Source organism: Canis lupus, chromosome 29 (genome assembly GCF_011100685.1).
Source record: "Canis lupus familiaris isolate Mischka breed German Shepherd chromosome 29, alternate assembly UU_Cfam_GSD_1.0, whole genome shotgun sequence".
Classification (NCBI taxonomy): Eukaryota; Metazoa; Chordata; class Mammalia; order Carnivora; family Canidae; genus Canis; species Canis lupus.
In genome coordinates this window covers 35691404-35835582 of record NC_049250.1, presented here as the reverse complement: position 1 = coordinate 35835582, position 144179 = coordinate 35691404, and the positions used below count along the sequence as shown (strand labels likewise).

At 36.6% G+C, this 144179-nt stretch overlaps 3 long non-coding RNA genes across 3 annotated transcripts; 2 read left to right on the top strand and 1 right to left on the bottom strand.

Annotated features, from left to right (window-relative positions):
• Positions 1 to 35462: 35462 nt before the first annotated feature.
• On the top strand, positions 35463 to 138762 carry LOC111093093. Its single transcript, XR_005381207.1, has 9 exons — positions 35463 to 35705; positions 50757 to 51061; positions 112052 to 112155; positions 114621 to 114712; positions 118866 to 119034; positions 124592 to 124696; positions 125245 to 125495; positions 133068 to 133109; positions 134745 to 138762. It is a non-coding gene; the product is annotated as an uncharacterized LOC111093093 (long non-coding RNA).
• Positions 50066 to 53458, bottom strand: LOC111093098. The gene is made up of 3 exons (XR_005381210.1): positions 53275 to 53458; positions 51967 to 52101; positions 50066 to 51082 (listed from the first exon to the last, which is right to left on the bottom strand). It is a non-coding gene; the product is annotated as an uncharacterized LOC111093098 (long non-coding RNA).
• On the top strand, positions 53639 to 85137 carry LOC111093095. Its single transcript, XR_005381208.1, has 2 exons — positions 53639 to 54125; positions 84895 to 85137. It is a non-coding gene; the product is annotated as an uncharacterized LOC111093095 (long non-coding RNA).
• Positions 138763 to 144179: the final 5417 nt, after the last annotated feature.

Sequence of the window (144179 nt, the reverse complement as noted above, 5' to 3'; positions counted from 1 at the left end):
GCATTCTGTGGCATTAGCTATGCAGTCTACATTTTGTGAGCTCTTTTAATTGCTTCTCTGAAGTGTGGACTTATTTTGAGAGAAGGTCACAGTAGTTTTCATTAATCCAGTGTTACTTTTAGAATCTCTTAGCTTTCATTTGTATCCAAAATTCCATTAGTTTTTCCTTAATTATTTCATCAAATGAGTTGTGTTTTCCATTTTGTAAGGAGATTTTCCTTTATGAAAGGTCAGCCCCACTGACATATTTTCAGTTACCTTGCTTTTTTTATGGGTCGTAAGTAGACAATTTCATACCTAGCTAAGGATGAAAGGAGAGGCAGTGCTTATGCTGTGGTATAGCATCCAGTCTGTTGACCTCCTTTCTTTTTTGTTTCTTAACCATTAGGCATTTTATTCATCTACCATCTTTTTTTTTGAAAAAGGAGGGAGTCTTAGAGATCAACTGAAATGTCAAACAGGTAACTTTGCTACTGATACAGTTGGCATTTTAGGTCAAAATTGACCTTCTGGATTTTTTGTGGAATATATGCTATGCGTATTTCAAAATAACATGATTAGTACAAACTTAGCTTGATAAAAATGCATTGAGAATCTTTTTTTTCCTTTTTTTTTTTACTGGAGGTAAAAAAGAAATTAGGACATTTTTCCCCTAGGGGTTTACAATATAGCAGGGAGTTCGTTTCTTATAAAGATCTGCTGTGTTTTGAAAATTTTAGAATTATAGGATGGGAACACTTACTACTGTGGTAGTAAATAACCTTAATTATTTATTTAGGTCCTTGTCTGTAGCCTTTCTAAAGTTCTTTGAACATCACTCTAGCTTAAGTAAAAACCAGAACTATGTGCATTTGGAAAGTCTTGTGTAGAGTAGCTGCCACTTTAAAAAGAAATACTGTACAAGAAACGCTCAGAGAAAAGCCAAATCAATCAAGGTTAGGGTTATTTCCACATGTGGACTGATAAAAAAGTGATGACTTGGGGAAAATATGATTGCTGTCTATACACTCACTGGATATACTCCAAATTGGATGCAAACTGACACACCAAATATATGTGATTTTCATACAAACAAGTACACCAAATTTTAGTATACTGGTTTTTGCAGACCTTAAAGCCTGAAGGAGGTCACGATTAGGACAAATAATAGCAAGTGCTACTTTTTACAATAGATAGTTATAGGAATCATTTGGGCTGAGACAATAAATGGGCCTTTTGAGGCTGATATCATGGAGGGAAACTACCACGCTCACTCATAAAACATCCCTTGTTCCTTCTGCTAGTGTCAGGATGTGGTAAAGAATGAATATTTTTAGTTAGGTCTAATAAAGTATCATTCATTGTTAGAGTTTCTATCTTTAAATGAATTGAAAGCCACCCTTGAAAAAGTGTTCTTAAAGGTCTCACTGTATATCACACATGTTTAAGTAAAAATTCAAAGGAACGAATTTAATTATTTGTCTTTGTATACTACACACTCAGAGCTGGCCAAGGAAAATGCTTTTTTTTTTGCTCAACACCTACTAACCAATAACAGTTATGTTTTACAATTTATGTTACAGCCTGATTGTCTAACAGAGGAATTACTTTTCCCCCAAGCACCTTCAAGGTAATTCAAAGTGTTATGGTTGATCAGTGGGTAATTATGTTTCCCCACTAAGCTTATAACAACAGCAAAGTCAGATATGCTCTTCTTGTTTTTAAAAGAACAGCCCTGAAGATACTTGCTGAATGAATGAGTGAATGTATGAATAAGAGAACATGATTGGGGCTGGCATCTTTGGCCTTTTCTGCTCTGAGCTCATTGAGATTAATGAACTAATCACCAGATGTGTAACTGTATTGATGGACCATGCATGAAGTCCTTCATTCCTAATGATATACATGTGATTTTTTTAAAAACTAAATTTCTACTAGGGATGGATAAATAATAAAATATTAAGGCAGCATTATAGTTAATTCCAAGGAATGATGAGATATGTACAAATATATTTTAGGATTTCCCTAGGAAATTGTATACAATGTATGGATGATGCATTTTCACTAATAAATATCCATCCAGTGTGTGCTTCCATTTGGCATTGTTCCAGAGAGGCATTGTGATATTTAAATGACATAGTACATGTGAAGAGTTTGGGACATGCATAGGACTACTTGAATGTTCAATATTACCCATTATGATTATGAGGATGCTATCAGTATTACATAACCAGCAGCCTCAAGTTTGCCATCTAATAGCCATGAGGAGAGGTGACCACCTTATGAACCCAGATCTCTAGTTCCTGGTCTGCAAAGGTCTTTATGCTTAGTTTCCCCCAAACGATGGAAATGTAGACATTAGCATAATTTGCCATCTGTTTTCAGGCATATATTTTTCAAAAAGTTATATCTGCAACTAGGTAAATTCCAGGATTAGTTAAATTAATTCAGAGCCATGTTTGTTGATTGGAGAATGGGGTCACATGAAGTCTTGAAGAATTTACTCATATCTGTTTGGGCAAGTGTCTTTCACTCTGATCTGCGTATAATGTTGATACAAAGTGGTGCTGTCCAAGTGCCAAGTGCCCAACTTTTCTTGTGAGCCTGCAGCCCTGGATCTAGCCCTATCAGCTTCTTCATCTTTTTTCCCCTTGTCTGTTAGCCAGCTTTTGTAGACATTTGCTGGTTTCCAACATGAGTTGTGATTTGCATTCAGACTTTTGAGAGCTCCCTGCTAATGAGCAGTGATGGAGGCACATTTTAGCAGCACTTCAAACTGTGTGTTGCTTTCGACAACTATTTCTGGTACATTCTGGAGTGGGATTAAGATCAACTTTTTAATATTGTTATTGCATGATGATGTGTTGTTAATGTAATAGCTTTGATTTTAAAACTGCCCTTATTTCCATACTTCCAAATCCACCAAATTAGGTAATTTGCAGTTAGTTTTCTATCCATTGATGCATGTCATTAAGGTTTTATGGTTTTCTTTCTTTAGTTAAATAGATCAAGTGTATCAAGATTAATAAATTTATTCTAAACATTTAAGAATTCAAAATTATGCAGCATGACACCTTTCTTTCATTTGCCTTTCATTTTGCTTCTCCTCAGGTAGTAAAGGTATATTTTTGAGGGGACAAATACATTTTTTTTAAACTAAAGAAGTCTATTGTACATGTGTTTTGTTAGTGTTGTTGCAGATTTCCTTTGAATTCTTTCACATCAGTCATTTAATGGATTCTCAGCAGGTAGAAAAGTAATAGTAGTGGTTTGAAAGAAAGGATGAACGACCTGTGGTTACTTGCTTACAAATTTCAAAATTTTTTTTCTTTAGATGTTTTGTTTCTACTGTTTCCACTTTATGGCAAGTATTAATTATACACATTATAGGCAGTATTCTTTAGTATGAATGTGTGATTTAGTGAGTCATCTAGCTGAGACAGTATATGTAAGTAAGACACACTTACGAGTGGCTGATTTAGTGCACAACAATGTTGATAAACGGTGCTACTTCTAAATTCTGGCCACCATTCAGAGATTTCCAATAGATGCACAAGCTGGTTAGGCTTAATGATTGATCAAATTGTGATTGAGGGAGCATTGGCACCCAAACTTTGTCACTCTGACAAAGTCTAATGGGCTTTACATCATTCTTAGAATGTGATCCCTTAGCATATAGATCTTTTGTAAACTGCCAGTGACTACTCCAACAGTCTCATCTCCTTTTCCTCTCCCCTCATTCACTATGTTTCGGCTACACAGGCTTTCTATTCATTTTTGCCAAATTCAATCCAGAATTAAAAGATTTAACTTTTGGTCTTCCCTTTGCCTGGAATTCTCTCCCCTTAGACTTTGCAGAGCTCTCTCCTTTACCATATTCAGAATGTCATCTCAAATATCACCTCCCCAGAGAAGACCTCCCTCACCATTCCATCTAATTCTGCTTTCCATCACTCCCTTCATTCCATTCTTTCTCCCCTTACCTTGCTTTATTTTTTCAAAGCACTTATCATTACCTGAAATTATATTAATGTATTTGTTTTCTTATTCATTGTCCATCTCCCCCCTAGAATGTAAATTCCATGAAGGCAAGGACCTTTTGTGAATTGTTCATCTCTATATTCCCAGTATCAAGAATAGGGTCTCAAGAAGTATCTGTTCCACGAATGAATGCACATATGAATTTGTAGACGGATTTCTCTGAGCCAGGTGTTGTGATAGACAGTTTCGTTTCTTCTTTTAGATTTTGTGACTGTGTAAGAGAATATCACTGGTTCCATTTTATTAAAGAGGAATATGGGATGCACAGAGTTTAGGTCTAGAGTCATGTAGTTTATAAGTGCTGAGGCTGGGATTCAAGACTATGCTTGATTTGCTTTGATTTGTTTAGTTCAAAATAAAATCTATTATTTCCATTTGGGAAAAGAAGACAGGAGGGCTTTGCTTTCTTTAGGGATGCTTTTTAGAAAACTTGTATCGTTACCATTTGCATGTAGCCTCAAGTTGCTAAATAAATTACCAGTCAAGCTTATAGCATTGTTTTGAAATATACAATTATAGGACAATATTGACAGAAACAGGTTTTTAAAAATCTGCTTCAGTTCCTTAGCCCTGTTAGAGTTTGTTGTATTTTTTTTTTTGCCCAGTAAAATTTAATAATTAAAAAGAATCTCCCCTTGAAGATTATTTCCCATAGATCTATTTTCCTGCAATAACATTCTACTATATACTTTGTTCATCTTTCTCTTTTGACAATGAAAAAGCTAACCTTTACACCAGCTGACTCTGGGTTCCTTTCCCAGCAGTCTTTTTTGGATACTCATCACTCTTTGTTGTGGTGAATATCCAAGAGGCCTCCTACAGTTCTCTTCAGTTTGGTAAATTCCTAGTTTGTTTTTTATGAGCCTGATGCCCATAGCTATTAACCCTAGGAATCATGCCAGGACCTCTGTTGACTTCTATTGTTATAAAAGAAAAGGTGTCATTCATGCATAAATATGTAAGATGTAGATATTGGTCAGGTCTGCTATTAGGTAACACTTGATAAAAGTTGAAGTATTAATATTTCCATGTTAAAGGCAGCTGTGAAATAAGCAACTGTTTCTAAATTTCATAAATGACATGTTATTACTGGTTTATGGAGCATTTTTATAAAATATGTTATAGGAGCAACATGTTAATATAAATATTTGTGCCCAAAATTCTGTAGCAAGTTTTCCTTTAACTATATGCTCTGATGTTATAGGAGGTGACAAATGAATTAATATTTTCATTATTATAATTGTATTTATCACTAATTTTTAAGAATGATTTTTGCTGGGGCACCTGGGTGGCTCAGTTGGGTAAGTGTCTGTCTTAGGCCCAGGTCATGATCTCAGGGTCCTGGGATCGAACCCAGTGTCAGGCTCCTTGCTCAGTGGGGAACCTGCTTCTCCCTCTGCCTCCTTCCCCCTGCTCATGCTCTGTCTCCCTCTCTCAAATAAATACATAAATAAATAAAATCGTTAAAAAGAAGGATTTTGGCTTTTGACACTGTGGGATTTTATAAATACTTGTTAGGATGCTTTCTTTTTTTGCTGATATTTTTAGAATGGATGAAACTTCTAGTAAAAGCATGGCACACAGCTAGCACTTCATACATGTTAGTTAGTTGCTTCCTTACGACTTTGCCTTCTCTACCCCCTTCCACACACAGAAATGCTCTTTTCTGGTAATATGCCAAACTACTTGTATTATTGTAATTATTCTCAAATACGAGAATATTTATTATTACTATTTATATTAGCTTTTATTCCCCGATAAGTTATTCTTCAGTATTCTTGGTTACTATTGATTTTTCTATTCATTAAACTATGGCAGTCATTTCTAATCATACTGATATTCTTTTCTAACCTTCTCTTCCTTGAGAGCTAACATTTCACTGTCTTCTAGTCTCATATCTGCTTTATTTCCAGTGGTCATAGAGTCAGACCCAGCAAAGAATATTTGGAAAATACTCTGTGGCTTATATTTTCTTAAAATCAGTCTGGAAATTGAGTGTTTTAAGCACATGATCTATGTATTGAGGCTGCCCACTAGATGCGTTTGGTTTGATTGCTACAGTGTTATAAACATGTTGAATTTGAATGTCTTTACAGGGAATTCATACTCTCCAGTTCTGCCACAGCCCATACCATTTCCTGTCATTATACTTTAATTTTTAAAAAATATTTATTTATTTATTTTAGAGAGAGGGTGTGTGAGTGAGGGAGAGACAAGGGAGAAGGAGAGAGGGAATCCTCAAGCAGACTGTGCACTGAGTGCAGAGCCTGATGCAGGGCTTGATCCCAGGACTCTGAGATGATGATCTGAGCCAAAGTCAAGATGCTCAACTGACTGAGCCATGCTGGTGTCCCATTTCCTGTCATTTTTTTTTTAAGATTTTATTTATTTACTCATGAGAGACACGCACACACAGAGAGGCAGAGACACAGGCAGAGGGAGAAGCAGGCTCCATGCAGGGAGCCTGATGTGGGACTCGAACCTGGGACCCCAGGACCACACCCTGGGCTGAAGGCGGTGCTAAACCACTGAGCCACCCAGGCTGCCCCCATTTCCTGTCATTTAATAGCAGAAACTCATTCATTTATCTGTTTGACCTCTGAAGACATTTTAGATTTAACTGCTGCATTGGGTATTGAGGGTAAACTGGCTAATAACTAAATGACCAAAATGATATTCTTGTTTTGATTTGTAGTTGTATTCTTTAACTAAAACCTGAAATTGAGTTTGGCTTTAGCAGTAGCTATGAAGACTAATTACTTATCTTCTGTCTCAGATTCCTTATTTATAAGAAATAAGGTTATAATAAGAATAAGGTAAGTAAAAATAATTTTAAAAGGATTTTTTAATTGTAAGAAATGGACCTTATTATAATTCTTACCTACTTGAAAGAGTTGGTAAAGAGTTATTGTAAAGATTAAATTATAGAATATCTGGTATATGTTGTATGTTCAATAATAGACGTTGTTATTATTGTTGCCCTAATTTTTATAGCCCAATCAAGTAAGCTTTCAAATATTCATGGTTGTGATAGAAAGCTGGAATTTCCTTTATAAAAAACAAACATTTATAGCGTAATATTTTTGGTCATTACAGTTATTAACATCAATAAGTAATGGTGGCAGTATATTTTGCATTACTTCCACTTTTAGAAACTCACTTTCTAAGAAGTGTTTCTGGGAATGACTTCTCACCAGGGAGTGTGGTGTGTGGTTTCTGGCCACATGGTCTATATTTGTGATGTATCATCTGTTATTGGTGACAAGTGCCCAGGATCCAGACACATGGGATTCTCTTAAGCTTTTGAAAGGATTGAAGGAAGGTAATTTTTTGGCAGCCAGTGTGACCAATCACTGTATCATTATCACATGCTTGGTTAATATACTTTTTGGCCTGGATTTCTGTGGAAGCATGATATACCAAATGACTCTACCTCTGTGCCCCTTTAGTGGGGATACTAGTAGAGGTATGAGAGAGCAAGTGGCCATAATGTATGAGAATTTAGTGACTTCAGAAGAACACATAAACACATTGACAGCAATCAGTCTGCCTCTTTTTAAATAAAATATCTTTGCCTTTTAATAATAAATAATTTTTCATTTATACATACATTTCAATTACATTTAATACATTATTATTAATTTTTCTGTTCTATATTAATAGAACAGAAACCCAGGAGACCACTGCATTTTGCAAGCACAAATATTCCCATTGGGAAGTGATATGTAATAAAGTAAAATTTCCCATTGCATTGCACTGTGAGCTTCAACAATCTTGCAAAAAAAAAAAAAATGTTCACCTGAGTACAAAATAGAATATGGAGGATGAGTGGATGAGCAATAACTCAATGACTTTGAAATCCCTCATTTGTTCAGGAAGGAAGGTGAAAGATAGTAAGGTATATGATGAAATATATTTTGTTATCAAAAAACCTAGTTTGAGGGGCATAGTTCTGAAACATAGTCTACAAATCTTCATTTCACTGCTCTCCTTATGGGCACAGCACCAGTACTCCATTTATCAGGTGCAGAAACTGAGGATTGGGAAGGTTAAGTAAATTTGCCAAGGCTGTGTAGCTAATTAGGGCATGAGTCAGGATTTCAAGCCCTTGATTGACTTCAAAGCGTGCACTGTGTCCAACATGATACACTGCCTCGTTATGAAGTGCTTTCTAATTACTAGTTGTTATTGTTAGGGAATTGAGAACAGGTGTCTACCTCCAATGCTCTGGGACCAGAATCAGGAGGGTGAGACCCAGGAAATGACAGAAAACTGTCCCCAGGGCTACCTCTGGGAGCAGCTCACAAGACGAGACCCGGAGGCCCAGTCAGAAGAGCAGCTACCAGATAATTAATCAGTCTGACAAATGGCTGCACATGAGAAAGGAGACCAGCTGTGAATCGAGAGGCCAGGGAAGCTGGGGGACCCAGGAAGCCAATGTAGATTTGGCTGAAGCAGGAAGAAAGTTGGAAAAGGAAGAGAGGGCAGAGGCAGAAGAGACCAAGGTTCTGATCCACGTTACGTTTTTACATGGCCTTGGGAACGTTCCTTCTGGGAGGACAGCGTGGTGCTAGGGGTCTGGAAGTTTTTGCACAATAGGTCCTAGGAGATGGCAGGAGACAATCCCTGCAATAATTTAACTGGGGCAGATGGTGTGGCAGGGAGAAAGCAAGAACCACACAGGGGAGAGACAAGCCATTAGAAAGTGAGCTGGATTCTCATTTTTATACGCAGAATAGCACAAATAATTCATCACTATGAATGGATGTTACCAGGAGATAGATGGAATGTTACCTCTCTTGGTCTTGCTTAGAACCTCGCCTTATGTTTTAACCAGATTGGGGAAAACATCTTGGGTTTTTAAGAGCAGGTGTGGGGGATCACGATGAATAAGGCAAGTAGTAGAAAAACGCATGGGCGGGGGGAGTACAGACAGGTTTAGTAGACCCCTGCCTTGCTCCCACCCCCCAATCTATCCCCTTGAATGAGCTCTTCAAAACATATGTGGGGAAGAGCTGGATTTTGCAGTCACAGAATCCTGAAAATGTCATAACAATATGAAAATGGTAATTTCCCATAGGAAATTAGGTTTTATGAGCTTGAAGCTTGCATACACTTTTTGCGTTCTGTGTGTGTGTGTGTGTGTGTGTGTGTGTGTGTGACATTTTCTCATCTTTGTACTTCATTAGCATTATGGAACCAGCCATTGGTGTGAAACAGAGCTGTCAAACATAATACAGAATTCTATAAAACTCAGAAAATTGAACCTGTTAGTCACTACACGGGGCCCAATTCCAGGTGCATTACATGCTCTGTCATATTGAGTACGACTGTGCGTCAAGCTCTGTCACTATTACATCTCCACGTCCCACATATCATTCAGTTGCTGCAATATTTTTTGCTCCCTCCCCCCACTTCATCCAATGGCATTGGTGCTGAGCCGTGATGGGGATGACAGCACTCAACAATGCCCAAAGCGTTCAGGGAATTTAATCTCAATTCCAAATGCATAAGTTTGACTTCTGCACAGACACTTAGAATATTAAAGGACTGGGGAAAATGGTTTTGAAGGATTCTAGTCATATAATAGCATGGGCACAAAGAAGCTTAGATATAGATAGGGGAATTATTTTTAAAAGCTTCATACAAACATACGAAAGCAGGCGGTGAACTTAAGGGTCTTTGCTGAATTTTCAGTACCAAAGCCTGTTGCCGTTTACTTTGAGAAAAGAATTAATCGTAAAATCTGATGACACTTTTGTTTCTAATCATTGAATTGAAATGTATTTTTTGAGGCCTACTATGTGCCCAAAACTTAAATCTTAAAGTTCTGTGGTCTCACAAAGTGGGTCTCACAAAGTGGGTCTCACAAAGTGGGAAATAATGTTCGAGAGTATCTGTGCAACATCTTCTTGACTGAGGCTGTTATAGTGCTTCTGCCCCTAACTTATGCTGACCTCTTCCTGGAAAATCCCATTTAAATGGGTATTTTCACAAAATTCATTCTCCCTTTCACCACTGGTGAAATATGGCAGGGCTACCCATATTAGTTAGATAGTGAGTACCTCCACCTCACCGTATACCAACCCGGGGAGATCTGCACGAGACATACTTAAACTAAAAAATTATCTAATGTTTTGCTAAATCTGACAACCCTATCTAGGGGTCCTATATCAGTGCATTTCATAATTCCTTTATGAAAAGAGACAGAGTTATTAAATGCAAATGCGTACACACACAGGTTAGTTAATCTTTCAAGGACGTAAGTGCCAGGGCAATGTTTGGACATGGTACCTACTCAGCTCAGCATGTTTGAGCTGAAGAAACTTTATCAAATGATTCCCTCACCTTCTGCCAAGAATTCTTTTTCTTTTCCTCCTCTATGCAGAAGCCAGTGTTCTTTCATCTGTTAATATTATTCGATTCTATATTATTTATTGTCTACTGAATCAGGAACCACACATCTACTTTATTAGCTGGGCGTTGATTGATGGGTGCGAAGGAGGGATAACCCTTATCATTTCAACATAAATGTCAGAATCCTTTAGAAAGACTTGATTAATCTGCAAACCTAAAATACCTTCATGCTCATAGACTAATAACAATAATAGTATTAGATAAAAATGTACTGAATGCTCTATTTCACATGGATTATCTGATTCAATCTGAACATGGATGCTATTGCTGTTATTCTCATTTTACAAAGAATGAAGCTATTTAAACAGATAAAGTAACCTGTTCAGGTTCCACATCTGTAAGTGGTGGATTCAAGCTGACGCATGACAACCCCATGAGTCTGTGAGCTCTTAACCATAACCACTCATTATTCTTTATTACCAGTTCTGCATGTTGACCTCAGGTCATACTTTTTCCTTAAGTTTTGCATAACATTTGACTCTGAATGGAATGCCGGTAGAAGCAATATCACCAGAAATTGCATCTTTACTATTGTAATGAGCTTAGAATTCTTGTTATTTCTTCAAATGAATCAACTTTCCTCAGAACTCTGCTTAATAGCATTTCATATTTTGAAAAACACTCTGGTCCATTAGTTGAATCAATGAGGTAACAATGGGGAGCAGGAAAATGCTAAAAATATGAACAGACAATAACCCTGCTTCCTCGGGGTGAGTTCTTCAATATTATAGCAGTAGAACAGCTTTGCTATCTTCAGCTAAGCATTTAGTTCTGAAATTAACTTTCACTAAACACATGAAAAGATGATAACACAAAAAAATGTTTTTCATTCATCCATGAATTAGCTTGCACTGTGTAAGTAACAAGGAGAAAATATCTTTGGAAGCTCCTAGATGACGGTATTTTCTAAGTTGTGAGATATTTCAAGATTAGCAAATGCTAGAACAGTCCATTCACTTTCATTCTTTTAAAATCTAGGTGAACTTGAGTCACCGGCAGCTGTCCAAATAATGGTAAGGTTTGCCAGAATAGAGTCATTTGAACAGCAGCGTGGAACACTTCAAATTAGGTTGCTCATCCATTCAGTTATCAGTCTCTCATTGCTCATCTGCTTGGTGCTAGGCTTTGTATTAGATCCTAGGATTGTGAGAATGTACTTTCGAGAAGGTCACACTTTGCGGGTTGGGGTAATGGAGGTAGATGGGAAAACAAAAGGAAGCAAAGAGTACTTCACTGTGGAGAGTGCCATAATAGGCATATGGAGAAGGCAATTTTGAGAAAGAGATCAGCTCTTTTGGGGGAAGGGGTCAAAAGAGCCTCTTAGAGGAAGTGACATTGGGGCTGGATTATAGAAGACAAGTGAGGTTTTTATTTCAATCTTGATCCACTAGGGAACTATAATTCTTTGGCTTTAAAGTTGTCCGAAGCTTTACCTCAAGCTGCTATTGTGAGTCTTCTCTGATGTGTCTTATTTCAAAATACCAAATTACTCATCAGAAAATCCTTGTCGATAAATTAATTGCATTTGCTCATATATACCTCTATATTTATTTTTAATTATCTTTGAACACATGATAGGGAGATACATTCATCTTCTCACTGAGAATTGCTCACATAATTGCTTGGTACAGTAATGCTCAACAATATTTGGTTGATTAAAAACTGACAAATAGTGTGACCAGCGGCTCTTTGGATGTCAGATAATGGGGAGGATCGCACACCGTGAGGATTTGTTAGCTAGTTGCAGGGGTTAGCTCTTCTCAAGTCATTCACAAATAGTCATTTTCCCTTTCAGAGAACATTAATTTTTTAAAGCTTTGCTCTTTGCTTGAGAAAGATAGGAATTCACATTTTAAGAGGATGTCTGTACCTAGCTTTGATTTATTAATTGGGCAAATTAACTCAGGATAAAATATATTGGACACAGTTCCTGATGTTTCAAGGACATGGCATTGGTCCAATAAATCAGCCCAGGGTCTCTATAAGAGGATCATTGCAGATGGTTGCAATGTTATCTCAGTTGTCCCTCACTCACCCATGTCTCAATACTTTTTAATTTTTGTCTCTAGTGTTTAAAACCTGATTTCTTTCTAACTTCCTATCAAGTCAGTGTCTCTAATTTGCTGACCTGATGGATAGTCTTAACCTTCTTGTTTTTTCCCCTCTGTCCATATCTGTCTATGACCTGTCTTCCCCTCTGGTGTGATGCTTATTTTAGATTTCTCATGCGCTGATTGCTAAATTTAGCTCACATCAATCGTCTTTCTTATGCACAGATCTGACATGAAAATGTTTTTCCATTGCTTGTTTTGAATACTTGCAATTATGTCTTACAATCTGCTGCTGCTACTCTTGCTATGTCTTCTATAAACAATTCATGAGCCGCTTTCCCCACTTATCGAGTACCTACTTTGTTGTTATTGCTATTTATTTTTTTATAATTTAAACGATTACTGATTTTCTGCCTGCCCAGTAGGTGTTATCATCACTGTTCTGCAAATAACTGAGGTGAGACTCACCCAGATTCTCACAATTTCGCTTATGAGGATTCTTCGTATTGCAAGTGAGAGAAATCCAACTCAAATTAGCTTAAATAAGAGTTTTGATTGTCTTATGTTCCTGCAAAGTTGAAAAGGTTAAATTCTAGGCATCTTTGGATCCAGGTGTTCAAGCCATGTCATTAAAAATGTGTCTCTTCTTCACATCTCTCAGCTTTCCATTCATTTTGGATTTATTTTTTGGCAGCTGCTTCCCATGCGGTAACAAAAATGGTTAAAGGTGGCTCCAAGCTTACATTCTACTTATAAGAGAGCTCAGAGAACATGTGAATTGGATAGCTGCAGTCAACGCTCTGGGGATGAGTCTGAATTGAAATAGGTTGCATTCCATGCCAATCCACAAACTAACCACTGTTTTCAGGGTCACTGGGTCCTCCGAGTAACCCATCCTATATTAAGTGCTCCGTTGGAGCTGTAAGGAAGGGCCAGAATCCAGAGCCAGTTGGACCAAAACTAGCAATGAGAGCTTCTCCAAAACATGCTGCGATGAAAACACATGCCTACTACAAACCTGTAGATGGCCGACTCAGAATTTCAACCTAGGTGTGTGTGATTTAGAACATGAGTGTGAGGATGTGGTTATCCATTTCTTCAATAAACATTTAGGTGCTTTTCGAGGCTACAGAATAGAGCGATGAACAACAAAGGTAATGTACCTGCCCTTATGGAGCTTACGTCTTAGGTCGAGCAGGAAATAAAATACTCAAAAGTAAGAGCACAATTTCAGAGAACAGTAAGTTCTATAAAGAAAATGAAGCATATTGGGGAGTTAAAGAGTGGTGGTCCTGACTGCGTGGTTAGTTTAGCTAGTGACCACAGGGGAGGCGACATTTGTGCAGGGGCTGAATGAAGGGAAGTTGTGAGCCATGGGGAGATCCCGAGGAAGAACGTTTCCATAAAAGGGACCCGCAAGGGTCTTGGGAGGTTATTCATAACGGCTTGTGTTCTATTTTCACTAATTTCTTTGCTACACTTCTCCTTTCCAGATGTCAAATATCCAGTGTTCTGTCCGTTGCCTTCATGAGTAAGTCTGGACTGGTGACTACAGAGTTCTTAATATGTGTTCCTAGAAACAGTCACTGGGGTGGTTACCAAGCAATGCACATTTGATTTTGTAGTCATGCTAGACTTCTGAGCTGAACGCACACCTCATTGCAACTGTTGACTCTGTTTTTCTCTTTTGTCGGGGTGACAGTTTTCTATCACTCCCAATGCCTCTGTTCTCCCTCGCCGCTTCTTTTGCTTGTCTCCTTGGCTGCTTGCCACTTGCTTATTCTTCTTATTTCTTTTCCCTCCTATATCTTTTTCTCTTGCTTGGTCCAGACGGCTGGGATTTTGCACAAATTGGCTTGGCTCTTGTAGTCATTACGAACTATTTAGAGAATATCCTTTCATTCTATGTAACAAATTGACCAATCACTGCACATTCTGTGTAATTTTCAGCTCTTCTATTCTTAACAATCTTGCTGTTATTCTCTTTTCCTCTTCTAGAGGTACTTACCCCCTACCTGATTGGGTGCATTTCTGAAAGCTTGAGGCTGCAGGATAGCTGATCTATCAGAGTCATTATTCTATTTTGTTTTCTGCTTGCTCTTTGTAGCCTGCATCCACACTAAAGCCAAACACCAGGATCCTTGCTATTTGCCAGACCCTTTAAATTTAATCTTGGCAACTCACATCCATGTTTTTTCTTACTGGCTTCAGCATGACCAGTCTAATTCAGACTCTTACAATCTCATACCTGAAGTAATGTAGCAGCTTCCATCTGGGTCCATCTTTCTCTACCCTTCCTGGTCTATCTTCTACATTTCTATGAATATGATTCCTATAATACTGTTTGCACAGTGCTGTCTTTATAATCAAAAGCTTATAAAATCTAACCACCAAACAGAGTAAAGTACCAACTCTTCAGCCTGCTATTTAGCATCCTTCATGGTAAGTTATGGATCTACCATTTGACACTAATCCTGCAGCCTCTCTAGGACCCCTGTTGTGTAGGCAAACTAACCCAAGCACTGTCTCTGAATGCCTCCTGAGCAGTCTTGACTTCACCTTGTGTTCTACACTTGACTCTTCTTCCTTGCCTAGAATGTTTCCCCTATTTCTCGTCTTTATAAATACTATCAATTAAAAATAATCCAGTTCATATCCCTTATCTATTTTGTAACTCTATAGCATATTGTGTAATGATCCAAATTAGAAGTTGTCATTCCTTCCCAAATTCTATTTAATATACGAAGCTCTTCTTTTCCGTTTGATACTGTTAATTACTTTTTTTTTTTTTTCATGTAGACTGTCTTTGCCAACTTGTTTGCATTGCTCTCCATTCTTGCATTTCTTTCTGCTCTTCTTAGTACCTGCCTAGGTTCTCTTTAAAATATGCATATTGATAGATTTTTTTTCTTTTGCTTGTTATTCTAGTTTTGTGATGATATGGAGGACCAGGCAGGAAGGCTCAGCTCAGATATAGATATCCATATCTATGTAGATCTCATCATCATATGTACTCACTGATATCTTTATAAATATGTATCAGGGAAATTCCTTCAAATAAATAAGAATTTCTGTAGCTCTGAAGACTGCTTCTCAGGAAGTGTCCTTGACTCTTAATATTTCATTCCTGGGATACTAGGAATGATCCCTAATTCTGAGGCTCTCTTTCATTTTAGTTCTAATAATGTTTGAGTTTGTTAATCTTTACATCCCACTCTTAACTGATGTTAAGATATTATAGTAGGTGATATGCTCCAGTGATCATCATGACAAATTGATTTTTTGCTTCCTAGTTTTTTTTTTTTAAGATTTTTATTTATTTATTCATGAGAGACACGGAGAGAGAGGCAGAGACATAGGCAGAGGGAGAAGCAGGCTCCCTGCAGGGAGCCCTATGCAGGACTCCATCCGAGGACCCTAGGATCATGACCTGGGCCAAAGGCAGATGCTCAAAAACTGAGCAACCCAGGCGTCCCATGCTTCCTAGTTTCTATATGATAGTTTACTTCTATATTATTATATTATTGTGGTTGTGTATGTTTTCCAAAAAGCATGTCTATGCAAGTAGAAATCGTGCTATGGGGTTGATTAAATATGTGGCATTGATTATTTTATGCTGAATTTTTCTCACTTGGTTATGATAGGTTTGTAGAGAGGAAGTATAACTATGCTGAGGATGCTCTACTTTTTCTGGAATTTCCCCTTTCCCCCTTTAAATTGCATGGTATTTTTCATGTGTCAAAATAGATATAGGTGATCCTAGGTTGGATTTTGGACTCTAGAGTTTGACTGCCCTGAGTTTAATAGTTTCATTGGCCACTTACTAGATGATCTACCTTGGGAAAATTATGTGATATCTCTGTGCTTCAGTTTCCTTATTTAGAATATAGAGAACGTAGAATTCTCTAGGCTGTTGTGAGCGTTAAGCAAGATAGCAACATAAACTTATAAAACAGGTAGCATGACCTGGTCACAGAGTAAGTAGTCAATAAAGTCTAATTAGTAATGTAATGTTAATAACAATAATAATAGTAACTCACTCCTAACCCAGACAACTTTAAGTAGATTATTGTACTTATTCCACCAAAAGGAAAACACAAAGAAGCTGTCTTAAAGATACTGATATTTTCAGTGTGAAGATTTCAACATTCCATTTCTGGAAAGCTATGGAAATAGAGAAGCAACTTACATCGTAAGTAAATTTGAATGCAAGTTTCTTAGATCCTGTAAAGTGGGCCCAGTGTCTTCTTAGGCCCCTTTCTAGTCCTTAAAGAAGAGAAACAAAATTAGAACTAAATGTTTATTAAATAAAGTGAACATAAATGAGCACATAGGCTATCTTTAATACTATTCAAATGGGTATTTTAGGATCATTTTGAACATTTCAAGCACTCTATTATTTTAATAGTGCATTTGAAATATACAGGCTTATTACTAAATTGACAAAATGTCTAAAGATTTTTAGGCTTAATATTAAAATTATTGGAATTATTCTTTAAGATGCCTTATATATACATATGTAATATGAATATATGTATGCTATGTATATATATGTATATAGATCTGGCAATGAACATTTTATTAAGCTAATAACTTAATACTATTTGATAAATACTTTATTCATATACACTCAAAATATGAATATTTTGAAATATTCATTTCAAATATATATTCATTTCAAATATATTCATTTAATTTCAAAGTACATAAATTATATACATTTTCTTTTAACTTTCCTAAATATTACAATTCATAAGTTAAATCAATGAAATAAAATGTTCATGTTAACAGCCTTTTTATTAGAGCTTAAATATATTTTCCAAATATTTTTTCTTAAAAACAAAGTATTGTCTATAACAGTAGGTGTCGCTATAGCAAAAGAAACCAGCCATTCAGAAGGCTAGTGTTTTTTTGTTTTTTTTTTTCCTCCCCCCCCTGGGAAACTATACCATTACAAGAGAAATTTTAGACTAATTTGTTGAAGCTCAATGTGTCCATCTCCTTGCTTTGAGGAAAGCAGTCTTCATTTAAATCTACATCTTACTCTGCCTAAAACATCTTTGTAGTAGGAGATTTCTGGACAAATAGTTCTAATTTTTATAAGCCCCAAAGTCAAGAGGTTCTTTTGTAAATACAATAAAAATTCTGTCTTCTAGGTTTTGAATCATTTATTCTTACTCAGCGTTAAGAATAACTGATTACATATTTGTAATCATCTGAGTACATATTTCCTCACCAAAAATGTTATCAATCACTTAAATAATTTATCTATATGAAATGGAAATTAAAATATCAACTTTATACGATTTATGGTGAACATGAAATGAGGCACTATATGCAATCTTTTATTTATTTATTAAACAGACTTAGCTGAGCACCTACTGTGTACCAGGCATGGTAGTTATCAGATAGACAATGTTTTTGCCCTGATGGTGGTACTGTCTAGCAGATTTATTCAGATTCCTACACACTGTGAAGTTTAAATTACTATTCATGAGTGAGAAGTGTAATTATTATTGAATTCTTTGGCCTAGTAGATTACAATGAAGTCCTTTTAGTCTTCTCTTTAACAGAATAGAATAATAGGTATTACCAGCCATTTCCCACTAAGCATCTATTTTCTCCTCTGGAAATAGCTTCCTGATACTCCTCCAGGATATCACTTCAGTTCATGTAACTTGAGTGACATTGACTCCTCTCCAGCTTCCAAAGGTAGGTGTGAGACTCAGGCCTAGTCAATTAGGGCTTTATATTCTTGTGTGTACAGTACCCAGACCCCCTATGATCTATCCCGTGTTTCCCACTTGGAGCTAATCTCTCGTTGCTATCTGCCTCACACTATACCTATATACATCTTGGCATTTCTTGTCTCTGTTTTTGCTCAGATTTGCTTCTCTTCCTAGAATGCCGTTTCCTTGCCTCTCCCTTCACCAATTCTATCCATCCTTTAAGACCTAGCTAGGCATCCCTTTCTAAAAGGCTTTCCTGCCCGCCAGTTGGGAAAGATGTCTGTCTCTTTGGACAGTTCTCTAAGTGCAATATGGATTATTTTGATAATGTTCTGTGTCTCTATTCCTCCCTTAGATGGTGCACACCTAGGTGGCTGAATTTGACTCTTGTATTCCTAGCACCTTACTGATGTCTAGGACACTTGTTGCTTGATATAGGTGTAGAGCTTGATAAAGTTTGTTGACTGAAAGCCTTTAAGAGCATTGTGGCAGAAACCTGTTTTGCTCTAACAGGCGTTTGTTGAATTTCATAGTTCTGAAGAATAGTAGTTCAGATGACTATGTGCTGAATCATTCCAACACCCCACTCTTTGTATCTCTGAGAGAATTGCATTCATTATTTTTCTCAGGTTTGCCTTAGAAAATAATATCCAGATTTCATTCATTGAGTATTTATTTAACTACAAAGGCTTTATGGACCATGCAACCTTTCTGTGTTCTTTTTTTCCTCTGATCTCTTTCTGGATTTATAGCTGGGGCTATTAATTTGGCTATTAATCATATACTATCTTGTGGCATTCCTTTTTTGCAATTTTTTTTAATGTGGTCCTTCGTCTATTATCTCATATTTTACATGCTTCCATATGAATAGGGGTATTTGTTCATTAGCATACTTATTCATTATAATTTTTTGGAGAATTCATTATAATTCCCATTATTTCTCTTTTTGCACAGTATATTAGTTGGCGTTCTGTTTATGCTAGCAACAGAATTTGGGAAACTTAAGGACAAAACCATTGTATTAAAAGGCTCTTTGGGATTCCACTGTATCGAGGGCAGGACTGGAGAGCCAGGCTTGATACAGAACAGAAGCTTGATACAGAGGTTGTTGCTGGCTGGGACCTGGAGGACAGTGTTGCACAGAAACTGTTGCTGCTCAGAATGAACTCCCCTCCTTTCCTCCATCCACTCTCACCATGACCAAGACTTCGTGCCCCTGAGAACATGGCCAAGTTCAGGCCATGTGCTTGCTTCTCAGCTGTTTGAGAATCATGAGTGGGCAGAATTAAAGAAAAAAGCCTCTAGGGATTTCTTGGGCTTCTAGCAGATACGAATTTATCAAGGTAGTTGGGGAATTCTCAGGAAAAGAATGGATCTCGGGTACTTTTAAAAATACAATAAATAACTATTAGCATTTATAATTAGCTGTTCACACAGATTTCCTATCAAATCTTAGCACTTGCAGTGACTAACAGTTGGTCTTATGCAAACTGCTTCATCTTCTGTAGGTGTTAAATTTTCTCCTTTCTCTAGAGGGAGACCAATATTTAGTGTCATGTGGTGGTTTAAGGATTAAATTAAATAAGGTATCATATAAAAGGTACCTATTACAGTCTGTCATAACATAGTAGGTGCTCAGTAAATAATTATTATTTGTTGATCTATGTGTACACAGTATGAGGCTATTCTATATAGATGAAGCAAAGAAGCAGCAATTATTGCCTCTGCCCTTGAATAGTTTGTAGTTTAATCAGAGGCAAAAGCACACATATGACTTAACTCACAACTACATGGTGAATTGGGAAGAGGCATTTTTATAATCTTTGGTTTTCATATGAGCAATCAGAGATTCAGAAAAGTTTAGCAACCCGACAATAATCACACAGCTCTTAAGTGGCAGAGCTGTGGCTGGGGGCCAACGTTTCCTGGATCCACTGCTCTTTACAAGTGGGGAGATAGGATAGCTCAATGAGGGATAAAGTCACTCAATTCAATTCCAATCAGAAAATTTTACTGAATACCTACCATGACAATCTGATACTCTAGGTGCTGTGAGGGAAGGTAAGTATGATCAATATTTAGTTTCTTATCTCGAGAAGGTTATAATTTTGGGGAAAAGATAGATGATTACTGAAAGACAAGACAATCCATACTAAAATTCTATGTTTTCTATTTAGTTCTTTTAATAAACATTTATTGAATGTATCTGGCTCTGTATTGGGTACTGAGGATTCCACAGTAAACAAAAGAATAAGCAATCTGTCCTCAAGGGGCTTAACATTGAGTTGGAAAGAGACAGGCATGAAGAGAAAGTAAATGTATACACATAAGATAAGTATAGTTATTGACAGCAATGTGTGCTAGAAAAAAAATGCAGAGGTTTGTGATACTGAGTCGATGTGGGCTTTTGACTTTCTTTCTTCCTTTCTTTCTCTTTCTTTCTTTCTTTCTTTCTTTCTTTCTTTCTTTCTTTCTTTCTTTCTTTCTTTCTTTCTTTCTTTCTTTCTTTCTTTCTTTCTTTCTTTCTTTCTTTCTTTCTTTCTCTCTCTCTCTCTCTCTCCTCTCCTCTCCCTCCTCTCCTCTCCTCCCCTCCCCTCCCCTCCCCTGTCCTCTCCTGTCCTCCCCTGTCCTCCCCTCTCCTTTCCTCTCCTCTCCTCTCCTCTCCTCTCCTCTCCTCTCCTCTCCTCTCCTCTCCTCCTTTCTTTTTCTGTCTTTAAGAGAGAGAGCACATGAGAGCACATGATCAGGGCGAGGGGTAGAGAGAGAAGCAGACATCCCGCTGAGCAAGGAGCCTGACATGGTGGGGGTCAAAGGCAGACGTTCAACCAACTGAGCCATCCAGGTGCCAGAAGAAAAGTGCTTCTGAGGGCCTGAAGGTGTCAGTCAAGTGAAGTTGTGTGCGAAGAGTAATCCAGGCAGAGGCGTGGCAAGTGCAAAGATGGTGAGGTGAAGCGGAGCTTTGAATCTCAAAGAGTAAAAATGAGACTGTGTGGCAAGAACCCAAAGATCCAGGAGGACAGCAGGGTAGCATGAAATCTGAAGATGCAGACAGGAGTCAGAAAATGCAGGGCCTTGTACATCATGGTTAAGAGTGTCTAATATATTATTTTGAGTTTAATGGAAGCCCCAAAAGATTTAAGCAGGAAAGGGATATTATTTGATTGTTTTGTAAAAACGAAATATGCCATGAAGAAATAGGATGCTTACCTGGACATTAAGAAGGGAAAGAGTGATATTACTTTGAAAAAGTCAAGGAGGACTTTGAGAAGAAGGGAATACTCTAATCAGTGAGATAGGTTAGAGATTCTAGCAACAGGGAGGACCATCAGCAAAGGAGGAGAGTCGAGGAGGTATGATGTGTCTTTGGACAATGCCGAGTTTTCCAACGGGGCTGGAGCGCCTGCCCTGTGTGACTGTGGAAATGAAGTGGGACCTGGGATGAAGGTGGGTGCCAGGCTCTGTCCTGACTACATTCTGTAGGCTGCTGAAAACTATTCTGCATTTGAGAAAGATTGTGCTGTGATTGTGTAAAGGATATCAGAAGAGGCAAGGAGACCACTGATTAGGTGCCTGCAATAGATCATTTGAGGATGGTGAGTGCCAAGCTGGGAGAATGGAAGGAAGAGGCAGCGATAAGACCCATTGACGCGAAGAGCTGCTGGCACTTGATGATGAATTGGGTGTAAGTTGGTTGGGAGGTGAGGAGAATGTGAAGACGTCTGCAAGGCGAGCTGGGGATGCCCTTTTCTGTGAGAGGAAGTTTGGAGGGTGGGGTAGAGATGTCAGTTTTGAACAAGTTGAACATAAGATTTTGGCAGGACTTCCATATGATGATGCAGCAGAGGCAGCTGCAAAAGCAGGGCTGGAGCGCAGGATGTTTGGCCTTTAAGAGCACACCTATTCCAACTAATTTCTTATAATCTGTGAAAATTTTTGTGAATTTTTAGATATTTGCTATTTTCAAGAAGACAGAAGTTTCACAAGTGTTTGTCAGAACCAACTGGCATTTTCTACCAAAGGAAAAGGTTTTCTTCTTCAAAAAAAACAGAACGTTCAGTAAAAAGGGAAAGCTGGTTGATGATTTCTGCTTCCTTTTCTTACTTTGGAAGCTGAGTTATCAGACTTGTTCAGGCCCAGGGAATAATATTAGAGAATATGATAACACAGCCTTCCTGTTATAAGGAAAAGGATCTTGTTAAAATAATCTATAATTGGTAATAAAGATATAGACTGTCTCTTGTGTCCCTAAAGGACGTAATAGGAGAGAGTAGAAAAAAAAAAAAAAGCAAGTTTTTTCTTAGAATTTATGTTTGGGTATTTTAATAGTTCCAACAAAATGCCAGACACAAAAGACGAGGATGAAGGGCAATATAAATAGCTAGGTGAGAAAAGAGTATGTCAATACGAGAAAGGGACTCTTTTTTTACGAACACTTAAAAAGTCCAAATTAGAAACAAACAGCCCTCTGCAGTGCTAAGTCGAGCAGACCGAAAAGCAAAATGGAAGATTTGTGTCCAATATGGATTGCAGCAGGAGTAGGAACCTTTTCTCTGTTTCTTCTCCCTGTGAGTATAACCATGTCTTCCTCAGTTACATTTTCTCCTCTTGAACCACACAGCACTTTCTCTCCTGATACTAATTTGAGGATATGGAGCCAGTGGTGTGGAGGTTCTTAATTCACCAACAAAGGTCATTTTTAATTGCTGTCTCCAGTGTCTGAGGACTGCATCATCGTTCATCTGACGTGACTCAGCCCTGGTGCTGGCACGGACTCACTCAGCTCCTAATAGACTAGAGTTAGTGTCACAGACTCACTGGCAGACCAAACCACGTGAAACCAGGGAAGAGAAATGAGGCTGCCATCGTTAAATCCACTTCTGACCTTAGCAGTTCAGGTGAGGAGAGGACAGCCCATTGTGGGGGAGACCGGTTCATTTTGCAGTGTGTTTGTTGCTGTGATTACTGTAGTGACTGTTGCCTTCCTGTTTTATATTTATACAGATTGTTTTGGAAGAAGGATCTCGAGGTACAGAGACGAGCATACTTTTGCAAAAAAAAAAAAAAAACAAAAAAACAAAAAACAACACCATATGCTAGTGGAGGCCTCCAGGCTGTGGGGATCTTGTTCACTAGTGATATGGGGAGCTTGTTTGGCCTCTGATCATTGTTTTCTCATCTATCTTGATACAACCTCTGCATTTCAGACCCACTGGATGCCAGGTGCTTATTTAGTCTTTATAGCAAACTCAGGATAAAAACACCATTGCCATTGTTTTTATAGGGGAAGGGGCTGTAAATTTTCCAAGGACACATTGCTGGTAAGTAATGAATTTGAGATTTTACCATGTGTCTCTTGCCTCACAGCCAGCGCGCTGTAACTACTCTCCTAAAGTTCCTCTCATCTGTAAAATATGGAGGATAATATCACCTGTTTTATAGGGTTGTTGTATAGATTAAATAATAGAACAATGAAACGTCTGGTACTTTAGTATGCATTAGGCAATCAATAAATGGTTGATAGTATGACTACAAATAATGAAGAAAAATCTTCACTAAAGCATCTGTAGCAGTGAGGTCCTTGCTGGAACGTGCCCCTTTGACTCTTCAGTCTCAATTAGTGTGATGTAACGAACACTGAAAGCAGATGCTAAGGAACAGCATCCAAAGAAATGAAGCTCCAGTGGTGAAATATCAGATACTATAACATCTGGATAGGAAACATATCTGTGCACTTTGAGTTATCCTCGTAACTCCCAGATCATTCCATTTTGACACCAGTATAATTTCCTTGAAGTAACATTTGTCCTGATAAACACAAAACCATCGGTTTCAAAGCAAATAGAGTGTACTGATCCGCAGGAGGCTGGAGTTCCAGAATTAAGTTTGGGAAGCTTAAATCTGGGATAATAAAATATAGTACATGATAGCTCTGGTAAATGTTGTGAAAACAATTGCAAGCAATATGAGTAAACACAGAAGAAATGCAGGTTTGCAAGGGAGTCTGGGAAAGATAAACTTTGGCTTTCTAACTTCTTAACTAAAAGGAGACAGTGGAGGGTGAATAAGCCATTCCAGAAAAGGCAATATTGTTAAGAACGTAATAATTATTACCATCTGGATCTTCTAACTTGTAGATCACAAAATGAGAAGCTAACTGACTTTGTAATGGTTACCTGACCTCTTGGTCTCTTTGCTACTCTCGATGTCTATAGGATGCTGCTGACTGAGTAGGACCCCTGGTTTAGACACAGCTCTTGGGCTTTTTGGTGCAAAGCAATTTGTGTGTAATGGCAGTTTTATGGTCCGCTGACTGTACTGAAATGTAGCACTTTACCAACCGTGAACTTTGACATGTTTATAACAGGGACTTAATCTGAAAATATGCAAGAGGGAGCCTTCTAAATATAATTTATAATCAGGTGAACTCTCATGTAGGTGTTGAATAGCATATGAAATTAATATTTGTGCCTTGGATTTTGAGGTTAATTTTGTCCTCCTCCAAGAGACACAGTGACACTAGTAGGTGAACTGAAGGTTGAAATCTCAATTGCTTTGAAGGGACATCAAGCCTTATGAATTTGCATTAGTGCTAAAAACAGCAGGGGAATAATATAATTAACATATATGAAATTCCATTTCTAAACACAAAACAAAACCTAGAATGAACCTTACAAAGGACCTTTGGATAAACACTCTGTTATGTCATAGCTAACAATGCAATAGTCTTAATTATTATATTTGAAGATTTTTATTCTGTTAAGTGTGGGCTTTTCCTAAATTTCCAGCATGTATTTTAACACATGTCGAAATTTTTTTCCCCTGCTCTTTCAATTATACACTATTTAATGCCACAGTATTTATTTCTTCTTTAAGGTCCTTGGTTCCTAAAATTGAATAGCAACTTCACATGCCTACGCTTAGCCTGAAGTGTTTATATACTTTAATTAGTGTAGAAATATTTCCTAGCTTTCAAAGCACTTTTATGCAGACCATAATCCTAGGCAGAGGGAAAAATACTACTATTCAAATGACTACTCCGTTCTAAAAAGTACTCCAGAAAATGCAACTTTTTAGAAGAGGACTAGAAGAGGACTAAACAGTAACTTGGAAATTTCATGATAGTAAAAGATGATTCAATATTTTGCACTCAGCAATCTGAAGTGTGCTTCAGTTTTTATTTTAATTTTTCTGGTGAATCTTTCATCAATAAGACTGTCAAAATAACTTTCTGTGGGAATTTAACTGTTAATCAGTGAAAAAGAGACAAAACACTTAAGGGAAAAATTGGTCACATTACACAATTACATTGAAGATAAGCGCATGTGACAGAGTGGACCTTGCATATGGCAGAGGGATTCTCAATGCCAGCAGCAGCATAGTTGTAGCGTGTTTGCGTGAATGTCTCCTGGGGTGGTGTGGACCTGAACATACATACGTGCTGTAAACCTCAGTTGATGCAGCTGCAGGAACTCTATTTCTGAATCTCTCTTGGCCTCAACATGTCATATGTAAACATACACGAGTAAAAGGATGAATATAGCTGAATCTGATTTTGCATTTACGTGTCTATAACAAAGGACATACAAGTGAGTAATTTGCATGTGGATGAGACTGCCTTCTTATTTGTGTTATATTGTATTTTCTAAAACATTTGATTGCCAATATTTATTGTCAGTGTTCTGCTTAGCTTCCTGCCATCTTGGCCACTCACCTCACCAAGATGGAACTTAAAGGAGTTCACTCAAGTCTTTGCTGCTTCAGAAGTTTATATATCCCAGACTGAGGATCATAGTGCTCCATCAGGAATCAGAAGGCAATACTAATGGCAATGTCATCTTCAAGAGCAGAGGACAAAGCTAGAGATGTATCTATGTCTCAGCAGGAAATTTATAGTCATGAGGTCACTGCTGACTATTTTATATTTTTATACAGTACCTTACAAGTTGATTTTAGCCTGCAGCAAGCAGAATATTTCTTCCCCCACGTAGTTCTCCTATATCTTCTCTTTCAGTAGATTGGAACTTATAAAAAAAATACCTTGCAATTTCTAGTGGCTCCTCTGTATCTTAAAGTAAGTGAGAAGAAAACCAGAGTGAGTTGGACAGAGGCTTAACTCAGGGGCAAGGAGCCACTGATCTTGGATTAGAAGATGGAGATGCAGTTAAGAAGGGTCAGAAGAGGAATCGGGGAAAGATAATAAGCAGATAAATTCTGGCAGAGTTTACATGAAAACATCAAATGAAAATTTGAGTCATTGGTTTGTGCTACTAGTATATTTAGTAGTACAAACGTTCACAGAAGGAGCAAATGATTTCATGCACAATAGGGGAGTTGCTGATTTCTGTAGACCTGTTAGCCAAAACGCTATAAGTCTTAACATAACAATGCCAAGAGTTATTTAGCAGCTTTAAAGAGTCCTAGAGACAGCCTCTCCTTGTGAGGTTCCTGGATATTAAAGCCAATTTGAGTTGCAGCACAGTGCTCAAAGAATTCATACAAACCAGAGCAAGGGGATTGCATGCCAGTAATATATACATTCTTTGGATCTCAATTTGGTTTTACTTTCTGACAGTCCTCTCTAGAGACTCTTCAATGAATACATATTTCACCTTTAGGTTTTAGAGCTGCTGTTTCTTGCTTCCTTGTGTACCCATATAGCTGGCTTTTCTTCTAGATAAGTCTGTGGACTCCATTCCTGCCATGTCTCATATGAGGCATGATAGTCAAGGCAAATTGGGAGCCATGTGATTCCTTTAAAAAAAAAAGTTTTATTTATTTATTTCTTCATGAGAGACAAGCAGAGAGAGAGAGAGAGAGAGAGAGAGAGAGAGAGAGGCAGAGGCACAGGCAAGAGGGAGCAGCAGGCTCCATGCAGGGAACCTGATTGCAGGGCTCCATCCCGGGACTCCAGGATCACTCCCTGGGCCGAAGGCAGGTGCTAAACCGCTGAGCCACCCAGGGATCCCCATGGAGCCATGTGATTCCTTAGAAGAGGAAAGACACTTGCCAAAGACAAGTGATGTTATCATAACCAACAGCAAATCATTCAACGAATTTTTCAAAAATGCACTGTCTATGAACAAAATACATCCTCCTCTCACCCGGCTCCATGTGATATCTCATTCCATTTCTCCTTTCTGGTTCACATTGTAAAAATGAGATGCATTTTTCTACCCAAAATGTGGTTCAGATATCAAGATTGATGATAACCATGCATGTAAGAAAGTGTGAAAAGGTTTATTATTCACAAAATGAGGCTTTCTGGGGAGGCTACCAAGTGGGTTCAGAAATAGCTTGAAAGAACAGGGAATGGACACTGGATGGTTTTTATCGTAGTTAGGAAGTAGGGTTGGCATGATTCCTGCACATACATAGGCTGGAGCTTGTCTGGTTTGCACTTCCCGCCAGCGTTAAAGGAAGGTGAGCCTGTGCTTTCTTATCAGCTTGCCTAGATATGAGCAGGAAGGGGATAGGGGTGAGGTGTGGCTTGAAAGCTGTCAACAGTCAAACATCAAAACTGGAATTGGACTTGTTATTACAACACTATCCTGGAACCATGTGGAGAAGTGGATTTGGGGAAGTATCTCATACACTGCAGAAAATGTCATACACTGGCCGTGATCTCAGACTCCCTTTATTCCTTGTTACCCAGGCCAACAGGGGGCCACTTTCCACTTCTGCATTATTTTCTACTAATGAAACACAGTCACTTGTGAAATTAATATCCATTTTTTAAAATTTCCATTTTAAAAACCAAGATGGATATCAAAAATTTCTGGTAAATATGTAAAGTAAAAAAAACAGTTACTGATATAAGTAATGAATTATCAACTAACATGAATAGAAGGCTCTCCCCCATGAAAGAGGACTGGTACTTAAAAACTACGCAGATATCTTCTTCAGGAGATTTACATCTATTAAAGATAGGGCCATATTTTCTTAAAATTGCTCAAAGACAAATGATACAATGCAGTGAATTTATGTATTCACTCCTAGCATACCATACACACTACCTGGAAATTTCCACCTCATTCAGACCAACAACAATAGCAACAATAACAAGAATGGAATTAAATGCACGGTAACTTTAGTTTCAGTGAGAGTTGATTGACAGTGGGAAATCAAGTCCTTGAAATATGTTAGTCCAAATCTGAGAAAGCAGAATATTCCAGAAATCTTGATAGTTTAGAAGTAGGTCACCTCGGTAATTAGTATCAAGGACCTCTTTTCTCATTATGCAAGGATGCCTGCTTATATGACAAGCACTGGATTAGGTGTTGGGGATACAAAGTTGAATAAAATACGGTTCGTGCCTTAAAGGATTTTATAGTCTATCCAAATGATACTTGGGATTCAAGGGTTCTAAGGACTCAAGGAATAAAAGTCATCTACTGGGTTAAAACCATGACAATTAGCTGACTAAGCAGCTGCTTTTACAAAAACATTGCCTACCACTACCCAGTGTTTTGAAATAAAAATTTCTGTGAAAAACAAGTCTCAAACTTCAGCATTATTTCCTTAAGCAATTTTCCTAAAATAAAAGGAAGACCAGCCAGGCAAGGACAAATTCTAAATTTGGTTTTGAATGTTGTCCATGAAAGACTGGCGACAACGTTGTCCAGCCTTCTTAATGTAATAACTAATTTCCATTTGAAACAGAGAAAACAGTGACTTGCAGCTTGCTGAAGTCAGGCACCTTTGAGAGATGCTTTATTGTGTATTCTGAGGCACATCTTTCCAGGTAATGAGGTGTGAGAGTCACTGATAAGCACATAGAATGTGGAAGAGAACAAAATAATAAAACAAGCAAGTTCACTCTTAGTCATGATTGCATATGGTAAATAAGCAAAATTCTTTCACTCAAAACGTTGAGTACGGAGAGTTGAAAATCTCAAATTTTTTTTTTTTTTAAACCTACAGTCTGGAATTGCAAATGAATTTAATTCTCTAATCATTCTGGTCTAATTAGTGAAGAGCTGTAAACATGTATCACAAATATAAATGCGTAAACTTTATAATTTAGTGTTCAACTCCTGATTTTTGTAGGTGAATGTGAAAAAAAAAAGTCATGTTTTCCTTGTCAACTGGTGATGGGCCCCCCACTGAATATTTCAGGTAATGTTTTCAGGAGGAGGATGTCTGTATGTGTGGGGGGAAGTTATCACTCTTTCCTTGTTTTAAATTGGGGAGTACTGTGTTTTGGAAATCCTTTGATTTACATTATTTCAATTAGTTCGCATGACAACATTCCTCATTCCTATTAGGTAAACAGAACAAATAGTTTTGTATCTGTTTGCAGATAGAGAAACTGAGATTTAGGGAAGTTCGTTCATTTTCTGTATCTGGCTACTCACAAAATCAGAAGAAAAGCCTAATCTATTTATTCCCAACCTAGAGCTCTGTCTATTACACAGCACTGTCTTCTTACAAGTAGTCTTCTGCTGGAACCTCTGATTTTACATGAGTTTGGTACTTTTGATTTTGTGTATAATCATATATGTTGAATTTATTTTCTCTTTGAAGACAAGTTCTTTTATTTTTTTTTATTTTTATTTTTTTTTTTTATTGGTGTTCAATTTACTAACATACAGAATAATACCCAGTGCCCGTCACCCATTCACTCCCACCCCCCGCCCTCCTCCCCTTCTACCACCCCTAGTTCGTTTCCCAGAGTTAGCAGTCTTTACGTTCTGTCTCCCTTTCTGATATTTCCCACCCATTTCTTCTCCCTTCCCTTATTTTCCCTTTCACTATTATTTATATTCCCCAAATGAATGAGAACATATAATGTTTGTCCTTCTCCGACTGACTTACTTCACTCAGCATAATACCCTCCAGTTCCATCCACGTTGAAGCAAATGGTGGGTATTTGTCATTTCTAATAGCTGAGTAATATTCCATTGTATACATAAACCACATCTTCTTTATCCATTCATCTTTCGTTGGACACCGAGGCTCCTTCCACAGTTTGGCTATAGTGGCCATTGCTGCTAGAAACATCGGGGTGCAGGTGTCCCGGCGTTTCATTGCATTTGTATCTTTGGGGTAAATCCCCAACAGTGCAATTGCTGGGTCGTAGGGCAGGTATATTTTTAACTGTTTGAGGAACCTCCACACAGTTTTCCAGAGTGGCTGCACCAGTTCACATTCCCACCAACAGTGGAAGAGGGTTCCCTTTTCTCCGCATCCTCTCCAACATTTGTTGTTTCCTGCCTTGTTAATTTTCCCCATTCTCACTGGTGTGAGGTGGTATCTCATTGTAGTTTTGATTTGTATTTCCCTGATGGCAAGTGATGCAGAGCATTTTCTCATATGCATGTTGGCCATGTCTATGTCTTCCTCTGTGAGATTTCTGTTCATGTCTTTTGCCCATTTCATGATTGGATTGTTTGTTTCTTTGGTGTTGAGTTTAATAAGTTCTTTATAGATCTTGGAAACTAGCCCTTTATCTGATATGTCATTTGCAAATATCTTCTCCCATTCTGTAGGTTGTCTTTGAGTTTTGTTGACTGTATCCTTTGCTGTGCAAAAGCTTCTTATCTTGATGAAGTCCCAATAGTTCATTTTTGCTTTTGTTTCTTTTGCCTTCGTGGATGTATCTTGCAAGAAGTTACTATGGCCGAGTTCAAAAAGGGTGTTGCCTGTGTTCTTCTCTAGGATTTTGATGGAATCTTGTCTCACATTTAGATCTTTCATCCATTTTGAGTTTATCTTTGTGTATGGTGAAAGAGAGTGGTCTAGTTTCATTCTTCTGCATGTGGATGTCCAATTTTCCCAGCACCATTTATTGAAGAGACTGTCTTTCTTCCAATGGATAGTCTTTCCTCCTTTATCGAATATTAGTTGCCCATAAAGTTCAGGGTCCACTTCTGGATTCTCTATTCTGTTCCACTGATCTATGTGTCTGTTTTTGTGCCAGTACCACACTGTCTTGATGACCACAGCTTTGTAGTACAACCCAAAATCTGGCATTGTGATGCCCCCAGCTATGGTTTTCTTTTTTAAAATTCCCCTGGCTATTCGGGGTCTTTTCTGATTCCACACAAATCTTAAAATAATTTGTTCTAACTCTCTGAAGAAAGTCCATGGTATTTTGATAGGGATTGCATTAAACGTGTATATTGCCCTGGGTAACATTGACATTTTCACAATATTAATTCTGCCAATCCATGAGCATGGAATATTTTTCCATCTCTTTGTGTCTTCCTCAATTTCTTTCAGAAGTGTTCTATAGTTTTGAGGGTATAGATCCTTTACATCTTTGGTGAGGTTTATTCCTAGGTATCTGATGCTTTTGGGTGCAATTGTGAATGGGATTGACTCCTTAATTTCTCTTTCTTCAGTCTCATTGTTAGTGTATAGAAATGCCACTGACTTCTGGGCATTGATTTTGTATCCTGCCACACTGCCAAATTGCTGTATGAGTTCTAGCAATCTTGGGGTGGAGACTTTTGGGTTTTCTATGTAGAGTATCATGTCATCGGCGAAGAGAGAGAGTTTGACTTCTTCTTTGCCAATTTGAATGCCTTTAATGTCTTTTTGTTGTCTGATTGCTGAGGCTAGGACTTCCAGTACTATGTTGAATAGCAGTGGTGAGAGTGGACATCCCTGTCTTGTTCCTGATCTTAGGGGAAAGGCTCCCAGTGCTTCCCCATTGAGAATGATATTTGCTATGGGCTTTTCATAGATGGCTTTTAAGATGTCGAGGAATGTTCCCTCTATCCCTACACTCTGAAGAGTTTTAATCAGGAATGGATGCTGTATTTTGTCAAATGCTTTCTCTGCATCCAATGAGAGGATCATATGGTTCTTGGTTTTTCTCTTGCTGATATGATGAATCACATTGATTGTTTTACGGGTGTTGAACCAGCCTTGTGTCCCAGGGATAAATCCTACTTGGTCATGGTGAATAATTTTCTTAATGTACTGTTGGATCCTATTGGCCAGTATCTTGTTGAGAATTTTTGCATCCATGTTCATCAGGGATATTGGTCTGTAATTCTCCTTTTTGGCGGGGTCTTTGTCTGGCTTTGGAATTAAGGTGATGCTGGCTTCATAGAACGAATTTGGAAGTACTCCATCTCTTTCTATCTTTCCAAACAGCTTTAGGAGAATAGGTATGATTTCTTCTTTAAACGTTTGATAAAATTCTCCTGGGAAGCCATCTGGCCCTGGACTCTTGTGTCTTGGGAGGTTTTTGATGACTGCTTCAATTTCCTCCCTGGTTATTGGCCTGTTTAGGTTTTCTATTTCTTCCTGTTCCAGTTTTGGTAGTTTGTGGCTTTCCAGGAATGCGTCCATTTCTTCTAGATTGCCTAATTTATTGGCGTATAGCTGTTCATAATATGTTTTTAAAATCGTTTGTATTTCCTTGGTGTTGGTAGTGATCTCTCCTTTCTCATTCATGATTTTATTAATTTGAGTCTTCTCTCTCTTCTTTTTAATAAGGCTGGCTAATGGTTTATCTATCTTATTAATTCTTTCAAAGAACCAACTCCTGGTTCTGTTGATCTGTTCCACAGTTCTTCTGGTCTCGACTTCGTTGAGTTCTGCTCGAATCTTTATTAACTCCCTTCTTCTCTTGGGTGTAGGATCTATTTGCTGTTTTTTCTCTAGCTCCTTTATGTGTAAGGTTAGCTTTTGTATTTGAGTTCTTTCCAGTTTTTGAATGGATGCTTGTATTGCGATGTATTTCCCCCTTAGGACTGCTTTTGCTGCATCCCAAAGATTTTGAACGGTTGTATCTTCATTCTCATTAGTTTCCATGAATCTTTTTAATTCTTCCTTAATTTCCTGGTTGACCCTTTTATCTTTTAGCAGGATGGTCCTTAACCTCCACGTGTTTGAGGTCCTTCCAAACTTCTTGTTGTGATTTAGTTCTAATTTCAAGGCATTATGGTCCGAGAATATGCAGGGGACAATCCCAATCTTTTGGTATCGGTTCAGACCCGATTTGTGACCCAATATGTGGTCTATTCTGGAGAAAGTTCCATGTGCGCTTGAGAAGAATGTGTATTCAGTTGAGTTTGGATGTAAAGTTCTGTAGATATCTGTGAAATCCATCTGGTCCAGTGTATCATTTAAAGCTCTCGTTTCTTTGGAGATGTTTTGCTTAGAAGACCTATCGAGTATAGAAAGAGCTAGATTGAAGTCACCAAGTATAAGTGTATTATTATCTAAGTATTTCTTCACTTTGGTTAATAATTGATTTATATATTTGGCAGCTCCCACATTCAGAGCATATATATTGAGGATTGTTAAGTCCTCTTGTTGAATAGATCCTTTAAGTATGATATAGTGTCCCTCTTCATCTCTCACTACAGTCTTTGGGGTAAATTTTAGTTTATCTGATATAAGGATGGCTACCCCTGCTTTCTTTTGAGGACCATTCGAATGGTAAATGGTTCTCCAACCTTTTATTTTCAGGCTGTAGGTGTCCTTCTGTCTAAAATGAGTCTCTTGTAGACAGCAAATAGATGGGTCCTGCTTTTTTATCCAGTCTGAAACCCTGCGCCTTTTGATGGGGTCATTAAGCCCGTTCACATTCAGAGTTACTATTGAGAGATACGAGTTTAGTGTCATCATGATATCTATTCAGTCTTTGTTTTTGTGGACTGTTCCACTGAACTTCTTCTTAAAGGGGAATTTTAAGAGGCCCCCTTAAAATTTCTTGCAGAGCTGGTTTGGAGGTCACATATTCTTTTAGTTGCTGCCTGTCTCGGAAGCTCTTTATCTCTCCTTCCATTTTGAATGAGAGCCTTGCTGGATAAAGTATTCTTGGTTGCATGTTCTTCTCATTTAGGACCCTGAATATATCCTGCCAGCCCTTTCTGGCCTGCCAGGTCTCTGTGGAGAGGTCTGCTGTTACCCTAATACTCCTCCCCATAAAAGTCAGGGATTTCTTTGAAGACAAGTTCTGATATGAACCCAAAGAATTCAGAGTAGGGAGTGAAGTACTAGATTATACTTAACTAAAATTATATATTCTTCTTTAGTTTAAATATTTAGTTTAATATTTATAATAGTGAAACTATTGAAAAGTAAAAAAGGACGGAAATAATATTCATTTGGGATTTCTTCTGTGTTTGTCAAACCTTTTAATTTTAAGCAATTGGGTGAAGCTTTTAGACCATAGAATCCTAAACTCTCTTAAATCTCGCATTAAGGTTTTTTTTTAGGCATTAAATGTTTTATTTTATTGGTAATGCTATTTGTGTTTTTTAACTTTTAATTTTTATTTATTTATTTTTAAAGATTTTATTCATTATTTCTTTGAGAGAGAGAGAGAGCAAGTGAGAGAGCGCTGAGTTTGGGGAGAAGCAGAGGGAATAGGGACAAGCAGAATCCGTACTGAATGCAAAACCCAACATGGGGCTTGATGCCATAACCGTGAGATCACGACTGGAGCCAAAAACAAGAGCCAGATGCTTAACTGACTGAGCCATCCAAGTGCCCCTGTGTTACTTAATTTTTTAAATAAATTGTATTGTTTAGAGTAGCTTTAGATTGATAGCAAGGAAGCCTTTTACCTGAGGTTCATCGTTTATTCTTGGGTTAATGAAATATAGATAAAGAGATACTGATAAAAAATCTTTAAGGGACAAAAAATTGCATTTAAATATCAAATATAGGCCTTACTGAAGATGCTAATATTGTTTTCTATCAGAATGATTTCATATTGATTAATTTGAATATTAGTGAAATCTCTGAACTCAGCAATTTGATTCATTTGTTCTTGGCTTAATCTTTCCTCTCGAGGTCTCTGTATCATATAGACTGTACACGACAATACCTAAAACGGTAAGTTGTCTTATGTAGAACCATAAAATGAAACCTTTAAAACTGTGTAATTCATACAAAGGTCTGCTATGATATCTATTTTAAGAGTTTGAATGCTTTATCTCCCCCTGGGTGATGGAGTTTTGTTTCCCCACTGAGTTCTCAGTAATATTTGCCCCTGGTCTGTGTGGCTTGACTGAAGGTCATTTATATTCTTTGTGGAATCAAAACTCAAAGTTCACATGTGTCTGATCTTTTAAAAAGTTAATTGTGAGTTCTTAGGAGCTCCATTTGGGCCTGGAGCATTTAAAGGGTGAAAACTCTGATGTCCGACACTGTACACATGAGTCCAAAAGGTAGAACTTCTTGCCCTGATCAGGGCTTATCTTGAAAGCCCTGCTAATTTGCTTATTTAATTGGACTTCCTTTTTTTTTTTTTTCAGAATTACCATATTTTACCAAATAGAGTAATATTTAATTGCACCAAGAGGGCTGATGTTCACCTGATGCTTTAGCATCATTTTGACTGCTAGACATCTAGGTCCTCCAGGGCTATTTCCTGTCCTTCCCGGTGAACTGTACTGAGGACGTCCGCCAGAACCATTGGTGTCTTCTGCAGCTGTGCCAGTAAAATTCCTCCCCCTCACCTGTGCTTGCAGAGTTGTGGGTCAGCCTGTCCTGTGCCGGGGTTGTAGTCACTGTGCTGCAGGTAATTAGTGGGTAGATGTGTGTTCTTACTCCGCTCTAAGGGATTATAGACAGACGCTGTGTAGTACAATACGGGAGAAAATGTCTCTTTTAGGATATCAAGCTGAGATGAAATAGCTTTGTTTCACGGAGATTTGGTTTGAAATTTCCTTGTCAAAAACATTCAACCCAGTGATCCAGTGTGGAGTGGAAAAGAACTCGAGTTTCAGAGATTTGGAGCTGTGCATGCTGGTTCCTCCTCACACGATTAGGAAACTGGGCAAAATCACAAAATGTGTTGGTCCATTTCATCCCAACTTTCACACAGTTAAGAGTGAACTTATCCCAAGGTCTCTTTTGAGTGACATGCTTGCAGATGTTTCTCACATTTGTTTCTTGGCTCTCTTGCAAGCTTAGCAGCTGTGCGCTTGTGAGCTAAGCCTTGTTTGTCTTCACGTGCCAAAGGGGTGCAGGGGCCGAATCAGCTCGAGCCAGTCTAATCTCTGGTAGGATCATTCAGGGGGAACTTGATCCTTAATGTTGCTGCAGTGGCATTAGCTCACCTCCACATCATCCCTGTGACTCCCAGTTTCCTGTCGCACCCTCTGGACAACTCAGGCCACATTTCCTATCACCCCATTCCCTATCATTCTTCGCTTGACTCCTTTGAGGTCTGGATGTGGTCTCAAATGGAAGTTTGGCAAAACCAGACATGAACCTGCTAAGATGGATTGGTGGGTGGTTGGTTCCTGGCACGATCGGTTTGCGGTGTCAAGCTCTACAGAGTTGAAAGCCAGAGCGACTCTTATGTAATGGAGAAGAAAAATTGCTTCATATTTTTCAGCTCTGTTCTAGTTTGTTTCATGAGCATCAGCAAAAATAATCTACTTCATAAGGATAAAGGCCTGCATTTCCCAATAAGTCGTCTTTATCAAAACAGAAAAAAATTGTGAGGTCTGCTTCCTAGTAGATGTTCCCAAGGAATTAAAAACTAGTACGTGAAGTTAGTATTGATGCTAAATAAAAACACTGTTGAAACTCTAGATTTCTTTTTTTTAAAATTATTTAAATTCAATTTGCTAACATATAGTATAATACCCAGTGTTCATCACATCAAGTGCTCTCCTCAGTGCCCGTCACCCAGTAACCCCTTCTCCCCACCCACCTCCCCTTCTGCAACCCTTTGTTTCCCAGAGTTAGGAGTCTCTCATGGTTTGTCTCCCTTTCTAGTTTTTCACCCCTCAGTTTCCCCCTTCCCTTATGGTCCCTTTCACTATTTCTTATATTCCACATATGACTGAAAGTGTATGATAATTGTCTTTCTCCAATTGACTTATTTCATTCAACATAGTACCCTCCCCTTCCATCCACATTGAGGTATATGGTGGGTACTCATTTCTTCTGATGGCTGAGTAATATCCCACTGTATATATTATATACACATCTTCTTTATCCATTCGTCTGTCGAAGGACATCGTGGCTCCTTCCACAGTTCGGCTATTGTGGACATTGCTGCTATGAACATTGGGTGCAGGTGTCCCAGCGTTTCACTACATCTGTATCTTTGGGGTAAATACCCAGTAGTGTAATTCCTGGGTCATAGAGTAGCTCTATTTTTCACTTCTTGAGGAACCTCCACACTGTTTTCCAGAGTGGCTGCACCAGTTCACATTCCCACCAACAGTGCAAGAGGGTTACCCTTGTTCCACATCCTCCCCAACGTTTGTTGTCTCCTGTCTTATTCATTTTAGTCATTCTCATCTCATTGTGGTTTGATTTGTATTTCCCTAATGACAAGTGATGTGGAGCATTTTTTCTTGTGCTTGTTGGTCATGGGTAGGTCTTCTTTGGAAAAATGTTTGTTCATGTCTTCTGCCCCTTTCTTGACTGGATTGTTTGTTTCTTGGGTGTTGAAAACTCTAGATTTCAAATAGATAATAATGTTGTTTGGAATAAGTGATATGTACTGCAGTGCTAAATACTTACTTTTGCTGCCTGGTGAACTTTGTCCTTCGATGATGAACTCAAATGTTACCTGTATTATGAAGGCTTCCACCATCCTGGAGCCAAATGAATCACTTCCTTCTCTGTGTGTCTAGCACAACTACGGTCCCCTATTACTGAGTGTATTACTGTGGTATATTTCTTTTTTTTTTTTTTGGGTAGTTCATCTTATGTATTTAAGATCAGGGACTGTGAGCCACACCACTGAGATTGTAGTTCTGGCCCTGCCACTTCCCAGCTGTGTGACTTTATGCAGTCACCTGAATGTGTTCTGTGCCTGGGTTTCCTCATTTGCAAAATGGGCAGGATAGTGGCACCCACCTCCTAGAGCATGAGCAGAAATTGAATATTCGTGAAGGACTTCATTCCTAGTGCTAAGTAGGTATTATTTAACAAACCTGGGGATGCTTGTGTGGCTCAAGGGTTGAGCGTCTGCCTTTGGCTCAGGTCGTAGATCCTGGGGTCCTGGAATCAGTCCGCATCAGGCACCCTGCAGGGAGCCTGCTTCTCCCTTTGCCTATGTCTCTGCCCCTCTCTGTGTGTCTCATGAATAAATGAATAAAATCTTTAAAAAATCTGTTTGAAATGTTCGTATGTAGCAGAATCTATACCAGGCCTTGAGTGTACAGATACAGTGGAACGTCTGTTCTCAAGGCGTGTGTGTACTCGTGACCTAGACATTGAATGATTCAAAAGCACTCAAAGACACCATTCATTTATTGTATGTATTTTTATTGAACTCCTTTTTTGTTTGTTTGTTTAATGACTAGTTTCTGGTTGTAGGAACACTACAGTAAAGAAGACAAAAAGTCCATCCCTGGGCTTCAGTTTCAGTGCATGTAGGAACGATGAAGGAGGTGTGCCCAAAAATTGCTGTGAGGAGCCAGGGGAGGGTCCTCTAACTCAGCCTGGGGTGCAGCTAAGAATTAGGGAAAGCTTCCTGCATGAACTGATTTATCAGAAGAGGTAGAGGGGCTTGGGTTAGGCATATAGGTAGTAATGAAGTCACTGATACTCACTTCCTTAAAGCAAAAACTCCTGTCTTGTGAAGCTGCATATTTCTTTTGTACATGTGGAGTGACACTACTACCTTTCCACTTAGGAAATATGACAGTGATTGTGTCAACAGTTTCTTGAAGTGGGGCTCTTCATTGATATGAATATCTTCAGCGTCAATTCCCACGCTGTGGATCGGCCTCTTCTCAAGAACTTAGGTCTATCTTTATAGCATTTTACATGATGGAGCCTTATTGCAGCAATGGAGTTACAGCTGAAATAGCATAGAGATTAGGTCCAGATGATCTGGATTCAGGCCTTAATTCTATTGCTTGCTGGCTGGCTTTGTACAAACCCCTTTACTTATTTGAGCCTCAGTTTGTCCATATGTTGGGCTATTAATACAGCAGCAGCATACCTAACAGGGCTGTGGGAGGGGTTACAGAAAAAAAAATTGTGGAAAGGGCTTTATAAGCAGCAAATGCTTAATAGTAGAGTATTAATTATACTCCTGAAGAACAAATTATTTTCAGTATTTGACAAAAGATTCAGTGAGAAAATAGTATGAGTATTTTTATCAATAATTAATACTTGGTGATTAGAGTGAACATGTATTTACAGCAACCACCTGGGTACGTACCACGTATACAGTCCTGCCTCGTCAGTATTATTACCAGAGGAGGAGAACAACATGCTCAATATTATTTAATAGTATGTGGGAGAGCCAGGTATCAAACTTAAGTTATTTGACCCTATATCATGGATTTCTTTCCATTATGTAATGCTGCCTCTTCAGAAGTCTGGCGGCATCTGCTGTATCCTGAGGAATGTTGCTGAATCCTGAATATTGTAAACCCTCTGGGCTTGATTGTTATGCCACGTAATCCTTGAAAGGTGGGCTTCGCAGTGCTCTAAACTTTCAGTTCTTTACTTGATTTTGAAAAACTGCGAAAGACCAGGATGGGGAAGAGCAAGCAGATGGTAGTAACACTGAAAAAGAAAAACCATTCTTTCCTCCTTATTTCCCTTGTGTACAAAAGCTGCCATGCCTCACATCCCACATTCTCTGAGAAAATCTCCCCACCCCAAACTCTTAAACCTAGTCTCCTTCTGCTCCTCCTTGCTTCAATCCAGTTTTGCAGTCAAAGCCAGAGAGGGTTGATCTCAGGAGAAAAGGGGTGGAGAGCAAACGTGATCAAATCGATCATTCCAGAAATCTTTTCTTTCTTTCTTTTCTTTTTTTTTTTTTTTTTTTTGCTAGTTGAATAAGGAGGAGGCCTGGAAACACTCATACATTAACTTTTCTCTTGTTGAAAATTAATATTAGGTAACATGAACTGTTGTCACATTGCCTAGACTTCATTTTATTGGAATGAACTAAATAGCATAATAACTGGTAAAATTTCAGCCACATACTTGAATGTGTCAGCAAAGTACTTGCACTTCTTTCTTCAGTCTGAGTGAGACACATAAGTCTGAGTTCACCTGAAACCTATATTTTCTAAGTTCTGCTGACCCTCTGGTAAGATCCCATTGACTATATGTCATGGCCAGCATTTGTATTTGGAATTATGCTTTCAAGCTCTGAAATGTGCATTGACATAATCTCCCTGGCTAGGCATTTACTGGAACAATTGCACATGTCTAACTTAGTTTACTAAAGAAGCACATTTATTAGTCTGATTAGCCCCATGTATATATTATTTTCACTCTGATTATCAAGCTGACCCACAATACATCTTTTTAAAGAAGAAATCCCTGAATAGCAGTGTGGAAGCAAGTACTGCTACTCTGGAAAGTAGTCAGTGTTGTCCTTTTCATATTGCTGATTACATTTGCAAAATTCAAATGTCCCAACAATACAAAATGTGCCGGAAACAATTGTGTTTTCAATTATCTTTCAATTTAGCTATTTTTGTAATTTTTGATGAAGCAAAGCATTAAGAAACTCTTTCTAGCATGTGTTTTGGGGACATGACCACATCGGTGGTCATGACAATAGTAAACTTCCATACAAACTACTTTATCATACCTCTCAGTGTCAGACTTTAATACACTTCACCCCACTCCATTCCATTTCCAAATTATTTGTGCTCTCTTTTTTTCACACTCTGTTAGTTGGTGAGTTACAGTCTTTTTTTCACACTCTGTTAGTTGATGAGTTACAGGGATAAAAAAAAAAAAATATCCCTGCCCTTGATAACTTCACATCTTACTGGAACGAACAGACAGTGTATATGTATAGACATAATTCAATGCAACTAATCTTACACTATATAGGGACAAGTTGCATGAATAAAAATGTGGGATCCTGGTGAGTGGGGGTGAGTGAATTAAGGACTTGAGTAGAATACCTGAAAAAGTTTACAAATCCAGGCTTCAGTAACCATTTTAATTTTCTAATAATGCATGGACTTGTTAGTGTTAGGTTTTTGATTAGATTTTCTTGGCAGAATCTGGAAATTCTTTAAGTATATTTGGCACTCAGGGCATTTATTGTAAGAAAATGTTATCGTGTTGTTTTAGGCGCTGTCTCAATTAAAGCAGCACACCTTTCCTTATGAAGCGCTGGAAGACACTCAACAGAAACTTAATAAACACATGTTTCCATTACACAGCACCCAGATCTCAAGAGTCCTGACTACCACAACTGTTAAAACAAATCTGTTAGAAAATTGAATAATCTTCCAAATGTTTGTCCACTCCCTAATTACTTAGCACTTACTTTTGGAAAATATCAACTCATGAAATATAACAATATACTTTGTTATGTTTTCTGAATTTTAGTCATGCCAACAGATGAACTTAATAGGGAGCCAACAACAACAGTGCAAAGCACAAGACATTTGATACTTTGGAAATCACTTTAGATACAAACCATGGAATAAAAAAATCCCATTTAACTCAAAAAGAATCAGTTCCATATAAATTATGTTTGTGAAATTTTAATTCTCTTTGAGGAAATATTTAAAAGTTCTCACTGATATATGGAGAAGGCAAAGCCCTTTAAAGGTATTAGAGTCAGAACATGTAAGACCGTACAAAATAGGTAGTGACTAAGCAGTTATTAAAATACATTAAGAAATAAACATACAAGTTTAAAATTGTACCATTGATAAGGAAATCTGAAACCTCAAATGGTGATCTAACACATTGAGACTGACACTATTTGTGTCCCTTTACAAATCTATAAACTACTATGGTGGAAACTGAAAACAAAACCCACAAAACCCTATAATACCTGTATGGTAGCTAACATAAATAAGTTTGCCAGATTCTTGTAAATTTTTTACTATCATTTAATAACTTTAAAATCTATATTCAGATTTTAGAAATTTGTACCTTTTTAAAGAGCGCAAAGAGAATCCCATTTCCATTTTCAGTACAAAGCTTGTGGAGATCAGTATCACAATTTTAGGACAGGTATATCCAAACAAAGTACTGGATTGAGTGATTTTTGACAGTAATCTGAGCAATTTAGGCCTCAAGAAGGATATAAGCTGTCTGTCTATGACAGTAAACAAAACCCTTGGAAAGACCTAAGTTGAATTCTTTTGAGGGAGACAATGTCAGGACTTGAGAAAAAGTTCATAATTTTCAACTTTGTTTCAAGAGAAGTATTAAGGGAAACTCTTGGCTGACTGTCAGTGAGTCTGGTTTCCATGACATTTTGTTTTCATCACCCCATCTATATCTGCATGCCTCTTTGGACAGACTATGAAGAAGAGAAAAATAATTATAGACCAAAATACACAAAGTCATTTGCAAGCATCTTGTAGAAATGCTGTTGTTGTTATAAAAATAAAAAGCAAAGGAAAATCTTTCAGAGAATAAGATTTTTAGACAGGATGCTTTAACCTCTCAATAGGAAGAATGAAACAATAAAATTCAAACAATAAAATTATAATTTCAAAATGGGATGCTTCTAGTCTAGCTAAGTGTAGGAATCATAGAGATAGATCAAGTTTTCCTAACATTTGCTCTGCCTTTGCTAAGTTTACAATACAAAAAGGGAAAAGGTGAAATGAAACATCATTAAATATGGAATATGAAAGAAATATATTATGTAATATAGAAATTATGGCATTTCACCATCTGAATTTTTAGTATTTGAGTTGAAGAATTGAGATAAAGGTGATCATGATGAAAATGCTGCTGCTGTTTTTATAATGGGAGGAGGTAAGAGGAGTACAAGCATCAGGTGTCCTGGCAAAGGGTATTATTTGCCAAACTAAAAGTTTGAATGCATTTTGAAAGTTCAGTGCTATCTGATGATTTTAGATTTTTGTTTCTGATTATTCGAACTCACTTTCTTCCATGTGAATTTCCAAGACACACAACAGGGTTTCTATGTATTTTGCTGTTAGGGAATAAAGTTTGTAATGGGTCTTGAATGCTATGGACTCAAAGGCACAATATAAATGTAAAATATTGTTTGCATTATTATTGCAATTCTCTTGGATACCATTTCTGTTATTACCATGTGTATTCATTCTGAAAAACTTCTCACATATATCTGAATCTGTGTGTGTGTGTGTGTGTGGGGAAGCTTTCTCCAGTATTGTAGCCACTATTTCCACAAAACAAATCACCCCAAAACTTAACAGTGTAAAGCAACTATTTTGTTTTGCTAACAAATTCTATAGGTCAATACTTTGAACAGGTCTATATGAGTATAGCTTCCATGATGAACATGTCTCTGTTCCATGATATCTGATCTCTGCTGAAAAGACTCAAAGGGCAGGAAAGACTCAATTGACGAGGCTAAGTCCTGCTCATTCCTGTGGTTGGTTTAGGAGCCAGAAGAATTTGAAGATTAGAACTCTGTAAGAGCACCTCTCTACTGGCATCTTTAAAGAAGGATGTCCTTAGAACAGCTGGATTTCTTAGAGAGTGGCTCAGAGATCTAAATACAACCCTTCAAACAAATAAGGTTGAGGCGGCATAGCCCTTGCTGAACTAGCTTGGGAAATCACACAGAGTCAATACTGCTGAATTCTGTTGGTTACAAGCAAGTCTACTCCTAGGCACGTAGACTCTAACTTTGGAGAAAAGTGTCAAAGTATCAGCAACTATTTTTTAAAAAGCACCGTAAGTAGGATTTTGTTTTCATTACATGTAATATTAAACATTGTTTGGCCAAGAAGAAAAAAATCAAAAAATAAAAACCAACAAACAACAAAAATCAACAAAACAAAATCCTTGAACAATTTGTGTATATTTAATTATTTTGCTGTATGTGTATTTCTTCCTTTGTTTTAAAAGACTTATTGATGTAAGATTAAAAAGTAATTTTAGTGTAAATATTTATACATATGTTAATGTGAGGAGAGGAGTTGCTATTTCCTGTTTGTATTGATTAGTGTTACATTTGATTCAACATAAAAGAAACCTGTTATAGTTTTTAAGCCAATAGCAGTTTTATTTTTCTGATGTGGCAAGAAGTCCATAGGTAGACAGTCCAGAACTCTTGCAGCTGTTTAAGATAGTCATCGAGTTTCTGGGTTCCATATGCTTCTTGCTCTGAAATCCTTTGCACAAGGCTTTGGTCCTTTTGTTCAAAAGATGGCCATTCTACATTTAGGCACTGCATCCAAGTCCCAGGTAAGAAGATAAGGGGGAGAATGAAAGGCAAGATGTGGTTTTAGCACTTTGATCAAAACAACGGTGTTTGTAAGACTCACTCAGTTGACTTCAGCTTAATAACTCATTGGCCAGAACAGACAAAGATGTTCACCCCTAGTCACATGGAAGACAGAGAGTAGGCACTTCGAACCTAGCACATGTACCTCCCATATAAAATCAGTGTTAGAAAAGAAGAGGAGAATAGATGGTGAATCTGTTCCTAGCACTTAGACTTAGCACTTAGCCCTAGCACTTAGCCCTAGCACTTAGCCCTAGCACTAGTGGTGTCTACCTCATGATGAAGGCAGTGAAATGGAGAGGAACCAGAAGAGTTAGTCATGGAATGTTAGAGTGGAAGTGTTATATGCGGTTTAAAAAAGAGATGGCTGGTGATGCCACTGTTTTCAGGTAGGAACAAAAATGGGACTTGTGCGACTGATCTATACCCAAAAGGCAGAAATTTGCATTTTGTTTATTCATTCCATAATTTATTTTTTTGAGGATGAATCTATAGTGTTTTCAGTAAAATAGGATAGAGATAGATACAAAGATCCTAGTCATATTGACTTCAATCATAATTGACTTTGAGACTTTGAAGAATTTCTAAATTTTTTGATCATGGATTTTTTACTACTTGGATGGTCCATAGTTTCATATTTTCAACCCATGTGGTATGGGTTTTATCAACAATTTTATTTCTACGTTTTGACTCTTCACAATAGTTTTTACTGCCTGAGTGAAACTAGAATCCAGCAAGAACATTCAAGAGAAATGCCACAAAACACCAAACACAACACTCTTACACAGTTAATGCTCTGACTTATATTTAGAATTTTATAAAACTGTTAGGTTTCTACTAAACTTTTAGAAACTATGATGCCCCAGGCACTGAATGTAAAGTCTCACTGTCAGGCTTTTAATATAATAAAGAGATGAAATAATAACAAACTGTTGCTTATAAATAACATGTACCTGTTTCTTCTTATATTCCATTGAGTCTATTGAACCCAAACCAAACACAAAATTTAGAGAACTCCAAAAGGAAAGCTAAGAATTTCTGATAACACTTTTGATAATGGAACATTTTGAAATTCCCCTTAATTCTCCATTAATTTTGAAGGTGAAGATATTTGAAAAGACAAATGATTCTTGGAAAAACTTCCTACAATTGAACACCAATAAAAAATAAATTAAAAAAAAAAAAAAAAAGAAAAACTTCCTACAGATTTGTATCAATGTGACTCTTAACTGTTTTGCTAACAGGTTACTTCTCACACCCTAAACTCTACTTTCCACTAATTATGCTCTTCCATACCTTTTCTCTCTTTCAGCAACAGTTTGAATGACCTACCTTGTCTTTTTATTTAGTTCCACCATGACTGTTCAGATACCAGATTTTAGCCTTAATATGTCCCCTTTCCCTTGCAGTTCAATAGGACTCCTATAATCTGATCAGTAATTACTATCATGATTTAGACAGAATTTTACAATTTATAAAGCAATTAATTAAAGTTAAATAAATCCTTAGAGCATATATTAAGCAATTTTGTGAACTACTTATATAAAAACGTTTAAATGTTCCTTTTAAATGTTAGTCTAGTATTAGCAGCTGAGAACTTACCAAATCCTATAAAAGCTCATAAATGAACATCTTACTTGAAGTCAAAACAGAGAGGCATATTTCAGAAATATTTTTTATAATATTGATTGTAATTGTGAACTCTAAGATGAAAAGCTAATTGTTCCTCAAAATACTTTTACTGCTATAATAAGAAATGGACTCAAAGTCATCTGAAATTTTCCCTATGTGTTGACATTTTGAGATTAAATTTTTAAAAACTAGCTCTTAGTACTCGGAAGATTTATATATTCTAGCAGAGAATCAAATATCCCAATCTAACAAGTATGCTTTTTTTCCTCATTGAAAATAATTTAGCTTAGCTAAGTAAATAAATATGAAAATAAACTGCATAATTTTTTAACATTATGCAATGTTATTGAATTTAAAAATCCAGTATAAACATCTACAAATTATAATATCTGAAAGTAATTAGGCAGTCAATAAAATAACAAATAGGAGGAAAGAATTATAGAAATGTATAAATAAAGAACTTAAAATTCAGTTGCAATAGACAAGAGAAGGAATTATGTGCATAATCATTATTTAAGAAAATATTTCTTTCTGAGCCCCATGGAATCAAACATTTTTCATATATAAAAATATCCAATAACTATGTTCATTCATCCTAAAAACCCATAGATTGTGAAGTAGCTGAAACAAGTTCATTCATGTAAATTAACTTTTTGTTTTATATAATTCTTTATTTTTCATGCATAGTAGACATTCAACACACATTTTTTAATAAATTTTTGTTTTATATAATTCTTTATTTTTCATGCATAGTAGACATTCAACACACATTTTTTAATAAATAAAATTGTTGATTTTAAAAATATAGAACAACATATTTTGTTGATATTTAAGAAGAATTTGTTAAGATAATTGCTTCTAGAGCCCACACTAAAAGCAATTATTCCAAAATGAGACTGTGGGTCCTCATTGCTCTAATAGCTCTTAGCCAAAAATGTAAATCAAAGAACTAAAATGTATTGTCTTACTTTATGTACAAATGCCTTTTTTTTTTTTTTTTTTTTTGCAGCTCTCTCATTAATACCTGATAAAAGCGCTTTAACTTTTCAGGTAATGTTTCTTCAAGTGTTGTCTTGGATTGCCTGCATCAACATTATCTGAAAGCTTTTTAAGATGGGAGACATAATAAATCAGAACTTCTGGACTGGAACCCTGGGATTTGCCTTTTTAGCAAGCTTCAGGAGCTTCTTAGCACCCTGAAGCATGAGAACCACTGCTTTTTGACTTCCAGTGAAATGAGGTTCCAATGCTGTTTGCACTAAAATCATCCCAGAGAGCTTGTTAAAAACGCAGATCACTTCAGAGTGGAACCAGAGGAGTCCTAGGCCCCAGGGGTTAGGCTCTCCTCGTTGTACCCTTTAGTTATATCTGGGAGGCTCCCCACACTCTGCATTTCATGTACTGAAAAGCAAATTTCCTGCTTGACTGCAATTTTCCTGCAATAATCTGCTTGACTTCTTCATTGGGCTGTTATGACAGTTCCCTTTCTCTTTACTATTCTCACAGTCTTGAAACAGGATCTCCCCTTAATTCTCCATTAAGAAGTTGTGGCCATAAGCTAACTTTGGAAAATTTTCTGTTAGCCTTACGTTCACTTACAAGGCTAAGCATTTCCAAACACAGCCTGCCACAACCTTCAGACCTCAGTGACCAGTGCAGAAATCCGCACACTTCCCAGTCCCCACTTCCCTCTCTCACCCTGGCAATAACTCAAGTATCCTGAGGCCCAGAGAAAAAAGAATTTCTTTTCTTCACTCAATCCACTCAGAAACATTCTCACTGCCCCCCACTAAAAAGCAACGAACACTTCAGGTTCAGGGCTTAGGACGTCCACTCAGTACAATTCATGTTGACAAACAGAACACTTAGATCCACTCTGTGAAACATCTGCTTTCAGATTATTGGTTGTTTTACTTGTTCCCCAGGAAAAATGGGCAGATACTTGCTTTTTACTTTGAGTGACTTAGGAGCCTATTAGGTGGTTTCCTCAGGATGAAGAAAGTGTTTCTCAAAGGAAAATAAAAGTATTTTACTTTATGAGATAGGAATTTAGCAGTTTTTAAATGACAATCTTTTTTTTTTTTTCTAGTTTCTACCCTTCGTGACCTTAAAATCTTTGTGCTGAATTTTAGACATGACATTCTGATGTGTGTCATATACTTAAGAAGTTTGTTGCTTTAGGCCCCGTAAGAATGCATAAGGTAGAGAAAATGACAGATTTAACATATTTTTCTAACTATTCATTTCTACAGAATGGCAAGATGATGAAAGAATGACAGATTGCTAATAGTAAATTAAAAACCATATTTGGCTTATTTGTTATTCTAATTTTATTAGAATATTCTAAAACAGTATAATTAACATGACTGCATAACAAATCTGCATATCCAGATTTCAATGATGATAAATGAAAATAGATTTATTAGTGTTAAGGAACCCTCACCTGGAATGGACCTGTGGCATCCAAATGTCACAGGTGGGTATTGGCTTCCAACCCACCAAATGCTGAAGAGATTAGGGGAACTTGGTCACTATATACACTAATGGGGGGGATGCAAAATGGTATAGTCACTGTGGAAGGTAGTTTGGCAGTTTCTTAAAAAACTAAACATGTAGCTACCATATGACCCAGCAATTATACTCCTAAGCATTTATCCCAAGATCATAGAACAGCTTTACATAAATGGTGATAGCAGCTCTATTCATAATACCCCAGATCAGGAAAAACTCAGATGTTCTTTCATGGATGAATGGTTAAGTAAACTGTGGTACATCAATGCCATGGAATACTACGAAGCAATAAAAAAGGAGCATATTTTTGATACATGCTATAACTTCAAAGAATCGCTGGAGAATTATGCTGAGTGAACAAAAGCAAACCCCAAAGAGTGACATACTTATGATTCTTTTTTATAATATTTTGAAATTAAAAAAAAGATTATGAGTACGTGAGGTGAAAGTGAAAGAGAAGTAGGCGTGCCTATAGAGGGTGACATCATGGGAAAATTTTGTATCTTGAGATGATGGAAATGTTCTAGATCTTGACCTTAATACCCTGTCATAATATTGTGCTTTTGTTTTGCAAGATATTACTGAGAAAAGCTAAGTAAAATGGACACGGGATCCTATTTCTTATAACTATTAATCTACTATTAACTCAAAGTAACAAGTTTTTTGAGAAATTGCTCCTTGTGGGGCCCCACTCACTCTGGACTAATCAAATCTAACTCTGAGAGTGGAGTCTGGTGACATCAATGGCCTCAGCTACGTCCTAAAAAGGTTTATTACAATTACAGATATGCCAACTTGATCTTATTTATTGGGTTCTGAAAGGCCCTCCCTCTCCTAAGGCCATTTCACTCACGGACAGTCCTAGAGTATTGTGCCCATTAACTATCTATCCCATCCTTCTTTGACCGCCCCCCCCCCCGCCCCGCCCACCTTGGTTCCAACCTGTATAGTTTCTGCATGGTTGCCTCACTTGACCCTTATCTTACCTTTAGGGCTAAAGTTCTACCTTGACAATAACCCATGTTAATGACTGTTTAGTCTGTTTTGGCGATTTTAGATCATGTCTGTTTGGGGATTTTAGATCTTCATCCCTCTCATTTTCCCTTAAGACAATTTTTCTGGATTTTTAAATTCCAAGCATAAAGATGCATCTCAACTGATTTCCCTTCTCAGTAGTATGGCTATCAAGCAGGTTGCCCATCTGTTTTTTTTTTTTTTTTTTTTTTTTTTTTTTGACTAATTGAGTCTCAACTCTGTCCCTTACCTTTCCCATCAACCTGTGTTGCTAGTGTTCCAGCACATTTGGGACCTCAACCCCCTGGCTAATTCCTGACCACCTTGTAAAATGTGGCTCTTCCATTGTTAGTCTCTATTTTGTCTTTTTGTTTGTTTGCTTGACAGCAGTTATTATAGTATGTGAGTATTTTGTCTTTCTACTTTTCTGTTTTTCACTCAATCTAAATTTAAATTTCATGAGAGCAGAGATTATTGTCCACTGTTGTGTTAATTGTGCCTAGCATGGTACCTGATACACAGTTAGTAGAAGCCACTCAATAAGTGATGTTTAAAGAATAAATGTGATTATTGAAACAACTTACAAGGTTCAGTTGCAAATAATATTTTCATATTGTTGAAAACTTTCCAATACCTAGGATCCGGGTAACTAGAATTTGAAGCAACCTTATGTACTAGAAATAACAAGTCAGGAAAGAGAACTACTTTCATTTATTGCCTGTGGACCTAGGCAAGTTAACTAAACTTTCTAAACCTTCCTTTTCCTTTTTGTAAACTTGTAAAAATGATTCCTATCACTAAACGTTCTCCTGAAGATTAAGTGAAATAACGTAACAACACAGGTGCTGTGGCTTTCACAGAATGATTGTTCAAATGCAATTAGAATCCCTTCACCAACTTCTCAGTCTAATGCATTTTTTGGACAGCTACTTTATTTTTGGAAGTAGGCAAGTAGAAGAAAAAATAAGTTCAGATGGTGAAATTATTTTTAAAAGATATTAAACATTTGTTGTGGAGTATGCATTTGGTTCAGTCTTTAACTCTGTATCTTCATCTACAATTATTTTTAGCAAGAACTGATGTATGTAATCATATTCTTTAGAGGTCACAGAGACCTTAATTATCTATTATGTTATGAAGATGAACTTAAAAAGGTGCAAAAGTTAAGTTTACCAATACATTTTAGAAATATTTTAAAAGCATTTAAAAGTATGGTAATGTAATCCAGGAATCTTTCTATTTAACCAAGTTATACTATTTCTTGTTTCAAAGTGAGCATTTTGGGAGTATATTTTGGCTTCCATCTGCTTTCTCTGGAGACCTATCCTGTGGGAGCCCTGAATTGGCATGTAAGAAGCTCGGCTATCCTAAAGGTGCCATAGTGGAGTGACCACATGGAGAAACTACATAAAGATAAGGATATATCCAAGGAGTCCCAGCTGTTCAAGGCTTCCCAATTCAGGTGCCAGACAAGTGATGAAGATGCTTTCAAGATCTTCCTTCTGAAATAACTCACGAGGGTCCTGAGCCAAAGCTCTGCAGCCAAGCCTCACCCAAATTTCAGACCAATGGAAACAGTGAGTGATGATATGAACATCCTACAAAATATCAAGTGGACAAATATAGGAAAAATGCAAGAGTGATGAGGGGGTGAAGTCAAATGTCATTAAACAGAAAGTAGTTGACTTATGTTCCAAAAATAGCATCTTCTAATAAATATCTAATATATATATATATATATATATATAAACTAGCTGTTACATTTAGGTAATACTTAAATTGGCTTCCTACTATAATACAATTTCTGATTAAACATAAATTTGGGGGCCTATTTCAGTTTCTGCCACATTTGGAAACTTGCTATAATGTTATATTTTATAGAATAGAGCTTATGTCTGAGTATGAGAAAGCTATATTTTAGGTGCTCTCCCCAGGAGGGTTGGGTTACTAAATACTCGTAAGGTCTTAAGGAGCTTTGATGAGATTTTCTTAAGATATGGTGGTCTCATATTATAAATAATTGAATGCAATCTTAGGATATTGTTCTAAGATTTATCTTTTTATCTTAAAAACTTAAACACTAAAAATGATGATTTTCTCTCTTAGATATTGGATTCACACAAAAAAGGGGATAATAATGAATATAAGACCCTTATTGAAATCTGAACTGAGTGCACTGTTTGGGAGATAACTTCTTTTGAATTAATGTTTATTTAGTAATAACTACTTTAAAATACATTACGAAATAATTCTGATTTCAAAATCTTATTGTATACAATGTTGGTTGAGGAAGCCACTCAGAAATTTCTTCCTCTTTATGCTTTTATTAATGTAGTTGCCAAAGGATAAGCTTTATGTTTTAGGCCACTCAATCTATTTGAAATAAACCTATAGAAATTCATGAGTAAAATAGGTGCTTAAAATATAATTTCATTACTTTCAATTTTGTAGGGGCAAGGACATCTGCTCCACAATGACTGACCTCTTTTGTTAATTTAAGTCATGCCAGTTTCATACATCGGAGGGCAAAGCATTAGGAGTAGCTTCAGAGTATTTTTCTTCTCAGTTCAGATTTGCTTCATTAGCATGCTTTCCTCTTATGTACAGTGGTTGTTGTCTTGGTGCATAAATGGAAAATTTTTCAATGGAAATTAATTTTAAAGAATGAAGAATGCAATGGAATATTAGGTTCAATAATCTATATGAAATGAATTATTATAGCATTTATCTTAATGGCAAAGACCTTTGTGAGTTATCTTTCTCATTTGTAAAGATAGATACTATAACTCAATAATCCATCATTAGTTCTTTAAAATTTACCCTCTCTGCAGAAACACATTGCTCATACTTCACTGATATGAGACAATTTAAGAATGAGTTATTTTATATGCTTATTTGAGAGTTGGCTATAGTCTATAAACAGCACTGTTGGAGAAGGTCAAATTGTGATTGATGTCCCACCCAAAATATGATTCAGCTAGTCAGAGTGATTTAATTTAGAAAATTCTTTCTCTGCTTACTAAGCTGATCAGTATTCATTACTACGTAATCAGTAGGTAATAGGTTGGGATGAAAATAACCACTGCCTGTAGATATCCTTAAAAAAAAAAAGACCTCAATTCTCTGATATACAAAAGAAGATGTCATATTTCAGTGTCACTTCTCAGAAAGCTTCTTCTGATTGTTGACATTTTTTTGGAAACCACCCGGACATCGCCAATGCCTCATTCCACATCACTGGTCTAATTATGGGACATATTGTTTTTGGTTACTTATTTAGTGATAAATGAAGATGACCTATTCTCTTTTTTGAGTCAAAGGGAAGTGCTAAGGAATGGATTCAATGATTTATTTAACAACCTAAGACCATGGAGTACTGACAGTCTTCAGCTTTCTTGAGGAAGGACATTAAGTCTGAATTTCCAAGATAAGGACATTATATGTGAGAATTCAAATGAATTTGCACAATGAAAGAAAAGTTATAGTGCCCTGGTGTTACACAATTGGCTCATTAATGCTGCCATCTTGAACCAGTTATCCCAGAATCATATTAGATCCAGAATAATAGACTTCAGGCATTGAAGTATTTATTGGAATCTCTGATGAATCCTACATGCATATGAAAACTTAAATACTTATAATCAAGACATAATTATCTCAAAATGGTTTCTGCATTAAGACTTCTTGTCATTTCTAATTTAAGAGCAGGAAACAAATGACTCAGTTGTAGGGTGCTTCAATACAAATTAACCTTAGAGTGCCTCAGAGAGAAACAGGAAGTAAACTATACCATTTTACTCTGTGTGTATTCTGCTTGAAACTTTAGCAATATTCTGTAATTTCTCAAAAGATCGACAACAAGATTTCAAGCTCTTTTGGTGCTCTCATAGGAGGTAAAGCAGTAGTGCTTTCTGCAGCCAGAGATTTATCTAGGTTGTTCTGATGAGAATATACACTATTGGTACCATACCAGAGGTTAGAAAAAGTCTTGGAATTAAGAATTCATATTTCCATTCTGATTGTGACATAATGTAGAATCATTGGATTCTAGGTTAACATATAGTACATTGGAATATGTTGGAAAATTTTGCACCAATCTATTTCTTGTAACCAGTAAAGCTCCCAGCTTTGATTTATACCCAAAGCAAAAGAAGGCTCTGCAAGCCAGTGTGGCAAATACATGCATCTACCACCTGGGCCTTATAAGATAATAGATCCAATGGTACTTGAAGTAGCTATGATAGGTAGGGATGCAGGTAATGATCCTCAGGAGAATGTAATGAAGGGCAACAGAGTTTTGGAACACCTGGATACTATCTAATTGTGAAATGAATATTATCTAATTATTGAGCTATAAATTCAGGCCTACACAGCTGTAATATGTCACCAATGACATTGAACTTCAGCAGAAGCTAAGGTATAAGTTAAGTTGCTTGAACATGTGAGTCGTACCCAGGTGATACTTTGTATTGTGGCATTGCCACTTTTTCTTCAAACCCTATGACATCATAGGCATGAATAATGCTATTCTAGTCCCACTCAGAGATGACCCTGAAGGACAGTGGGTAAAGAAAATTCTCCTAGAAGAAGTTCAGACATTCATCTGTGTTTCCCTTCACCTAGAAGAAAAGATGGCCTGAGGTATAGATACATACTATATCATTCCTAGTAGCTGAAGTTTTGGCCAAATAATCAGGGTCTTCAAAGGCATACAATTGAAGAACTATTGACTAGAAAATCTGGGGAAGAGGTATGTGAAGACTATCCACTTTAGAATGGCCACAGTGTGGATTTTTGTGTCTCATGATCATAGGGATCTACTGCATAGAAGACTGTGAATAACCAGATGGACGAGTAGAGCAACTTTATAGGTATCATTTAGCTCTTCTCTCCAGCCAACCCTGGGCTTGCTCAATAATTGTCTGTGAAAAATGATTACAGGTCAGGGATGTAGGCTATACAAGGGCTCAACAGTGTAGACTTTCTCTTGCCAAGCCTAATCTTACTGCCACTACTGTTGAGTGATCGGCCTGCCAATAGCAGAGAACAATACTGAGCCTTCAATATGATACTACTCCCCAGTGGTCATAGATATTTACTTTAGATATGAATTTGTCTTTCCCACACACAAACTTTTACCATTACCATCATCTAATGTTTTGTTCACCACTTTGCTTTTCCACATAGTATTCCTACTGACTAAAGAACAGCAAAGGAATGACGACTAGGCTTATACCTATGGATTCATTATTGTCTCCATGTATTACATCATCCAAAAACAGTTGGCCTAATAAAATGGTGGAATAATCTACTAAAGACTAGAAAGGTAAAATGATCTGTGAAAGGCTTAATCACGGTGCTGGCTAGATCAAAGCCTTTTATGAAGCTGAGGTGATGTCCTACATGATGTTATATATGCCCTGAGCTACAACCAATGGCTGGTGATTTTTTTCTTTAAACTGGGTCCTAGAACCAAGTGGTGTAAGTAGGTTTAGCTCCTCCAAATGTTACCCTTAGTGATCACTTATAAAATTTTGTTTCCTATCTGATGCTTTGCTGGCTTAGGGGCCTTAATCATCAAAGGAACAATGCCTCTACCATGGGATTCAATAGCTTCCATTGAATTGGAAGTTGAAACTATTACTTGGCCACTTTGGGTTCCTATAGGGTAGCTGAGGAAGACATATTTCTGATAAGGAGATATTTGAACAGGTATCTCAAGAAAATTAGAAGGCTAGTCATAAAAAGAGCCTTATAGGGGATCCCTGGGTGGCGCAGCAGTTTAGCGCCTGCCTTTGGCCCAGGGCATGATCCTGGAGACCCAGGATCGAGTCCCACGTTGGGCTCCCGGTGCATGGAGCCTGCTTCTCCCTCTGCCTGTGTCTCTGCCTGTGTCTCTGCCTCTCTCTCTCTCACTGTGTGCCTATCATGAATAAATTAAAAAAAAAATAAATAAATAAATAAAGAGCCTTATAAGCAGAAAACTTTGAACCAAGAAATGTATAAAGGTGTTAATAAAGAGATGTGATTGATCTTGTTTACCAAGGAGAAATAGGGTGTTCCTTCTTAATGGAGACAGGGAGGAATATGTTGGGAACCTTGAATTTTTTCTTTCTTTTTTTTTTTTTTTTGGAATGCCTTTTAATACTTCCATATCCAGTGATAAAATTTAGTGGAAGACTAACTATAGCTACCCCCAAAAGTAGGACCACACATGGCTCAGGCCCTTCAAGAATAAAAGTTTGGGTCACCACATATAGAATCATAAATGTCAAGAGTTAGGCAGAAGCTGAGACTTTATTGCCAGACAAGTTAGCCTGTTACAGTTTGGATGCTGGCAAGAGACAGACTGTCAGGTCATGCAAAAAGACTATTAGTCACCACAATAATAATAGGTGAGGGTCAGCATTTGTGCTAGTCCTCAAGCATCAATTCCCACATGAAGATGCAAAATGACCAGGTGATGTGTATACATACAGTGGGTGGAATCATAGAGAAGGACTCTGAGCCTCAGAAACCCAATCCTTTATAATGCGTAGTAAGCCTGGCCGACCTTTGCCCCACTGGGATGCATTGTCTTTATCATACTGGAGAATAAATAAACTTACTCCTCCCTATGCTTCTATCCTTGAAATGACATTCCTGCTTGCAAGATAGGCAGAAACTTGAGAGATCCATGGAGAACTGTCTTCCAATGACTGGTTTAGGTGCTGGATAAGGGCAAAAGAAAATGGAATTTAGTAAAGCAAAGTTGACTTATTATGACCTTGTGACCGGTTTCAGAAACAAGGGCTATCATAACTATATATATATATTTTTTTTCTTGCTTTATTGTGTATATGCTTGAATATATTAATTGTTTTACTCTCCTCCCCTTTCTCTGCTATTTCATATAATTTGTATTGTTTGGGATTAACATTCTTATTCATTACTTACATTAAGTCATTTATCAAAGGAAGATTCCTAAGCTAGAAAATAAATGAACATTATCCAGACATCAATACAATAATTTATGGGACTTTCTTTCTTTTTTTGGGAGAAAGGTTGAGTGTGCCTTTGTTAGTATAAGAATAATTGTATTTATGTTAGTTGGAAGTGTGTCTTCACTATTATTATTGTTTGGAAGGTAACAATGATCCAAAGACTGGGAATGGACATTGGATATACAAGAGTAGACTTTACCTGATATTGTTACTGATTCTCAGTTCAATCTTGAAATTCTAAATGCTCCAGGACAAAGCCTAACGACTGCTTTCTTCCCTTGCCAGTATAGTGCCAGCTAGATTCCGCCACAAGATTTGAAAGACAGAAGAAGAGTTCCAGTCCCAACCAGGGAATACTTTACCACAATAGATACCTATTTAGGCATCTCATGTGAGAAAATCAGTGACTCTTCATTCCTTTGATAAATATTTATTGTGTACTTATATGGTACAAGGTGTTCTAGATACTGGAGAGACAGCAGTGAAAAAAGAGAGAACAAGAATAAAAATACATATAATATGTCATGTGGTGGTAAGTACACTCAAGAAAAATAAAGTAGGTAAGGGGGATAGAAAGTAATAGAGGTGCTATTATAGGGGTAGCTGAGGAAGCCTTATTTCTGATTAGGAGGTATTTGAACAGAAATCCCAAGGAAGTTAGATGACTAGCCATGGAAAGAGCCTTATAAGCAGAAAACAAGCATAAAGGCCCTGAGATGGGAGCATGCTTAACCAGAATGGAGGTTTGGGAAGGGAGAGAGTGATGGGAGATGAGACCACTAAAATTGAAGGGGGCCAGATTATTCTGCACCTGGGGAAGCAATGGCCAGGACTTTGGATTTCATATCAAAAGAGATTGGAAGACACTAGAGGGTTTGGGGCATCGGGGTGACATGATCTTGATTTGAATTTAAAAATTCAAATTTTGTGGATGCTAGACTATTGGAGAAAGAGTAGATGCTGGGAGGCAGGTAAGGAGTCTACTACAAATGAAGAGATGATTGTGGTATGGACAGGGGTGGTAGTGGTGATGGTCGTGAAGAAGTGGTCAGATTCTGGATATATAATCTGTATTTATTCCAGCTTTGCAATTTTGCCTTCTCACTAAAATTTGTTTGTAACCCCCCCCCCCCCCCATATAAATACTCACAGTGCTTTATTTTGTGGGCATTCACGGACATGCCTGGGCACAGGGTAGCAAAAAATTTGAGTTGTCTTGTGTGCATGTTACCAGCTGAGTTCCAACAAAATGGCACTCTCTGCCTTTTAGTTTCATCTCTCATATTATAAAAAAGTGTCCTTTTCATGTTATATGTAATGGCACATCTTTTGCATTTTTGTGACTTTTGTTGGTTATTTTGCTTTAAAATTATCCCAAGCATGCTCAAGTGCTGCCTAGGGCTCCTAAGCACAAGAAGGCTGTGATGTGCCATACAGAAAAAATATGTGTGTTAGATAAGGTTTGTTCAGGCATGACTTCCAGTGCTGCTGGCCCTGAGGTCTATGTTAATGGATAAATGATTTATATTAAATAAGTGTTTAAACAGAAACATATATGAAACAAGGTTATAAATTGATTGGTTGATGAAAATGTGACCAAAATGCACACAGGGACATAACCCTGTATTTCTCTGAGGAGCAGTGATTTAGTATTAGCTAATTTGATGTTTGCAGTGAGTTTACAGAACGTAAGTACTGTCAATAATGAGAATCGGTTATATTTTGGAGATAAGTGACAGGATATGCTAATGATCTGAAAATGGATTATGAGAGAAAAGGAGGACTCTAAGATATTTGGCCCAGACAACTGACAGAAGGGAGTTGTCATTTGCTTATGAAGGAAGATTCTGAGAAGATCAGGTTTTGAGGGTGAGGGAAAATCAATTTTAATATTAGACATTGAGTTTGAAATGTCTACTAGACATTTTAGTGGAGTTATTGAGTAATCAGTACGATATATAGGTTTCCATTGCGGGTACAGATGCCACATTCCAACTATGTCAGCTACTTCAGCCGTGTGTTCTTTTCTCACTAATCCTCTGGGTTCTCTCCAGGAGGAATCAAAGCAACAGTCACTAACAAAGAGAAAGTGGGCTGAGGAAAACGACATCACCTATATCCTTTGCTCTGGCAGGCCTTAGTTAGAGATTTTGGAGTTTAAATCATTATATTGGATTCGTTTCTTAAAACTTCTGAGTGACTTTCTATTATTCATAACTGATAGAAAAGCTATGGGATCTGCCTAAATCTTCATCTTGGGGTGTGAAAAAATGGGCCCATAGAGTGATTTTTTTTAAAGGTTTTATTTATTTATTCATGAGAGGCACACAGAGAGAGGGAGAGACATAGGCAGAGGGAGAAGCAGCCTCCTTGTGCAGAGCCTGATGCAGGACTCAATTCCAGGACCCCGGGATCACGACCTGAGCCAAAGGCAGATGCTCAACCACTGAGCCACCTAGGGGCCCATAGAGTGAGTTTCCTAGGCATGGGGAAAAACAACATATCCTAGTAAATTCAGCTATGATATGACTTTCATTATCTTCCATATACTGACAGCTTACAGGTGTACATCTTCAAACAAGGTCTAATCTCTAGACTGTTGAACCTCCTATTTGATATTTCTATTGGATGTCTCAAAGTTCCTCAAATTCAACATTTTCAGTATTCAATTCATAGTCCTCTCAACACTCTTGACAAAGACTCTCTTCTTGATTAATTTCTAGCCAGGCTTCTCTGAGCTTGATTCTCCACTAGGCTTCAACCTTGGTCTATAAAAAAGCAAACAAAACACGAACATGATTTCTAACAGTTCAAAGCCTATGACCCTTTACCCACTTAAAGTGTCTTCCTATGAAAAGAATTTACTGTTTGTTCCAGCCAATACTTGAAGTTAGGTCCCTTTTTCCAGACTCTGTAGGAGGGTAGGGGCCTAACTTTGACTAGTACCAGCTAACAAATCCAGATGGATTTCATGTGGACCAAAGCCTGTTTTATGAAAACAAAAGAAACAAAGCAAAACAAACAAAACAAAACCCTAGGTTTCTCCCATGTTTCTCCTTTACTCACACACTCACAACACTTCTGGCATTTCTGCTCACCAAATGTTGTGGGTTTTTCTACACCAAGCAATTCTCTGTGACACTAGTTGGGTGTCCTACAATTTAATTCAATTCTGACACTATCTACCTACCTGAAGATAGTGTTGAATTCCACAAGTTAAGAGCTCAGTCCCACAAGACTGCTCCTCATTTCAGATTCCAGTTGCAAGTAGTAGGTACCCAGGTTACTCACAGCTTCTGTCTGACTTGACTATGAATTGGAGGCTCCTATGGCCTAGTTCCCTTCAGATTCAATTATTTGGTAGAGCCACTCATAGAACTCAGGGAAACAGTATGCTTATTAGTTCATTAAGGGGTACAGTAAAAGATATAAATGAACAGCCAGATGAAGGGATACATAGGGTGAGGACTGGGATGTTGTAAACACAGGAGCTTCTGTTCCATAGAGTTGGGGTCTGTCACCCTCCTCATTCATGGATGTGATCATCAACCTGGAAATCCTCCAAATTCCATATTACGGGATTTTATGGAGGCTTCCTCATGTAGACCTGATTACTTATTAACTCTACTTCTCTTCCCTTTTCCCTCTCCAGAGAATACAGTGGGTGGAGGTATAGGGTTAAAAATTTCAAACTTCTAATTATGGCTTGGTCTTGCTGCTGACCAGCCTTCATTCAGGAACCCACCCAGTGTCACCTCATTAGAACAAAAGATGCTCCTATACTCATTGCTTAGGAACTTACAAGGGTTTCAGGAGCCCTTTGTCAGAAATTGGGAGTACAGATTGATAGCTATGTTTCTCCTTATTTCATCTCCTCCATTCCACTTTTTCTACTTATTCACTTCATTGACTGTACGGTGCCATCCCTTACCTGGCTCCCTATTCCCTCCTTCTCCCTTTAAAACTCTTAGTCACCTCCGTAGACATTGAGGTTGAGCTGAGTTCATACTGGACTCTTTTCCCTATTATAACAATTATTAGTGATTCAAATCTGTTCTTACCACTTTAGTGTCCAGCAAAAATAGTCTGATCCACTTTTGATGTTCCCTATTTCAGTGAATGGCACCATCATCCAACCACTTGTGTAAATCAGACCTTGGACATCATCCTTGATATCTCCTTCTTACTTTAACTGATATCACCTCCTCACTATCCATGACTAATCCATCATTGTGTCCTGGAGTTTCAGCTTCCAGATATCTCTTAAATCTGTGCAGTTCTTTTCAACCCTGCTGCTGACATTTCTGGGCAGCTGTGTAGAACACAAGAGATGAGCGTGAGTTTTATTGTTAGACTGCTCACTGCCTCGGCCTAAATTCTACTCGTATTACATATTAATCTGTGTGACCTTAGCATGTCAACTCTAGAGCTCGCTTTCCATATCTGTAAAAATCATTACAGTCTCTAATACATAGGATTGATGTTAGGATTAAATGAGATATGTCTGGCACATAAATTCTGTTCAAGTGAACTATTTTTAGTTGAAAATACCATCATCTCCTGCCTGGATTATTGCAATATCCTAATTGGTCTCTCTTTATCCATTTTTGTGTACCTCTGCAAGCCTGCAACCCTAATCCTGGGAGAGTTATCATTTCAAAGTCCAAATATAATTGTATCACTTTTACTTAAAAACTTTCAGTGGTTTTAACTGCTCTAAGGATAAAGACCTAAATCCCTAACATAACTCACTAGGCTTTTCCTTCATTTAGTGCTTACCTGTCTTTTTAGATTCAGCTTTCTGCACTGCTGCTATGCCCCTCTTCTTTAGTTCTTCAAATGGTGCATGCCATTCTGCTTTTACCATTTCCCCTGACTCTGTGATTTAGGCTCTCTGCATATACTGCTTGCCTATCTGCAGTGTCTTCTGTCATCTGTGCCTAATGAATTCTTCTAATTTTTCATGTCTCAGCTTGGGCATCACTTCCTTGGGTAAATCTTTTCTTATTTCTCTAGCTAAGTGAATCCTTTGATAGACTCCTAAAAATTGCTCCTTTCTTTCAGAGTATCTCTATCTGTTTGTATTAATAGATTCCTTGTACTCATTGGGAACAGAGATTTTTGTCTGGATTAAATCAGTTTTTTCAGTGCTTAGCAGAGAGTATAGCTTGGCACACAGTAAACAGTTTTGTTGAATGAATGAATATTCATGTAGTACTTATGCCCCATAAATATTAGTCATTATTGTTATAGACACTTACTGAGAAGAGATAGGGGATGGGTAGCTATTCTCATTCACCAGGAGGCAGACCAGATTCATGAAACAGGAACCCAAGCAAGGAAGTGGAAGACTCATCATAACCCAGAAGGCCGGAGTTCAGTGGCCAGAGTAAAGGATAGCAGGAAAGCCCAAAAGATGGCCTAGACAAAGAGATCGTCCTGTTAAGATCCTCTTGATCTCTTAAGAAAGCTTGTCTTCAACATTTTCAAAGGCACAGTGGATAAATGGAGGAGCTTATGGGAGTGGCTTTGTCTAAGATGACAAACAATAACGGGGGTGGCTTTATTCCTCAATACTTAGCCCCAAGGAAAAAGCCAAGTTCTTAAGTGATTGTTACAGCTGAGTAAAAATGATTAAAAAAAAAAAAAAGGCAGCTATATTTCCTCAGATCACTTCCTTTGCTTCTCTTATGTCTTCTTTTCAGAAGTTGTAGTTTGAAGGAGGCAGGGTGACAAGAGTAAATATGTAAGCTATTTAGTTTCTTCCAATCTATTTTCTGTTCACTATTTTGGTAGCAACAATTGCAAACCTACATAATATTTTCCCTAAAAAGCAAGTATAATATTATTAAAGTAGCTGATTCAATCTGTTTGCATTTATTATTCCCTGTGTTATTATTATTATATTGTTGTAATTCATTATTATGAACGAAGGAAAGATGCACTAAAATAAAAATACCTTACATTAATATAGATGATATTCAGTTTACTGCTACATTTATTGCTTCTTCCTTGAAAAAGCGCATGTTAGGCATAATCAATGGACTTTTATATTTAAGAAATATGAATTTGTGTCTAGTTCTTCCAATTATTTCAGAAAGGTACATTGGTCAGCTTTTTCACTTCGGTGCAAACCTTTCAGTTTTTTGTTTGTTAATGGAATTATTCTTTTTTCTGTTTAAGCTCTTTTTTTTTTTTTAAACACACGATCCCCTGGCGTAGTGATTTATAATGATGATCTGGCTTTCTACACTACTAGTGTAGCAGATCAGACGTTTTCTAAAGTCTAAAATGATGGTTAAACATTAGCAATGAAATTAAGATTAAATGAGATTCACTTTAACATCCTCAGGTTTCCACTTAAATAACTTTACATTTAAAGAAAATGAGGTGTTTAAATGGGTAGAGGACATGAATAGACATTTTTCCAAAGAAGACATCCAGATGGCCAACAGACACATGACAAGGTGCTAACCATCACTCATCATCAGGGAAATGTAAATCAAAATCACAACTGGATATTACCTCAGACCTGCCAGATTAGCTATTATCAAAAAGACAAAAAACAATAAGTATCAGCAAGGATATAGAGAAAAGGGAACCCCTCATGCACTGCTGCTGGGAATATAAATTGGTGCAGCCACTGTGGAAAACAGTATAGAGGTTCCTCAAAAAATGAAAAATAGCAAATCAATCTTTTTCACATGCAAGTAATGCAATTGCTGTGTGGTCTGAGGTAGGGCTTTGATAGGTTGATGAACGTTAATTTTTAAGGGAGGATATTTAAATAGGAAACATTTAGGTTAATTAAAAATAACTATATATTTGAAAGCTCTGAGAAATATTTTTATTTATTAATTTTCTTATTTCAAAAATTTTTTGTGCACCATCCACCCTCCCCTCCCAAGTAATCCTGCCAAATACGAGTTTATTGCTCATAGAAAGGCATTATCAAATTGTGTACCTATCAAATATGGTTGTTCATTTTACTCTGTATCACTCTAGCTGGTCATTAATACACTTGTATGTTTTCACGTGTCATAGCAGAGTATTGTGTTATAAAATAATGAACAGATAAATTTAATAAATGGTATCCTTACCATAAAATCATCACTCTGTGTCTGTGGAAAGAATTACAGGCCTAAGTTTAGTATAAGTGCTGGAGTTCAGTCCTTCTTAGGTTTCCTCTGCCCAATTGTGAATACTCTTTGGGAATATTCTCTAGTTTTCAGGAGCTTTTCTGTTAAACCTTAAGCATAAGTGAACTGATAATCAAGGAACAGACTTAAATATATAACAACTAAATTAACTTATGCAAAGCACATCTAATAGTGCATATATTAAGCCAACAATAAATATTAAGCCAACAATACGTATCAGTTCTTATCCTTTCAAATGCATTTTATTTTTAATGGATTCTCTTGCAAATATTAAAGAGGCTTCCTAATCTTAAGAAATTACATTAAAATGAATGAACATTAGCATCTATATTTTTGAAAACCTCTTGTGCCTCCCCTGAGGTATGTCACGTTGATTGCCACTTTTTTTTTTTTTTATCAACTCACAATTCTAACTGTGCCAGGGTTTCTAAGGCAGAGAGGTTTTCTCAGTTTATAGTCTTTAATGATTTTGCATGGATACTGCAGGTGGTCTTTAATCAGGAGACAATTTTCTACCTCTTATCATGATGTACAGGCACGGAACAGATGCAGGGTATAGTCAGGTAAAACCGATACCTGATACATAAACCTGTACACATGAAAGAATTTGTATCAAGAAATCGGTTAATTTTTATATGACCCATGTAGAAAAGTTTGGTTACGGTTTGTACAGGGGCCTAAGAAAGCTAGACTCAGAGTAGAAAATGTAACAAAATTAATTTTTCCTCATTTGTTTCAAAAAATAACAAATGCGAAAGCAATTTTACAATATTTCTAAAACTCCTCTTTCATTGAGTCAACAGATGGCGTGTTATAAAACAAAGAGATTATTTTTTAAAGTTTTCATGGAATTAAAAATATAGTGATACACAGTTTGCTTTGTAACTCACTAAATTTTATTTTGGAATTAACTTTATCATTTTTTTGAGAGAGAATCTCAAGCCCACTCCCCACGAAAGGCGGAGCCTGATGTAGGGCTTCTCACGACTGGGAGATCATGACCTGAGCTGAAGCCAAGAGTCAGATGCTCAAACAACCGAGCCACCCAGGTGCTCCTAATTGATCATTTCTAAGACCAGACTTGATATGAATTTCTAACACAGCTTTTCCTTGGTCTTGGGCAGCCTCCCTCTGCCATTTTTCAAATCAACAGTCTCTTTTGCAAATGGATGTGTTCTATACATGGATATATTTGTGGGTAGCTCTGTGTATGAATGTCTCTAAAGATATAAATTGCAAATCTGTTTTTTTCAGTTCCATCTTGTCAGGATCGTGTAAGATGAAAGATGAAGATTGGAAGTGATTTCAATTTGGTCAGCAACTTCCATTAAGTTTATAGTAAGGAGAACAATTTAGCATTAGATGAATGAGCTTTTATTGACCAGATTCCACCATAAGGCAGCAACCTGCAATCTCAAACAGCTGAAATCTACATGTGATAGTCTCAGGTTTTAGTCCGTTGTATTAGGGTATCATTACAAACTTTTAAATATTCATTAGATGCTATGATCTTCTGGCAGGAAGATATTAAAAATACAAGATCCTAACAACTGAACTCTCTCCCAAACGGCATAATCAATATCTATGACAAAAAAAGAATTTACTGTTTAGCTGAGACTGGTATCTCATTTGCCTATCTATATTTGTCACAGTTGTCAAAAGCTATTTAAAAGCAAAATTTTGAATTTATATAAAGCACAGCACCTGACCTAAATCTTAGGAAAAGAGGGCTAGAGATTAACATTTAATATGGTTGATGGCACGTGCCAAATGTCTGCAGCACTTGTAAGAAGCAACTCTTTCACTGAGAAAATTAATTTTATGACCTAAACTTAGCAAAATAATACCCAAGTAGCATTAAACTTTTTAGTGCTTTGCCACTGCTCTTAAGACAACTAAACCTTTTGCCAAATTTTGCTTCTTAATAGTTCACGCTGGATAGGAAGCAGCCAACTTTTCTGTAAACTGTGGTAACTTTCTTAGAATAATTTAGAAAAGCAGGCATTATAAAATGTTAAAGGTCGCCAAGATTTTAAAATCTAATATCACCTTTCTTAAAAATAACCTCTGACTCATAGCATTACTCATCTACCCTTTCTCTGAGATTTTATTAAAAACTCCGACCAGTGAGTCAGAAAGAGGGGCTTTAATGGATGTTAAATTTCCAGGGTGAAGCATCTTCTGAAAACTCATCATTTAACACACTTGCCATTGTTTTTCACAATAATCCTTTTTGATTATTCTTCCATCCTTCCTGTAACCTTGGATTTTGAGGACATTTCACTAAATCACCAAGAGCTACCTACTTTCTCTTTTTAAAACACTTTCTTTCATAATTCAGCCAAAATGTCCATACAACTCTTGGGTTTCTTACCCTATTTTATAAGAAATGAAGCTTCAGTTTCATATATTTTCTTTTTGTCCTTCTACTAGTAGATTTACATGAAAGCTTTTCCTCTTTAAATACTATTTTTACCTTCTTTGAAAGGATGCTTTTTCTGTTTAAATTTTAAAAGTTTATATCATTACTTTTTAATTTTTCTATTTAATCACATAATAATTATGATTTGAAAAACTTATCAGTTTATCTGACTTAAATTATCTTCATGTCAATTTGTAATTCTCTCATTACTTCTTGCATCTTAAAAAGTGACCAAACTTGAATTCTTAGGTTTTCTTTTTTGTTTTTTTAAAGATTTTATTTATTTATTCATGAGAGACACACACAGAGAGAGAGAGGGGGGCAAAGACACAAGAAGGCTCCATGAGGGGGCCTGACGCAGGACTCAATTACAGGTCGCCAGGATCAGGCCCCGGGCCAAAGGTGGCACTAAACTGCTGAGCCACTGGGGCTGCCCAAATTCTTAGGTTTTCAAATTGAAAAGCATGATGTTGTGTGATAGCATTCTCAGTCAGAATTGAATATCCAAAATCCTTTTATCTTCTTCCTATTAGAAACTAAAAGAAAGCAAACAATAATTCTATCTTCTTTTTCTTCCTCCTCCTCTTCCTAACATGTATGGAGAATTTGCTGTGTGTCCAGGTCTTTAGAGGCATCATCTAATATTCTTATCCAATGAAATAGCTGCTGTTACTCATATTTTGTATGTGAGGTATTTTAGGGTTCGTACCAGAAGGAATCTATCCGAGATCATAGAGCTTGAAGTAGTGTGGGGTGTACTGGTTGCATGTTCCATCACCACTTTTTTTTTTTTTTTTTAATCTGTGAGAAACCATGTGTGTTTTATTTTCAAAGTCCATATTGTGAGTTGAAAATAATTCACAATAGAAGGTAATCTGGGAAAAAAAAACAACAACCCTATTTTCATAGTTTCTTTAGTTTTTTGCCAAGTTGCAAGATACTCCAAGATACCTCAATGTCACAGACACAAAAAACTGGAAAGAGTTGGAGTCAGCCTTAGAACATGGTACCTGCACACTCTCTAAGGAATCATTTTGACTTTCACTAGATCCTGTTTTCTTCATTATTTATCACTTTCTTTTCTTTCTCCAGATTCTCATTTTTTTTTAGGATGCTATGGAACTGTTGGCAAAAGATTACAAATTTGCTGAGGATGCACAAAAGCAGAAGTATCGGCCAAAGTCAGTACTCACCTGAGAGGGGCTCCATCTGGAGGACCATCTTCCATAAAGTCCAAGCAGGCAGAGTTATTTATAGTTCTAGGGCATTCACATGGCCCATGTTCAGTCCCTACATCTCTCTCTCTCTCTCTCTCTGACATTTCTGGAATTTGTATAACTATCTTGAAATAAATGTCTAAATAGAGATATATGAAATGAGAAGGAACTTACCTATCACTGCTAGCTATAGGAAAGGAAGGATGCAGGAATGTAGGGAAATAGGGGATGCTCTGTGTTCCTCCTGCATCTTGGCATTTTTAAAAATCTTATAAAGAAGGAAGTTGCTAGACTTCTAAGCATTTCTAAAGGTAGTATTCTTTATAAGTTTTGATGCCCTGGTAATTTGAACATTGGTGCAGAGAAAACTATATCTGTGTTTTAAAAGCTGGTCATATTTGACTTAAATGTGTTTTTAAGCGTTTGGTTCTGATAGGCATCTATTGTTTTTTAGTTTTTCAACCTCTGCAGAAAGTAATCAATGTAAGATCACAATTACCTGATACGTGTAAAATGATTGTTGTAGGAACTACAGAATATAGACCCTAAGTTGTTGTTATTATTTTTTATTAGTTAGGAGCAAGAGAAACCTGGAGTAGTTCATCATAATGACTGTCAGACAAATTTTCTTTTCTGAAAAAAAGTCAAATTATGGTAGCATGCCAGAAAATGTACAGATAGTGCTTAGAGCATGTTAGTTTATAGGTATTTGGAAAGGAACCTAAGAACCTACAGTTTAGCCAAAGGTCCGGGAGGATAATTCAACATTATGTCTGGGCTTAGTTTACCTAGTAGTCAGTTTTCTTTAGCTATAGGTAGAGCAGATGCAGGTAGTTGCGGTAGGACTAGCTTGGTTGTAGAGGTTGTGGCCCCTGTAATTCAAGAGTTTAGGTCAGAAACATGGTGTTGCTAATTATTGATTGGGTGGCCCAAGACAGTTTATACAAATTCCTTGTTCCTTTTTTCTTTTATTCGTAAAGTGGGGATAAGTATACTAGCATATACCCCAGAGGGGTTTTGTGAGGATTCAAATAATATCACAAATCACTTAATATAATGTTTGATACTCAATGAGAACTCAATGAATGTTGGCTGTCTTTACCGCAATAAGGTGGCTTGGATTTGAGTCCCAATACTGACTTGTATTGGTTAGCTGTGTGACTTTGAGGAAGTTACGTAATCTCTGAGTGTTCATTCAAAAGCAAAATCTGTAATATTGTGTACTTCTGAGAGTTGTTAGGATGATTAAATTAAATGATGTCTGGGAAGTACCTTGGCAAGCGTAAAACACATAGGAGTGAGCCGCCAGCGTGACTACTGAAGAGGCAAATAGTAAATAGCCTCTTACTATCTACTGTTGTGTAGATATTACTTTACTGTTTTCTTTGCTCTCTAGTGGTAGCAAATGTGTATCAATTAAGTCATTCAAAGACGAATAGTGTGAGCTTGAATGTTATTAAGGTTTGTATATAAAATTAGAGTTGGAATTAGCTAATAAGGGAAAAATAAATGTTTGTGAGAAAGTTATCAAATTTAATACTCCTAAATATTTAATAATCTTATCCCAACGCATTCTACATAAATATAATTATTATTTAATATGAAGCCCATTTGTGTTAGTAGTCTCTTTTTAATGACTGTGCAATTTAGGAATTTATAAGAATTTAGGAATTTATGAGAATTTAACCATAGTTTATAAAAAAATCTTAGGGGCATGTGGTGGCTTAGAGGTTGAACATCTGTCTTCAGCTCAGGGTGTGATCCTGGGGTCCTGGGATGGAGTCTAGCATCATTCTTTCTGCAGGGAGCCTGCTTCTCCCTCTGCCTTTGTCTCTGTCTCTCTCTGTCTCTCATGAATAAATAAATGAAATCTTTGAAAAAATCTTAGAAATCTTACTTATGAAATATAATTTAAAAATTTCTCCTTTAATCCCCACTACTATACATTTATTTTAGGCTCCTACCAACTCCCTTTTTATTTTTATTTTTTAAGATTTATTTATTTATTTTAGAGAGAAAGAGACAGAGACTGTGTGCAAGCAAGGACAGGGGCAGAAGGAGAGGGAGAGAGAGAATCCCAAGCAGACTCCCCATTGAGATCCCACAACACAGAGATCATGACCAGAGCCGAAATCAAGAGTTGGGACACTTACGCAATGGAACCATCCAGGCTCCCCAAGACCCTATCAACTCTTAATCTGGCTTATAGCAATAAATCTTTAAATTAGCCTTTTAATTTTATTTCATTTTTTGGTCCAATAGTCTCTCACTCTCCAGTTCTATCCACCCCCATACCGCTGTGAGGGTATTCTCAGGCTGAATTCGATCCTGTCAGTTTAACTATCGAAAACTCTTCCATGATTTCTCATTTGCCCTCAGGAAAAAGTCTCGAGTCTTTAGCAAGGCCCTCTGTATTCTGACCCTTGTCTATTTACTGAGTCAGCCTCCTCAAAGGGCAGTTTCTCTGTCCTTCTCACCATACTTACCCAATCCTCTATGCTTTTCCAGATGGGCCTCACTTTCACATCATTCTGCCTTTGCTCATTGAGTTTCCTTTGCCTGTAAAATAGGTAATTTAAATTATAGTTCAGGTTCCAGCTCATGCGTTTATACTTTATGAAATCATTGATCACTGCCACCTCTCCGAGCACCTAGCATACTTCCTGAATTGTTCTCTATCTTGAGACTGGAAATAACTTGGGGAGAAGGATCACGTCTTTTTCATCTTTGCACCTCTGGTATACCACACAATACTTGGCACAGAGTTGAGAAGTAAATCACTGTATGTTTTAGTTACTATATACTTCTTTTTAAAATTTTTTAAATTTTAATTTCAGTTCGTTAACATACGGTGTCGTATTAGTTTCAGGTGTGCTATAGGATTCTTACAGTTCAAGCCAAATGAAGCTTGGTGCTGTCTCTGAATTTATTTCCCTGTTTCATGTTTGGTAAATAGCCTCTTGAAAAGTGAAGCCAAGCCACTAGCTAAATATTAAAGCGACCTCAAATTTCAGTTTGTATCTACTGGATTAAACCACTGCTAAATAGCATCTCTTTTGTTTCTAGTTACTAGAAAAAGTGAATGTAGCTTTTAAATTACATAATCTATAACTCGATGTCATGAGTTCAAACCCATAAACTACTTGTTTAATTAGTGTGAATTATGTAGGGCCTGGTTAAAGATTTGTGCTCATTTTCCCAATAGGATATCCTCAGAGAGAGAGGTGCTTTAGAACAACTAATTTAAAGAAGATGCACTTCTATTGTATCTGGTTCAAAAGCTTGCATTTAATCAAGTCATTTTGTTTTTTTTAGTAAAACACCCTGCACCTGGTTGTTAATTAGTGATCTAGATTCATTGGTTCAGAGGGAGACCAAGCTCACATAAACCAGAAAGCCACACATACCTTGCATTTTCCAACAGAGAGATATTTAAAAGTACAGTTATGTGAAGTGGTGGAAGGGAAAGACTCCATGCTTTAATAATGTTAACCTGAGACAGTTTAGATTCTTATCTGAAATATCTGGACATATGAACAACCACCACAGTTTTCACAATTATGTGAAAGTGCAGGTCTCGGATTTGGATTCCAGGCAGTAGCATCCAGAATAAACCAGAGCACTGCCAAGACCCCAAGTACATTAGTCTACATTTTTGCAAACTGTATCCCTGCACCAGGAATTCTCCCAAAGGGAACAGAATATACTTGCTACACTTCAATAAGGTCGGTAGACAGGTTCTCTCCTATCCCAATCAGGCACTTGAGATACCTCTATTCCTTCACCCTCATCCTTCACCCTGCCATTTGTTAGAGATTATGATGTGCAGGAAGTTTGCTTACACGTGGTTGGGTATGAGCAATGTGGAGTTTATAAAACTCTTAGCTGATTCTGCTAAAAAGCTGCTTCATCTCATGGACTATGCATTAATTGGAGATATAAGCACTTTCTTCAAATCTCAGTTTCTATTTCTGGGCTATTTGACCTTGGACATTATAATTAGATTTGCAACTTTTGCAAGTATTACAGACATTCTTCCCACTGTGTGTAGCATGATGACAAAAAGACTATGTGACAGGACCAGAAATGTAGAAGGAAGCATACTTTACAAATAAGATAATAAATTTCATTTTGGATGCCTTGAAAAAAAACAAAACAAAACAAACAAACAAAAGACTATGTGAACAATGGTAAGCCCAGAACCCATAATTCCTGTCTCTAAAAGCAAGGAGCATTCATATATGTTTTCTGTTTATTTATAATGGATCTTTCTACATTTACATATAATAAACTTGATTTTCTTTCTTTTTTTTTTTAAGTAGAAAAAGGATTTATTGCTCACATAATCAGGGAAGAATAATGGGTTAGCTCTTGAAGGAGTGTCTACAAGAGCCAGGACCCCATCTCCAGCCCTCTTTCCCTCTGTCTCTGTCTCTCCATCTTTTATCTCTCCCTCACTTTCTCACTACATTAATTACTTTTTTTTATTGGAGTTCAATTTGCCAACATATAGCATAACACCCAGTGCTCATCCCACCAAGGGCCCCCCTCAGTACCCATCACCCAGTCACCCCAACCCCCTGCCCACTTCCTTTTCCACTACCCCTTGTTCATTTCCCAGAGTTAGGTGTCTATCATGTTTTGTCACTCTCACTGAATTTTCACTCATTTCCCTTTATTCCCTTTCACTAATTTTTATATTCCCCAAATGAATGATCTACACCCTAAAAACTACAGAACACTTCTGAAAGAAATTGAGGAAGACACAAAGAGATGGGAAAATATTCCATGCTCATGGATTGGAAGAATTAATATTGTGAAAATGTCAATGTTACCCAGGGCAATTTACACGTTTAATGCAATCCCTATCAAAATACCATGGACTTTCTTTAGAGAGTTGGAATAAATCATCTTAAGATTTGTGTGGAATCAGAAAAGACCCCGAATAGCCAGGGGAATTTTAAAAAAGAAAACCATAGCTGGTGCATCACAATGCCAGATTTCAGGTTGTACTACAAAGCTGTGGTCATCAAGACAGTGTGGTACTGGCACAAAAACAGACACATAGATCAATGGAACAGAATAGAGAATCCAGAAGTGGACCCTCAACTTGATGGTCAACTAATATTCAACAAAGGAGGAAAGACTATTCACTGGAAGAAAGACAGTCTCTTCAATAAATGGTGCTGGGAAAATTGGACATCCACAGTCAGAAGAATGAAACTAGACCACTCTCTTGCACCATACACAAAGATAAACTCAAAATGGATGAAAGATCTAAATGTGAGACAAGATTCCATCAAAATCCTAGAGGAGAACACAGGCAACACCCTTTTTGAACTTGGCCACAGCAACTTCTTTCAAGATACATCCATGAAGGCAAGAGAAACAAAAGCAAAAATGAACTATTGGGACTTCATCAAGATAAGAAGCTTTTGCACAGCAAAGGATACTGTCAACAAAACTCAAAGACAACCTACAGAATGGGAGAAGATATTTGCAAATGACGTATCAGATAAAGGGCTAGTTTCCAAGATCTATAAAGAACTTATTAAACTCAACAGCAAAGAAACAATCTAATCATGAAATGGGTAAAACACATGAACAGAATCTCACAGAGGAAGACATAGACATGGCCAAGAAGCACATGAGAAAATGCTCCGCATCACTTGCCATCAGGGAAATACAAATCCAAACCACAATGAGATCCCACCTCACACCAATGAGAATGGGGAAAATTAACAAGGCAGGAAACAACAAATGTTGGAGAGGATGTGGAGAAAGGGGAACCCTCTTGTACTGTTGATGGGAATATGAACTGGTGCAGCCACTCTGGAAAACTGTGTGGAGGTTCCTCAAAGAGTTAAACTTGATTTTCTATCTTTATTATTGGTTCAATCTTTTAACTCTTGTCAAGAAACTTAAATCCATTTTAGAGCCAGGCTGGGTATAAATACTGAAAGCCCAAGTCTTTGCCGATTTCTCTGTTTAAATGGTGATTTTTTCCATCTGATTATTCTTTATATTGCTTTTGGGCTAAAACATGTCTTCATTCAGGTATTTTTGGTTCTAGAACCACTGGACTTTTATTACTTAACCCATGGACTTGACTACCCATTCATGCACTAATCTCTTCATTCATTCCATAGATGTTTAAAGACTGCCCACTATAAGCCAGACACTAATGTTTGCCCTAAAACAAGTGATATTTCAATCTGAGAATGCTCAAAGTATTCTTTGGAATTCTCTGAGGATAGTTAGTATTTCATTATATCCCGACTATTCAATTGCTAATGCTATTTCGTGTGTGTGTGTGTGTGTGTGTGTGTGTGTGTGTGTGTGTGTAATTGTTAGAGGGCTTACAAAAGGCACATTTAACTTCTCACAAATAATATTACTTAAACCACCTTTGAATAATCTTACATCATTTTCTGTATGATGAAAGAACTTTACAAATCATACTCTCTTAGCTTTCAATTGCTTAACAAATTACCATGGATTTAGTAGCTTAAATTAACACCAGTTCATTAGCACACAGTTCTGTCGATCAGAAATCCAAGGGAGTTTGACTGGGATCTATGCTTAGTTATCACATACCTGAAATCAAGATACTCGTCTGGATGAGCTTTTATCTGGAAGTTCTGGGAAAGAAATGTCTGCCAAGCTCATTTAGGTTGCTGGCAAAAATTGGTCCTGTGCAATTGTAGCACTGAGGTCCCTGTTTCCTTACTTGCTGTCAATCTCATTTTCCAAGACCTTCCATATTCCTTCTCAGATGACCACCTCCATTCTGTAGCCAGCAGGTAAACTTAATGCTTCCTATATTCAAACGTCTTTGATTTCTTCTTCTGAGAAAATCTGAGAAAACTCTACTTTTCGAGGGCTCATGTGGTTATTCTTGGCCCACAAAGATCATCTTTTTATTTAAGGCGAATGGATTAGTAACCTTATTTACACTTAAAAAATACCATTTGCTATGTAGCATAAGCTGATGATGGGTGTGATAGCTTATCATTTTCACAGTCCTATCCTGGGGATCAGAAAATGAAAAATACATTTTTATAATTATGCTTCCAAACTGTTTATAATTTTTTTTACTATTTATTGTGTTATTGCTGCCATATATTTTATTTCTATAAGACATAACTCCCCAAATACATTGTTATTAGCTTTTACCTAAATAATAGATTATCATCTAAGAAAAATTATAAATAAAAAAGTCTTATATTTACCTACATACTTAGAATTTCTAGTGCTTTTTATTGATTTATTTTTGTATAGATATGATTTTTCATCTGGTGTTATTTTCCTTCTACTTAAAGAATCTCCCTTAACATTTCTTGATAGGCAGGTGTGCTGGGAACAATTTACTCTATGTTTGTTTGTCTAAAAAGTCTTTGTTTTACCCTAATTTTTGAAAAATGTTTTTGCTGGGTATAGACATCTATATTGACATTTATTTTCTTTCAGCACATTAAATGTGTCATTCCCTTGACTTTGTTGTGTACTGTTTCAGATGAGAGGTAAAAGATAACTTGTCTTCTTCCCTTTCTCTGTCATGTAATTTTTCCTCCTATTGGCTATTTTTAAGCTTCTTTCCTCATCACTGGTTTTTAGCAATGTGATTGTGGTAGACTTTAGTGTTGTTCTGTTTCTGTTTATTTTGCCTGTGTTTTATTGAGCTTCTTGGGTTTGTGCCTTTCTAATTTTCATTAAATTTGGAAAAATTTCAAAGATTAATTCTTCAAATATTTTTTCACCATTTTCTCATGCCTATTTCTGGGACTACAATTATATATATGTATGCTAGGCTCCTTGATGTCCCAGATGTCAGTGAGACTCTCTATTATTTTTTTAGTGGGACTCTATTTTACTTTCCAGTCTTCTCTCTCTCTCTCTCTCTCTCTCTCTGTATATGTCTGTGTTTCTGTATGGATAAGTTCTGGTGTTCTATCTCTTCTTTTGTAGTATCCAATCTGCGATTAAGATCTAGTAAATTTGTTTTTTCATTTAAAATATTGGAATTTCCAAATATAGAATTGTCATTTGGTTTTTCATGAATTTTTATTTTCTGAGAGTTTCCATCCACATAGTTACTTAATTTTTAAATAAAGATTTTATTTATTTATTCATGAGAGACACACACAGAGAGAGGCAGAGACACAGGCAGAGGGAGAAGCAGGCTTCCTGCGAGGAGCCTGATGTGGGATTCAATCCCAGGACTCTGGGATCACATCCTCAGCAGAAGGCAGACACTCAACCACTGAGTCCCCTAGGCGTCCCTATCCACTTATTTATAATGTCTGTATTTTCCTTTAAATCCTTTAGTACATTTCTAATGCTGTAGTGTTTGTTAATTTCTGTATTTACATCATCTTTAGTTGTTTTTCTATATACATTTTCTTTTGATTATGTGTCACATCTCCCTGTTTCTTTGAATGCCTAGTAATTTTCTTTTCTTGGAAATTGTGAATACTTCATTGCTGAGAATGTACTTTTTTCTATCTTTATCAGAGTATTGAATTTTTTTTTTTGCAGCAATTTCCTGTCTGATAAATTTTATCTTGTTGAAGCTATTGGGTAGACCTAGAGTTGTCCTTAATCTAGAACCAAAACAATACCTACTTTTACTGTCTCTTTCTGGGGTCTCCACTGAATGTACGTGGAGTTCAGTGAAGCCACTTATTCTAGATCATTCAATGTCTCTAGACATTCAGTGTCTCTCGACATTATGTGATTGTGGAGTCCTTCATTCACCTCACAGTCCCTAGTGGCCATTCTCCACCATGCCTCATGTAGTCTTGCCTTGAATGTATGCAGGTTAGTATTGGTCCAGAGACGTAAATGGACATTTCTGCAGATGTCTGGAGATACCTCTCTGTGCAGCATACTGTTCTCTAGTATCTTATCCTGAAAATTTTCTGTTGCCTCAGCAGCCCTTAATTCTTGTCTCTATTTATCCTACCCAGCAAGAACACAGGGTTTTTTTTGTTTTTTGTTTTTTGTTCAGGCTATTTTTCTGTGCTGTAGTTTGGAACTCATGTCGTGTGCTCTTTCTCCCAAGGATCATTGACCTGAGATAGTTGTTGCTTAATTATTTTAAATGATTGGTTCATATATTTATAATTGTTTAAGGTAGCAGAGTAAAACCAATACCAATTGTTCTGTCATGACTGGAAATGGAATTAGTAGTTTAAAAGTTTTTAAGTTATCTATTTGATATGAACATGCTTTAGATTTTAATCTCATTTGATATAGTAATTACTCAATTTCCTGCATGCATATATTTCAAGAGATTTTATCTGGGATCTGTATTTTAGAATACTTTATCAACCCTGTGTTCAAGAGGCAGTGGCATTCTCAAGTAGGGGTATTTCAAGCCATCTTCATCTTCATTTATTTTGCTATGGTGAACTATATTTCAAAATCTTGCTCCCCACTTGTTTTCCCCTCGTGGGTTAATTTTGGAGTTTAGAGTTGGTTTCTTGACTATATCCTAAAAATGCTTCATTTTACTGCCCACCAACTTTATCCTTTGGGACCTTTCGTTCTCTTATAATTCTCCACAACTCTCCTTTAGTTAGTTTATTGCTAATGGCTAAAGTCTACCCCAGTTGGTGAATGGCTAAAGTGAAGCCAGTTATCTATGAACATGCTTCTACCAATTATAGGTTGTTCAGTGATTATGATAGCATTTTGGATTCCCTAATGTATTAATTAGCCAGGTCCTTTGAGTGCTTTTAGTAATTCTGATGGAGTTTTGTATCTCTTGATAAACTCATTCAATCATGGCCAACCACTTAAATATGTCTTTTGCTTCTAGAATGGTTTTTATTTCTTTGCCATTTAGGTGGATGTTTGACTATAGAGAGACTATTACTAGGCTGCAAACACAGCAAGGCCAAGAGGCTTTCCCTTATTTAACCAGACCTCTGGGATGCCTTAAGTGTGACCAATACTTGTAATCATGAGGCATGACATTCACTGTTCTAGTTTCATTTTTTGTTAGTATAACAATATCCACTCCTATAGTGTAAATTCTGATTAACCAAGGCAATACAACTTTTGCTTTCTCTTGGGAAAAAATCTTCCCTTATTTTTGTAATTTGTGCAAAGTGAAGATCCTTACTTCCTTCTCTGTGATTTCTTTCCATCTGCTGATTCTCTGCTCATTACTAATTTATATATTCTCAGTGGGTGGCTGTCTCTCAGGAGATCAACATTACAAAAACCCCCTAGGCAATGAGTCAGCTGATGAGGGATCAAAAAGAATTATCATTTCCCCAACTACTTATCTTTGGAATTTTTAGCGTGATTATCTTCTCTTCTTCTTGTTCTCTTTTACTGTATCTGACAAGCAGTTGGGTATGAAACATGAAAGCATACTCTTTCTATCCTTTCTCTTAAAATATTTAAGACTAGTCAATAATACCTCAGTGGGGTGACCAGTCTCCCTTCCACTCTAGTGGACTTTGATTGCTCACTTTCCTATATTTTCTGTAATGATGGCCATTGATGTGTGCTTAAATAGCTTTAGGGTTTTCTTTTGCACTCACAAAATAAACATCTAGGAAGATAGGATGGCAAGTGTCTACTATGACACTACTGATGTCTATGTGTTTTCTTGTACAAAAAATGGTCATCTTGTTTCTGTTTAAAATAAAGATAAGTGCAATATACTAACAAAAATTAAAATTATAGGTAATTGCAGGCCACTGAAGCCAATTTCTTCATTCAGTGAATGGCAGGCTCATTTTGGCGATTATCCTAGTATCTAGTATTTATATGCCATAGTAGTATATGCATTTCCACTCTGAAATTTCACACTATGTGATCATCACATGAAAGTAATCTCAGATCAACATTTGTTACACATAGAAACATTTATTCCCAACAAGCATAAGAACCATACTACTTGTCTGTAGTTCTGTTGTCTCAAATGCACTGATTAATATCTACCTTGGAAGACTTTCTCTGAGACTAATGTGATGACATTCTTATAGGAGATAGAGCAAGCCTCAATGTCAGTTCAGAAAGTAGGATCCTCCAACTTCTAGATTTAAGAAATACATTCATTTACTTCCCTAAACCAAATGTATTTTTCTCTTAAGCTTCTCTCTCATTCCTTGTCTTAGCAGGAGATTAAATCATGATCATTATTGGGACTCCATTCACTCTCTCTAGCTCAAATTAAGAATCCCTGGGTCTTAGGTAGATAGAAATAACGTGAGGTTGAGGGCTGGTGTCTAGTTCACCTTTGATGCCCTTTCTGTCCAAGACTTCTTGAAATCTTGAAAATGGGTAGCTTTTTTTTTTTTTTTTTTTTTTTGAAAATGGGTAGCATTTTGTGCCAAGCTTGGGCTCTAAGAACTTTTAAAAATCCTCCATCACCACGTTATTTTGTGATTGGCACTAGTTATCCATAGGTTATTTTGTTAGGGATACAATTACATTTTGGGCATCCTTGTCTTGGAGCTGGTCTTTGTACGTGTACTTAGGTCTAAGTAAATCATCAGGTGTAAGGCATCAGTGCCTTTATTTAGGGATCTGGCAAAACAGGAGCACAAAAATATGAACACAAATCAAAGCTTGGTGAACTGATTTTGGATTTTGCAATTAAGAAATGTAATCTCAGTAGACCTGTAAAGTTTGTATTCTATCATATTTTATTTTGGGTAGTATAGGTAGGTGGGTAGGGTGGGCCATTAAACTTTCGATCCCAGGTATGTTCTATATCTCACTGTCCAATATGGTAGCTATTAGCCAAACATGGCTATTTAAATTTAAATTAATTATAATTCAGTAAATTTTTTTAAAAAAATTAGTTCCTCATTTACACTAGTTACAAGGCAGTAGGGGCTACCATATTGGATATCATGGATATTGAACATATCCATTGTTACTGAATGTTTTATTGGATAGTACTGATGGTCAGTTATCTGAGATCATCAATTTACAATTGATGCATACTAAAATATATATATATATATATATTTAGCATCTACTGATATACTGTAACATATTTTAAAAGTAGCAAAACTGTGTTTAATCAGATTCGAGGTAGTGGAGTGAATCTTTGTTTCTTTGTGTTCACTTTTTGATGATTATTCACATGTCATTTTTGAGTAATTTGTATTAATACTTTCCATTAAAAGCTAAAAATATGGGTATTTTGGTGTTTGCTTATATTTGTAAAATGACTTCTATTTAAAATGTGACAGATACATTTAGGAAGAAAAGTTATTTATATGGAAATAAGGAAATAGATATAGTTAGCTTTTGATTGGTTTTATTTTAGTGGCCAAAATGGATTCTCCAAAGGGTTTGGGTTTTTTTTGTGTTTGTTTGTTTTTGTTTTGTTTTGTTTTGTTTTTAACTGAAAGAATAGGACATTGGCCAAAATTTTGTTTGCTATTTTGTGCATGGATTTCATTATAGACTCAAACCTTCAGAAACCTGTACAATAGAAGCTGTCTTCAAACCAAGGCCACTGAAATTTGAGGATGCCAGTACCATCTCTGTATATTTAAACATCAGAATTCCCATTTCTGGAATATCTTATACCTGCATTCTAAGTAGCACCATAGTAGTTTCAGAGGTCATTTAACATTAATTGTCTCAGCTATACATCTTGAAGTGCTGAGCGGCTTGGCCAAGAGGCATAGATGCTCAGTGGCAGAGCCAGAATATGAACTCGTGTATAGTGACCTCTGTCATCTAGGGCTGTCCTCTATTTGGTACTTGTGCTTGGTACAAATTCTGCACCATACCCGGTTCCATTGTAAGAGGATTCTCAGATAGCTTTTGATATCATAACTGTTAAAAATTATTTGGTTCCTCATATTCAAGTATTTTGGAATAAAGTGAAGAAGAAAAATAGAACCACTTAAAAAAATCCAGTAAGTAATGCATCAAATTTGAAAGTAAACTTTGTATAGATAAGTTCTAAGATAAAAATCTAAAAATTTCCTGGTCTTAAATATATATCTTTTGATACTCAAGATAAATTGTTAAAGAAAACAGGCAAAAGGCAGATACATAATAAGATTCCTTTATTAAAAAATGTGTATTGTATAAAACAGAGACTTGAGTATATATTTCAAAGTATTAATAATTCTGTCTCTGAATGCTGGATTATGGGTGATTAAAATTTCTTTTCATTATCTGCCTTTTCTTCACATTCTTTTATGAATATGAGTTTCTAGTATAATAACAAAAATATTTTAATATAAATTGCATTTTTATCTAGGATTGAATAAATATTACACTTTAGATAATAAAGTTTTCAAATAAATTAGAATATTTTAAGAATAGGGGAAATTTTAAGGAGATTAAATTTTTTTAATTTTAAAGAGATTAGATTTTAGAGATAATTAAATAATTATGAATAATATCTCCTACTGATTTAAAATACATATATGTAGATCATAATTTCTAAAAATACAGTTAATATTCTATAAGAAATATGAATGGAATTTACTTAATAAAAACTTATTCTTGGACCATTATTTAATTTCCTAGTATTGGGCATCCCTGGGGGCTCAGCGGTTTAGCACCACCTTCTGCCCAGGGCATGATCCTGAAGACCCAGGACCGAGTCCCACGTTGGGCTCCCTGCATGGAGCCTGCTTCTCCCTCTGCCTGTCTCTCTCTCTCTCTCTCTCTCTGTGTCTCTCATGAAAAAATAAATAAAATCTTAAAAAGAATAATTTTCTAGTATTAAAAACAACATCCAGAAGCTTTATCTTAAACATCTTCTTAAACATCTCAGTGTAATTATCTTTTGAACCCAAGTCATATCCAATAACTTCTGCCTTCCTCTCTTAGGATGCACTTATTTTCTATGTACAATGCACTTAATTTACCATATGCATTCATAGCCATCAATTATTTGTTTTGCATAATTTAGCTCTTAAACTGAACAGTTAGATAATTTGAACCTACAGTACTGTCTGGTTCATTCTACTTTGGTATCAAGTTTTCAGGGCCTAGGCCCTATGTGACATGTATTTTACGCCAACCAGGATTTTAATGTAACCCAATAGGCCCTGGACAAGCACTTGATGTACTGATTATCTGGCTCTCAGACTCTGAAGCATTGGATAGTTAGACGAGAGGAAAAGGTTTTCCTTGACTGGATCCTCTTTCCACTGGGTCTGAGCTCTGCCACAAAGTCAATTAGCAAATATCTTTTGGGATACTTGGCTCTTAAATAGGATTTAAAGGTACATTAAAAAAAAATTCCTGTTTTAGGGGAATTAGAATTCTAGGTAGAAAGGGAAAGGCCTTTCCTTCTTTCACTTCATCTCAAGACCAGAAAATAAAAAAAAACTCCCTGGAACCATGGAAACCAGTAGATTCAATTTGTAATCATTTTTACAGAGGAGTCAGATGCATGCTTCCTGTCTCTTTTATTGGTTTCTTTTTGCCTTTTTCTTTTCAATAACTGCTGTGATTGAGCCTTCCCTATCTTTGCCGGCACTTCCCAAATCGGCCTCTTTGGATGGTGTATAGATTCTCTGACAAGGGGGTTATTTATTGGCTACATAGATTTTCTGTCTCCTGCTCCTTGGGGTATGTAGTTGTGTTTTATTTTCCCTTTTTTCTTCCTTCGTTTGCTTGCTTATTTTATTCCTTGCTATTTTCTGATAAAGAAAAAAAAATCTATTTCAGCTTACTTTTTCCCCCAAGTGTTTTTGAGGAGCCTCCTTCCCCGCCCCCAGCATTATACTTCTGATATGTTTATTCTCTGTGATAAAGTACTTCCACTGCTTACACAGGAAAATACATGCACCTGAAGTAAACAATGATCTTTACTTTTTTTTTTTAAGATTTTATTTATTTATTCATGACAGAAACAGAGAGAGAGAGGCAGAGACACAGGCAGAGGAAGAAGCAGACTCCATGCAGGGAGCCTGATGTGGGACTCGATCCGGGATCTCTAGAATCACACCATGGGCTGAAGACGGTGCTAACACACTGGGCCACTGGGGCTGTCCTGGTCTTTACTTTTAAATCATGAAAATAATCAACCTGTTTTAGCATTCTACTAGAGTATATCCCATTCACCAAGGTTGGTAAGAAAAAGTTGTGCTTATATTTTTTGGATTTCCATTTTTAAATGTAATGTTTTGTTTTATGTTGCGCAATATTAGTAAGTTAAGGTTATGAAGGCCTCTTGCAACAGTGCCTTAAAAACAATCATTAAGAGACCTGTTATTTAAAGAGAATTAAAATTAATTCAGATGGAAAGGACATTTTTCTTTGGACTCTACCCCATACTTTCCATCTCTGTTAGGTATCTTTTATTATCTTCTCAGGGCACAATAGCTTTGGGTGGCTAGAGTTTCTATAATTGCTCTTCTCTGTTTTTTATTCTTTTTCTTGTAGTTTCCAAACTGATTGCTTTTTTAAAAAAAATCTTATTTATTTATTTGAGAGAGAGAGAGAGAACGAGTGTGGGGAGGGGCAGAGGAAAAAGAAGAGGGAGAAACAGACTCCCCACCGAGAAGGGAGCCCAACATGGGACTCAATCCTAGGACCCCGAGATCATGACTTGAGCCTAAGGCAGATGCTTAACTGACTGAGCCACCCAGGCACCCCCAAACTGACTGCTTTTTTACAATAGTTTCTGAACATGGAAATCCTGATTCACTTGATTATATAGTCAAAATGCCTTGTTCATGGATAACTGACTTATCAGCAGTAGATGGTGGCTTAGTCCAGTTTTCTCACCTCTTTGACAATTAAGAATGACTGTGTTCAAAGCTGTGTCTATGGTGCTTAACCTAGTGCATTGTATACATAGGATTCTCTGTAAAATAAATAAATAACTATAAAGTTATCAAGTATATTAGAGACTTTAATGCAGTGGCTATAGGATCAACAGCTAATTTGGTTTTACTTGGTTTAAAAAGAAACACAAACCAAAAGATAGAAGATTTGAGAGTTCATCCTAGGTTTGCTGCTTAGTCTGATAATAATAATGTTAGTGATACAAATAGAAATCAGGATGATAATAATATAGTATTTCACAATTACTTCACACTTATAAAATGATTAATTCTGGACCAGGTGCCTTACATCAATTGTCCTATTTAATTCTCACAATATTCTAAGAGTTCAATACTATGGATGTCCCATTATAGTTGAGGAAGGGGAAGCTTAGAGAAATTAAGGAACTTGCTTAATGCCATATAGCTGGAGAGTAGTGGAACTCTGAACCTGCTTATTTACCTGGAGAAACTTACATCATGTAACTGAAAGCCCAAGGCTTAGGGCTTAATTTCAATCTATCTGCAGTTTCTAAGGATTTCCCTAACTTTGTGATTAGTTTTGTCCTCAGGCTGGTTTCCATCATGGTAGGAAGCAGCTTCATGGACTTTAAGTCCCCTTGGTCACTTGCAACTAGAAGAGAAAATCTCTTCTGGTAATTCTTTTAGAAAAGTAAAGAATTTTCCTTCTCAGAAATCCTCAGCAAATCTCTCTCTGTCCCCAGTTAAGTCATGTGTCCAGACCTGAATCAGTTACTATGACCATGGGAATAAACTTAATTGGGGCCAAGCTAGCAGTATAGTCAGCTGATCTTGAGCTACACAAATCCCAGCTAAATGCTGGGAAGTCAATCAGTAGTTATATATATTATATATAAATCTTGCTTTAATAGTCTTAGCTAATGAATATTTTCCTCTCAGTAGAATGATGCAACTTTATAAAATATTTTTATCTATTTATATATCTTTCAACACCACTATGTTTTCTTTTCCCCAAAATTTATTTAGAAAAAATTGACATGTAACATTGTGTAAGTATAAGGTTTATAGCCTGTTTATTTGATATACTTGTTTACCATGAAATGATTATCACAGTAGCATCCCCTCACATAATTCCTAATTCTTTTTTGTAGTGAGAACATTTAAGATCTACTACTCTCTTAGCAACTTTCAAGTACATAATAACTATAATCACTATGCTGAGCATTAGATAAAAATTTCATTTATTTGGGGTACCTGGCTAGCTCAGTTGGTAAAGCATGCAACTCTTGATAATGGGTTTATAAGTTTGAGTCCCTATTGCATGTAGAGATTACTTAAAAATAAAATTTTAATTTTTAAAAATTTATTTAAAGGAGGATATTGTTGAATAGTGCCCCTCTAAAATTCATGTCTATGCAGAACCACAGAATGTGACTTTATTTGGAAATATAGTCCTGGCAGATGTGATTTTTTTAAGAGAAGGTCATACTGGATTATGATGGGCTCCAAAGCCAATAACTGGTGCCATATGCTGTGGTCTGAGTGTTTGTATTCCTGGGCCATGTCTGAATATGCTATGATATGAATGTATTTGTCCCTGAAAAATTGATATATTGAAATCCTAAAACCCAATGTGATGGGATTAGGAGGTGAGGCCTTTGGGAAGTGCTCAGGTTCTGAGAGAACCCTCATTAATGGCATTAATGCTCTTATAAAAGAAGCTCTAGAAAGCCAGTTGACCATTTCTACCATGGGAGGATACAATGAGAAGTTTGATACCTGGAAGGAGTACTCTCCTGACCATGCTGGCACCCATATCTTGGACTTCCAGCTTCCAGAACGGTGAGAAATAACTGTCTGTTGTTGATTACAGCCTGACTAGATCACGACACCATGTGAACAGACAGGTGCACAGAGACACAGGCGGAAGAATGCCACGTGAAGATCAAAGCAGAGATTGGAGTTATGCTGCCACAAGCCAAGGAACAAGTGCCACCAAAAGCTGGAAGAAGCAAAGAATATTCCCTTAGAGCTTTCAGAGGGAGCCAACACCTTGTTGCTTTCAGTCTTTTAACCTTAAATCTGTGAAAGAATAAACTTCTGTTGTTTTAAGTCATCAAGTTTGTGGTGCTTTGTTATAACAGCTCTGGGAAACTAATGCAGACATCATGGACAGATGTATCAGATGGATAATGTAATGAAAGATGATATATGCACAGTCTAAAACTGATAAGGTCCTAATATCCAGAATGTCCAAAGCCCTCAAATCAATAAGAAAAAAAAATAATAGAAAAGAAGATGGATACAAAACATGAACGGGCAATTTGCAGAAAAGGAAACTTAAAAAAATTAATACCTAAAGAGATGCCCCAAATCATTAATGGTCAGAAATGCAAATTGAAATATCACTTTTCACCTATTAGCCTGGCAGTAATTCGAAAAGACAGATGTGCCAACTCTTGGTCAATATATGAGGATACAAGAACCCTTATTCCTGCTGGAGGGAGCATGAACTGGGACAGCCATTCAGAGACCAAGACGGCAATAATAACCCAAATTAAGTATGTGCATGAATTTTGACCATCAACTCTGCTCATGAATATATAACTGAGAGAAATTATTTCATAAGTTCATAAGGAGACATATGTAAATGGAAATGTTCCTGAAACATTGCTGTTATTATTATTAATATTTGGAAGCAAACTGACTGTCTAAATTAAAATGTGGTGGTTATACATCATGGGATTTCCTGCAGCAATTAGAAGTAATGACTTAGAAATACACATAGCAATGAATGGGTATAAAATTATGCTTGTGAAAAGGAAAAATCAGAACCAAAAATATCATGCACTATCACTTATTTGATTAAAAATATTTCCTCATTAATCAAAGCACATTTTATAAGAACACAAAGAAAAGAAAGATATACATTATGCACAACAATGGTTATCTACTAGAATGGAGGATAAAAAGTAATAAAATAAATAAAAAGACCGGGCCTTACGTGGATCAATGATATTGTATAATAAAATGAGAAGCAACATTAGCTCAACCCTCTTCACTTGAGGTCTAAAAACACAAAGTTTAATCAGTTCAATCAGTTAAGAAATGGTCACACCAAATTACTAAGCATTTTTCTGAAACATTTTATTTTTTCAAAAGACATAATTTAAAACTGAGCTCAGTATATACTAAAATGCAACATACAGGATTTCCTTATTCCAGTGCTCAAATAACTTTCCTGTTTCCCTTCCCCCCTTATTTTCTGTCTTCTTTACTTACTTTTCATACTCTGACACTTTTCCCCCTTAAATGTTAGCATTCTTCACAATTTTGTTCTTAGTTCTTATTTCTTACTGTACAAAGATTTCCTGAGTGTTGGATTCATGTCTATGGCTTCCACAACTCAATCTGTCTTTAATTCCCACCTTTCCCACAAATATTGATCCCCACCTGAATTTCCTATAGGTTCTCCAAGCTCAGTAAGTCTAATATTAAACCCATACCCTTTTCTTCTTTGCCCTATAAACTTGATCTTTTAAATGATATTATTCCCCCAGTATCTCAAGCTAATTTGGGAAACATCTTAGACTCCTCTCTCTTCCCCATTCCATATGTCAAATCCTATTTATTGTACTTCAGAAGTATCTCTAAACCCAGTTCCTCTTCATATCTCCACAGCAACAGAAAGACACCAAAGGGGTTTAAGTACCAACGTAATATAGGTAGAACTGTTTTAAAAATGATTACTCTGAATGCAGTGAGAGGAATTTATTGAAGAGTCGGAGATATGGAGACAAGTTTAAAGTTATTGATGAAGTCCAAGAAAGAGGTCATGAATGCTTGGATTAAGGTGATGGCAGTGGAGAAGTAGGGAATAGAAAAAGGGGGCGGGGGGAGGAAAGCATGTATCTGCCTCTAGAAGGGGCTTCTTTAAAAATGATCAACAAAATTTTAAAAAGATAATTTTTCATGAGACTAATTTTATAAAATGTTTATTTTTTTTAAGATATCCTTGCAGGTTTACTATCTCAGTTACATGTCTTCCTATAATTTTTTTCTCCTTTTAAAACATCTTTTTTTTTTTTTTTTTTTTTTTTTTGGTATTTTATGGCACCATCCTGAGATGCCTTCTATAGTGTTTTTATATTTTTATATATTAATTTTATATGAATTTTACATTTATGATTTTATAGTTTTTTCATTTAGTTATTTCTTCACTGTATTTAAAGGTTATTATGTGATTTAAGAGAGAGACAAATATTTCCTGCTTATTGCTGGTTGCTGTTTTGAATTTAACTTACCCCATCAACCTACAATTAATTTAAAAATGTTATCAGTTAAATGCTGTAATGGCCTGGGTAGCTTCCTTTTTCTAAAACAGTAATTTTCTGTGTCATCATAGGGATGAAATATGGTCTTTGTAATATCCCAGATGTGAAACGACATTTCCTTCCTAGAAACTTTCTGATTCTTACGAATTAACTCTTTATCACTGCAGTAATTTTCCTACAATATTCTAAGAAATTAATGAAAAATTTATTGAATTATTCTAAATTCTATAATTTTAGCATTCAGAATTTACAATTATTAGAAAACAGATTTTTTTCTATGTGGTCAATCTAGCTTGGATGTTTTTAAAATAGAATTTTTCTATCAAAATTTTCACAAATGTTAATAATTCAAATTTTTGTGACTCATAAGTACTATACTCCAATAGGAAATGTGTTTTCCTTCTTTGATGATTTAAAGTTCTATATTCCTCTGCAATGCTTTGTAATCTGGTTTTAATAGATGGCATTACCTGGTTGAGTACAAGGAAGGTATTACCTAGATACCAAGTGGCACTATTTTTAACTGCTTCTCCTGTGAGTCCAAAAAACATTTAAAAGTTTCTCTTAAACTTTATCTGACATGTGGATCAAAATAATTTTAGCTTGTAGTTAATATAGAATAGCAACAGATAGTTTGCAGCCTTAATTGTGTTAGTAAATTTCATTTATCCCAATAAATTTCCCAAGTTTCCCAAGTCCATCTTTTATTACTCAATTATGTGCATGTATGAGTGTGTAGATGGATGGATGGATGGATGGATGGATGGATGGATGGATGGATGGAAAGACAGATAAATAGAGTTGACTCTCAAAAAACACAGATTTGAAATGCATGGGCCCACTTAAACATGGATTTTTAAAAGTATAGTACAGTAGTCTGTGTGTATTTTCTCTTTCTTAAGATTTTCTTAATAACATTTTCTTTTCCCTAGCTTAATCTGTTGTAAGATTGCAGTATATATTACATCTAACATAACATTTTTGAGAGTCCAAAAAACACAGGTTTGAAATGCATGGGCCCACTTAAACATGGGTTTGTAAAAATATAGTACAGTAGTCTACGTGTATTTTCTCTTTCTTAAGATTTTCTTAATAACATTTTCTTTTCCCTAGCTTACTTTATTATAAGATTACAGTATATATTACATCTAACATACAAAATACGTGTTCATTGATTAAGTTATCCATAAGGCTTCTGGTCAACATAGTAGTTAAGTTTTGGGAGAGTCAAAAGTTGGGTGTGGATTTTTGACTCTGTGGAAGGTTGGCACTCCTAACCTCCATGCTTTTCAAGGATCAACTGTAGATAAATAGAGAATAAAATGAAATGTATAGCAAAAATCTGGTTGCCTTAATGAAATCTTTTATCCAAGAACGTTATTTATTTAACATCTATGTGTTAGGCATTACTCTACATGCCACTTATGATGGTGAATGTTACAGAGAGATATTCCACCTCTTAGACTTTGTGTATTAATGAAGAGAAGACACAGTTGAAAAATAATTGAAATATAATTTCAGATAATGACTAATGTCCAAAGGAAGTAAAAAGAAGATACGATAGTGATTGGCTATATAAGCAGAGAATGGTGGATACCACACTCAAAAAGAAAGTTTCTGTAAAGAGAGGCTTTAAACTAAAACTTGATTAATTAAAGAATCACCAGCCCTGCAAAACCCTAAGGAGAAACAACGTGGGCAGCGTATACAACAAAATTCCAAGGCCAGCTTGGCTAGATCCTATTTGAGAGGAGAAGTAAAGCGAGTAGTGTTGGGTAGACACAGAGCTAATTCAGAATATTTTGTCTTCTCGATAGGAATACAATTACAATAAATCACAAACCAGTTAATCAATGAGTGGTTATTTATTTCAAACTCACTATGCCTTGAACTGATCCATTGGGAGACACGTTTAGAATTGCCCTTTCACATTTTACAAAATGGAGTGTTAAGTAGTAAAATTCTTTAAAAAGACAATTATTTTCCAGTATTTCAAACCTACAGCAACGGGCAGAGAACCATGTCCACTAGATTTAAGAGATTTGACCTGCTCACATTTTGACATTATTTCTTCAGATGCCTTTTAAGAAATAAAATGTTACAGGAATACTTTAATCCCCTTTCTACAACCTTACTTGTGCAACTCTCTCCCCTTCAAAGAGGGAATTACCACTGTGAAATTGGTAAGTACATTTTCTCTTCTCTTCATATTTTTATAAAGCTTTCTTTATGGTGAAATATAGACATAAAAAAGGGAAAAATTAAAAAAAATATGGATCAATGTTTTATCACAAAACGTTACTTAACTATTGCCTAAGTAAAGAAAGAACAATGCCAAGACAGAAGCACCTATTTTTTTTTTCAGAAGCACCTATTATTCCCATGTGATCACTATTCCCTCATTTCCCCCCAAAATGGATGCTATCCTAACTTTAATAACAATTGCTTCCAAGCAGTTCTTTTAATCTTCTCATGCATGCATTAGCTTTGCCTTAAAAAACTTATGTAAGTGAATTAAAACAGTAAGTAGAGTTTGTGTCTGGCATCTTTAGCTCAATCTATTTGGGAGATTCATCCATGTTTTATGTGTTGTTGTAGTTTGTTTGCGTTGCTGTAAATAGTTTTTTTGTGTGTGTGTATAGCGTAACGTATCCATCCTAACATTGATGGACATTTAAATTGTTTTCAGCTTTTTGACTATCAAAGACAATGCTATAAATATTCTCATGCATATTTCTTGGTGCTTATGTGTTGTCATTTTTGTTGGGTGTATACTTAGGAGCAGAATCGTAGAGTTATAGGATATGTGTATATTGACCCTTAGTAGAAGAAAATTCTGGACTGTTTTTAAAGTGTTTGTACAAATCTACACTCCCATCAATGGTGGAAGTTTTTCCAATGTTTCACATCTTCATCCACACTTTGTATTTCAATTTTTCAATTTTAGCCATTCTAGTGGGTATGTAGCATTATCTCTCTATGGTTTAATTTGTTGTTCCCTGTGACTAATAATGTTAAAGTATTATCATATGCTTACTGACCATTTGAATATCTTCTTTTATGAAGAGTCTGACTGAGTCTTGGCCAATTTTTAAATTGTTTTTTTTTTTTTATTAATGTGTAGGATTCTTCATATATTCTAGATACAAACCTTTATAGGTTACACATGTATTGAAATAATTTTCTTAGTGGTTTGTCTTTTTACTTTTTTAGTAGTGTTCCCTAATGTAGTTCTAATTATTCATCCTTTCCTTTCTGGTTAAGGCTTTTATATCCTGTTTAGGAATAGTTTTCTCACCCAAAATTATGAAGATATTCTCCTATATTATCTTCTATAAATTTTGTTCTTTCTTTCATATATAAACCTACAACCCAACAGGAATTGATTTTTTAAAAAATTTCATAATCAGTGTGAGATAGATGTAAAGTTTCATTTACTTTGAGTACTGATAGTCCATTGTCTTAGCATCATACAGTGAAACACTCTTTCTTCCACTGCTTTGTAGTATCACTTTTATTATAAATCAAATGTCTGCTATAGGTGTGTCAATTTATATGCTGTTTATTCTATTCCATTGATCTGTTCTTATGCTCATATCACATTATCTTATTATAATTTTATAAAAATGTTTGATATTTGGTAAGACAAATCTCTTCTTGTTCTTCTTTTCTAAGATCGTCGTGATAGTTCTCATTTTATACATACCCACCCACACACACACACACACACACACACACACACACAGATTCTGATTGGAATTCCATAAAAGACACATTTGGGGATATTTGACATCTTTATGAGTTTTAAAATTCACATAGTATCTTCTTTGATTTATATAAACTTTCTTTAAAACTAAAGAATCCCTAAATATCCCATTATCATTTTATAGTTTTCTACATAGAAGTCTTCTGCAAATTTTGTTAGACCTATTTCTAGATAATTTTTTAAAGATTTTATTTATTTATTCATGAGACACACACACACACACAGAGGCAGAGACCCAGACAGAGGGAGAAGCAGACTCCTCACAGGGAGCCCGATGTGGGACTCGATCCCGGAACTGGGATCATGCCCTGAGCCAAAGGCAGACGCTCAACTGCTGAGCTACCAGGCGTCCCTATTTATAGATACTTGATAATTTTAATGTTGTTGGAAATGGTTCTTTATAAAAATTCATTTTCTAACTATTTGTTGCTGGTATAAGGAAATATAATTGATACTATTGACCTTGTATCTAGAAATCTTGGCACTGTTGCTTATTAATTTTAATAATTTTATATGCTCTTTTAGATTTTTTTTGTATATAATTGTATGATGGGCAAATAATATCAATGTATTTTCATTTCTAATCTTTTATTGGAGATGGACAGACCAGGTGTTTTTGTATATTCTTGACCTCAGAGAGAAAATTTGTAAGATTTCATCATTAAGTGTATTTCTATGGATACGGTTTTACTAGAGAAATATTTTCATAGTTTTTTTCTTCACATATCTTTATTTCATTTTCATTATGAAGTATATTTGTACTGGATCTAGAGTTCTAGGTTGGAAGGCATTTTTAGTCATTTTCACTTGTAAGTATCATTCAACTGCCTTCTGGATTCTATTATTATTGAAAGTTTCATTATTATTCCTATGAGGATAATATATTCTTTTTCCCTTCTTCCTCAACTGTAGCTACATTTAAGATTTTTTTGTTTAAAGATTTTATTTATTAATTCATGAGAGACACAGAGAGAGAGAGGCAGAGACACAGGCAAAGGGAGAAGCAGGCTCCATGCAGGGAGCCCGATGTGGGACTTGATCCAGGGTCTCCAGGATCACACCCTGGTTTGAAGGCAGGCGCTAAACCGCTGAGCCACCCAGGGATTCCTACTTTTAAGATTTTTTATTTCTATTTTCAACATTTACACTTTTATGTAATTAAGTGCAGGCTTCTTTTCATTCATTTTGCTTGGGAGTTATAGAACTTTTTTGATCTCTAGATTAATGTTTTTCTTCAGTTTTGAAATGTTTTATTTCAAATACTACTGCTTTTCTCCCCCCCCCCCCCTCCTTTCTTTCTGGGACTTCTGTTACATGTAGTTTAGACTATATTACTGTTTTTTCTCTCTGTCTTCTACTTTCTTTTCTCTGTCTTCCTTTGTTTTGTCTCTCTCTGCCCAATAACACTAAGGGTTGTTCTTCTCTTTCTACTGCTTGTTTCTGCTGGTTTTCATCCATATAGTTTTGTTCCCTTGGTATTTGTTTGATTGGTTATGTTTGTTTCATCCATATGTTTTGTTCCCTTGGTTATGTTTGATTATATAATAAATACTGTGTTTGCAAGATTACCTGTAAATGCTATCTTCATCCAGAGAGGATTTATGTTTGTATCTACTGGGTGCTCCAGAGACACTAGCAATCCTAGTTCTACTTATAAAATCTCCAGGATTGAGATGATTCAGAGAGCTACAATTCCTAAAAGAACCTATCTATTCATAGTTTACTCTTGCTGTAAGGGTAGCCTTAGAGGACCAAGTCCAAAGCCACAGAGATCCACTGGGCCTCTCCCTGCTCCCCACCAGTTTCCTGGCCTACAATCTTCATTTCACTAGCACCGCAGATCTATTAAAAATAGTCCACTGCCTCTCTGCCACCCTGTAGCAACTTCATTAGCATCAATAATGCCCTTGAGAGTACAAAACCTAAAATACATGGCGTCTTTGACTTTCCTTGTCTCTTGATTCTTGGTCCAGTAATTCTTTGGTATTTTCTTCCTTATAACAATGTATATGTTAAAATTTTTTTTTTCTCTTCAATATTTCCGGTTTTTCCTAGGGGGGCGATTGATTGGAATTGGTTAAGGTTCTGTCTATGCACTGTTTATACTGTGTCCGTAAGTGCCCAGAAACTTGAATTTCTATGGCTATAATCTAATCTAGAAATTTGAGCTGTATCATTAAAAAACTGGTTCTCTGCTATTTGTAGAGTTTGCAATCTGGTTTAATATTGAACTTATATATTTAAATCATATGAAATGTGACAAGGTATAAAATGTCATAGAAAAATAAAGGAACAAAAAGGAACTTGAAAAAAAGTATGACCGCTGCTTTCATAATTGTTATGTGAATTTCATAATAATCTTGGAATATAGGAGAGCATTCATACATATACACTGAGGCCCAGAGATTATTAATGCCTTGATAAATGTCACAGATTTAGGGTCTCATTATAAAGTGGCAGGGATTAGAACTCAAGTCTACTTCCGTCCTTAACGTTTCTCAGCCTCCTTTGACTTTGAAGATAATTACCGAGTATGCTAAATATCTTTCATAAAAAATGCTCTTTCTTCCCTTGAAACTCTGATCATGTCACTGAAATATAGGAACTGGAAAAATTGTTCTAGTGTTAGTAATAAATATTGAACATGAGGCATAATCAGGTAGTAGATTAGGCCAATTTGGGGACAGGAGTTGAGAAAAGGACGACATCACTTTAAATCCTGGGGCTTTGTCACTCATGAGCTATATGGCCTTGGAAATGTCACTTAAGTTCTCCAAACTTGTATTTCCTCATGTCTAGAGTAATACCACCTTCCTTAACAGGTGGATATATGAATTAGAGGAATTATGTTAGGTGATGCATGAAAATTACTCATGTAATAATGAATTCGACTGGCCTTAATCCCTCGTTTCAGAGAGGTAGCCTCTAAATCCTTGGGATTTTTCTAGTGATTGGAGTATTTCTTATTCATGGTAGACCCTGATATTTTATGCTAACAAGATCACCAGGGTTCTAGATATTTTAACCCAATATTATTACACAGTATGGGGCTGGTCATACCAGATAGACTAACCCAGTGATTAAAATGTTGATGCTGGGGCAGCCCAGGTGGCTCAGCGGTTTAGTGCCACCTTCAGCCCAGGGTATGATCCTGGAGACCCGGGATCAAGTCCCACGTCAGGCTCCCTGCATGGAACCTGCTTCTCCCTCTGCCTGTGTCTCTGCCTCTCTCTCTCTCTCTGTGTCCCTGATGAATATATAAATAAAATCTTAAAAAAAAATGTTGATGCTTTGAGCCATGTGATGTTAGCCTGACCCCCAGGGAGGCCAGGAAGCTGGAGACTGAATTCAATCTCAGAGCCAGTGATTTAACCCATCATGCTAACATAATGAAACCCTAACAAAGACTGGATTCTGGACATGGGTGAGTTCTCTGTGCTTCCTATCGCACTGTATAGTGCCTTTGTGTATTATGATACAATAGTGTGCCTGGAGGATTATGTTTCCTGACTCAAAGGAGAGAAGACAATGGAGACTTTGCATTTAGGACCCTTCCTGATTTCTCCCTATGTGTCTCTCTCTTAGGCTCCTTTTAATTTACCTTTTATCCTTTCACTATAATAGAACTATAATTGTAAGCAGAATGCTTTCCATAGTTCTGTGAATTGTTCTAGCAGATTGTTGAACCTGAGGGGTTAGAAGAAACCCTGAATTTGTAGCCATCTGGTCAGACCTCTGAGAACCTCTGTAGCCATCTGGGGACTTCTGAACTTGTGCTGATGCAAAGGTAGCATTGTATAAGACTGTCCTCTCAACCTATAAAGTTGGGTCTAACTCCAGTAGTTGGTGTCAGAAGCTGTCCTAATTACCTAGCATAGAGTTCAGCAAATAGTAGGTGTCAATAGTTATCATTAGTAATCAGAAATGTGATTCTTATGTTCTTAATATAAAAAGGATGCTCCATCACTACCACATATATGGCATTTAAGTTTATCAATACCTAAAATTAATGAACAAATAATGAATTTGTTAAAAAGAAGTTCCTCACAGTCAAAATGTATAATCTCTCAGTATTTTTACATTTGTACTCTTAGGTGGTTTGGCTGACTACAGTTTGAAAACTAACGTTTCATTATGTGGTAGCATATTGATAACAAGAACAATTCTCCCTGGATTACCTTTTTATAATCTATATTTTAAGAGTCTCTATTTAAAGTCACTCTAAGTCCTCACCATTTGCTGAGAGCCTTCTCTGTGTTGAGCATAGAGTTTAGACAGAGATTCAAAGTCAAGTAAGACAAAAATCTCTTCACTTCAAGGCTCATTATCTAGTGAGAGAGGCAGGTATATTAATTAACAACTCTAATAAGATAGACTGTAATAAGTGTCTTAGCACAGTGACAAACACAATGCTATGGGAGTATAGGCGAGGAAGATATTGATGTCAGATATTAAGCTCTATTAAACATAGATTCGATTCTTGATGCAAAACGAATGTTTCTGAAATTCTTCTGTAAATCGCTGTTGAGAGTTTCTTCTTTTTACAGTTGTGCACATGTTCAGTTATATCATGGATTCTCAATCTGTTGTTCTCAGGGAGTCTGTGATCCTAAAAAATGCGTTTTCCTCTGTTTCTTTGAAAAATCATAGTAGAAATATGCTTATTTATTGCAAATTATATTTTACAAGTATTATTATACTCCAAATATGTGTTAGGGGAAAGGAAATAAGAATCATGCAATGGATACTAGTTGTCATTCCATGATTTGAGTCTGAAAGACTTCCTTGTTGATGAAAATTAAACATATTTGATGTTGCCATTATAATTAGGGAATCTGTCTTTGTTTACAACAGACTGGTTTAACATAGAATGATATGTCATACTTGAGGGGAAAAGGTGACCAAAAGCTGCAGTGCTTCTGGTGTGGCCACATTCTTGGAAATGTTCTTACAAATGGCAACAGGAAGCAACAAAGGTATAAAAATACCTTAAGTTGGCCATCCTGAAAATACACTCGACAGCACTGATCAATTTTGTGAAAATGCTAGCAATCCAGTTCATCCAACCATAAGGGTAAGAATGCGGTACATCAGGCCTTCTATAATTTGACTTTATCCTACATCTCCAGCCTCATCTTTCAAAAGTATTCCTTGCTTTCTCTACTCTGTAGTCTTGTTTTTCTTTTTTTTTTTCTTCCGGAAAGAAAGAAGTGATTTTAAGAGTGCTTATCTCTGCTTATGCTATAGCCTCTGTCTAGATCGCCCTTTGCATTTTAGTCTGCCTGATGTCCATGTTTTAAGACATAGTTGATGCTGAACTCTTTTATGAAATCTTTCTTGTCACATTTTAGAATGAACCCTGTAGTAGACAGCTTATAAAATGGCTCCCGATGGTACCCACCAATTCACGCTCTTCTGTAATCCCCAACCCTCAAGGCTGTACTAGTGACTCACTTCCAGTGAATAGAATATAGCAAAAGTATTGGGATATCATTTCTGAGATTAAGCAATATGAGACTTTGACTTCCCTCCACTACTTAGTTTTGATTCTACTCCTAGCAGTTTCTCCATTCCACCTGCCCTCGGAGAAAGCCCTGGTTCACATATGCTAGACTATTTCGGCTTCTACAGACTTTACTTGCACTAAACCATTATTAGAGTAGGAAAACTTTTTCAGTTTCTCTTGTTGGTCTCAAATTATCCTTTGTTGATTTCCACTTAGGTTTTCTTGTAACTATCATCCAAAGGTTTTTGACTTTGCTATCTAGTTGCTTTGGAGTCACAGCAGATCCAAAACCTATGATGCTTTCACTGCTACCAGGAATCCAGAATTCTTTACTGGTTTTATCTTTTGACATAAGTATCTATTTATTCTAGACAACCAAACTCTTCCTTATTCAGAGTCCATGTACTGCTGAAGGGGTTGCCTCCATCTCCATGCCCAGGGCCAGATATATATGTCAAGCCTGGCTAATTAAAAAAAAAAATCAAATAGTAATTGGTTCAAGAACTTTTGTTTGAACTATCAAAAAGCACATACGTTCTATTTTGACAAAATTTTAATTGGTTGACAAACGTGTAAGACCCAGGAATGATGCCAACTCATAGTGGTGCAAAACCAAGAGACAAAGAGAGACCAAGTCTTAGCAATGTTATTGGGAACTCTTGATCGGACTGTGCCTGAAGAAATTGTACCCCTAGACTTTTTAGTTATCTGAGCCTATATATATCTTCAGTAAGTAAATTTAAGTGTGAAAAAGTGCTATATAAATAATAGTCAGGAAAAGTCTATGCAGGGGTAGAATTTAGTTGACTCATACATAATACTAAACCATGTTGTCATGTGACTTTATCTCATTTCTCGAAAGGGGATATTAAAGACCTGCACAACCCAGTTAGCTGTACTCTTGTGAAGCTCAGTGAGATAATACATAGTCAACACAGTGATTCAAACCTAGGGTGTCTATCCGAGCACACAAGACTAAATCTTATTCCGTTTAGCCCCCAAAGTACTGGTAAGAGATTTTCTCATCACCATTCTTCTACTTGTCCTTGGGCCCCTCTTTGGTTATATGGATGTTCTGGGGTATAGATTTGGAGATGTTCTAGGAGTCCTGTAAAGTCATTCTTTCTGGTAGTCAGTCATCAATAAATTCCTCTACACTTATATAGTACCCTTTTTGTGGTCCTTAGCTGAATCCATTCCCTTATTTTTTCTTGGACCAAGGCATTTCTTTCACATCAGATTCCCAGGGCCCCATCTGATCATCAAAGTAACTTGTTCTGCGAATTCCCTCACAGGACTCTATTTTATCACATGAATCCTCCTTCCCACCCAAACTCTCTATTTTCATTTGCTTTCATAAAGACTTTGGTGGTCCATTAAACTCAGAGTTAGAATTAATATCAAACAAAAAACTAGTTTCATTTCTTTGAAGTCAAGGAAATCTCAAACTTCAAACACTCTTAGGAAGTGCGGAGAAATATATACATACTATCTTTCAAATGCACCGCAGAAAAGAAAGATGAGCAAAACAGTTATTTCTATGATAAATCAGGTTGCCTGCTCATATCCTGTCACATATGTGAAAGCGCTTGGGAAACTGAAAAGTGATCCAGAAATATAAAGGAATGTAAAAACTGAATCCCCCAAGACTTGGTGAATGTTACTCAAATATTCTTATTTAGTAATAGAAAATATCACTAAAGTTTCTTCATCCACATAAATCACAGGAATTATATTAGGTAAGTAATTAATCACACTTTGTGATTAATTAGACGAGCCCTTAATAATTATGTATAATTTTGCAGGTGAGCATCTTGGTTAACAAATATTAAATGTAGAACAATACTCATATATTACTCCCATTATACATATTAATTCTTTATCAACTTATTTAGAAACTAACTTATAAGATGAAGGCCCAAATAACATTAGACAGTTTCATTGCATTTTTTTTTGAGTGAGAATATACTGCTATCTTTAAAAAGAAAAAGTTGAACTGAAAAGATATGGAAAACAAAATATCCGTTTTTGCCGCAGATGTTAAAAATGGAATAATCAAATATAAAATGAAATGAAATAAATATTCATGAGTCATGATTCATCTCCCTCACTTGATAGGAAACTGATATGTCTCTATGGTAACAGTAAAACTGCTATCCGGGAATGAGCACTTCTGTGTGTATGTGTTTTCATGAGCATATAATTTCAGAAGCATGTGATTAGAAATAAGAAAGAGACTAAAATGAACTGCCGCTTGGATCAATTGAGGTAAAGGAAAACAATGGAACAAAAGAAAATTCTAAGAGGAGAGATGAAGAAATAATTGGGCGGTGAACAAAAAAACAAGTATTGATACAAAAAGGAAAGAGGACTTCATCCAAGGACAGGAATTGGATAGAATTCTCCATTACCAAAAATGTTGCTTCTCTTTCAAGTCTGTGAGGTAGAAAGGGAAGGTACAGGAACAGTGGTTGAATTGTTCAAGGTCACAGAGCTAACAGCAGGTGTTCAACTCTTTCTCGTGATATTAGAGAAGAATTTCATTGTGTCAGGGTTGCTGATTTGGGTCAGGAGAGGAGAAGCAATGGGATGAAGCGGTTAGATTTGTATAGGTTAGTAGGGCCACGCATGTTCCAGGTAGTGGGGTAAAGGCAAGGAGGCATTTTTCATACTTTGAATCTCTGAGGTAGTGTTGGGAAAATAGGGGCGTGGCAGGCTTTGGAATCATTAGGCAATGTAGGAGCCCTTTCATATCTTGCAGTAGAGGGCCCAGGAGAGATGACGGCAGCAGGGACTCTATCAGCTGAGGGAGAATAATCACAGCCTTTATGGAAGAGCAGGATTGGGTTGCTCTTCTGCTAATTTTCTCAGCCAACATCTTCAGATTTGAGGAACGGCCCAGGTCCCTTCACTGAGAAAATCCTCTACTGCAGGAATAAGGAATTCAAGAAGATCCATCCAAATTTTCTGGGGACTCAAGTCCCTGCTGATCTTTTTGTTATCACTGATGGTCCTAAAAGAATCAGGCAGCAGGTCTTGTTGTAGAGATGCGGAGTCCAACCTTGATGACTTGTTTTTTTTCCCTCACGTCACTAGCAAAGTGAAGAACTTTGCCCCAAGGTATATTGGTGTCTCAAAACCTGAATAGTTTTGCTTATTTCTTCCCTACATAAAAAAACAAAAACAAAAACAAGAACAAAACAAAACAAAACAAAACAAAACAAAAAAACCCTACACACATTACAGAGAAAGATTTCCTGAATTATTTAATAGCTTTTTTACTAAATTTAAATTTTTATTGAGTTATTACGTCTATGTTACTTTAAGATGAAATAATGCTTAAAATTTTATAAAAAAAATTACTGTTCAGAAATTGTGTGTTTGCACTTAATCCTCCTTTTTCACTTTAGGACTATCATATTCTATTGTTCTCAGTCCCTTCAGTCTAGAGTCCCTAAGGATCAGTTTCTCAGAGACTAAACATCTGGTTTTCCTGAGCACTTAGAAAGAGCCTTTAACCTTGCTTTGTAAGATGAGGATGGGGAAATAGGAAGAAGGATGTCTGATTACTCTATATACAGATTTTTCGACTAATTTCCAGCTCCGAACTCACTATAGCTAGTCAATATGCCTAGCGTCTCAAGTTCCAAATCTTCAGTGATCCATGAGGAAAAAGCTCACTTTTAAGCATTGGCTCAGACTGTGAGTTCTTAGGTTTCAACTTCCTTTTACCTTCTAGTTTAGTTGCCACCCCACTATTTGCCTTCCGCATATTAACACTTATTGACATTTTTCACTTACTCTCATCTCTGTTCATTTACTCTTTGTTTTTAGGATTTATACTTTTTTTTAAAAAAAAAAAAGCATTTACATTTTAATATTATTTCCATTGGGAGCAGAGATAAACACAATTGTCCATGTCTAACTAGAAAGAAGCCTTAACTGATGTTCTACATGCTATAACATGGAAAACTAGATGAGAAAAGCTGGGAGAAGTATTTAGGTAACTTATTTGCTAGATTTCTTGTCTCTGAGGCCCCTTGTGTTATGCGGCAGGCGGCATTCATCTCTCACTTTTCCATTACCAGTCATTTATTAGTCCTTAGACTCTGTGGCCAATCTTTTCCCTCACCTGGGGGGAAAACAGAAAGCTTGGATCAAATCTTTTTCATGCTCTCTAGAGCCAGGTACATCCAACTGCCTTCAAGTCCTCTCTGCCTGGAATTCCCAGAGACATTCAAAACTAAAATATTCCATGTTGGCTCACCTCCATCCAATGCAGCCCCCAACCTCTTCTCTTGCTTTATTTGCTACCTTAGCAAATGGTGTTACCATCCACCCACTTTTCCAAGACAGATACCTGGAACTTATCCACATCTCCTCTCTGTTTCACCCCCCTCCCTCCTTAGCATGCAAGTAATTCCTAACTCTTCCTATCCATTTACTCCCCCAGAGTTGCTCACCTCTCTCCTCTGTGCTCTTTGCTTCTACCTTTCCAGCCTCCATGTCATACTTAGGTTCCAGCAACAGCTTCTCCCAGCTAGGCTGTCTTTACACCTTTCCCATTCCAGTTGATTTTTCCACACTAAAGTCAGAGTGATCTTTCTAAAGCATAAATTTTATTTTTTTAATCTGCTTATTTGAAACTTTTATGTGGCTTTCCACTGTGCTCAAAATAAAGTACAAATTTCATGTCATGATCCAGTCCCCTGTTATCAAATGCCCAGCCTTACTTTTTTGGCATTTTTCCTCATCTAACTATACTCTAACCCTTCTTTTAGTTTCCTGAATGTGCCATGCTCTCTTTCGCTGCCGGGATTTTAACATGCATTTTTCTTCTCTTCCTGGAACATCATCTTTTCTTCCCCTTTCCAGCATAATCCAGAGAGCAGTTGTTAACGGTTATATAACTCTTATGTAATCTTCAAGACTACATTTAGAGGTCATTTTCTTCTCCAATGATTCCCTGATATCCCTTCATGCAAAAGTAGTTATTTTTCCCATGTATTTTCATTAACCTTCTGTTTATTCATTTTAGCACTTATCATCTTATGTTGAGTCTCTCCCAGCATACTGTAATTTTTTTCAAGGCAGGAACTGCATTTTATTTACTGTTGTATCCCTGATACCACAATTTTTAGCATTGTAATAGATCCACATAAATGTTTTTTAAATGGGTTAATGAGATAACGTAAGAATTTGGTTCAGTGGCATCCTCTTTGTTACCTGTCTTGTTCTGATCACATATTCCAATCCTGCTATCTGTCTATTTTTCTTTCTCTTTTTCCCTCCCTCTAGTTCTAGTTCTAATTATTTGCCCTCAGATTCAAGCTTCATTCTTTGGTTCTGGGTTCTTATCAGACCTCAGGACTAGGATCTGTCTTCTTGCTGAGATTTCAATTATACATTCATTATTCAGCACTGTTTATTTAAATAGTGCTGAATTTATTAACTATCTACAGTGAGTTAGGTATGGTGCTTATTCGAAGATAAAGCAGAGAACAAGATTGGCTTAGTCTCCACATTCACAGAACCAAGATTCTAATTGGAGAGAAGTAGAGGTATATAACTTGCTCTTTAGTTTCACAGATCTACAGATGGAGAAAAAAAAAAAAACGCTGTACTTAACTAATTACACCCAGGATTGTCATCATCACTTGCACCTGACTTGGATGAGGAGATGTTGACCTTTGATCTGATGTCGTTAGGATGCCATAAGAGGATGCTATAGTAGGAGTCTTGGGAGGGGGATGAATGTATTTTGCATGTGGAAGTGATGTAAATCATTGGGGCCAAAGGGCAGACTATGGAGGACTTCAGGATGGCCCCCATTATTCCTACCTCCTGGTGTTCACATCCTTGTATAATCACCTCCACTCAAGTGTAAGTAGGACCTGTGATTTGCTTCTAGGCAATCGAATTTGGAAAGGTGATAGGATGATATTCCCATGATCATGTTGTATAAAACTCCATCTTGCTGGCAGATTTATTCTAGATACTTCCTCCTTTGCTGGATTTGAAGAAGTGAGAGGCTATGTTAGGAAGCTCATATGGCAAGAAGCAGTCTCTAGGTGACAGCAAGAAGTTGAGACCTTCAGCCTTACGGTCACAAGGATATGAATTCTGCCAATAGACTAAGTGACCTCAGAAGTGAAGCTGAGTCAAGCCTCCAGATGTGACCCCAGTTCCAGCTGACATCCTTAATTGTAGCAGAGGATGGAGCTGAGCCTGCCTAGACTCCTAACCCACAGAAACTGTGAGATAACAAATGTATGTTGTTTTTAGCCAAATTTGTTCTGCAGCGTTAGAAAACTAACACAGGGAGACAGTAAGCAGATAAAAAGTTTGAATTATGTTGAAACATACAAAGGGAACAGATAAGGTACTATTATAGGAGGAAACTTTAGACAATGGTTACTTTAGAAGGAAGAATCAGGAAAGGTCTCTCTTGAGATGTTATGTTGGCAGAGACTCAAAGAATGAAGAGGAGCTAGATATCTTGGGGTGGAATAGAGGATAGAAAGATGTTTCAGCAGAGAAAATTTTTGGTGCAAATATGCTCTGAACTAGGAAACAACTTGACACATTGGAGGAATCAGAGGCCACTGTATAAGCAAGAAGGAGAGCGGTAGACCCTGTGTGTAGATTTTTGGGGGCCAAGTAGTAAAACATTTGAACTTCCTTTGTAATCCACTGGGAAGTCTTTGAAGGACTCTTAGCAGGAGAGTGACAAGATTTACCCTTTATCTACCCTGTGAAGAATGGATTAGAGTTGGGGCCTTTGAATAGGGCAACAATGGAAGCAGTATAGTTATCTACGAAGCTATTGCAGATGAGGGTTCATCATACATACCTCTCAGAGGTCGAGATGAGGACCAAATCTTCATCATGTGTGTAAGACCTTTCCTGGGGATCCCTGGGTGGCTCAGGGGTTGAGCGCCTGCCTTTGGCCCAGGGCATGATCCTGGAGTCCCAGGATTGAGTCCCCACGTCAGGCCCCCTGCATGGAGCCTGCTTCTCCCTCTGCCTGTGTCTCTGCCTCTCTCTCAATCTCTCTGTGTCTCTCATGAATAAATAAATAAAAATCTTAAAAAAAAAAAAAAAAAAAAAAAAAGACCTTTCCTGGTCTAGCTCCTGATTACCTCTCCACCTTTGACTCTTTTCCTCTAGTGAACTTCTGTCCCAGCACATACAAGAATTTCTGCAAGTTCTTGATGTCAGCACTCTCTGAAGTCTACAGGTTCTGACTGAACTGTTTTTATTTTCTATTGCATACAGTGCCCTTCATTTCATACCTTCCCTCTGGGCAGCTCCCCAAGCCCTTGGGTATCTGCTGGGCCTGTCTGTCTATCCTGATGCTTCTTAAGGCCTAAACTCACTGAAATAACAATAAAAGAAAAAAGATGAAAAGAAACAAGGAAAACTAAAAATCATCTTGTAAAACATTTTGATAAAATTAATATTCAAGCCTTTTTTTTTTTTTTTTTGATTTGTCAATTTCTCTGTTATTTTGACCCCTTTTCCTTGTGGTGAATTCTGAATATCCCTATTTATCATGTTTAGTAAAAAGCGAGAGAAAGTGGAACAGCCTGTGTGCCAAAAAAAGAGGGGGAAAGCCCTGTAATTGATCACATTTACATTCCTAGAAAGAACACATTTGCAATTCCACCTGCCCTCTGGAACATGAGAAATGAAAAGAATAAACAACTCACTGATGTACATCTACAAGGGCTATTTTGTTTCTCATTTTGTTCAGCATATTTCAGGGCTTCTGAGGAATGGATATAAACTAACATGGGGTGAATAACCATATATAACAGTTTTTATTGAAATAGACAATAAAATGGCCATCTTTAAAGAGAAATAAAAGCAATCCATATTTCTATCCATATTTTTAATTCACTTGATTTTTTTTTTTTTTTTGGAAATAATATAAGAAATATCTTTACTTTTTTTTTTTTTTTTTTTTTTTTTTTTTTTTTTAGTATTGAGTTTCACAGATGGTGGCACCCAGTCACTGCGAGGCAGTTATTATGCTGTGGTGATCTGGAAATGTTTTCCTTTGTCAGAATGTTCCAGACTCTTAATCACAGTACTCACAGCCCTTCCCAATGGATCCAATCTAACTGTCCAACTCCTTGAGGCTCTATACTCATTTTTGCCTAATCCCTGGAATCTAGCAACACCAGACCACTTACTATTTATTCCCTCTAATATATCATCCCTTGTCAGGCTTACGATTTACCTAATCTTATTTAAAATGCAGATGATGACTTAGTAGATCTAGAAAAAAGCCAGAGATTTGACATTGCTAACAACCTCTCCGGTGCTGCTGGTGCTACTAGTTTGTATGACATATTTTCCATAGCAGGCGTTAAGTAGCCTAACTATTTTTATTTCTGATCATGCCCTCCAGCCTCGTGGGTTCCTTCTACATGGAGACTCTAGCCATGGGATAACACCGACTCATTCTTGTGTCTTTAGGCCATATCTCACCTCTTTAAATGAAATATTTTTCCTTCCTACTCTAATGACATTACAGGCTTACAAAGCCCTTATCAGGCTTACAAAGGCAATGTCTCAATCCCTTTTCCTAGCACTTTCCTCATGCTTACTCCCACGCTGGTCTTTATCTACCTGCAACATGCCAAACATGAGTTAGTTCTGGAGGATTTTTTTTTAAATTGCTCTTCCCGTCACATGTCCTCATAGCTTGGTCCCTCATTTTATTTAGGCCTTTGATCCCTTCCTCAAAGAGGCCACTGCATGAGTTGACCCCTATGTACAGCTGCCTGGGTAAGATCAAAATGGAGGCTGAACTCCAGTCTCTGTTTGGTGTGTGAGGCTAGAGTAATGTGGTAGCAGAGGGCAGGAGACGTAGACAGACAAATCAGAAAACTCTTGCAGTGAGCCAAATGTGAGAAAATGAGGACTGAGGTGATTGCCATGGAAACAGTGAGCCTTGCCGGTGCCCAGGAAGGGCTGCATACACCTGGAGAAGGTCTGCCTTTCTCTAGCGTGCCCCCAAATGCAATTTGTCCAGCTCTCAGAGTGGTCTTCCTTGACCACTCAATTTTAAATAGCAACCCACTGACTATTTCTGTCCCCTTTCTCTGTCAATTTTCTTCCCCAAATGATGACTCAGAGATTTTATTATATATCCTATTGATTTGTTTTTGTTGTTCGTCTTTGCAACTTTGATTGTCAGCTCAGTGAAGGAAGAGGCTTTTTCTCCTTTGTTTACTGGAATATACCAGTGCCTAGAACAGCATATGGTATAAAATAAGCGTTCGTATACATATTAATTGAATTAATCAGTGAGTGAATACTCCGAGCTTCCATAAAACATAGAATAGGGAAGTATGAGGCAGATACAGGCTCAAGTCTCAACTTGTCTACTTGCTAGCTATGTGAAATTAGGCAAGTTACTCATCTTCTTTGGAAATGTTTCCTCATCTTCCAATGGGAATAATGGTAATGCATGAGTCATTGGAGAGTGACATGGATGATATAAGATAATAAATGTAAATTTCTTAATTTATTACCTGGTATCTCGCATTTATCACACCTTATCACAGCTGTTTACTTTTTGTTTTTCCCCTTGGCTGTGAGCTCCATGAGAGCTCTTGTTACAGTACTTCTTAGGAAAACCCATTTTCAATAACTCATTCATAAATATTGTTGATTAAGTGACTACTCTGTGCCAGGTACTTTGCTCTAACCGGGGAGACTCAACAAAGAATGCAGGCATGGACCACAGGTAGCTTCTGTGAAGTGAAGGAGAGAGATATAAAAAAACAAACAAACATGAAAACTTCTATAGCTTGTAATATGTGAGAAATAAATAAACAGAGAACTGTCATAGTATGACCATAAAGGAAATCATTGTTTTACATTTTCTTGGTTTGGGCTCAGGTCATGATCTCATGGGTTTGAGATGAAGCCCCGAATTGGGCTCCGTACGGAGAGGGGAGTCTCCTTAAAGATTCTCTCCGCATCCACACATATGCTCTCACTCTCTCAAATAAATTATTTTTTTAAAAAAGAAAATAGATTATTTTAAAAACTCATGCTATAAACCATCTCTGGCATTGAGTCATTCAATGACCACTCTTTATATATGAGCTGACCAATTTTCATCCATCTTTCTTCTCCAGACTAATTCTGTTAAATATTATTGAAATGACCTAAAATATTAGAGGATTTTTTGATGAAATGTTCAAAATGGAAAGTGAATTATAGTGTTATTCCTTAAGAAGTGAGGAACTTCCACCAATGCAATAAATATGCAATTTAAAAAATGTTTTTCTTAAATATTATACCATTTGATACAACAAAAATAAATTTAGATTTACTTACTCCTTGGGAGCGATACAATGAGCAAAAATATCTTATAGCATTCATCAGTTCTATTTTTAGCAACATAACTTCTCCTTATTTGTCTTCAGTTTTGGAGTACATGTTATATACATATTAATCTATGCATTCATAGTTGAATGATGCCATTGACTATTAGCGTAATTCATTTATAAAAAAAGAAATGTTTAAAACACTGTACTACCCTTAATAGCAGTTGAAACAGTTGCTCATTTAGAGTGGCATATCAACTCTGTTTTGCTCTCAGCATTTAATGAGAGAAAGTCATTTGAATCACTTTCATCAGCCTGAAGCCTGAATTTCCAAATGTTGCATATAAGTGTTCATTGTATTTGTGTTTCATTCTGGTAGAGATGTTCTTCTAATGGATTTTGCCTGCAGCTGGTGGTATTCATTGAGCAATGGTGGAAATCAATTAAATTATCCTTTTTTCCCCTATAAAAATGATTTAATAAATGTACACATTTTTAAAAGGAAATATATTTTAATATTAACGTATAATTGAACTTGAATCTACACTCAATCTATTCTTAATAACTGGATCATTCTTCAGGAAGGGAGATGCAATGATTTCACCAGGTATGATAGATAAAATTTCATTTAGGCCAATTCATTTGCTGTAACGAAGAATTTTAATTGTTTGGCACATTCAAAATCTTCCATTGCTTAAGGCCGCAGTTAGAAATAAGGCCATGGAAATTTATTTTTTCTTTTTCCTCCCCAAAGAATGCTATATTGTCTTGGTACGTTATAGGTTTAGCAAGAAAGAATAAAAGGAACGGATACAAGAAACTGTAGTCTTGTAATGCTATAATTTTTTTATTTATAGGTTGCAAATACAACGGACTTTTCCACGATAAATGAAAATTATTGCTCTAGACAGTGCCTACCAAAAAGAAATCCAAAAGTTATGAATAGTTTAAACAGTCATTTTCTAAAATGTTCTGTTGAATCATATGAATATGAGCCTCATTAGAAAAAATGCTGAAGGATTTTTGCCTCATAACTTTTGATTCACATGAAATCACATTTGCCTCATTTGTCAAATCTATTTAAAATGCAGTAATTTTTTCATATTATTGATTTTGATAGGCTAACATTAGAGAATCAGGGTAATAGGATTAAATTCTTGTATGATTATAGCAATTCAGCGAAAGCATGTCATATAAGGCACTTCATGTATATTGTCCAAATCATACTTTAATGCATTTTGTAACATAAATAATTTGCCTCTTAGAGTCTCCTATTTCAGCCCATTCTGCATGTTTTTTTTTTTATTAGACATCACTTTCATTGTTATTCCTCTTCTTCAGAACCATTCATTTATTAATTTGTTTAAGCAACAACCATCTATTAAGTGCCTGCTGTGTGCTGGGCATTGAGATGAATGCTGGGGATTCAAAACCACATGTAATACATTTCCTGTCTTTCCAGGGCTTCCATATTTAGTGAGGGACATAAATAGGTGAAAAATCATTGGATTTAATGGAAGAAGTGCTACATTTTTCTGACTAAGATCTATGGGAGGAGGATGCTTTACTTTCTCTAAAGAAGCTGTCTTAGGGTAGAAAATATTTCAGCTGAAATTTGAAGGATACATGAGACGTGTAATGAAGTCAAGCAGAATAAGCATTATACCAGTAGCAGGGGAATGTTAAAAAGCATCAAAAAGAAAAAGTTGTGTTTTACTGATTTCAGAATTCTTCACTTAGTTTTTATAGCCCTCTGCATACTGGCCCATTTTTTGATCCAACCCTAATTCCTGTTTCCCAATAGTCAACTTTTGCTCAATAAATATTCTTCATAGGTGCTCTGCATTTGCCACTTTTTATTTCAGGCTCCATGTACTTGATCAGGTAACTTGCCTTTATGATGCCTTCTAATCAAACTTCTCCCTAAGGACAAACTCAGGCCTCACTTTCCCATTAAAGCCTTTCATATACAATTGTACCTTTACTGAACTTCCTTATTAGGGATCACTTTTGCACTCAAGGCAAGCACCTCTTAAATTAACACATAAGTAGGGACGACTGGGTAGTTCAGCTGTTGAGCATCTGCCTTCGGTTTAGGGCGTAATCCCAGGTCTGGGAATCAAGTTCCACATCGGGCTCCCTGTGAGAATCCTGCTTCTTCCTCTGTCTGAGTCTCTGTGTCTCTCATGAATAAATAAATAAAATCTTTAAACAAAAATTTAATACATAACTAATATTTCTCATTCATTTTTTTCTGAGTAACTTGGGGAAGAGCATTGTTTTGATTTGTATCCTGGTGATGATTCTTTTTAATATACAGCCTTGGGTATGTATTAGCTTTCCTTGTAAAATGGAGATAATAAAACATATTTTGAAAGGTGTTTATGAGGATAAAAAGAAATAGGAACATTGAAAATGCTGTTGGCCATGCAGGGCTGGAATCACATAGAAACCCTGGGAAATATAGGTGGATAATCTTTATACAATATAAAGAAATGTATACAAATGTGGATCAAAATGAGAGAGATCAAAATGAGATAAAAAGACAGTACAGTGAAACAATAGGTATTCTTTTCTTGGATTGTGTTGAATATTTCAGTGACATAGAGAACACTGAGGAACTAGAGACAAGGAATTAATTAAGGGAATCTCTAGTAGGTTAGTAATTACAGGTAAAAGGCTTTGTGCAAAGTGAGATAGGATGTATGATCTAGGACGTTGGGTATTTTCTATGTGTCAGTATTTTCTGGTATAAGCACTCCAGTGTATACATCATCCAAACCCTACCATGATTTTATCTTATTATCACTTTCATTTCATATCTATGGTAACTGAGGCACAAAAAATTGGGTGGAAAAAAAATAAAAGTTGAATAACTTGCTCAAGATTATGCACTTAGTACACAGTATACCAGGATTCAAACCATAGGCTAGTCTCCTAATTCTGCAGAATAACTACAACTGCCCCTAGTGCATAGAATTCATTTGGAGGAAGGTAGTTAGTGAACATATAAGAATCTTGCAGAGTTGGCAAACATAAATTCTGGCTTATTAAAGTCCCAAATTATGAGCCTCTCGGTAAGCAAAATTATATTACCAAACCAAATAAGCTCTGTGAAGCAAAGGATAAACTATATTCAAAGTCCTAACACACTGAAAGTGTTAGAGATAATGGAGTGGGGTTCTATTAAGGATGATATTAAAGTCTCTGAGGAAGATATGTGGAAGGAAAGTGAGGTAAAAAGGAAGGAGGAAGGTGAGGTAAAATAATACATATTAACATCCTAACATATTAAGAATTTAGTCCAAAATTCCAACAAAGACTCTAAATGGGTGAGGCTTGAGCACATGGAAAGCTCCATTTCCCTATGTTTCATAGCCATCAATTCCTTGCTACCTAAGAGTCTGGAATGTCTGCCTTGGTTCTTCCCTCCGTGTCCAGTCTGAGATTAGAAACCAGTCTCATCTGGGGTTCTAACCCCATCTCTGTAAACTATGACCTCCATAGCATTCTAGAGGCCACTCAATCCAGCTCCCTATTTATATGCTTGTATGTGGAGCAAAGGGGAGAAGGAGGGTGGTTTCATTAGAAGGAAGGGCTTTTTCTGTGTCTTAGACGTGACAGGGCAGGAGTAGTCACTCAATGAATTTCATCCCTTCCCTCATGTTCTTCTCCTTTGACTGGATTATAAACAATTTAAATGTACTATATGCCTTCATATGCTTCATAGTTTTTAGGCAACCTAACTTAGTGGTTAATAGCAGAAATTTTGGTATCAGGTGAACCACACTTGAGTCCTCTCTGCTACTCCCTGTGATTTAAGCAGTTATTTAATTGCTCCACAGCCTGTTTCACTTGTACAATAGGGATTGTAATAGTACTTTCCTCTTAGACTTTTTATGAGATTCAAACTAAAAATTATGTGAAAAAACACTGGTGTCTATACCTTGGTAACCCCTTAGTAGAAATTACCTATTACTATTATTATTATTAACCATCAAGATTATGCTCAAGAAATGTTTTTTGAGCTCAGTTGCTGATTTATTGTCTCCTATGTTAAACAGCTGTCATTGAAAATTTGCAGTCAATTTAGTCTGTAAAACAGCAAGAAGAGACATTAGGATTATTCAATAATAAAGTGAGAATAAATGCACATATCGTCTTGCATTCCAAGGCCAACTTCTTTTATTCATACTTTGCTCACAGACGTGTCTTGGGGTTAAATATATATGATAATTTTACTCCAGTTCAAATATGAAATTACTTTAGAATTTAAATAAATTTGTTCTGTCTTCTGAATATCTTCAGACCAGAACGACACAGCAGGGTAGAGAGGTAAATTTAGAGGTTATCTCTACATGACAGTAAAAGTGGTCACTGATAGCTAAGAAAATAATAATAAAGTGGAAATGCTCATAAAGTTAATATCATTGTGAGCCTCCTATGTGGTTTAAATGTTATATGAATTAATCAACTACCTCCTTGAAATCTCCACTCACATGTCTCAGAGGCATCTTGAGCTTAGCATCTCCTAACTAAACCCTTGTGGCCTTTTCCACTCCCGACTTGTTTGTCTCTCAAGGCTTTCTACTAGTAGTAAATCATGGCCTAAATGTTAAAGACAAAACTTGACTCCCTTTCTCCCTAATTCCACCTTGCCTCATTTTCCCCCATGTAGCCCATCAGCAATTATTGTTGATTTAACCTTTAAAATATACCTCAACCTGCTTACATCTCTCCTCTTCATTGCCAACACCAGAGTCCATCCTCACATGTCTGAACAACTGAAATATTCATCTAATTCCTCTCTTCAATGCTTCTATTCCTTTTCTAAATTTTATTCTCTCCACTACAAGGGGAGTGATTTCTTAAAAAATATAAATGTGGTCATGTGGCTCCCCTGCTTAATTAACTCTGCTGTAATTTCCTATTGCAGTTACAAGAAAATTCAAACTCTTTTACTGAGGCTGGCAAGGTCCACCTTGAACCTAACCCATACCTATGGTTCCAGACTTGTCTTGAATAGCCTTCCTCCCTGCTCACCATCCTTCAGACATCTCATGTTTTTTTTCCAGGTTCCAGATCACCCAAGTTGCCCTGGGGGCTTTGCACTTGCTGTTCCCTCTGTGTCAGAGCATTCGTCTTTCATAGAGGACTTCACTTACACTTCTGTTTTGTTGTAAGTACTGTTTCCCCAGAGAAGCCTGGACTGGACATTAAATAAGTCCCCACACTCACTATCTCATTATTCCCACTTAACACCCTACTTATTTCTTTCGCAGAACTTAATATTTTGCATTGCATATACATATACATACTTCCTCCATCAATGCATGTGTTTCTTTGCTTATCCAATGCCTGCATCCCAATAATAATATAAGCTGTGTACAAGCAGGACCATGTTGCTTATTTGCCAATGTATACTCAACACCTGACATTGTGCTTGACATGTGGTAAGGGCTTTTTAAATATTCATCCAATAAATTAATCTTAGAAATATATATAGTAATAGCTGAACTTATCTGGAACGTCTATAGACAGGTTACCTTTGAAAACCACATAGTAAAACTTCAGCAGAGCTTTTTAAAAGAAAATTCTAAATATGTTTAGAAGTCACCTTTTCATGGTGAGGAAAAGGCAAAATAATTCTAGAAAGAAAAAAACAGAATTTATTTTAAAATGTCACACATATTAATTAAAATTAGAAATAAAGCATAAATTGAAACATAGAGAAAAGGAAATAATGAGTAAATTAGAAATACTTGGTAAAACAGTTTAATGATGGAGGCACCTGATGGCACAATTGGTCAAGCATCCAACTCTTAATTTTGGCTCAGGTCATGTTCTCAGGGTCATGAGATTGAGCCCCATGTAGAGCCCCAAGTTGGGCTCTGCACTCAGCATGGAGTCTGCTTAAGACTCTGTCTCCCTCTCTGCCCCTCCCCCCCCTCACATGTTCTCCCTCTCAAATATATGAATAAATATTTTTAAAAAACAGTTCAATGATAAATGTGTAAGTCTCAGGTCATTTAATATATCTAGTATTAAATTCTAGTATTAAATATGTATTAAATTCTTGCTTGCCTACCATGCCAGGTGCTGTGCTAGCCATAAAAGAGATGCATATGGAGAAATAGCCAAATCAGTCTGTCTCTAAAAAGACCCATAGCCTGCAGTAATGGTTCTCCAACATCGGTAGGCCTTAGAACAATCTGGGTAACGTATTTAAATATGGAGCCCTGGACCTCCTCTTAAGGATTCTGGTTCAATAGATCTAAAGTGGCATCTTAGGATCTATAATTTTAACAAGCTCCCTACATGATTCAGATAAAGGTGCTCTTTGGGTTTGAATTTGAACAGTGCTGATATAGCTGGAGAGACCCATAGCAAGGGAAAATATACCATCTTGTGCAATAAGTGCTATGATGGGGCCAGCACAAGGTATGAAAGCTTGAAGGAAGAACTCATCCATGTTTAGAGATTAGTGCTAAACCAAGTCCTGGAGGATAAAAAGAAGTAGGTCAGAGTGAGAGCCATGAGGTCATATGGAGATACATGTGAATCTCTCCCAACAGAGAAGAGTGCTTCAGACAAAAACATGTTGATCTTAGTTGCTGCAGTGGGTGAGATTGGTGGACTGCTCAGCAGGACATATGGTGCCTTGTTATGCTAGGCTAGGAGTTTGACTTCATCTACAGGGTGATAACAATGATATAACCACATATAGATTTATACACACACAAACATATATAATGCTATATTTATAGAATCCAGATGAATAGCAGAGAGTGGATTGGAGGTGTGTAAAATGAGGTTCAGAGAAACCAGTTATAAAGTTTTCATAGTTATGCAGGTGAGAGATGGCAATAATGTGAAATAAGATATTGTGACAATGCAGAAGCCAGGAAGTGAATGGATGTGAGGGATATTAAAAAGATAGAATTGACAGATTTAATGATTGCTTGCATATGAAGGAAGAGACAAAGAGCAGCAGGGCTTCTTGATTTATAGCTGGACTGGGTTAATACAATATAGACATTAATAATAACTAATGAACTAATCATCAATAAAGGTAAACAGTCATTTTAGCAATGCAAAGATGAGAAGCCAGAGCTCTAGGAAAAAGTTCAAAGATGCATCGCAACATCAGTGTTTCTCCGTTAGTATTAGTCTTTACATTTTTAAATGAAATTTAAAAGTAAATTTAAAATACTAAGTATTTGAAAACTGATCGATCTATAAATAGTATTTTATATCTAATTGAAGTTTCAGATTATATTTCAATATAACCCAATATCTACACTTATTTCATAAGTATCAAAACACGGCAAAACTAAAGAATCATATTAAGAAATGCCTATATTCCTGGTCTTCTCTTCTTTTAAAGGGTCAATGAGTCAAAGAGATTGATCTTTGTAAATTTCTACACCATTACTTTTATAGTGAGAAAGTGGTGAATACAGTAAGAATTCAACCATCCTGGCCCACCTGCCCTGGCTCCAGATCAAGCATTGTACACCTAGTTCTGGCCAACTAGTTGAGAGTACGAGTGCCCGTGTCACTTCTGGACCACAACACAGAAAAGCAAGTGTGTGATCTTTAGGTGACATCTATTTTTTTTTTTTTTTTTTTTTTTTTTTGCAGGTGACATTTTGCTGCAATTGTTGAAAAGGCAGGACCAAGCGATAGACATAGTTGAATCATTGTGTCACTGCGTGGAGGCCATCAGACTTCGCGTGAGTGAGAAATAAATACCTATATTGTTCAGCCATTGAAATTTCAGGGTTAATTTCTTACCAGAGTCCACCCTAACCCATCCTGACTAATACAGTAGGAAATTCTTTACTCATGTAAGGAGGTAGAAACTTGGCATGTCACAACACTCCTGGAGGCAGGCCCTACACTAGGGAATGTGTAAATGGAGCATTGGGATGACTTAACCAGACCAAAGATACTGTGTTTAAATGCCACTCAGAAGATATCTAGATTGATCTAGTGTTAAAAGAGGTGAAAGAGGTGGGAAGAATTAGCTTTGGCATCAACTGACTTCTGGTGTTGCTGTTTCAACCCTCCCTTTTACAGTTAGGAGTATCTTGACTCAGTCATGTTTGTTTCCAAGCAGAACACTGTACTTCAGACACAGTTATAATCCCTACAGGAGGCTACAACTGGGTGTGTCTATGGTAAGGCTAGCAGCTCTCTGTAATTAAAAACTCTCCAGATTGTGTGAGAGTAAGCACGAGAAAGTTGTCTTTTTGCAGTTAGCAAAAGTCCTGGTTCTGTTAAGAATGATACTCTCTTCAGGAGGGAGTAAAATATGGCTCAGAAAATGGACTAGGGCTAGAGGTAGAAGGAGTTTCTGCAGCTCAGATAAACCAAAAACCGTATTGCAGAAATATTTCCTTTGTATGCAAAGAAGGAAGTTGGTTGAATTATTTTACGCAACTAGAATAAAAACTAAGCCACGTCTACAGCAAACACCAGTGTGGTTAAACTGAAACATACATATTTAAATTCTCTTTGCATTCAGCTGGAATCCTGCATCCTTTGTGTTTTCTGTGATTGAATTATTGCAATAATACGACTTTTTTTAGGTCTCATGAAAAATTAATAGTTTAATTCCTTGCGAGTATTATCAATATTAATGTAATGACTAAGAGTAACGCATATCATACATTACTTGCCTATGACCTGTTTTATAGTGTCGCTCCCAACTTTGTTATTTAGATGAGCAATTATATAATTTTTAAAATATGAAAAACACTTCAATAACCATTTTACACACAGACTGCATGACATAAAGTCTTAACAGGATATAAAATGGTTCATTAAGTGTTATTTAACACGTCTATAGGAAACTCTCTGTGCTAGATTCCCTTTCTTGTGAATCTTATGTTTAATTATAGTCCCAAATGATTAATTTCCATACTTAAGAGGAAGTGGGAAGAACTTTAAGGCCTGACTTTGGTGTAGGGATGTACTTCAAACATATAAAATAATTCACAAACCACAGAGGGGAAGTTATAATTGACAGAGGAATTTTATATTACAAGTGCCTATTTAATCTTAGGGTAACGGTTATGTATATATTCTCTTCTTAAGGTCCTAATGGGACCAGAGTAGCCATTCTCATCTACTTGGAGAGAAAGGCAAAAAAAAAAAAAAAAAAAAAAAAAAAAAGTCAAGTGAAGTATAAAATGACCCAGAATATAATCAGGATTTCCTATGGTGAACAAAATCACCGATCTTGGGACAGATGTATAAGATGACAATCATTTAAAAATATCTGTCTGGCTCTCTGGAAAGGAAGAACTTAACAAAAAATAAATTGGAAGAAACAATTAAGGTACTGTTTGTCATTTTCTTTTATTAAGAACAACAACAACAACAACAAAAAAAAACCCAATGCAAACAGTAGGTAAAGTGATCCTTATTTCATGTAAATCAATAAAATCAAACAGTGACCCACAGGTATATTTGAATTTAGGACCTTGGCAGATCTGGTTGGGTCTGTAAAGATAAAAAGATACAATGGTGGGAAGAAGAGAAAAGAATTTTTAGTACTCTCAATGAATAGTTTTCTATGTCTGGAAATTGAAAACTGATTCAAGAACTCAGCTAACATACGTAAAATAAAAATAATATAGTTTAAAATCATGGTCTCCAAGGAAATACCATCTTTAAAAAACCACAGATTCTTGACTGTAAGGTTACTACCCTGCACTGGCTAGTTTTCTTTAAAAGCTAAGGCTCAGTATGTTTTGAAAAACCAAAGATATCCCTCAATCCCAACATGCTAACTTCCTAATCCTTACCCACATTTTTCAAGTGCAAATTTTGAAATCACTTGACAGAGACTTCATTTGCAAGGCTTCTGAATAATGTTAGAGAATAACGTTATTTTTCCCTGTAAATTCTTGAGAATCAAAGTTAATGATTATATCCAAATACAACTGGGATTGCCACATGGCGGCTGTTAGCATTTGTTTTCTCTATTTTCTCTTGGACCATTGCACTTATTTGGCATTCACTATTATAAAAAATATTTAATTGCAGTTAAGGGAAAACACACTTCGAGCCAGCCTATTTTTGAGGTAACGGTAGTTGGTTCTCTATGTTATGCATTTATTCTCCTTCTGTTGCCTCCATCGGAATGTAAGAACAAGTGTCACAGAGCTTCAGAGCAAAGGTAAACAAATCCTTGAATTGCCCACAGAGTTTGCCAAGTGTGGAGCAGCTGCTATCGGGGGACAGAATCACAGAATGTAGTTAAACAGAAATAGAATATTCAAAACAGGACATGAGCAGCAGGGCTGGCCTAGTAAAATAGGAAGGAATGGCAAATTCGACTTAAAAGCTCTCCCTCCCTAGGGCTTGCAGCTTGCCATCCTCTTCAAGGGTAGCCATTGCCCTTGAGATGCCTTCGGTTGAACTGCAGTCCTCAGTTGTAGTTTTCCAGTGAGAGCGCTCACAACATCATCTGTCATCCCAGCACACCTGTCTTCATTGTGTTCTCAGAGTGGGCATTGGGGTCTTAGCTCCATGCCTCACGGTCTTCAAAGGACTCATTAAATTTTAACAAAAGTTGTGGGAGACCTGTAATCTCCGTTCAGACTCCAACAGACTCAAACAGAGGAGCAGGATCTGAAAGAGGCTCCCTCTCTGCTGTCCGTGGCTCTCGGCTTGCAATCGACTCATCAACCAGGACTGAACTTCAGAGGTTGTACTACTGTTTTCCAGCTTATTTTCGTCTCTTCGTACTTGGTCTGTAGCATTCACTTTAAGGTGCTGCACAGATGGCTTGTTCAGGATGATGACGTTCATACCACCGGCTCTGGGGGGGTGCTGGCTGCAAAGGACCCACAGCTCCATCTCCCTCCAAGAACGACCCTCGGCCCTCCTCCGGGGACAGCCTCCATCTAATGACTGGTCCACTGTGGGAGGGCAAAGACCTCATTTCCTTATTTAAGGGCCACTCCGAAGAGTCATTCCCATTCCAGAGCATTCCGTTGGAATAGGCTGAAGGCTCTGTTGCATCTGCATTATGGTCTGACCTCTCTCTGCCCAATTTTGCTGCCCTCATTTCATTACTGGTGCTGTTCCCATACGATGGCTGCAAGCAAATCTCTACGTCAGGGTCTACGACCTAATATACTTTTCCATGTAAACAACACCGTGGAGGCAGAGACTGTGTTTCATTTTATTTATTTATTTTTTTATTTTTGAGAACTAGAAACATTTCCAGATTCTTCTAGTGGTACTGTGGTTATGAATTGCAAATACTTGGTAAAGGCTTCTCAGGCCTAAGTAACAGAATATAACTGCCTGCTTCTACTTGCCCAAATCACTGAGTTGCTGAAAGGCAGGAGAGAAGAAAGGAGGGAAGGCCTTCCTTCCTCGATCATGCTTTTTCATTTCTCCCAACATATATCTGGCGTGGACATAGTGTTTTCATCTGAACTACATTCTCTAATTGTTCTTACATGCCTGAAGTTTTATGTATGTGTGTGTTGGCCTCTAGACCACTATTTTTATTCAGAATGTAGCTTGAATCTCTCTACACTCTCTCCAATCCCTTGGCTCGCATTCTTTGATTTGGACTGACGTATCAAACCAGGGAAGTTCAGTATCTGGATTATATAAGTACCACCTCATAATTCAGTGCCCTACAGACACCACTAATCAGTCATGTGGCTCCCAACCCTCTCACTCCCTTTTGCATTTGGCAGCAGCCTCTGGTGTACGCAAGTGCTCTGGCCCTTTGAGCAGAATCCAATTTTAGCCCAGCCTTGGTCGTTTCCTATTCCTCTATCTAGGAAAGCAGCTGTCCATTTTCATACCATCTTCACTGGAAGATGAAGGCAGTAACTACATTCCTCCTATCTTTAGGAGCTATTCCAAGTACTCTAGATTTTGCTCCTTCCCGTGACTTTCCGGCTCGAACTCCTGAGTGTCATCTTTTGAGTCTGAGTCTCCCTCCTACTCCGGCTGCTGCTGACAAGGGCAAGCTGGGGCCACCTGGAGAGACAGAGGAAGATTTCCATGAAGCTAACAGCAGGTAACTTTCAGCAGTTCTCACCTTGTGCTTTCCAAAGCCCTGAGAGGACTGTGTGTGTGTGTGTGTGTGTGTGTGTGTAGAGTTTCAAAACTTAGATGTTCTCAGTAGAATTTGTTAGGTCCTCTGCATCTTTCCAATTCTACTTTCCCTCCAGATCCCCGCCCCCCCCCTCCACCCCCGTCAGGTGGCATGGGAATGACCACAGGCATTATTAGAATTCATTAATGGGAAGTCGAAGAATTAGGGATACACTTAATTTGGGCTCCGTGCTATGCATTTGTGTGATTTAGAGCCACTTTCATGTATAGTGAAGTTATTGCTAGCTATGCTAATCCCAGAATAGCTTCCAGAAATACTTATTCATCAGTGGGCAAAGCTGTAAGTGGAGAATTTGGTTCTTATCAGTGCCTCACCACAATAGAAATGTGCACAGCACTGTAGCATTCGCAGTAAAAAGACCTACAGAAGTTCTCAGAAGTCCTGCGTTTGCAGGGCACACACAGGTAGCAGTACTGCAAACACAGCACACGTGTGTGTAGGCACGTGTTTTATGCATTCTGAGCATCAATTATAAAAAAAAAACCCAACTTTCGATTACCCATGACAGAGGAAAAACTAAATGATCATTTCATTCTCTTTATGTGAAAATTTAAAATACAACTATCATGCGAAGGAGGAAAGAGCATGCAGCCAAAAAAATTGAGAAAAAAGTACTGTGAGATATATCAGCAGATCATTAATAAGAACATTATGCTGTTTTGATTTTTTGATGCTTGTTCTGTTTGTCAACATTTTAAAATTTGTAATTTTGTTGTGATTCCTTCTCTAATTCTAAATAAACTTGTCCTCTCTATATTTAATTTTATATTCAAAATATTGTATTATTTCCCCTAAAAAAATCCGCCACCTAGTTGTGAGGCCTTCAGGCCCCATCAAACCTGAGCCCACCCCTGGGGGGCTCGAAGCTTCTTTGCACAGTGTGGCTCCATGTGTTGCAGAAACAAGAGGGTTTCCTACTTAGAGCCAATTAAGCATGGCTTTATTTTTGTCAATTTGAAACATGAGCATGGAATTTTAGAGCAGGAAGAGGCCAAAGATATAATCTAGCATGATATTGTTTTTCAGGTGAGGAAACTGAGGCTGAGCGCAATCATGGCTTTATCGGCTTTATCAAGTTCCTAAGCCTTGTTTCAGCAGGTGATCTATGGAACAGGGGGTTACCACAGTGCCCCAGGACAGCGAGAGTGACACGGGAATTCTTGAGAAGGTGCTGGCAGAGAAAGTTCCACAAAGTGATTTCAACCCCTTCACAGTTGGCTTGAGACTGGAGAGCAGAGGTGGACATAGATGCCTGAGTAAAGAAGAAGGCCTCCGACCAGAGACAGTGCTCTTCCAAAAAAGGGACTAATGTTTTTTAAGAAATGGTAGAAGTTAAATTCTTAACCACTTCCAAGAAATTGTAGCCTTAAAGACTTTGATCTTTAGATTATGGACAGACTTTTTATTTTTTAAGATTTATATTTATTTATTTATTTATTTATTTATTTATTTATTTATTTATTTAGGAGAGAGAGAGAGAGCACATGTGAGTGGAGGGAGAGAGAGAGAATCTTAAGCAGATTCCCCACTGAGGGTGGAGCCCAGTGCAGGACTCTATCTCATGACCTGAGATCATGACCTGAGCCAAAATGAAGAGTTAGATGTCAGGCAGCCCTGGGGTTGGGGGTGGGGGGGCTCAGTGGTTTAGCTTAGCCACCTGCCTTTGGTCCAGGGCATGATCCTGGGGTCCGGGGATTGAGTCCCGGGTCGCACTCCCTGCATGGAGCCTGCTTCTCCCTCTGCCTCTCTCTCTCTCTCAGTCTCTCATGAATAAATAAATAAAAAAAAAAAAAAAAAAAAAAGAGTTGGATGTCTAACCGACTGAGCTACCCAGGTGCCCCTATGGGCAGACTTTTATTTATTTTTATATTTTTATTTTTTTTAAGAATTTATTTATTTATTCATGAGAGACACAGAGAGAGAGGCAGAGACACAGGCAGAGGGAGAAGCAGGCTCCCTGCGGGGAACCCAATGTGGGACTCGTTCCCAGGACCCTGGAACCATGACCTGAGCTGAAGGCAGAGGCTCAACCACCAAGCCACCCAGGTGTCCCCATGCCAGACTTTTAATCACTGGGTTTACTGTATGGTACAATTAGTTCTCAAATGTAAAACTGTAATCTCACTCTTGATAAACGTCATTATTTTACCACTTTCATATTTATTTTATTTGACATTTCTTTCTCATTCTGTCTCTTTTTGTCTCTCTCTCTCTCTCTCTCCACACTCACACCTTTTGGAGTAGGTAGGGCAGTGTTTTTGTTTTTGTTTTTGTTTTTGTTTTAAAGATTTTATTTATTTATGAGACACAGAGTGAGAGAGAGAGGCGAAGACACAGGCAGAAAGAGAAGCAGGCTCCATGGGGGCGGGGGGAGCCTGACGTGGGGCTCGATCCCAGGACTCCAGGATCACACCCTGGGCTGAAGGTGGGCGCTAAACTGCTGAGCCACCCAGGGATCCCAGGTAGGGCAATGTTATTGGTAAAAAATTTGAGGTCCAAAGTAGCTAATAACAGGTTAGAACTAAGACTAGAAATGAGGCCTCCTAATCTTTCCAGGGTTTTCTCTTTATATCATAGGATCTCCAGGATTAACACAAGAAACCCCTTGTTTTATTTGCCTTCATTGACTTGACAAAAGCAGATCTAGTTTTATGTAAGAACAAGTAATTGCCACCTGGTGTGATTGAAGAGAGGTCAATCTTTCCCTAATGACAAGACTCTACCATCAATAACTCTTCCTTTATGTTCAACTTTCATATCTTTTGAATGTCCCAGAGGTATGCCTTTAGAGAAGAATTCCCAATGTATTTGTGTGAATGGATTTGTGTGCTTTATTTACTTCTTAGTTAAGTAAGGAAAGGAGAGTATCAGGACTTCTATTTCCTCTCATAATTATAATTTTTGATACTCATAAATTTTTTGTTATTACATTATAATTTACTAGTATTTTTCTTTTTTTAAGGTTTTACTTATTTATTTGACAGAGAGAGCACAAGCAGGGGAGCGGCAGGCAGAGGGGGAGCCATTGGGAGGCTCAGCAGGGAGCCCAATGGCAGGCTGCATCTCAGGACCCCAGGATCCTGACCTGAGTCAAAGGCAGACCCTCAGCTAACTGAGGTACCCAGGTGCCCCGGGATTTTTCTTTATCATTGAATATTCTATAATTGGAAGAATATTTTAATGGTCCTATTGATGATTTTCAGAATCACATCATTTGATCCATGCAGCAAATCACTGCTCATGTAACATTTCTGTCCATAAAAAGATTTTTTTTTGATTCTCATTCATGTCAAGAATTTTCTCGTTAATAGTTAGAGTCATCATAACAACTCTCATTTGTTTAGTTTTTATGTAATGAGATAACAAAGCACTAATCTTCCTTAATCTCATTTGGTCCTCCTGGCACCCCTGTGGAAAGAGCAGGGAAGTGATTACTATCAGCGTTTGGCAGTCCAAGAAACAGGCCCAGAGTAAGTTCATTGCCCATAGCAAGGAAGTAGCAAGACAATCAAAATTCTGACTGCAAGGCTGTTAGTTTTGCTTAAGGTCTTGTGCTTTACTTACTGAACTTTTTGCATTTCTGATGAAAACCATAGGCTCTATGCAGCGAAATTCACACGGAATGGCAAAACATGAATTAATTCTATCATTAAATGAGAGCCAGAGTGACTCAAAGTAGAATATATGGGTCACGAATTTTGGTGAAAGTGCTCAGTTCCCCAGAGAGTGAACACTATCAATAAATGCCACGGAAAGTGGTAAAGCAACTCTGCAAAGTAGATCCCACCTGTGAAAAATGAAGTTAAATGAGGAGAGGGATCTTTCTCATCTATGATAGGTTTCAAATGATTCTACAGTACAGCTTCCTTCCTTTTATGTACCTCAATACCATTGAAAAGAACAGGAGCAAACTCATTCTGATCATAACTTAGCCATTTTTTAATTTTCTTTCCACAATGCACAATCTCTAGGAAAACCATCACCACTGATCATCTGACACTTAAATATTTTGTTATCTCCTGTTGTAATCCAGTGTGCTGACTTCAATAACTGATAGTAATAGGCCTTGTTATATGGTGGTTTAAAGCCTTAAATTTTTTTTGATTGATGATTTTACTTATTGCTACTATTTTGAAATACTTGTAGCAGTTTATTATATTTTTTATCTTATCATTGATCACTCTTGCTATAGAGAAGTTCTAAATCAAAAGCAGAAAGAAATACAGGCTCTGTTATCTGTATCATGCTTAGAAATGCCCAGTTCCCTTGTATTAATGTGTTATTCTCTAGGACTCAAATTTCATGCTACAAATATTTATTTGCCTTGTCCTGGATGCAAACAATTTTATATTTTATCTGTTTTAGAAATCTTGTCTTTTTTTTTTTTTTTTTCAAGAATAGGGTCTCCAGGTATTTTTTTTCTGTTATTTATAATTTATTTGCATATTTGTTTGACCCAATATGTATATACTGATAATAGTCTGACTTCCTCAATATATATATATATAGTGGTTGCAGAATTACTAACACATACCCCAGTGAGAAACAAATTTACCAACTAGAGTACTGTGTTTGTGTATAATTCTTTTATCTTTAGCTTTATAGTCAAATCACTGTTTTGCAAGCTTACTTAGGTCAGCTCTTTTCTTACTCACTCCCGCCTGTGTACCTATGTTATTCATACACTTACATTTCTTTGTCGCAGACTGCATTCTATTTTAGATTCCTCTTATATCTTGGCTGATTTTTAAAAATTAACATAGAGTAAAATTTCCTCTTTGTGAAATACCGTTTCATGGAGGTTGACAAATGTATGGAGTCATGTATCCGCCATGACAGTTCCAATGGTTTTCCAAACTGGAAGTTACCCAAAGTCACTGGACCGTTTTTCATTGCTGCTAGCAATATTTAAGAATGCATCCTCCACTGGTTTGAGAATATGGAATCATGTCCCTCATAAATGAAGGTGGTATGAAAATTAAATGTGAAAAAAAAATGTAGAAACTGTAAATTGTGAAGGGTTACACAAAGAAGTGATTTTTATTCCAGTTGGTCATTTTATCTGAATGTCCTCATGGATTGTGGCCATATGGGGAAATGTCAACTGGAGGAGAGCCTGGTTTAATCAGCGTCAACCAGGAAGATAAAGATAAGTGCTTTAAACATCTGGCATGCTGTGTGTGAGAACCTCCTGTATCAGAATTTCCTGGAGCCTGGGAGACAGTTTAGAAATGGACAGTGACTAGACTCCCTATAAAAATAAAACTCTGACCCGCAATCTGTAGCAACCAGCCTAATAGGCCAACCTACTATGCAGAGTAACTAGCAAGGAAGTCAGACTATTATCAGTATCAAACAGCCCAGGAAGCCAAATAATAGCCCCTGTAACAATTGGCCCCAAGTGGCCAGGACTTAATAACTGACAGTGTCCTAATTTTTGCCTCTGCTTCTAATTTAGGATTAATGGGAGAAGGCCAAATATGGACCTCTAACAAGTCACAGAAGATGCCCCACTTCTTCTTAGCCTGCCTGCAGCTTTCCCATGTCAACAGTCTTCAATTGGGTATATCTGATATCTTAGTCTTCGGGGCTGCTATAAGAAAAATACCGTTGGGTGGTTTAAACAATAAATATTTGTTTCTCACAATTCTGGAATCTGGGCTGAAAGCTCAGACAATTTCAGTGTCTGGTGAGAGCCTGGCTCATAGGCAGCCTTCTTGCTGTGTTCTAACATGGCAGAAGGGGTGGGAAAGCTTTTGAGGTCTCTTTCCTAAGCGCTCCATCCTCATGATCTAATTACCTCCCAAAGGCCCTACCTCCTAATACCATGACATTGGGAGTTGAGGTTTCAACATTTGAATGTGGGTGGGGTGGGGTGGTGGTGGTGGTGGTAGAGAGACACCCAAAGAGTCAGACCCCAACACCTGAAGTCTTACCCCCCCAACACCCCCACCCCTCCTACCCCTCCACCCCTGGCCAGGATAACAGCTCTCTGCTTCTCTGCCTATCTCTGTCAAATGCAAGAGATAGGGCTCACTCCCTAGCGATAGCAAGCTCTGAATAAATAGCCTTTGCTTGCTCTCATTTAGTGTTCTTCGTTTATTTCCACAGGTGCTTTTTAAAAATTTATATTCCTAGGCCCTACTCCAGACCCATTGAATCAGAATTACTGAAGGAGAGGCCCAGATGTCTGCATTTTAAAGAAGCTCCCCAGGGTGATTCTTTTGCATATGAAATTTGAGAACTATTGCACCTAGTGCCACCCCACAGAACTTCCTCCTAAATTTTGCCTTGTTTAATATTTTTATAAATATTTGGATGAAGATATGGATGTGCTGATCAGATCTGTCATTGCCATAAAGGTAGGAAAGTTAGTGAATATGCTAGACATCAGAAGCAAAATGAATTTTGATCTAAAAAGCTGGAAACAGGACTGAAACTTAAGAAGATTATATCTTATAAGAGCTCATAGGACACTGTTAGAGTTTAATTTTATGTATATGTATGGGCATATATACTGGGCAGGGTTTGATTCATGGACCTATATATGAAAATGACCTATAGAAGTGAATTGGCAGGGTTTTTAAAATTTAGTATAATGAACAGATTTATAATTGCCAAATTTATTAAAAGAATTAATAATTTCATTGGATCCTGTGCTCGTTCGATGATCTAGACTATTATGTCTGGCTTGGGCTCCATATTTTAAGGAAAAACAGTGTATAAGGAATGATGTTCAAAACAGCTCAAACAACTGGGCATATTTACTCACCACTTAAAAGAATGTTATCTGAGGCTCAAACTCCTATTATTTAGGCATAATTCAGACTTTTGCATTCATATCAACTGTCCATTTTTTTGTGATATTTCTGTAAAATGTTCTAAAGAGATTCTGCTTACATTCTATCCTCAGGAGAGTTTAAAATGAATTTTATACAATCATGTAATTCTACAGGTGGGATGTGAATGCATACAAAAATTTAATGTGCATTTTTAATGTGAAAATATTCAGGCTTTTATCAGATTGACAGCAGGAGACTTGAGTTGTGCGTCTGTTATAGCTCTGACACTTTTCTTTCAACAGCCAAATGAGTATTACAATAGAGGTTTTCAATTTTCAAACTTGCCTACATTCTAGCTTACTTTCTAAGGATATGTATATATCCATATCCATATATATATATATATATCTCCATGGCCTGCTGTTGGTTTTTAACTTATTTCATTCTCTCATTCATTCATGCATTTATTCATTTTTGCATTTCTGTTTCTGTTCAATAACTACAAAGCACTTCCAATCGTGTATGCTATACAATGAGTAGCAAGGTACAGGCACTTCATAAAAAAAGGATTCAATTGAATGAGGAAATAAATACATTCAACCACATGATTGGCACATGATGGGGAGGGAGGCTCTTCACATGTACGGTGTCCTTGATTTGTCTTTAATCCTATGTGTCCCATATAGTAGTCCAGCCACATATGGCTATTGAGCACTTGAAATGTATCTACTTCAGGCTGAGATGAGCTGTAAGCTCCAGATTTTGAGGACTACCAAAAAATATATATAAATTATCTCATTGATGTTTTATGTTGACTGCATATTGAAATTTTAATATTTTAATATATTGAGTTAAAGTAAAATATAAAATTCCTTTCTCTTGTTTCTCTTATTTTTTAAAAAAGATTTATTAATTTATTCATGAGAGACATAGGGAGAGAGAGAGAAAGAGAGAGGGGGGCAGAGACAGAGGCAGAGGGAGAAGCAGGCTCCCTGCAGGGGGCCCGATGTGCGACTCAATCCCAGGACCTTGGGATCATGCCCTGAGCTGAAGACAGCCGCTCAATTGCTGAGCCACCCCGGCGTACCTCTCTTTACTTCTTAAAATCTGGATTCTAGAAAATTTAAAATTACGAATCTAGCTCTTAATATGTTATTTTTAATGTTTCTCCTTTTGAGGCAACATTAATGTTTATGAGCTCAGGCTTGGGTATTAAAAGTAGATTCATGTTTACATCCCAGCTCCCCAGTTGGCTAAGGCAGTGGTGAGACTTAACTGGAAGTATGATAACAATAACAATAGAGGTAAGAATCATTAACGCTTAAGGCAGCATTTGCTAACTGCCAGACCCAACTAAATGCTTTCCATATGTTAATTTGTTTAGTTCTTGCAAGATCCTTCAGGTAGTTACTATTATTATTTCCTTTTTACAGATGAGGAAACTGAATCACAAAGAGGTTGTATAAAAATATGTTAAAGTGCTTGAAACAGAAGCCGCTAATTATTTGTATTGTAATCATTTTGTTATACTCCCATTCTTGGGCTGAGCAGGATGTTGAATAGCTGAGGTGACGGTACCTGCAAGGCGAAAGGTAAAGTCAGTTCACAGACTGATAAGGTATGTAGATTAGGAAAAGGTTGGGTTAGGAATTTTGCTTCAATCAATGTCATAATTAACAAATGCTACAACAGTGGTGTTCTAAGGGGGTGATTTTGCAGGGTGTATATGACAGTATGTGGAGATGCATTTGTTGTCAAAACTCAGGGGCCGCTGCTGGCACCAAATGGGTAAAGACCAGGGATGGTGCTAAACTCCTGTGACGCACAGGACAGCCCCCAATAAGAGAGCATGATCTGGCCTCAAATGTCAGTAGTGTTCAGGTTGAGAAATCCTATATAAGAGTAGGAAAAAAAAAGGATGGCAGAAGGGATAGAAAGATGGAAGGAAGGAAAGAAAGGGAAATGGGGAGGGAAGAATGAAGGAAGGAAAAAAGGAGGAAGGAAGGAAGGAAGGAAGGAAGGAAGGAAGGAAGGAAGGAAGGAAAGAAGAGGAGAAGAAAAAGTTGATACACAGTCATTTTTCCAGGTTTGATCAGGGCTTTCTTGGAATGATGACAACAGAGCGGTATTATGATTCACTCTAATACGGCTACAACAAAAGTTTACACATTTATTATTCCAGTATAACCCTTAGCAAAGTTAGAGGAGGGGCAGTGAGGCAGGATCTGTCTCAAATGACTTTTTCACTCCGTGGAGTGATAACCCTGGGGCCATTTATTCCTGGCCAATGACAAGCTAATAAAACAAACCATTTATCTGATCCTGTGGTCTTTTTTTTTTTTTTTTTTGGCTATATATTAAGCAGTGCAGTATCAACCAATCTCTGTTCCCTCAAAAACTGCTTTTCTGCCTATAATTTTGAAGATTTCTTCAGTGTAGAATTGGACTACCTTTCTTTGGTTTATTTATTTATTTATTTATTTTAGATTTTATTTATTTATTCATGAGACACAGAGAGAAAGAGAGGCAGAGACACAGGCAGAGGGAGAAGCAGGCTCCATGCAGGGAGCCCGACGTGGGACTCGATCCCGGGTCTCCAGGATCACACCCTGGGCTGAAGGCAGCGCTAAACCTCTGAGCCACCTGGGCTGCCCCCTTTCTTTGGTTTGTTTGTTTGCTTGTTTGTTTATTTATTTATTTTTTATTTATTTATTTATTTATTTATTTATTTATTTATTTATTATTTTTCTTTCTTTGGTTTAGATGAGATTTGGGGAGTAAGCTGTGGACTGGAAAGAGTCATATAGGATTTTGCTTGTGAATCACTAATTTATCTCTATTTAGTGAGTTTTGCATAATGGCTTCAAGTGATGACTATTTCCTGGGGCTGGAGGGCCAGCTCCCTCTGAGAATGGATGCCTGAAAGCAAAAATGGTCTGGAAACAATTTCCCAAAGAACTTCCAAATAAGGCTGTTTTGGCTCTGAGGGAGTGCTTTGGAACTTTATAAAATGTGAAAATGTAAACGCGAGGGAGAATTCATTGTTTATAATGTTTAAAATTACATACTCTGTAATCTTTTTAGCAGTAAAACTCTTCCCATCAATGGTAATTTATGAGTGCTATTTCAAGAAGAGATCATTATATTGGTTTCTCTATATGTGCAACTCTAATTGAAAAATAAGAATCAATTGTATTAAAACACATGGATTTTCTATTGGCTTATTTTTCACGTGTCACTGACTTCATCTCTATAAATATGTAGCTCTACCCAAAACTGAAAATAATAAATAGAAATTTCCACCCTGTTTACTGGGATCCTTTCCTAACGTCATGCTTTGGTGTGGAACATATTTAAAGGCCAGTCATGAGGCAGAGAGGTGGAATGAAGTCCACCAGAGATGGCGAATTTTTCGTGGAAAAACTGCAATGACACCACAGAATCAACACAGTGAGTCAGTAAACACATTATGAGTCATTTATACTTTGGAATAATAAGCAGTCTTTACAAAAGAATGAGATTGCTCTGTATGCCTTGAGACAAGTAAAATTTTCAAGGCATTGTTAAATTGAAAACCTCAAGTTGCAGAGCAACTTGTAAAGATGATTTATTTATGAAAAAAGCCCTGAAGATACCTATGTCTAAGTACACACCTATGTATGCAAATATATACAATAGGATTAGAACAAAAGGCTGCACCCAAAGCACGGACTTGGGGTTGTGGGTACGAAGTGCAAGGAACTCCTGGATTTTTTTCTGAATATATCTGTTTTTATTTGAATTTTTTTATATAGGAATATAATTATGTATTATTGACATTAGATAGTGAAAAATGTTATTAAGAGCAATGAAAACATCTTCTTTATATTTCCTTGTTTTCATAATCTCCCATGTCTGGTTTTAGTTTAGGAAGGCAGACACCCACACGTATACACACACTCACACACACGCACACGCGCGATTACTTTGTATATCTAGAAATCACAGCTCTTCTGGAAATTTTCATTTTCTCCTTGGAAACTTTGAACGCAAAGTTGTTTGGGATGCATTCTTCAGTCAGACTTGTGAGGGAGGGGCTTCTGCTTGCCTAGGGAACATATTGAAAAGAAACACTTTTGTTCTTGCTCTTGTTTCTGGATGAGCATGAGGATGGGAAAGTGTGCTAGAACAGATTTGACAATCTGGGAAGTTGGCACCAGTGCAGTCAATTTTGAGGAAAAATGAGACTTAAAGTGTTGCAGAGTTATGTTTTTGCCCTGTCTTTTATTCAGTCCCGTGTGGCCTGACTCCACCACTACCCTCAAAGGAAGGGCCTCGGGACAAAGAACTTGGACTTGGGCTCTAGTGCTCCCCATACCCCAAAAGGCTTGTTTATTGACGCCTGAAGTGGTGATATTTTGGTCTTGAACCTGATGAACAAAAGACCATGGAGAGTGGTCTCTGTGGGAGACAGACAGATGGGGTTAGTGGGACAGCAATGGAAGAGAAGCTAAAACCTGTGCTCCTGCTCTAGTTATAGACCATGGGTATGTTCCCTAACCTCTCTGAGTCTCGATTTCCTCATCTTTAGGGTGGGGTTAATCACTCCTTTGCTTATTTCACAGGATGCTGGGGAAAGAAATGAGATCTGTGTGGACACATTTTATAAGGAGGAGCTCCTTCTGTATATCTCAATATCAGAATTTGACAGATTGTTTTGTAATTATCCCTTTTGAGTTGTATCCCCCACTGAATTTTGAACTCTATAAGGTTAGAGGCTGTATCAGGCTAAGGATGTTTGCATCCTTAGCTTGACACAGAGTAGGCACTTAATAAATGTTTCCTGCAAGATTGCCAATTATTGAAATACAAAATAATGGAGCCTTAAAGTTAAGGAATATAAGACTCCAATGAAATGATTTTGGGGTAGGACCATGGACTTTTTTCCAGAATGGAGCACAGGAGAACTAATTTCCTTTTCTACAGCACTTCTTAAGAAAACACAGCATACTATGAGCTGATTGTGGTGAAAAAGGAATATAAAATTATCACCCTTAGTTTATTTGTATTTGTTTAGCTCATTTGGTTATAGCGCTTTCCAGTGTTTTTCACATTGTGGTCTGCATAGAAAATGACGATATTTGTGTGGCACACAGAGTACTTAGGTTCAATGTAGTGCCAAGGGATGTGGACTTTGCATGCCCTCCACTCCTCCCAGTCATCCTGAGAGCTAAGAAAGAACCAGAAACCATATTTTGCCACTTGTAACCATTGACAACAAAGCAGTTGAGAAACCCCAGGTTAGAGCATATATTGGGTTGCCCAGTGTCCACCGAGAGTCTCATAATTTGGAAATAAGGTCTTTGCAGATTCAATTAGTTAATACACAAGGAGTACTCTACATGATGGCAGAGGCTATCAGAAATTTGAATGATTTATCTACAAAACAGGGAATACCAAAAGTTGCTGGCAACCACCAGAAGCTAAGAGAAAGGCATGAAACAGAGTCACCCTCACCCTCCTTCCTCCAGAAGGAACCAGTTTTGCTAATACCTTGATTTTTTGTATTTCTGGCCTCTAGAACTGTGAGAGAGGAAAAAAAATCTGTTCTTTTAAGTCACATAGTTAATAGTAATTTGTTGTGCCAGCCCTAAGAAACTAATATAGAGCATAATAGACAATACATCAAGATCATGGATATATATATATATATTTTTTTTTTGATCATGGATGTTTTTTGAAATAGACCAAGTTTGCCAATGTCTGCCTAGCCATGTACCAATAACAAAGAAGAATCCATGGTTCCCTCTCATTACAATAATCTATAAAATACATTTCATTTGACACACAATAGGATCTACTGTGTAAACCTGGTGGTGCTGTGAAAATGCCTTAGATAATTGTTTCTCAAAGTCTGGTTTTGGGGACGCCTGGGTGGCTCAGTGGTTGAGCATCTGCCTTTGCCTCAGGGCGCAACCCCGGGGTCCTGAATGGAGTCCTGCGTCAGGCTCCTGGTGGGGAGCGTGCATCTGTCTCTGCCTCTCTCTGTGTCTCTCATGAATAAATAAAATCTTTAAAAAAAAAAAAAAAAAGTCTGGTCTTCAAAATAGCAACAGCAGTAGCATCTGGGTACAGATTTAGAAAGAAAAATTCTTGGCCCTTCCTAGACCTACTAAATCAGAAACTGAAGGTAGGGCCCAGCAGTCTGGTTTAAAAAGCTCTGCAGGGGATTCTAAAGCTTTGGCCACCTTGGAAAAGTGTCACACCTGTTGGAAGAGAGAGAGATTGAACTCAATTTTGCTGACTCTAAAGATGGGAGCATTTTTAAGTGCTGGGATGAATTAGTAGAAAAGTATTGCAGGTTATAAGGGGGGATTGGTCAACGTGACTAGACCATCTGTATGTGCAGTGGGGTACTTCGTGGAAATGAGGCTCCCACCCTCCCCCAGAGACTGGGATAGAAGGGCACTACCTTACTTGATGATTGTATTTCAAAGGAATGGTTCCCGGGTTCTCGAGAAACATGTTCCTGATATATGAAAATGGCAAGAGTCTGGGACAAAATTATTTACATCTCAGAATGGCAGAGTAAGAATTTACAATTGCAAAATTTCTAAAGTAAATAATCTCAGAGAAGGGAGGTCAAAATCCTAAAGTCAGTCAGGAACCTACCTAAGTTGAGGGGAAATTCAGGTGGTCTTGGCCAGGTGCCCTCTGAATTTTTTTCCCCACATGAACATTAAAAGAGACTTGTCAGGATGCAGACACCCTCTTGGAGATTCTATTAAGATTCTTGACATTATAAACTTAATTTTGGAAGTACTAATTTTTTTTCTTTCATCAAGAAAAACTGTCCACAGTCTTCCATTTTCTCAATTCTCCTTTCATATTAAAGTTCTTCAGTAAATTTTGATGGTATGTTTCATTTCTGTCCTATATAATTCTAATAGGCCTTCTTCCTAGATACTCAATATTTGGGGCATAGTATTTTTTTTTCATTATATTTTTCTCAAAGGTCATTCTGGTGTATTAGAAAATTACTTATTTTTGTTACTTTTACTGAATTATAACTTATAAATATTAGTTACCTTTGAATTTTCTAGGGAGATAATGATGCCTGAAAATAATGGCATAGCAACATTCCATTTCAATATTATATTTTTTATTTTATAGGTGAAACAGAAGGAATAGAGGGATTCAATTTGGTGATTTCTAGTAAGTGATAGATCTGAGATTTTAAGTATTCTCTAATTCCAAGAGTGTTTGTTTATGCTATACTCACACTCTTCTTTAGGCTTTATTTTTCCAGATGCATTTATTTGTTCTCTAAGTTTTTATGTCATTGTGTATGTTAGGTTCATCGTATGTAGATGACTCTGAAAAAGCAACACAAAGAAGTGTATGTATCTTGTCAATAAATACTGATAATTGATTAGAAGTGACAACTGAAAAGGATATAACTGTTTGACTCAAATAGCCTAGTGGCTTATTGGGCATATTGTTAAGTCTCTGATGGTTGATTAATACATCACCTGTCTCCAACCCCCACAATTACTGCCAAATTTTTAAAAAATTGTGGAAAGATGTAATTATATAACTAAAAATGCTCATGAAATTAATATATTATTTATAAATATTAAAGCCTTTATAATATAGGTTATAGGGGGACTGAACAGGAATATTCAGCTTGTCTTCAGGTTTCTTTAATATTTTTTGTAGGCTGCTTGCCATGATGACTAATATGCTACAACTATGCTGTTATGCATTAAATATCATGGAAATGTACATCTGCACTGGATTTTCCTTTCTCCTTTGTTGCTTTGTTTCTTAAAGTGCTGAGTCCCGCTAAAAGTTTTGGATTGAAATCAAATCTGGAAAGCTTTGGCAATGTTGCTGAAATGATATCCCAGTATATTATCCTTTAATGAAACAAGTATAGAGGGTTGATTGATTTATGGAGCAATTTTTTGCATCATTACCTGTCTTGATTGTATACAAATCGTTTTTTATTCTCACTGTTTTGAAAGAACCGTTTTAATTTTAATATGTTTATTTCGAAATCTGATATCTTAGTTGGCAACAGGATTAAATCCTACAAAAGTTTTTATACACAATTCTTCTGAAACCCAAGAAGATGTTTATTAATTTTCAGATACTTTAATTGTATTGCCTAAATATAACATTTAACTAAAATATGCTTTTTTGCCTTTCTGCTCTAAAGCTGGGTTTTCTATTGCTTAATCTAATTTTAACTTGTGTGGCCATAATCACTTTTTAAAAGCATATGTTAAAAGATTCTTCCAGACGCACAAAATATGCCCATCATAGTAGCGATGTTTTATATTGCATTTTAGAGTTTAATTTTTAAACTGGAGTGTGATTTCAAATGAGTGTTATTCCCAGAACATAATGTAAGAACTACCTTTTTATCTAGCCTGTTTTTTAACTCGCTGGCATGGTTGGAATTTTTAACACTGACCATGTGGCTTTGATGAGGCTTTAAAATATCATACTGCAATTTGGAAAAGATAGGCAGTTTTCTTCTTGGCATCTGCTGAGTAACCCTTGTCTCTGATGACTCATTGAGTAAATATTACAATTAATAGAAACCCTAAGCATTCAATATACACGTCTGGGTTTTGGTCCTATTTACCTTCATATATTAGGTGAGCCTAGAAAAGAGCAAACTGAAATCTGTGTTAATACAGCTCTCAGGAACTGTTTTGGTTGATTTCCCAAAGCCAATCAAAATCAGTTCAATGAAAGAGCAAAGTCAAACGAATAATTTGTCATCAAGCACACCTTACAAGAGCAATCCTGATACTGAACTTTTCCCTTTATATCTGATAGGACTTCAGACCTGGCCTTGGTATATAACCTTATATTGGTGCTGAAGACGATTAGAATTTCTTTCGACGCTGAATGCATCTAAGAAGGCTGTACCAGACACTCTACCGATATTACTTATTTGTGACCTGATTTAACCCTCAAAATAGCCCTGTAAGGCATGTATTATTACCATTTTATTGATAAGTAAACAAATGCAACGAAGTTGACAGACTTGCCTAATATCACATGTGTGGGAAATGACAGACCATTAGAACCTAAGTATGACTCCAAAGCTGTGCGCTCTTTTCCTAAGTCATATCAGAACTTTGACTACTTGTTTCTACCCTGTAACTAAACACAGTAGGTGACTTTCTTACTTTTTCTAAATACAAAATAAAATTAAAGTCTGTGAATGATTTATAAGAAAAATATGTTGAAATCTATGTCTGTCAAGAAAGATATTGCTTGGCATCATTCAGAAACCTTGTCAGAATGTTCTCAATTCTAAAGTCTGAGTCACTGCTAAGAATAAAAACATGAGTTTCCGGTTTAATCTCTATGGGTATCACAATATAGCCTCCTGATCAAATTAATGAATAATGGCAAAATAGGCACTTTATTTCATACTGTGTAGCATAAGACACATTCCTAAAGGGTCAGCAGTGCCATTTGTTACAGACAGTAGCTTCCAAAGATTCTCAAGCAATTCACATTTCAACCATTATTTCTTGAAAACATGCAATTTCTTGTGTATGTTAAGTGAATGAATGTCCTTAAAAATTTTTTTCTCCCTGAACTATTCCATCAAATTTTACCTTAAAAACTGGCAACTTTCCTTTCAACCAGAATACACTCAGAGAACTTTTGAGAATAGTTAACTCAGACTGCAGAAGCAGATAAGACAATTTGTGCAACTCTCCCTGGGGAAGAGAATTTTACTGCTTACTAAGAATCTGGATTGCGTCATTGGTAAGCTAAATGGACATCAATATATTTTTCTGAATCCTCGCACGTTTTTGTAAAGGAACAAACATCACAAGGGTTGTAGGCTGATTATTTTGCGTCATTTCAAGGTCATTGTGTCTTTGTACAGCCTAGGTATGTAGCACATCAGTGACTTATATACTCGCTAGTCATTGAACTCTATTTACCAAACCTGTGAATAATTTTGTAGCCAACAGTGTGTCAGGTATTTTATTTCTTCATTGGTTACGTTTGTGAGTTATCTCTAACATTTAGCATTTTATTTAGTTTCTTTGTTTTTTATAATGATTTATCAAAGATCAGCTCTGAGTGATATGGTTGTTTCTGATTGTTAGTTGAGTTTTAGATTCATATTTGGTTGTGGGGCCGTTGAGGGTATGCTTGTGTGTGCAGAGGGCTGTGGATAGGGTGGATTAGGTCATGTGCTGTGCTTTAGTTGATATTTCACTTATTCTTTTTTGATATATAATATATATATTATATATATATTACCATTTATTATAGCATATCTCAGAACATACTCTAATTTCTCCAAGTATAGGAATAAAACCTGACCAAATGAACACTGTTTTGCTAAGAATGGAAGAAGTTTATTAGGAGAGATGGATTGACTAATTTGAGTTTCTGTTTCTTTGAAAGCAACTATTTAATTGAATAGTTACCTTCTCTCCTTAGCAAACACTTCCTGGTTATCTCTACCTTTTAACAAGGTTTAGCAATTTTATGGCAGTCACTGAAATACAAGGCACTAGTTTACTGGAGATTTTATGTGATAATGGTACCTCTTGAAAATGAGGTTTCCTCTTACAAAAAAATTGTTTTGATCTTTACCAATCTAGCAAATATATTGAGAATAAAATGTTGTATGAAAGAGTTATAACACTCTATTGCTTTTTTGACATCTTTGTTTGTTGATAAATGCTAAAAGAGAAAAAAAATCTTGTCTTTTATCCAAAAGAGAAAAGATATTATAGTATCATCAGTCTCCAATATAAGATTACAAGTGAGGCATTACCTTTATTTTGAAACTTTAATAAAAAACATTTTCTGGAGAGATGTTAAAGATAGAATTTGCTTTGAATATCTGTGTAATATAGTTTATGAAAGTAAAAGAAATCCAACTATTTGTGTGCATGGGCATTTCTATTCAGAAATACACTATATAATCACTACACTAAAAGTGCAATAGATGTCAAGGTAAGTACAACAGAAGTAGGAACTCAGTGGGTCCTACATCTAGGTCACTGCGGTTCTAGAAATCAGCTCTTTGGCTGTTTTTCTCCACTCCATTAAAACATTCATAACTTTTCTTTTCAATATTGTTTATTGTTGATTTCTGCTAACACACTGGGGAAGGAGGTAAAGGACTGCCTAATATGACAAAATCATCTCCTTCATTCAATATGTCTTCCACATATGAAGTCAAAGACAAAAAAAGAACATCTTTTCTTTAGACTGAGAGTACTGGAGATTCTTTTCAAACATGGTTTCAACAATAAACAAGTGCTGTCTCAGTCCTTTAAAGACGACAAAATTGGTATCATCAAGAAGTGTGCTGACATTTTTCTTCTTACTAAAAGCCAAGAAAACACTAACCACTCTATCACTATCCAAATTCTTACTGACTACTATTTAAAATAAGCAATGGACAAAAAATTGCCACTCTCAGGGGTGTGTGCTGGAGAAGATCCAAGAACAGCCACTGACTGTTCATGATTACACTTGTTACAAAATTGGCTATTTCATACCTAGGGACACCTTTGATTTCAACATTATCTTTCATTGAACAATATCCCTGAGAGGGTGCTGGCAATAATTAAAGCAGCTCTTCAATTGTACCCATGTTTCAGTGTATGTGAGAATTAAAGTTCTTGCTGCACCTATGGATTTGCTATAGGGAAAAAAAAAAAAAAAAGAATGAGATGAACTCTAGGGGTCTTTTGGGAGTGAAGGAAAGGAAGGCAAAGATGCTATGTAAACATTTCAGAGTAAAAAGACAATTTAGATTAACAGTTAAATGCATAGCTTTGAAATTAAGCAAGCCGAATCCCAGGACTACTATATTTTAATATATGAACTTCTACAAGTTAATTACTCTCTGATAGTCTCAGTTTGTGCACCTGTAAAATGACCTTATAATAATGACCTATTTCATAGGAATGTGGTAAGTGTAAATGAGATTGTTTATATGAAGCACTTGTACAGAGGACTCTCAATGCTATCATCATCATCACTGAGACATCTAGGAGTTTATTTTGAATGCTAGATTCAAGAAGGGTAAAGGCCATTTTGGTAACCTCAGTTCATAGACTATCAGAAACATATTCTACTTTAGGGTCTTGATTTTAGTAAATATACCTGGCAGATGTATATCGATTCTTGACTTTGACTATCCCGATGTACTCTCTACTGGTCTGTTGTTTTTAATAAGGAACTTTAGAAAGCAACAAAAGGGATACATTATTCAGACGAAATGAGGATATATACAAAACATTTATATCGCTTATGAGTTATATTTTATGTGTTAATCAACTGAATGTACATATTGGTCTTGTATGTATTTCTTTTTTTATGAAATGATGATTGAAACCTGAAGGTGACTCTTCTGGTGATTTTTTAGAGACTTTTGGGCTAAATAGGAAGATTTGGGAATGTGCAGAAGTTTTGGCTTCTCTCAAATAATGCCACTTGATTAGTTACCTTTTTGCTTATACCCAGAATATTAGATGGAAATATAGCACAGGTGAGATAGGGGTACAAGAATTTCTAATTCCTTCCCATTTGAAGCTCTGTATGTTTCATGTTTCATAGCTTTAGGCCTTGAGATTTACAAATCATGCTCAAAAGTTTTACTTCTTATGAGGCAGTAATGAAATAAGGATAGAATAATGTTCACAGCTTAAAACAAAGCATTGATATTATTTCTCTAGCAAAAACTCTCAACTTTTGTATCTTCAACTTGTTTGCTGTTGAATGGTTGCCTAAGAACTTTTTTTTTTTTTTTTTTTAAATTAGGACAAACTACTGTAGTGCTCATAGTGGTTTTGACAATTAGTCATTTGCCTTATATTCTTTTTAATTTAATAAAATAAATTTTAATTACAGACTCATATTTGATTTAATCATCTCTCCTCTCTAGAAATACTCTGTGAGGGATCCCTGGGTGGCGCAGCGGTTTGGCGCCTGCCTTTGGCCCAGGGCGCGATCCTGGAGATCCGGGATCGAATCCCACGTCAGGCTCCCGGTGCATGGAGCCTGCTTCTCCCTCTGCCTGTGTCTCTGCCTCTCTCTCTCTCACTGTGTGCCTATCATGAATAAAAAAAAAAAAAAAAAAATTTAGAAATACTCTGTGAAATAACCTCTTTTTTATTATAGAAGTATAAAAATTTAAGGGATAAAAGTTCAAAAATAGATCTCATGTCAATATGGCAGACAGAGCTAAAAAAACTCCCTTTTCCACTTCAGCCATAGATTAGGTTGATCATTAGACTACAATAATATAGAAGTAGTGTCGAATGGAAGATCAGAGTTAAAGTATTCTATGGTCCTTGAATTATTCAGGAAGAGAATAGAGATATTGATTAACTTGAAATCTTGTTAAGTATCCATGTTAAAAATTTAAAATTAGCTATTTAAAGAACAGAAATAGAGTGTATAATTTCAAAATAAGGGTAGTTTGTAGGAATTAAAAAAAAAAAAAACACAGTAAACTCAATCCAGCAGGTTGTAGAAAAGAAGAAAATAGAAGCAAAAAATGATAAGTAAAACAAAAAATTACTGATGGTAAAAGTAAAATTATTCAGAAATTAGATTACATAAGAAAGAATTTAATCATATAATGCATAGGAGATACATATAAGGGAAAATAATTCAGAAATATTAAGAATATAGAAGTTTAAGAAAAGATTTGCTAGGCAAATAATAAGCAAAAGAAAGCTGGTGTGTGAACTAATATCAGACAAAATACAATTTGATGCAAAACCATTAACAGGATATTGTCAGTACATGATAAAGAAAATATTTCACCACGAGTATAAAACAACGATAATAATAATACCTTATTATTTTGAGTATAAATCATGTTCAAAGACAATGTAGTCTCAAATATGAAAAACACATATTTATATCATTGCAAGGAAAAAGTTTGACTATTTCATAATTGTACTAGAGGATTTTTATATTCTCTCACTAGACAAAATTAGTATAGGAATGGGAGGAATGTAAGAGATATATATGAACCCTATTAATTGAAGACCTACTCTTCAATAGTACATATGAACCATTTACAATTATTTTTCACATACTAGATCTCAAAGGACATCTTTAGGAATTCAGAAGAAAATAGAAATGTTGAATATCATAAAATGAATTTGAAAAGATAAAGTGAATGTGAAAGGAAATTCAAATTAACTCATTTTCTCATTATGTAGACGTAAGTATTATTAGTATCTGACATGTAGATATCAGTATTTTTATGTCATTTGTGGCAGAGGCAGCTAAATGTTCCCAGAGTCAAATCTCCTCTTCCTTGTTTCTCTTTAGAAATAGACCATCACTCTCCTCTCAGATTTGAAGAGGGCACATAGCTACCCAACTTACGACTAGATTTTCCAGCCCCTCTTGCAGCTCTCTTCCAGCGTAAGCTATGTGGGTTAGTGATGAGCTAGCTTCAGCCATGCAGATCCAACCTAGATAGGGATCTGTGAAGCCCTGAACACAGCCTGCCATGGTGTAGAAGTGTGTGTGTGTGTGTGTGTGTGTGTGTGTATGCGTGTACACAGGCAAGCACATGTGCATTTCTCTGAGGTTCTCTGAGGGTTCGTGACTTTCATTAAATCTGTGAACCCCTGCTTTCAAAAGAAAAATTAAAATCTGTGCCATAGAGGATCATGAATTGTCAAAACAGAAGAAATACCTGAGTTCCTGGAGGACTTCATGGGGATCAAGTAACTGCTTGTCCTGGTTCATATGGATGTGACATGAGTGAAAAATAAGCCTCTATCTTGTTTATGTCATTCATTGTGTTTTGGGGTTTCCTTGTTATGGCAGTTTGATCTGTACCTAATAACTAGAAAATTATTTTATTATTTTATTTTATTTTATTTTATTTTATTTTATTTTATTTCTTAATTTAACTTAAAATATGATCATGAACTATATTTTAGAATCTGATTTTAAAATTAGTATAACTTCAACAGTTTTCTATGGCATTACACTTTTATATCACTTTACACACTGTTCTGTATATCTGTATATAGATAGGCTATAATTTAAAAGTTCCACGTTTGTCAGAAACATAGGCTATTCCTAATTTTTCTCTGCACTAAAAAGAGTTTATTGCTGAGTTTATAAACATTGCTGAGTTGCTAAATAATTGTTCACATTTGTGGTTGTTTAAAATAGATATGTAGAAACAAATGGCATTTTGATGTATTTAAGGCCTGTTGTTACCTCCTTCATTACATATTAATATTACTGAAGAATCTGTCATATAACTAGTTTCATTCAATGCTGTCAACTAGTTTTGTTCTAATGTATGTCCAGCTGCTCACATCACTTGAGCAATTAATCTGAATTTAGTTGAAAAATAGTATACAATCCTAACTAAACAGCACAATAATTTCACTCCCAAGTCTAAGAATAAAGTCACAACATTTTGTTTAAGAAATGAATTAATGTCATTTTCTTGATTTAACATATTTTCTAATATCCTGATTACCTTATTATTTTAGTATTTTGTATTTAAAGTTAAGATTCTCTTTTATCATGGAATTTCTTTGAAATATAATTAAGATAAAAAGAAATATAATTAAGATAAGAAAGAAATATAATTAAGATATTTCTTTGCTAACACAGAATATTTAGGCAAAAATCATAAACGTTATAATTTTATTCCCTTTTATGATTAATTGTTAAATATCAGGAGAATTTGTTAAAAACATATTTAGTTTAGAAAAACATATCTTCCTTAACTGCACATTCAGGAAGAAAAATCACAAGAAAAAATGTTCCCAAACAGCTTGAAATTTCTTTCACATTTTATCAAAATATGTAATTATTTTTTCAGCTTTTCTTTTTTAATTAAGCTGGTTGTGCTTCTTTTGAGATGAAACTCTAACAAGAAATGATTACTGCATTTCAATAATTCTTAAGACCACAGTTTCTTATCTTAAATAAAGTATTATATCTGGGGAATCTGTACTTTTATAAATTTAAATGTGGGTATGGGAAAAAGGAATTAAGAGATAATTGATTCAAAGTACACAGTGAGAGAATGAATTACTCCTTTTTGTTTTTTACATTCTTCAACAGTAATATAGATACTAGTGACCTTCATAGCGATCACAATAAAAATAGATACAAAATGATATATTTAGGAATCATATAGATTTATTTTTTGCAGTATTTTTGTTTTGTTTTGTTGGTAGACATGGATAATGGGAATTATACTGTTGTTTAATAATAATGAAGACATTTGGAATTGAATCTTAAATTTAAAAGTCTGGTTAATAATCCATTCATCAATTCAATCATTTATTTCTGGAATAATTGACAATTGGGCAAAGCATTGTCCTGCAGGAGAGACAGTGTCCAAAAAACAACTGCAGTTTAGGGTAGAAATGATGAGCGTAACTCATAAAAGGAAGAGAATAGGTTCCACTGAGGCACATAGGGAAGTGATGTTGGTAATATGTTTTGAGAGGTAGCATTTGACTACCTTAGAAATTGGGAGTGCAAACAGAATGTACAAAAAATATTTCTGAAAGGAAGAGCAGGAACCACATGGGATCGCTGAGTTGCTCAGGTGAAGTGTCTTAGTTCAGGCTGCGATCACAGAATACCAGAGACTGGGTGTTTTATAAACAACAGAAATTTATTTCTCAGTTTTGGAAGCTAGAAATCGGAGATTGATGTGCTAGCACAGCCAGGTCCTGGTGAGAGCCCTCTCCTGGTTGTAGACTGCTGACTTCTGGTTGTATCCTCACATGGTGGACGGTGGAGAGAGGAGGCAAGCTCTCTCAGACTTACACGGATATTATCCCAAAGCATGACAGCTCTGCCCTCATCTAATCCTATTTTTCTCCCAAAAGACCCACCTCCTAGTACCACTGCATTGGGGGTAGGGCTTCAATTTGGGGGGCGACATAAACATTCAACCAGTAACATAAGAGGAATGTTGCAGTTGTGAGAAGAGTAGTGAAAAAGCAATTTGGAATAATAATAATAAAAAAAAAAGATATTGGGCCAGATTACAGAGGGCTTGAATTTCAGGTTAAGAATTCTGGCTAAGAGGGCAGCTTGGGTGGCTCAGGGGTTTAGCACAGCCTTTGGCCCAGGGTACGACCTTGGAGACCTGGGATTGAGTCCCCTGCTGGGCTCCCTGCATGGAGCCTGCCTCTCTCTCTCTGCCTCTCATGAAATAAATAAATAAAATCTTTAAAAAGAAAAAAAAATCCTGGCTAAGAAATTCTATGAATTCTTTCAGAAATTCTATCCTGGCATATTTTTGCTGAAAAGTGAAACAAAACAAGACAAAATGCAAGAAAGAACATTTTACTATTTTATTCTTATGCTTAGCCTATTGTTAGGCTTCTAAATTTTGACATGGCTGTGGGACAAAGATTCATCTTAAACACAATATCCATGTTATGGAAAATGAAGCTTTCAAATAACAGGATTCCAATTTTAAAATAAACTTGATTGAAGGAAAGATGGCAAAATAAGTGGAAGGAAGAAACTGAAATGAAGACGTTTATGGGAGATTTCGACAATTATAAATATCAAATATTCTGTATCATTTAGGTTAGGATTTGTGCATGATACTGATAGAGATATTTACATTTTTTCCCTTATGCATATATTCCCCACTACAAGGTCATTCTGAAGTATAATTGGAAATTAGATAATCACTCAGCAGCAAATGGCAGAAAGAGTATGGAGTTTGGTGCACTAACTTGGAGTTATTGGCTATTGCTCTGGCACAAAGTTGTATAATTTGGGGAAGTCACGGAAACTTTCAGCGCTTCAGTTATATTACCCCTAGACTTATCTTTACACCCTTACAATAGGGCAAAGACTCCCTGTTCTACCTCCCTCCTGCATCATTGGCACTCTCCAGTGCAATAATGCAAGTGAAAATGAATTTAATCTCATTATCCTCATTTCCCAGGAATTTCTACTCTCCCTAATTACATATCCTGGGTTCTAGTTCTTGATCTTATTGTCATATAGTTGACACAAACTTTCTTGAGAATATTTCTATTTAAATATTGAAGACTAAGAAGTCTTAAAGTTCTGGGAAAGAAAATTGTGACGGTAAAATTTCAGGCACCTTCACAGGATAAGTCACTTCACTTTCTGGGCTTTAAGCTCTTCACCTATATGATTAAAGAGTTTGCAAATTGATTGCATAGAAGTATCACCTGATGAGCTTTCAAAGCTATAAATTCCTGGGCCCCATCCCAGATCTAT